This window comes from Passer montanus, unplaced genomic scaffold (genome assembly GCF_014805655.1).
Source record: "Passer montanus isolate IOZ18808 unplaced genomic scaffold, ASM1480565v1 scaffold129, whole genome shotgun sequence".
Lineage (NCBI taxonomy): Eukaryota > Metazoa > Chordata > Aves > Passeriformes > Passeridae > Passer > Passer montanus.
Window position 1 is genome coordinate 135898 of NW_024359721.1, and position 144179 is coordinate 280076.

The window sequence follows — 144179 nt, forward strand, 5'->3', positions numbered from 1 at the left end:
CAGGACCCATGTGAGTCAGAGCTGCTCCCTGCCCCAGCCCCAAGCGCACTTCCCAGCCAGTGGAGTGCTGTGCCAGCTCTCTTCCTATCGGTGAGCTGGCCCAGTGGAGTGGCTGCTTCTGGTGGGAGGCCTGACTGACACATTCAGGCTGCCTGGGAGGAAACGTGCTGCATGCTTTCAGTTCAAGTGCATGGCAATTCTGCTCCATCAAAAGGAAAAGGCTAGTATGTGTAACTGTGTATTTATTTTATTTCAAGCTTTGAAGTTAAATCTCTCTCAGTACCCAGCTTATGTCCTTCCTGGCTGTTTAGGTGTCAATAGTGCTATTCTTACTTCTGTACTATAGAAAAATGTATAGATTAAAAATGAAATAGTGTCTTTATTCATTGGCTGTATTGCAGGTTGTATGTTTATCAGGTACCTAAAATGATGCAAGAGAATATGTATAACCCCTCTGTATATCACTGAATTAGAATGACGAGTTTAGAATTCTTAAATAACCTCTTCCTGGTTTTTTGGGTGGTGTTTTTTGTACCTACAAAGTGGGGATAACCTTTTATTAGACGGTAGGTTGAAATGAAGATAAGAAGCTATGATAGTTAAGAAATAGCTCCTAGTGATGGTTACATAGTGATTTGTACTATTACAATTTCCTGGCAACAGTATCCAACACATTCAGACAAGTTTTTTGTTAATTTAGCCATTTTTAGCAGCATTGCACAGGTGCAATTTGTGCTGTAATTTGTAAGGTTTTAACTCTTCAAAACGACTCAAGTTGTATTAAAAACAAAAACAACTGGTTTTTCCCATTTTGGTTGTGTATGTGTCTACTGGGTATCATTTGAATTTTCATAGAGGCTCTGGAAAAAGGAAGGATTTAAGTTCTTATGTTCACTGTTCTGTCAGGTAAAAAGCAATGGATTCCTGCAGGGTAGCTTGTGGGGTCTTAGTGGTGTTTTGTACCTTATTCTTTAAAGGTACTTGGAGGCTTTGATGACTTTTCAGAGCCTGCAGTGTGAACTCTTGTGATTTGCATTTGTTCTCTGCAATTTGCAGCTGCAGGCACTGCACTAGCTTTGTTTAAATATAATGCCAAATGCCTTTAAAATAGGTATTTGAACTGTGGATTAAGGAGACTACTTTGGTGATATTAAAGGCCTTTTTACTGCACACATCAAATATCTAACATACAATGCAATCTTCCTGAAGCCGTTTCTGTATTCTTACTAACACAAAAAGAGAAGCAGGGTCTTTAGAAATGCCTTTTGTCATTTTCCTAGTGGTCTCTCCTCAAAGTTTATTTGAAAATGCGACAAATTTGACACATCAGAAATGAGCAATAAGAGTCAAAGTGCTGTTCTGTTTGCAGTTTAGTTGCACTTTACTTGAATTTTTGGTACTAACTTATGTTGGTACTTACCAGTGTTGTTACTTGAAATGTGGACTACTGACCAAAAATTATACTCATGCTATGCCTGGCAGGTTTTACCAAAATACTGTGAAGCAAGGAAATCCAACCCAAAAGGTTTTGTTAAATACAGATTTCACTATGGTAAAATAGAGTTTTTTGCTGGGGAAAAAAAATTACACATAGTATTTGACTTTGATTTTAAACATGATTCTGTTTGCATACAATATAAAAGGAAGAAACTGGCCATTGTGCAAGTTAATGGAATCCTGTATTCTGTATATCCCAAATAATTAATTATTAAGCAATATTTTGTATATTTAGGTACTGTCTCAAAAGATTTATGAAATTAGTTTATCATATTAAATTTAATATTTTCTTTTTGAAAGTGAAAATGGGTTAAGAATGTCCCTATTTAGTTTGCATTCAGAGTCTGATGAATGTTTTCTGCAGTTATTCATGTGAACAACTTCTTGATTTCCGAAAGGCTCAGCTGAGAAAGATAAAAATGTCATGATACTAATTTGCATAATCTTTAATGTAGTAACCACCTTGAAAATGCTGTGGGTTTGTAGACTGAAAAATATGTGGATTAGCTGAATAAGTAATCTGATTTATGAACATAAAATCTTGATGGGATGGCTATTAGTTTGCAAGCAATCTGGAGACTGAGCATGGTTATATAATTAATTTATTAATAATTCTAAGGAATAAATTCACAGAAATAAAGCTGTCCCATTGAATTCATTACCAGAACAGGGGTTGAAGTCACTGAATAAATTGCTCAGAGGGATTAGCTCATGCATCTCTGCTTGTTGCAGCAAGTCTTCTGGTGCTATAGCACTCTTAATTCTATAGTAACTTTGCATTTGCCTGCACATTAAGCCTGCGGTATTTTTATTGCAATTGGTATACAAATTTGTGTAAGTCACTCTAAGTCACTTACTCAAATTTGAGTAAGTCAGTAAGTCACTGAGCAATCTGTGGGTGTTACTTGCTTTTCTCACTACTAATTCTCAGCACAAGAAAAAAACTCAAAAGGTGAAGGTGCAGAATTCAACCAAGGTCTGACATCTGCTTGATGACATCTTGACTTTGGTGGTTGTTTGTCAGTCTCACTTGTTTTTTTCCTAAATGTAGCTAGGACTTCAAGTGCTAGATGAACTACTGTGGTGTGTGCAGAACTAGTCAGACAGCGCCCAATGTCCGCTCCGAGTTGCTGCTGTGCAAACCAGATGACTGGATGGACAAACAAGGCCTAATTAAATGTGCAGATAATCAAGAAGGGCCCAGTTGGAGCATAAGATTAGAACTTAGAGAAAATGTTTCTGAGCTTCTCTTTTTTTTGGTCGTTTTTAAAAAAATATATATGTAAATAAATCAGCACAGAGAAGCACAAATTCACACTTAAATTTCTACATCCAGTGATTTTAAAAGTCTCACCTATTGATCCTGGGAAATCCTTACAGTTCATGTGAAGTGACCAAAAGAAGTAAATTGATAGTGCTTAGCATCAGTGCAAAGTTAAAATTCCTGAAAAGGTTGTCTATTCTTTAGTAGAAACTGTTCTGTGTGAAGGAAAAAAATGAAAATTATTGGAACTCCATAAATCATGGTCTGGGGTAAAAACTAATGGATAACAATTGCAGTAGAAGGCATTGCAGAGCATGGGTGGGTGATTTATGAGCTGGCTATGAATCAGCAGTATTGCAGTGCCCTGAAACACACACATGACACAAGCAGGAAGCCTGCAAGGCACACACAGTATTCTCTTTGCTTGTCAAAGCTTTGGTTAGGCTCAGTTTGGATGCTCTGTCTGGCTTTGAGCATTACACCTCTGGGCTCTCTCCAAATCTTTCCTGTCTTGAAGAGAAAAGGATCCTCTGAGGTCTAGCGACTGCAGTCTATGAAAAGTGGTTGAGAATTTGAGTTATCTGTATAATGTAAGGATAAGGAGGAGAAGGGGACTGGAGGAGATTCCAGCAGGAAAGGAAGAGCTCTTCTCTGTGCCTGTTGTAGATGAACTCAATTTATTATGTGCTATAGGCCATTCTTTATATACAAAACAGACTTCACACATTTTTGTGTTTGTGGGTTTTATTTGTGTTTGTGTTGGGGGTTTTTTTTGTTTGTTTGATTTGTTTTGTTTATGTTTGTTTGTTTGTTTTAATAATAATGTCCCTACTAGAAGAATCTGTTCTGTTACTTTCTGTGATGCACTCAAGTTGGAATATGTAGAGGAATTTTAATATTTGCAAAGAACAATACTTGTTTTTTTCTTTCAATGATAAGGTGACAACAATTTGAGAGGGCTTGGAGTTTTTTTCTAGGTTTTGCTAGAGAAGTCCAAGGATATGAAAGGCCACTGCAAAAGGGGATGGACCATCTCTCTCTGTGTCTGCAACAATGAAGAAATAAAGGGATTAACTTTGCAGCAAGGAAGATTCAGGTTGTATTACAAAGAGCTTTTTTTCAGAGAAGGCCTGCTTCACACTAGAATAGCTTGCTTTTGAAGGTTTTGAAAAACAGGTTAGACATCTGCCACAAAAGATCATGCACAACTGATTCTACCCAGAGACAGGAGAGTTGATTAGATGACCTCTGAAGAATTTTTGCAGTTCTGTTTTCTGTGATTCTGTCAGTTCCATGGCTATTCGTTAAAGGCATGTGCTTTCACACACAGCAGTGAGAATGTGAGGCTGGCTGGATGGGGTCAGAGTGTTTAACCCAGTGCACCATCCCAGTGGGAGCTAAAGCAGATGCGCAGGGAATACTGTACAAACAGGGCGACTGCACAGGGTGATACTTTATCTGTAGATGATTCCCGTGTATTTAGTAGCTTTTGTTAGATTCCAGTTCCTTGAATTTATCTGGTGCCTCTTGAACAAGTCTGGGCTTTTGGTGTTCATGGTATTCCACAACCAGAAGCTCTTGCAGCTCCATCACCTGTGTGAAAACCTTTCTCGTGGTTTTGAACCTGACCCTCTTATAGCTTCATTTGGTGTTTCTTGGCTCTTGTTCTTTTAGACAGACATTATAGACCCATCCTCTCCATTGCAGCTGAATACTTTATCAACCTCTATCTTATTCATTCTTAAACATTTTTGTGTCTCGATTCAAAAGTTCTAGCTTACATAGCTATTTATTATATGGTAGATGATGCTTGGATTTTCCTTGTTGCCCTCTTTGGAAGATGTTGAGCTCTACATCCTTTCAGATGGAGGGCACAAAAGATAGAAGTTAAGATAGAGTCTTATAGAAGTTAAGATACAGTCACTGTATAGGTAGTAAAGAGAAATTCTTTGTTTTATTCTCAATTCCTTTTCAAATAAGTGATTTTTTTTTCTTTTCATGATGCTGTTGTTGAGCACTAAGCTTGTATTTCCATAATCTGCTGTCCTAACCTCAAGGCCCCTTTTCCTGAGTAATACTGGTCAGCTCATTGTTTATTTGAAATTTGGAAAGCATTATTCTCCTGCTCCTTTTCTGGCTTTCTTATAAATACAATGAGCAGCACAAGTCCCAGGGTGGATTTCTTTGAGGACTGTTAACTTCCCTAACTCTTGTAGGTGATTTTATTCTGTTTTTGAAAAATTCTTCATCTGTGCAAGAGCCTTCATTATTTTTTGGGAGGTCCTTAGCTTCCTTAAGTTTTCTGGAAATCCTGATAGATTGTATCATCTGGATTTCCACTGCCCGTGTGCCTTTGGGAATAAAATTAAGACAGTAGTAGCAAACCATGTGATTATCTTGGACATGAGAAGCTATTCTACTCACCAAATGCAAATTTGTTAGTTTAGTCACACTGTCACATTCCAAGTTCTGACACTTGGCCTTTCTGTGCTTTTTAATGCTCAGAATACAATGATTTAATCATTTCTGTCTTGATTTTTTTAAATGCTGGCATTATAAATGGATGCATTTTACTGCTTGAAGAAAGATTTTGTTGAAGATCGTTGTTAACCGAGTGCTGTTGAATATGTCATGTTGTACAATAAAAAATTTGCAAAACAATTTAAATCTTTTCAGTACTAATCATGCCTATTGAAACAAACTACATTTTTTTTCCTCAATACTGTTTGGTGTTATGTTATTGCTGACATTATTGACAAAAATAGATGTATTGTCTTTTGTATTTTCTAATTTGTAGTTGAATGTCTCTCAGCAAACTGAGGGAGGGAAAAGGAAAAGTAGCTTTAAATCAGGGTTATACCGGTCATGTCCATTGCTCTGGATTTGCTAAAAAGGTTGAATTTACTTGCCTGTATTAGGTGGATATATACAGCTCTTTGCCAACAGGAAATGTTGCTGATTATGTCATTATATGAGCAAGCTAAGATCTCTGCCCCTTTAATGGAAAAGAGCCCATCATTAAAAATGTAATGCATATTTTCAGGTAATTAAAAATTATGCATCTGAGTACTTTTGAAGGTTTTTCCCTTCCCCCAGTTCCTTCCTTCCTCCAGCACACTTCTGGCATGGGAATGTGTTGTTTCCTGTAGCAAATACTGAGGGCTGATATGAACAGAAGATATTGTCCTGATCACCTTTCATCTTTTATGATTGAAAATTTTATCTGCATAGTTTTTTATAAAAAAAAACAAAAACACAAAAAGCCAAAAAAACCCCAAAACAAAACAAACAACCCAAAACCCCACAAACACTACAAATATTTAAATTCCTTTCTTGACGTATTTCAAGGAATTTGTCTTCTCCAGCTAAGGATCTGAGAATGCATATAATTATACATAATAATTTTACCACTGTCAGATTAGATTGATTTTTAGTCACTTTTGTGTAGATTAAATTCAACTCAGGTGCTCATACTGAAAGGAGGTGCATTAATCTGCAGTGACATTCAGTCTCTCCCAATTAGTAAGTTCTAAGAGATGTTAGATAATGCAAGTTTGGTGATGTGAAGCATTTTTGTTCTGCCATGGATTTAGAAAATTTAAGGAGGTTTAGGCCTTCAAAGACAACTATCAGCAACTTAAGTGTTTGGGGAAAAAAAAAAAAGAAAAATTAATAGGAGAATATTTCTGACAAATTTAAAGCCTGGAGACACATTATGGTGGTTCAGCTGAGACTTTGAGGGACATTTAAAAAAAACCCAACAAAACATTTCTGTAATGTAAAGATGTAACACACACATATCTTTGTGCAATCAAAAGGTGTCTTAAAATTTTGGTTGGTGTATTGACTTTTGAAATGTGCATAAGTTTGCATAGTGGTTTCCCTAATGCTACATAACCTTGTTTTCTAGCATGTATGTGTTTCTGTGCAGTGTTGAAGGTCACACATTAATTTCTTCAAACTGCATGTGGTCAGACTATAATTTTAATTATTTTCAAGGCAATGGTGCATTAGCATTACAGAAGAGAACAGTGAAGGACGAAGTACTGAAAAATGAAGTGCGAATAAATGACATTGCAATGTGTGCATGTCTTCTGATTTTGCAGAATTAATGCTGTCAAAGCTGTGCTGTAGCTCAGAGTATATATGTGTTGCTTAATTATCTCAGTTACTGAATATGCTTATTGCTTAATCTGGGGTAGGAGTAATTGAGTCCATTACTGTACATAAACAATTGCCAATTTATAGTACTTCAGAAAAAATTCTTGACTGTAAACAGATGTTACAGAATCTAAAATATTGATGCTATCTTGCTTTTGCCATGATGAAATCTTAAGTGATTTTCTAAATGTGTGCTTTGCCAATGCTTGTTGAAAATTGATGGTATTTTCTTTATGTTTCTTGGAGAAAAGAGTCTACTCCAATTAATTTTTTTTCTCTCCACTCTTGCTTTAATTTTTGAATGTGCTGTTAGTTTATTTTTATTTGTTTAATGTTAGTGTTAGCTAATGCAAATAATGCCACTTCTTTTTACTAACTTGAGAAGACTGGCTTTTGATTAAATGAGAGCAATATAGGATGTGATTTTACTGATGAAGCAATGATGATTTTGTAGGCAGGTAGGCAGTTTTCAATCTCCTGATTAAAAAGATACAAGTTCATTGTATTTCAGGAATGTTTGCATGAATCCCAAATTTTTGTTCAAACAAACAAAATACCCAACCTGGTAGGAGCTTAGTATGAATAGCAGAAACAAGCTTGAACAGTCTGACAAGATGTAAGGGTTTTCCAGCAGATTATAATCCCTTGTAGTTTCAAGTTTAAATTCTTAAATTTTGCCAGAATGTTAGTCTGCCTTGTCCCAAAACAATGGTCAATATCCACTTTCCCATTTTCATATGATTCTGATTGTTTAAAATTGTACATGAGGTTAAAAAGAGGGAATTTTTTTCTATATCTGAAACAATAAATAGAAGAAATAAACTTGGTTGGTGGAGTTCGGGTTTTGTGTTGTTTGAAGTTTTTTTTCCTTTATTGGTGATCATGAAATATGATCACTACTTTAAAATATGTAGCTCCTGCATCAGAAGGGACACTATAGCTTTGTCTGTGTCATTTCTGTTTGGGTAGAGCAAGGCCTGGTCTGATTCCTCTTGCAAGCAGAGGAAAACTCCATTGACCACAGCAGGAGCTAGAGTTGCTGCAGAAAGAGGAGTTACTTCATGTGCTTAATGAGATGATGTTTCTCTAAAACTGGAAGTGGGAGCTCTGGTGTCTTACGAGAATGAAGTTGCAACCTGTATGAAAGACTTTGTTTCTAACTGCCCCCTTGCTTTCTTAGCTTATGAATTCTTATCACACTGTATGCCATACAGCAGTGATAGATTGGGGTTTTATATATATAAATGTATATATATATAAATACACAGAGACTTCAGTATTATGTGTTTGGACGTCATGTATAGTGATAGATTGGGGTTTTATAAATATAAATATATATATATATATATATATATACACAGAGACTTCAGTATTATGTGTTTGGACGTCATGTACCCAGACACAATTATGTATTTAAAAAAAGATAAACCATCCAGATAAACATGTAGAGGTATGAGTGCATATAAGAAGATGACAGAGGGCTCTCCTCTTATCATTAAAGTTTTGCTATAGAGTACAGTAAGTGAGTACATGCCTCCTGTTATAATTATTCTCCAGTCTCAAGGGGAAGTTTTGTATCTTACGTCTGCAGTATGAAACTGATCTCACAAATACTCAGCCCAGAAGTGTTCATTTAATCTTGGAAGTAGTCCCACTGAATTTAATGAGCCCTTAGATGGTAAATTCTTTGGGGCTCTTATTTTCCTTTGTGCCTTATTCAATGGTAAGAACAATCTCCATTAGCTTTTACATTAGCTTCTACTGTTACTTACAGCAAAATGCTTTTAGGTTTTGGCTTGAAAATGTTAATTGAAACACAGGCACAAAAACTCTGAGGCAAAACACAATTAAATTAGAATTATTCCAAAATCACATTTAAGGAATTTGAGTTGCCTTTCTGAAATTTCAAAAGCTATGTTTTTGAGTGCTGCTCCAGGCCTCATCTCATTTTTGCAATCGTTGTGGCTTTTGAGAGAGGAAGGATTGTAGACCTTGGATGGTAAGGTTCCAAGCTACTGATGAATGTTGATAGTCAAGGTAACTTTGGCTTCTCTTCAGCTGGGTGTAAGTGTAGAAGATCCCAGCTTTTGTTAACTCTGATGCTGGCAGCCAAAGATATCTGCTTTTACCCATCAGAGTCCTTTGAACTCCATTCCAGCTAACAACATTCTTCCAAGTGACTGCACCGGCCCTGGATGAGCCTTCTTCTCTTCCTGCTTCCCACATAACATGCATAAAATAAGTTTTCTGCAGGTTGGGTTGGCTCAGTAGAATTGCTGTGGTCTGACAATATATTTATTAATAGGCTGTATGTAAAGCACAAGCTCATTCTAGATAATTGACACCTCATTTTTTTTTCTTCACAGATGGTTTCAATCATTACTTTCAGAGCAGGGGGTAATTTAACCTTGCCAGCAGAGAATTCCTAAAACTTTGCAAGTTTATAAACTTTCTAAGCTTTTTCATACAGTTAGAGCAGCATTTCTATGCTAGCAGTGAAACTATGTCCCACACTGACCAGAGCTCGGTTATGAGGCTGCAGTGCATGAGCATATTCCTTTAGGACAATGCTTTGGAAGAATTAATGGGAAATTGTGCATGGTTTCTTAGGTATTTTTATCTTGAGTGTTACTCTGCTAGCATCTGTTCTCTTCTGAGAAAAGAGTGGAGTAGGAAATGGGAGGAAGAGAGAGCAGTAATAAATACAAATATAGGCAATAAAGCCATTATGTTATGAGAAAATTAGGTGAGATTATTTGATTTGTGTATTGGTTTTTACTTTAAATCTGTATTTGAAAGGCACATTATTTACTGCATTGGTTTTCATGTTAAAACTGGTATTCTGGCTCAGCAGTACTGTCAAGAAGTACAATATGTCCCACCTCATTAAGTACTATATTTTTTCCTCTCCATCTGTCTAGAACAGCAGGAAAACTTGTTTTCAAACAGAAAAATAATCAGTTATGTCCATTTCCATTCTTTACCTCTGTATTTGCGTATGTCCAAAAATTTGTTTGGATTTGAATAGGGAAGTGTGTCTAGAACAACCATCCTAATAAAGGCAGTAGTCAGAAGACCAGGGTGTGTTGTTTGGTAGCAAAGTGAGCAACTATGAGAGCCCAAACAAAACAAAAAAAAAATAGAGTCACAGACTGGTTTGGGTTGGAAGAGATCTTAAAGATGAGCTAGTTCCAGCCCCTGTGCCATGGGCAGAGACACCTTCCACTAGAGCAGGTTGCTTCTGCTGGACACATGAGGGAAGGCAGATCTGCCCATTTAATAAAAATAAAAACTCTGGTTGACTGACAGCATAGAAAAAAGAAATTTAGAAAGAGAGGTACTTCCTGCTCTGTTTGAATACTGGGAATGACCAGGAATTCATTGCTGTTTGGATATTAGAAGCAGCACGGCACTTGTGACTAAAAATCGTGTTTTGCATGGAAGCAAATAACTGTGCCGCATACAGGAGAATGTCCTGGAGGTTTTTTGATTCATTACAGACAGTACTGTTCAGCTTAAGGGCCTGATCCACTATAACCGAAGGGTAATACTGGCCACTTGCTTAGCTGGTAGACAGCAGCAAGCTGCCAGGCTGGCTTTACTACTGGAACTATGAGAAAAACAGCTCCAAAAGCCATGAAGAAAAGGCAATAGCAAAAATATCAAAACACTGCCTATATTTTCAGATAATTGCTTTCATCACCATTCAGCTTTTGGGAATTCCAGTCTTCTTCAGGTTAAAGTGATTTTCCTCATGAGACTCCTATCTGTGCTATCTCCTTATTCTCTGCAGCAGCCACTCACAGGTCCTGCAAGAAATCAATTTTAAGACTGTATTGTCTTTCTAAGGAATACTTCCAAAGACTGAATGAGGGGCTCTGATTAAACCTTTTGCTTTCAGAGGCCTCAGATCATCCTGATAATGTTCATCTAGTTAGAGTAGTGATACTGAATGAGCAAAACAGTGTTAACTTCAAAAGGTCACTCCTTTGCAAAGTCAGGGAGAGTAGCCATGGGCAGAATTTGGCTGCAGATGAGGCTGAAGTCCTACATCAAAGGTTGGGTAGAAAATAGTATTTTGCATCTGCGGTAATACCAGAGGATGTGTAACTGTGTGAAAGAGTATTGTTTGCAAGAAAAAAAAGTAATTTTTAAGAAGTAAATAAATACAGGTTTAGAAAATGGCAAATAGACTAGAATAATTTATTCTCTCAATCCTAAAATATTTACATCCTTTGTTCTGTTGTAGACACAAAAGGTAAGAGACCCCAGTGAGTTAACAAAAGAAATAAGCAGGCAAATCAATTTCAGACAAGAGACATCAGTTACAAATTTGCACTGGGTGATGTTTAACAGTCCGAGAGTAATGAAAGGAATTTTCAGGAAAAATAATTTACGTGTTCTGGGATATGCATGTGCTGAGGATGATGTCATACCCTGAAAGAATAACTGTGCAGATCATAAATAGTCTTTCAGCTGGAGATTTAACACTTACATTTCAAGACGGGAGTGTGTTCTAGAAGAAAATGGTTTTCTCTTTATCCAAAGAAGGATACTTAAAATCATAAAGTAAGTTTTATTGTTAAAACTCTGCTACACAGTGATACATTGTAATGAAAAGTGAGATGCATGTAATAAAATAGAAGCATGACTTAATAATGGAACCCAGGAATGGGAGGCAGGGTGAGACCTTGAATCCTTTTGGCACTATGTCATTGACTTGCTTTGCAGCCTGAGGCAAGACCCCAGTTTGCCTCCCAAGAAGCAGGGAGGGAGGTCGCAGGGTTGCACCGTGCATTACAGGGTCACGGCAGTGTAGTTAGGATTCAGTGTGGTGTCTCCTGGCCTTGGTGCAAGTGTAGCTGTCTGTCTAAAAGGAACGGGACTGAGGCAGCTACATCTGCAAAAGCTGTGAGAACCGCAGGTTAAAAGCATGGGGGATGTGCATGTTTACTCACCTAGCACATGCACTGACCAGTGCCAATGCTTCAATATTTAATAAAACTCAGATCTGGTGAGCAGCAAAAAGCTAGACTTTCTTTAGATGCAGGGTTGCAACTTTAAAACCGTACTTTAAAAATTATAAAATTGTGCTTACTCCTGGCTCTGATGGTTAGTACAGGAATTAGTACAGGACAATTGGAATGCAGTTAATAACCCTGAGCAGGTGCTATTTTACCTTCCATGGCCACAGCCTATGCTGCATCATTCTGTTGACTGCATCAGACTGACAAGTTCACACAAAGGCTGTTGGATTTTCAAATGGTTCAAAAAGGTCATATTCCTGCACTGTCTTTGACTTTCTTCCATTGTCTCTTTTCCATAGCAAGCTTCACTATCCCACTGGGACTTGTGGTATTTGGGCATCGTATTAAGCACTTTATCTAAGCTCTCTGGAAATACCTACTTACTGAGCTGTATTCACACACATCTGCTACTCGCTTATTATACTGGAAAGCTCATAGACTTTTCCCTCTTGCATTATGAGAAGCTGTCTCAGAAATGGCACTCTGGAGAGTTAAACCTTTTTCTGGAAAAGACTGGAGGAAAAAACTATGAAAATAGATTAATATAGAATTAAATACATTAATGCTGCTCTGTTGGTTCTAGACTATATGCTCAATCTTTTTCTCCCCATTTCCTAAAAGTGTAGCTCATTGCTTGAACATGTTTGTTACATTTGAGGAAAGGATCTTTCTTGCTGTCCACCTCTAGGATTGCTGATATATAATTTTAATGTATGAGATATATAATTATTTAATATATAACTTCTGAAAATAATGTGGTTTATTTTTAATTTAGCATAATATTTACCTGGGTGGAAGATAGGAGAAGTTTCTGTGGCTGTATTGTGTAATAGGGATGAAAACATAGCCTTTCTCTTGGATTCACAAGTTTAGTCTCCAGGTGGAACTGTTTGCATCATGAAAAGGATGAGTTAAAAAATGCAGGCAAGGCACAAGGTTTTTGCCTGCCTTCCGTTCTTCCACAGGGGAAGAAGTACATCAGGCAAACCTCCCTTATTTTGCCTGTGCCAAGCACTGCTGTTTTGGCTGTGGCAGCTGCTGTAGCTCTAAGGCTGAAGCAGCAGCTGCCAAGTACTGCCTTGAGGTGCTGGATTTTTTTTTTCTCTAATCCCTCCATGCTGGGCTTGTGCTCAGCCACAGTGCACTCTGTTCCTGTACAGGATTTAAGAATTGGGCAGTAAGCATTAAAATAGCTCCAGGTGGAGGGATTTTCATCCACCTTGTCTAAAATCAGTGCAAGCCTGGAAGAGAGGCAGTGAGCACTAAGATCAAAGATCATTGCTACACAGCGAGACAGAAGGAAATATGTTAGAATGCCCTTATCACTTAAACATATCCTGAGCCATATATTTTATACTTGTATATACCTTGATATTGTGGAGTAGGAAGATTTAATAAGGACCGAGCAGTAAAAAATTAGACATCTTCCTAATTCTTGAAAATTGATAGCAAGGAAATCTGAGTGATGGGTTATTTCTTGGTTATACAGAAAAACATCTTTATACTTTGGATAAATTATTTGACCCACATTGATATCATCCACTGTTTCCAGAAATCAACCCCCTAGGGAAGGTATGTGAATTCCCATGGTCTAGGAATGATCCTAATGGAGAAACTGAATTATGACATGGAGGTGATATTTGCCTTTTGCTTTTGCCAGCAGCTTGCTTGTCTACAAAGTTCACCTGCAGTAATTGCATATTGTTAGTACATTTCAATTAGGCGTGTAGTTCAGGAGAGACCTAACTAAGGATCATCCTCAGGGTTATTGCCTCTGCAGGCTCCTACAAGTTGTAGAAAACAAGTGAACAGCAAATCGCCTTTGTGTTGAAAAGAGGAAGGAAACCCAAGTTCTGCTGGAAGCCGGGGAAGTGTCACCATGTCATGTTTGTAGTGGCCTTAATTTTTTCCAGGGTATTCATTTTGGGAGATGTCAGAGATGATACAAAGTTAGACACACCTTTGGTCTGTCCCAAACCATCCATTGGTGCACGTGTAGCTCACTTGCAATGCCATTTAGGTAAATGGTAAATGTAATAAAATTATTGAATTGCTGTGGGTATTAATCATTGTAAAAACCCAGATGAGACATCAAACTGGAATCTAGATTAGGGGTGGAGTGCTTTACTGAAAATAACATGTTGGAATGCTACTCAATGCACACTTTAGGAATACCAGACTAATGGAAGACGTACCAAATACATCTTAAGGGCTTATTCTACCTGAAAATTGAGCGGTAAGTAGTGTATTTTTATCACAACAGTCCAGTTCTTTTATCTGCCAGTAATTTCTTCTGGTGCTTGTAACAAAAAAAAACCCAAACAAACAAACCAACAAACAAACAATGTTCCTGCTTTCTTCTGCTGCTTGTGCTTAACAAGCCATATATATAACAAATAGTGTTTTTCTAACACAACTGTTTATTAAGTTCCAATCATTGCCTTCACTAGAAAGCTGCTGAAGGCAAATGGACTATTCAGTTGTCACCAAAGGCATAGTTTAATGATGCAGTGTATCTCTACAGTGATGAATTCAGCCTTTTTATTCTGCTTAATCTATGATGTGTGAAGCAGACGGTAACTTCGCCTTGCAGACCTGTCTGTGGGAAGCCCATTTCCTCTCCTTTGCTCTTCTGTATGTGATAAACACAGACTGTTTATTGAAGGAGCCATTGATGTACAAAGTTGAAGCCTCAGGTACTGCTTTTACAGTCCCTTTTCAGAAGGTACCTTCTTCAAGCAATTGGTTTCCAAGTGGCCTCAAGTATTCCCTACAAAATTGCCTTTTTTCACTTTTGGCAAAAAAATTATACTGCTGACCCGCTGTGTGAACAGCGATGGTAAATAGTGAAGGATAGATAGAAGCATTTGGGTGAGAAATCTGTGACAGGCTTTTATGTGAAAACATTTAGTATCTGCTCTCACTTTAATAGCTTATTATTTTTAAGTCAGTGACAAAAACATCCTGCTGAAATAGGAACACTGGGATCCCATCTGCAGGGAGAGCTGATGGTGTTAGACAGAACTTACTATCCTCTAGACGAGGCAGTGTATCAGGCAAACTTGTTAGTTGCTAGTTTTACGGTTGTTTTTTAAGGCTGCTCCTGAAAAGCTTTAGCCAGGCTTATGAACTTTCAAATGGCTGCATAAAATTATATCTTGTCTTTGTTTATCCATAACATAAAGTTATTGCAGTAAAAAATAAAATAGAGACTTCATCTTTTAGAAGTTTACTATACCTTTATGTTGCCCCCAGGCTGCCTCTATTTTTCTTGGGAGAAAGCACATTCATATTTCTTCCAGAATGGGACCACTTTGTATAGGCTGGAGCTGTTTGTGATAAATCTTCAGTCCTTTTGGTCGTATGTGTATTTGAATGAAACCTAATAGGTTTTTTTTTTTGTCTTTTGAACATCCACATTTTGTAGCTGTGGATCAAATGTTTTGTAATATATTGAAACTGCTGTGACAGAAATGTCCTAGAAAAACAGGACTCACCTTTTTTTTCCTGTTACAGAACTTAAAAATAAGTATCAAAACAACTTATTACATATGGAATAACAACAGGCTATGTAAAAGTGATGAATATGTTCCAGATGGAAATGGAAACACTTTTATACCTTTTAATAATGTTGTGAAAACCTTTTAATAATGTTATGAAAACTGGTATTTACATTCTTTGAATTGTTTATATCTAGAAGCAGCCTCCTACTTTGGCAAACTTGGTTTAAATCCTCTTGGACATCTGACAACCAACTGATAAATATACCAGTATGCTCTGATGTTATCTTACCTGAAAGCTCGTTTTCATCACAGGACGGGTTTTTTTTAGAAGGGATCACAGTGAGTCTGGTTTAACCTCCCTGCTCAAGCAGGGTCATTCTAGAGCACACAGCATGGGATTTTGTCTAGATAGTTCTTGAATATCTCCAGTAAGGAAGACTCCACAATCTCTATGGGCAACTTGTTCAGTAAGAGAGCTTAAAAAAAATAATTTAAGGACTGGGGTGTGAGAAACTATCCCCCAATGAGGAACTAACAGTCTGAAGATGTTATTCTCTGGTGGTTTCCTCCAGTAGGCCCAATAGGACAGGTATAGTATCAGTCAAGATGAGTTTTAGGGATATTGAAAAAAAAATTCAAAAGTCACCACCAGTATGCTCTTTTATCAAAAGTTTTCCTTAATGATTCATGGTCTCCTGCAACTCCTGACCCTTCCGTGGTACAATATTGCCACGTAGACATCAGGAGTGCCATGTGGCTGCTATGCAGCTTGCACATGATGCCAAACAATTTGATAATTATTAGGTGGTCAATCCCACATGGTATCTTTAGGGCTAGGCTTACTCAGTCCAGTTTTGCAGGTCCAGTCTCACTGTTCTTCTGTCCTTAATTTTCTCCTCACATAGAGGACAGTATCCTAGTTCCAGTCCAGTATAGGGAAAGAATTCTGTGCAGGAGACCTGTTCTCTTTCTAGTCCTTCCCAGCAAAGGAGCAAAGCAGACAAGGGCTGTGCACTCTTGGGCTCAGGGAGCATTCACGGGAAGTGAGAGTGCTGGGACCTTTGTACTCCTCACCTTGGGAGGTGAGGCAGTGTTCTTACCCTCCCTCTGGGTGTCAGCACAGATCCCAGCTGTTCCCTCCTTCCATCCTTAAAAATCGAGTGAGATCAGATCCAGGTGGGAGGTAGGACTTGGTTCATGAAATACAGACAAGTTCTTGTGGTGCTCTCTCTTTCTTTTTGCCATTTGCCCCAAAGAATGTTTTAATTGATATCAAGAAAAATCCACTCAGTACAGTGTCAGTCCTTTTGGAGCAAATCAATGATCGGAGTGAGGAGTACAGAGATTACCTCCTCCTGTTTGGTTTTGAGCAAAGGAGATTTACCCACCTTTATTCACTGCATGTCATGGGAACAAATGGAGGGCATAAAGCACTTTGTTCTTGCTCAGGCTCAAGGGAAAAAAAAAAAAAAAGAAAAAAGATTACATTTAGAAGACAGGAGCCTGGGATTCTGGAGTAGAAGCCGTGTTTCACTGCCTCTCAGATGGTACTCCATTTCAGGAAAAGTGGTGAAAGGACATCTATTGGCAAATTGCCCTTTTTTGGGTTATTGAAAGCAGCAAGTTGAAAAACAGAGGAGATGAGGATGTGTGGGATCCCAACTGACCATAAGAAATCAGATTGCACTCTTTAAAAGAAAACTGATTACCAGACATATTAAACTTTAATCTTATTTGCAGTTTGTAGCCCCAAAGAGAATGCTTTGTTGGAGACCTTCCAAGAAAAGCTATTTCAGACAGCTTGTAAAGCAAAGACAATGCAATAGAAAAATAATGCAAATATAGTTCAACTTTTGCTATAATGAAGTTAATTTATGACAACCTTTGTAACAACCTCAACAAAAAATGCCAATATCCTCATTGGTAATTAGCTCCGGCAAGACAAACAGTTCCCCAAATTTGATGTGAAGACAGTATTTACATATTTCTTCCTTTTGACAAAGTAGACTGTATCTGGCACATAAGTATACATTTTATTTCTAAGGTTTCTAAGCCCCATCTAAAATGAGTGTGAAATGACCTCCACTAAGGTACTGCCTGTTTGCCTTCACTTTAAATGGGATGCTGCCTCAGATGCAACAAAGTGCCAAACCCTGGCACTGTAACCTCCTTCAGCTAGGTAGTATTTTAATCCCAGTTCTGTGAGGATTCTTTGGAAAGGCTACTCCTGGCTGTTGTCCTCAGGACACTAAGTCATGCTAGTGATGTGAATTATAGTTACATGTGCCTTGCCTGTGGGGTCTGGTCACTGATGCTTCCCTTTACCTTGTACATAGCCTGAACTTCAGCTCCTCGTCTGGCAGCTTTGGCATTGTCATGGTCAATTCACGCCCCTGCAGCTGTAGGTGGGCTGCAGACACAGCATAGAGACATGTGCAGGGAACTGTGCTCATCTATGCCTGATGTAGTACAAATTACACAGGGCGGGGAGGAGCTCTCCTCCTCTACTGTTTTCCTTAGACCTGGTATTTTGTGGAGTTCTGAGCATATCAGAGAGTGGTGCAGCTTGGGCAAACATGTAACCAGTGTAAGAAAAAGTACTGAAAGTTATTTCTTGCTTCCCTCCAGGCAATTCTGCAGTATGTTAGAGGAATTTGAGTCTCATGAAATCAAAAGGCTAGCACTGACTATAATTACAAACCATCACAAAGATTTTAAAAAGTATTTATTCGTTCTCATGACTTAAAGATGTACACGTTGTAAAAGATCCCTCCAATAATAATTTTACAAAGTTGATTTAGAAGTGCTCCACAATCCATAAACCTGAATCTCAGTATAATTCTCTAAATACAACTGCTATAAACATAGCCCTTAAATTATAGACTACATTTTTGAATGCTCACTTAATCCAAAATTACATCTTTTTATTTACAGAGTTTAGTGAATTCATGTCACTTCTTAAAGTGTCTGGCTGTATCTAGACATCTCACATTGACTTCTTCTTTTCATGAAATTAATAACCTTTTTGCTAAGCGAGTTTCCTGGACTTGGCAGCAATGCAATAGAATAGTTAATTGAGGTGTCATAAAGACATTCCACCAGAGGAACTTGGGATACATCCTATGGCACCATCAATCATAACAGAACAAGTGTTAATCTGCTTGCATACAATAGATCATTAAATAAATAGTGTGAATTTAGAACACTTTTTTTTTAATAGAAAAGCCTGACACTTCTTGTATTAGCTGTCTGTGTATAAGCACTCACGTATTTAGTGCCCAGCCTATAAATGCTAAAGGAAAGCAGCTCGACAGCTCCTGTGTGCATTACTCATGTGTCTCACAGGGAAGCTACCTGTCAGTGCACACACTCCCTGGTGGATGTATCAGCTGAGCAATTACATAAAGCTCAAACATTTAGGTTGTTTAAGCACACAAGGAATCCCATTCAGCTCACTGAGGGTGAACATATGTGAGAGCCCTCCACTGAGCAAAGAATGCCTCCTTGTTTTACTGTTTATGCATTGGCTAACTTGGTATTTTCACAGGAATATTTACTCTGTCACCTGACTACACCTTCAGGCATTTTCCAAAATGTTTGGGTTTTTGTTTTTGGTTGTTTTTTTTTTTTTTTCAAACTGTTTCAGTCAATATTAGTCAAATCCTCTTTTAGTCGAATTCTCAGTGCACCATGGTCTTCTCAGGAATCCATCCTGCACTTTTGACTCTTCCCCAGTGAGGGGAGAAAAGGCAGATGGAATTCAAATGCAACCACCGTGCTGCTGCCTGCACTGTACTGCTTAAAGAGGCTGGGCCTGAAATAGCTTCAAAATATACATCAAAATATGTGGAGAAACAGAGTCCTGTATGCTACCTCACAAACTGAATGCTCATCCTCAATAAATCTATATGGGTACATGAGGATTCTGAAGAAAAAGCATCCCAAATGAATGGCTGGAAAACCTAAGTGCCTTTAAAAAGGTCTAAGTTACTTTGGAGGACAGCAAGGGCAAGTAGCACAATAAAAATTAATTCTTATGGTTAAATAAAATAAAAACACCACAACTTCAAGTTTGTTGTGGATAAAGGGCTAGAACCAGTCAGTGACCAAACTGAAAGGTCTTTAAAGGGAGAAATAAATGGATGCACCAGCAGTATCCCCCTAAAAATGATGAGGCATCGGTACAGTATGTGTTCAGCATTCACCTAACTTTGCACACTTTTTTTCCTTTCCCTGTTTAAGTTCTATTTTGAATATAGAGTTTCTGCCAAGAAACTTGTTAAAAATGTTTATAATGAGCACAGCATGATTTTTTGATTCTGTAAACAAATACCTCTTTAAAGTTATATATCATTTCAGAGACTTAGGATTCACTTGTCAAGGAAACCCAACGTTTTCTTCACTGAAACTTTGTGAGTTAGGCTTTCTAAAGGGGACATACAAACTTTGATCTATAAACTTTAAAAAACTGAATTTAAGATTAGGGAGAAGATAAAATACTTCACAGAATTCAGGTGTCAGAATATATCTTGTTGTGTGTGTATGAAGTAATTTTCTAGTTGCATGGAATAATCTTAGAACGCAAACCTAGTCCTAGGGCACACTTGTAACATTTAACATACTTCCTTGCCCAGGGGCCACTGCTAAGAAGAGGCTTGTTGCAGCCTAATGATCCAATGCAACATTTGTTTCAGCTATTCGTCCCAACATCGCTGCCGGGGCACCACGTTGACAGCTCACAAACTATGCCAAAGCCGTGGCCCAGCAAGGAGCTGGGAGCTGCTGCTCCCCCCCACCACGAGGCACAGGCAAGACGAGCCGCTGCCACGCGGTTCCCGCTCACCCTCGCCGACCAGACCTACTTTAAAAGCGCACATGAAGCGCGGGTGCAGCAGGTGCCAGCGCAGCAGGGATGACACAGGAAAACACCACACCTGCTCGCCGCTGCAAAGCCTGGACGCCGCGGAGAGCCGCCACCCGGCTGGCAGCCACGCACCCGCGGGGCCGCGCTCGGAGCGCCGCACGGCCCCCCAGCCAGGGACCCCGGTGTCCTTACGTGTTGCACCAGAACCCGCCAAAGCCGGCAGCCGCCCTCGCCCGGGGCAGGCGGGCACCGAGGGCACCGGCGCCCGCCGGTTTTGCTGCACCGGGCTGGGCGGCGGTTCCCGCCCGCGCCGGGCACCCGCACGCCCGCGACAGCGACCCCCGCCCCGGGCACCGACATCCCCGCCACGGCGACCCCCGCACATCCGGGGCAGCGGCGGGGCGGAGCGGGGCCGAGCGGGGCGGTCGCCGCCCCTTCCCTGATCCCGAGGATTTACCCTGCGGGACTCTTTGCTCGGGCGCCCGGTGACCGGGGCGGCAGCGGCGGGGCTGGCGGCGCCCCTCGCCTCGCCCCGACGTCCGCCCGGCAGCGACGGAGAGGAGGGCCGAGGTGAGTGTGGGCTCCGGGCGCCTCGGGTTCCGCTTCCCCCCGCCCCACTCCCGGCCGCGCTGGGGCTCGGGGAAAGGGAAGCTCCAAGTTCAGGCAGCGCCGGGCTTCTTCCCTCTCCGGCCGCCTGCAGGAGAGCCGCCGCCTCGGCCGGCAGCCGCTTCCTCCGAGCGGGGTGACCCCGCCGCGGTGCCCGCTCGGAGGCAGCCGGACGGGCAGGCACAGCCTGCGGCTGCCTTCCGGCGGCTCCGCGAGGTGCTCTTGCCGCGGAGAGGGTCATGGGGCTGGGGACGTCCTGTTGCTGCTTCCAGGGGTCGGGAGCCGCTGTGTGTCAGCAGCCTCCGGCAGCGTGGCTGTTTGTGCGTGTGTGTGTGCAGGGGGGAGTACCAGGGCACCATCGTCGGCTCTACATCTTCACCGCTGTCACATCAAGTTCGTTCAGTTGATGCTTATTACGTAACATGTGACTAATATTTTAGAGTTTATCTTATCTGCTGGGCTCCGGATCAGCCTTATTTTATTGCATTTTAATTCATAAAGCTGAAGAGGGTCGGGGAAGCTCTCATTCTAATTGGTTGCCTAATGGGACTTGGTTTTCATGTGACTTTGGCCGTGTTAGCAGAGGGTTACTACCTCCTTCCACTCTAGGAAAGCAGAAGTGCGCGTCTTCTGCCCCCTCTACCTCCGCCCCCTCCTTTATATTATTAAGCATGGGCAAGTTTCTTTAGGTCCCACTTGTTTTTAGTAGATTCTGGAACCTGCTACTTTGTGAACTTAGAGCGTGAGATACTGAAATAGAAACTGATTTTTGTGCAGCAGCTGCTAAGAGAAATAACTTTTATGGCGATGAACAGGAGTGAAACAGCCTCCTCGGTTTATATAAATGATGTTGGCACTACATGAACTGTAAACGAACATAGCCAACAGCTGTGCAAACCAAAACTATGTAACTAATCATGTATTATTATAGATTGCTGCTCTCAACTTCATTCCTTTGCAAAGACATTGAAGATCATGCTACCCTGAACACTTGGAGCACCACAGAGCTCGTTTTTCTTGTAAATACAAAGAATTACTTATCTTGAAGATAGCACTTCACTTTCTAGTACCAGCTTCATCATTTTCTCTGACTTGGAATTGTGTCTGTGTCCTCTTGTTATGCTGGCCTTTTTTCAAGTGGTATTGCTAGCACTTTGAATTTGTTTGCTGCATTTTCTCAGGCTTACCTGTGAAACAAGAATGTAAACCTGAGACAGCTATTGTCAGTAGGGAAATTGTAGCAGCATGGTCATCCTCAGAAAAATGATACAAAGGTTACCTGGCAAGGACACCACACACGAGTTACCCTTGAGATCAAGGTGATAAGGACAGCACATGGACTGTTACTGGATGATGTCTGTCTGCTCAGAGTTGTAAGCTGCGTGAATGAGTATACCTTATTCCTCATGTACCTTGTTCCTATCTGAATAGGGCAATTCAAAGACACTAATGAAAGTCGTGCAAATGCTTTGAAAATACCATGTGACAGTCATTTCGTAGACTAGTGGTGAGGTGGTACTGTTTCACTTTTATACAAAGATTTATTCCTCCCCACTCATCATCTCAAAGTGAATTTGTTCAAATGAGTTCAGGAATAAGCTGTACAGAAAAAGAATGGAGGTAATTTATAATAAATTTCAATTGCTGCTTTAGGAAAATAGTATCCTGCTGTCCTTTCATTGTTGCATATGTGTTGGTAACCCCTGTTAGTGTAAATTTTTAAAATATTTTTCTTTATTCTTTCACAAAAGGAGTGTAATCTTTGTCCTAGGTATGAGAACAAAAAGTAGCTCTAGGGATGCTCATCTAAAAATAAAGTACTTCCAAATACTTAAATCCTTTGAATGCAATTTGCATCATGTGTTGCTCAAGAGACAAGAGATTCTTGACAGATTTTACATTTTATATTTCTAGTGGTGGTTTTTTTTTTTGGTTTTTTTTTTTTGTTTCATTTTAGGGCATATGGTGTCAGACTGTCCACGCAGCATGAAAGTTTGATTCACAGGACCAAAATGGTATGGTCTTTGGCTCTGCAGTCTTCCTCAGCCTGTGTCTTTAGATGTCTTCTTATGGAAGTGCAGGGACCATCTCTACATTCAAGTTGAGCTGGATCAGGAGCTGTCACTGCTTATAAAGAAAAGAAATCCCCCAAAAATTAAAGTAAAAAGATTTTTTGTTTATAAGGTGCATTAAAACACTTTTTTATTGTTGTAGTTTAAAATGGTGCTGTTTCGTACTTAGCCAATCACTTCATTAAGAATTTTTGATTTCTTTTATCTGTCTTAAATTATAACCAAAATCTGGAAGTATGTTATGCTGTCCTTCAGGCCAAGTTATAGTGCATCATTTGCACTCCAGTGTTGCTCTTTGATTTTTAAAGTTTGTTTGGAAGGAGGTGGTTTTTGTGCCCCCCTTTCCTTTGAAGGGTCAACATGTTGATTTTAGTATGGAAACTGTGGCACTGGAGTTTATCTGGAGTTCATCTGGTTGAATAACTCATGGCAGATACAAGAAGTGTTAAAGAAGGCAAATGTTGTGGTATGTGTCTTGCACCAATACTTAATAGAGGTAGGCTTGGATCCTTATATGGGTGCTCTTCACCCCAGTCAATTTTTTCTGTTCTCCTTTGAATATTGACAGATTCTTTATTAAAAAGATGCATTAGACATAAGTGAATATTCAATCATGCATTGTATCAAAAAAGAGTATCTCTGGACTGTATACTTTCTGCTTTCACTGAGCAGCATCATAATTTTTGAGGTGCAAATTATTTTCCTTCCGTTTACATTTAGTCTTCTTATAACTGTGTTTTTTCATGCTTTATCTTCTGAAGCTTTCTGTTGGATTTCTAATTCTTTACCTAGTCTAATGCTGCAGCAACCTTTTTCAGGTCATCATTAAGAATGAAGCACTAGTTTCATATGAAGGCAGTTTTGCTAGTGCTTGCCACTGCTGCTTTTGAATCTTGATACTTTTAATTATCAGCAGCAATGTTCTCATATTGAGCAGAGATCTTCCCTGAGTTCCACAGGGATGCTTGTAATCCTCTTGTTTGTACTAGGCCTACTTAATTTAGAAGGTTGCTGACCATACTAGTAATTATTTAACTTTCAGTGACACTTCTTCTGCATTTATTAACATTGGCTTTTATCTGCCAGTGTATTACCTGTACATCATGGTTGATTAGCTTCCAGTTTAGTTACATTTTTAAACTTATGTACTTGACCAACCTATGTTACTATTAATTTTTCTACTTTCTTTTTCAGCTCATTAATTAGTGCCTTTAAATGTTGCTAGCTTTATGGATCCTTGAAGCATCCTGCTGTTAACCTTTTGTTGTGTTGAAGTTTGATTACATATTCCTAGTTCAAACTTCCTTTTTCTTAGCTAGGAGTAAAATACTTAAAAGAAAATATAACAGAAATATTGGAAATATATCTGCAGTGTTGAAATCATGGCTTTTACTCAACTGTTAGCACCAGGTCTATTCCTGACAGAAGTACTCTAAATTTAGCATCCCCAAATAAAATGTTTTAACTGCATGCTTGTCATAAAAGCACTTTGACACCATCTTCCGCTAATTCTGGCAAAGCATTTTTTCCCCTTTACAGTCTTTCTAGAGAGCTTAATCCATTATGCGAAATCAGCCCATCGTAAAAATCAATGGAATTGATATACTTTTAGCTAATGTATTAAAGAGCTGGCTAACTGCTCTATTATTCACTTTTTGATTACTTAAATACAGTTTTGCTGTATGAAATATAAAGGTTCTTTAAGGGCATTTGCTTTCGGCTAAATTGGAAGCTTGTGACTTTGAGTGCTGCATAAATTATCTCATACACGTGCTGTTGTAGGAATTCCCAACTCATGGAGGCATTCTTACCATTGGGTTCACATAAAGGCCTTTTTATAACCCACAAAAGAGAATTAGCTTGAATTCTAAAGCCCTTCCCTATGCATGTTACTGAGTGCTGGTTTGTAGTCCCTTACAGGAAAAGTGATTTTGATTCCTTCTGTCTTTGATCAATGGAACTGAACAGTCAGCATGGAAAAGATGTGTTTACCTCATAACCTCAGTTGTCACTGAAAGCAAATGGAGACTTGGTTAGTTAAGAAAAGGTACCCTTGGCAAGTTAGTCTTCCTAAGGTGGCTTTTGATACCGTTTACCAACCTTGTTTTTGTGATCCAGAGCTTTATTTTCAATTATTAAACAACTGTACCATAACATGTTCTTGTTTGGTTTTCTTTCTCCTCTCTTTAAGTGGTAGACTGTGGTATGGAAATTGACTATGAAAAGACTTCAAAACATTTTTTTTTCTTTTTCCCCAAGTATTTCATTTTAGCATTGGAGTGGTCAGTTTCATTTCTTTGGAATTAAAAAGTTATCCTCGAGAGTAAGAGCTTTGTAATAGTGCCTTTTCATTGGAATCAGTGTTTAATGACCTCTGCAACTCTCATTGATAGTTTCAGATCTATTGTCAGACTTCCATTTAAGAGAAATGTACAGGTAGGAATTTGAGCACTACTTGTGTTGTGTTGCTGTTCTGTGTAATTTGATGGTCCTCAAGACATTTGTGTTTGTTCTCCTGTGAGGAGGTACTGCTAGAGAAGAACAATGTTTGCTGCTGTGGACTCTCATTCAGACTCTGGGACCATGTGAAGCTACTGTGAAATTCACTCTTAGTCAAGAAGGGAAGTGTTTTCATGCTTTTCTTTTTCTTGTTCCATGCTGGTATCAACTTTTAGAAACTTTACTCTTTTAGAAAACTTATCCAAAAGAAAATCCAGTTCAGTGTTTTGCTGTCTAGCTGAAAGAACGTTAGCATCCTTTGGAGGCAGAATGTGTGAACTGCCCTTTTGTTCCTTAATTCTCAGCTTGCTTTATAAGGCTTTGTCCTGTAAACTGCAAGCCAATGTAATATTGTGTGTTTTTTGGAAAATTTTACTTTGTTTTCACTAGTACTGATATTGGTTAAACTGTGCAAGTGGTAGAATCTCTAGAAATTATATACTTTTCTTAATGGGACTTCTTACTGTAGATGAAGTCTTAGTGTTTTTTGTTCAAATATTTCTTTGTAATGGGGTGCAGTACTATTTTCATGTTGAGTTCCAATATATCTTCCTGTAACAGGGTTCTTGGTGTGTAGATGAGGTCACACGACAAAATTTGTCATCCTGGTTTTGTGGAACAATTGAGTCAGAATGATGTTCAACATCAAAGTTGCTTGTGAAAACTTGTTACAGGCAAGTGAGAGGGTATGTCATGTTCTTTGACTTTTTATTTTTACAGTGCATTGGAACAGACTCCAGAATTTCAGCTGGTGCTTCCTGTCAGCCACAGGAATAATGAAAATAACAGAGTGCATACATATCTCTCAATAAGTAGTTTGACAGGAGGCAGGAATACTGGTCTGATTTTACAAGCACCACATGACAAAGGCCAACAGAACCTGAAGAACTTGAATCCCAATCTGTTTACTTTTCCATAGCCACAGGTCATTGTTATCTCTTTTTCATGCCTTTTAAACCTGCAGTTATTATGCTAGCAGTGCTTTAGTGCATATTGTGAATGATAACCAGAATTATGCTGACAATTAAAGGGAAGGTGATAATGCCAGGATTCTTCCAGGGAGAAGGAAACAAATTTTGGGGTTGGGCTTCTGAGTTTGCCTCTTTATTTTTTTTAAAGGGTTTGTTTGTTTGGTTTGCTTTGGGGTTTTTTATTTGTTTTTCCGATGTCTGTGAGGAACAAACCAGGGGAAGATGGGAATACTGGTAACAGATTATAATCAATTGTCAGTATATATAGAGATTTGAAAATTCTTATTGTATACCTGAATGGTGAAGCTGACTGAAAAACAGAATGAAAAATTGATCAAATGGCCATGTATGTCTATAAAGACAAAGAGGTATTTAGAATTGCTCTGAATTACAGAATATGCTGAGTTGGAAAGGACCCACAAAGATCTTCAAGTCCCACTCCTGTCCCTCCACAGGACTGTCCCCAGGAGTCACACCATGTGCCTGAGAGCATTGTCCAAACACTTCTAGAACCTTGTCAGGCTGGTTGACCACTCCTCCGGGGAGCCCAGACACTTCCAGTGCCTGACCACTCTGTGTGAAGGACCTTTTCCTCTTGTCTGACCCAGACTTCCCCAGAAGCAACTTCAGGCCATTCCCTCAGGTCCTGTCACTGTCACCACAGAGAAGAGATCAGTGCCTGCCCCTCCTCTTCCCCTCATGAGGAATTTGTAACAGTGATGAGGTCTCTCCTCAGTCTCCTCCAGGCTGAACAGACCAAGTGACCTCAGCTGCTCCTCATTCAGCTTCCCTCAAGGCCCTTCACCATCTTTGTTGTCCTCCTTTGGACACTCTCTAATAGTTCTAGGTCTTTCTTGTATTGTGGTTCCCAAAACTGAACATGGTGCTCAAGGTGAGGCTGCCCAAGAGCAGGACAATCCCTTCCCTTGACCAGATGTCTTCACAACAGTGCTCAAAAATGAATTTAACTGCCATGGCCAGGGTGAGCAAGGACTAAGATCAAGCATAAAGCTGCCTCTCATCTCAACCCAAAGTGGGTTACAAATAGATGTAATTTCATGAGGTCAGTTCTTAGCCTTGCTAGGTGTTACTTTTTTTAAAAGCAGAGTAAACAAACTTCATGTACAATAGGCTTCCAAATCTTCTGATGGCCCAAATTCTTATTAGTTGTGGGCAAAAAAATTAAGATTGATCAGAGTTGTCTTTTCACTCAGTGACATTCATCAGTTTGATTACCACTATGAATAATTTAGCCTTAAGAGCAGCCCAGGCTCTTATGTGCATATCCTGTTCATTATGTTTCTGCGTTAAATACATTCAATTGAGAACATTCACTGATGGAGCACTTTTAAAGTATCTTTGAGGACTCATTTAGCTTAAAATTAAACTAATGGATTTATTTAATTTTCAGTTCATTACATACTTAGGGTAATTGGGATTGATACACTTTTCAAACACAGAAGCTGAAACTTAATTTTATGTGCAAAACTCAACTTTAGCTACTGTTTCCAGACAATACTTCTGTTGGGAATTATTTCTGTTTCTCCCGATTGGAATATTAATTTGGATGTCCAGTTTGTGAGTTTGCCATCAAGAAATAAAGTATGCATTTTCACATAACTTGTTTTTTTTAGATGACTTTGTGGTTTCAAAGGCTACTGTCTATAGTGTTGTGCGAATGAATCAAATATCTGTTATCTTTATCTTTGAAAAATGGTTGAAGATGGCACACCAGAGCAGTCCCAAAGAGGTACTTGAATAACAGCTCTACTTAGAGTAGCAAAGAAAACCCCCACCCCTGCTAGCAGTGTGTAAATTTGTTCACCCCTTTTCCAATATACTCTTGTAATTTTTTCTTCAGGGCTTGCTGATCAGAAGTTTCAGAAAGCTGGATACTTAAATTAGTAATAGTTTAGTAAACTTGTTTTGTTTGCAAATTCTGAAGATAGTGTGGATGTGTACACATCATACAACAAATATTAAGCTTCCTAAGGTGCAGCAGAGGTGCTATGATTTAAATACATTTATTTGAAATACATATTTCAAGAAAAAAGAAAGTCATCCCTTAAGGCCCTCTGTCTGCAAAGAATGGTTATAAAGTTGAAGAACTTTTTCAGGCTGATGTTTCTAAATATTTGATTTTGAGATTTATTTTTGTGAACAGAAAGTCTCAGAAATGGCATGAAAAATACGAAGTTATTCAATAACTTTAGGAAATAGGAAAGAACAGTAACACCTCCATGAGCCCTAATGCAGGTCAAAAATACGTTCTTTGCGCCTTCTTAGAGTCTTTGAAAAGCCTTTAGATACTTACTGGGACTTGTTCCTTGCTCTAGTGCTGTGTGTGTATAAGCAGAGTTACAAATATGATAGGAAAATTCACTAAGTTAAACATACATTTGCTTCAGATTTACCTTTAATCTAATTATCTGTCCTCTTAGAAGAACAGCCTGGCAACTTTTTGGAAATGTGGCCTGAGACAGCTATGAGAAAACAACTCCAAGCTGCTCAGTGCTCCCTTTCCTGCAACTTGTACTGTGGTTTAATTGGGCACTGAAGTGAACAGGGAGAACAATGTGGCATGAAGGATGTTCAGGTATTCTTCATTCTTTGTCAAGTCCCCTGCTAGAATAGAACAGAGTGGGGCAGCTGTTGCTATGTTACATGGAATACTCATAAAAAATTTAGTTAGTTGTTTTTTGGGTTTTTTTTCAGCATCAAATTGGTTTTATGTATGGTATCACAGGTTTTATGGACAATGGAATAAAAGAATCTAAAATCGTGTAGATCAACATCATCCTTAAGGACAGCTTAGGCTACACAGAGTTCCAGAAGTAAATGGCTGATAATCTAGCCTTCAAAACAACTGATGTTATGAGGGCTTAAAATTGTTCTTAGTATAGCTTTAGGAAAAAAATACTGTTCATTATAGGTTTTTGCATGCTCTAAAATTTGTATTTGATGTTTGGCTGTGAATAGATTCATTGAATTGCTGGGAGCTGCATTAATATTTCATCAGGTCTAAAGTTGTGTGTTGGTAGTTAAAATACTACTTGGATTTTAACTTTTTCTTGTACAAAATGTTGAAGAAGAGAAAAGCATTGGTACCATGACTGTCCAGTGACACAGACTCCTGCAGAAAATATTAAGCAGTCCATCAACTCTTGCAAAAGTGCAGTTGGAAGATATTTAAATGTGGTAATCAGAGCATCTGAAGAAAATCTAAACCTGGATAATTGAAAGGCATGTGGTACAGGGTTTTTTTGGGTTTTTTATTATTTTTTTTTTTGTAATAGCAAAAATCTAAATGCTATTTCATAATATTATTCACATTATTCTGCTATGGTGTCATGTCATCAAATGAAAAAGAGTGTTTAGAAACCATGAAGAATTTGAGGAATGTAGTGAGCAACCAGAGCTGGGTAAAACATTTGAAAGTAATTAATAAATTATGTATGCAGACTCAGCACAAAACTTTTTTTTTTCTCTAGCAAAATACACTTGCCAGATTCTATATCTAATTCTGTGCTGCAGTTCTAAATCATAAAATCTTTATACCTGCAGTAGTTAATTAAAAAAAAAATTACGGTAACCAATGCCCACAGGAAACAAAGTAACCTTGTGTATTGAATTTGTTAAATCTTTAAAAAAAGAAACCCTATAAAAACCATTAAACCAACCCCCTTGTTACTAGACATTATTTATTTTCTTTCCTTTCCTCCTCATGTTTCTTTCTTTTAGTTGCTTTTGGATCTTGCAGAGCTGTCAAATCACATCTTTTATTCTGTCTTTCCATGTCCAGGAAAACTAATCACTCTTCTGCAAGCAGTTAATGCTTGAAATCTGCTGTGTGCAAGAAACCAATTGACCCAATCTCAGCTGGGATCTGATTCATGAAAGTACAACAATATGCAATTTTCTTGCTTTGGATCATATCAAAGCTTTCTTATGCAGTTTTAGACTATTATGACTATTCATTCTTCCCCCCAAATTGTGCTTTCCCAAACACAGTAGGAGCTTCTAAGAGCTTGAAACAAAGGTTTCTCTACATTTTGCGAGTGTTATGTATATTTGAGAGGCATCTAAAGACTCCTTTTTTTACCACATTTTCTTCTGTATGGAAAACGTCATAAAACATCTTGCCTTCTGCCAGGAAAACAATGCCTTTTTTTTTTTTAATAGCATACCTCATGTTCTTTGCAGTAGAGTTGAATAGCAGTGATTTGTTTTTGCACTTGTTTGGACTCCTTTTTTTTACCACATTTTCTTCTGTACGGAAAACATCATAAAACATCTTGCCTTCTGCCGGGAAAACAATGCCTTTTTTTTTTAATAGCATACCTCATGTTCTTTGCAGTAGAGTTGAATAGCAGTGATTTGTTTTTGCACTTGTTTGCACTAATCTGCTAGTTTGGATCACGAGCATTTTTAATCAAAGAATCCACAATGGAATGATTTTTAAGGTGAACAAACTTTTTTATGACCACTTCTGTGCAGAAGAGTCAAATACCATGGACATCAGGCACTTATTTCCAAATCAAATGTTTGACCTTGCATTTATAGCTACATTTTCAACTCTGTGGCTGTAAAAATATTTGAAACCAACTTTCTTACAACCAAACCATCTTTTACAGCAGAGGCAAATGAAATTATGATTCACAACCGCTTCCGTCAGCAGGGATGAGCTGTGTGGTATATTTCTATGGAGTAGACCCAAGAGGAATTTCTCATTATTTTAAGAGACTGTTTGCTTCTTTATCTGCCACTTGTAAAATGCTGGCTAATTGCTAATTAAAACCAGCTTATATCAATTATTGTTGTAGCACACCACCTTAGGTTTCCATGATTTGTGATTTCTCCATTTCTTCCATTTGTCTGGGTATGTGATGAGTGGTTGGGTGAATCATTAATTTTATTCAGAAGAACATGGTAATGATTCAAGAACGAGAGTGGAGAAATCTATCCAAAGGAAGTCAAAATAATAGAGTAATTTGGGGGTTTTGATACATGGTTTCACATTTCTTAGAGATCTGGCTGTCTGAAAGTGAAGCTCAATGTTTTCCAGAAAATCATCACTTTTAGTGTAACTCAAGTATTTAAATTTAAAAAAAAGGAAATTACCTCAAAGTCAGCTAACTGAGAATGTTCATTTTACTGTACTGGTGCTTGGAGAGTATCCAGAAAAGATGTAAGTTCTTTTATTTTCCTTCACATGTGAGTTATTGACATGATTTAATTTACTGAAGACATTTCAATGTAGTTTGAATAGCTCAACGAGTTTCTTTATATTTTAACAATTAATTAAACTGTTACATAAAAGGTAAACTAGGATATGTCAGGGAAGAGAGACAAGGCTTTAAGAGCAAAATGAAGACTTGTGTATTTGAAGTAGATTGAAGTCTAGTTATGGTCAGGCTTATTGAAGAGGAAATCATCACAATGGCCCAACTGACAAACACAGTGTTTAGAATTTCCATATCCAAGTCCTAGGTTTTTAGGGAAGGAGTTTAGCTCTTTTGGTGGTGGCTGGAACTGGAGAAGTTTAGCCAGTCTTATGCATACTTGTTGAAGAATTATCTTCCTTTTCCAGAAGGGATTTGTTTCAGATGGACGGGTAAAAAGCCAAAAAATTTGTAAAAGCATGAATGTTTATGGAGGAACATAAATGAAAAGCTTCCAAGCTTATGAAGTCAACTGTGTGTAGACTAGGGAAATTTTAAAACACTTCTGTATTAAAACTGTGTATATGTCTGAAAATCTCTGTATCCACTGTAAATGAAGGTTTATGGAGGAAATAATGTTTTCTGTTCGGCTTCGAAAAGAAAGCTTTAGTTGTATAAATATATATATTTTTTAAAATTGCTCTTTCAAGAGAGGAAAGTTAAGGACAAAACTTTAATACACAAAAAGTGAATGCACAGAATTTGAAAATTAATAGCATACCTCATGTTCTTTGCATATGTATGGATCAAATGTCACTTAAGTGAGGGGAGAGGCATTTCCCTGGGTGTACCACCACTGGCTGGGATTCTGTTCCCTGCCTACAGTTTGTCTGCCTGGTTTCTGATTGTGTGCCAAATGTGGTGACATTGACATGTGGTAGTCCTTTTTGTAAAGGCTAATAGTGTTTTATTGTGTTTTTACTTGAAGGTTGCCCCAGTCAGGCAACAAGAGAGGAAGGGTTGCCTTTTCAAGACAGTTTCATCTCCTGCTCTGTTCACCCTCAGCCATCCCCCATTCTTACCCTGGGCCCCCACCACCCTCCTGCTCCAATTTGTAGATGACTTGTGGTAATACCTGATGGGAAAAAAAATCCCCAATGTATTAAACTGATACAATTTTGGAGAAAATTGAAAAAGGGCAACTCAGCAGTTACCTGTTTTTTTCTAGCCTGCTAGTTCAGCAGTGAGCCTTTGATTTTGACTGGCCAGATGGGATACCTGAACCTTGGAACAAACCCTAGCATCTGATACTCGTTGATGATTTGGTAATTGAGAGGCATAGTGAAAATGTCCTAGTATTGTGAGGGGAGTGGGCATTTTGGAAGTGGAGGAATAAAGGAGAGCTTGTAAGAGGCAGCCGCAGCAAGGTGCTGAGGTTATTGTTGTCTGTGGGAGATAAACCCAAAAGTTCTGCTTTCCACAAGGCAGGATAAATGGTTTTAACAAGATCTGTTTGCAGATAGACCACAATTTATTTCTAAGCATTATTCTGTCAGTTTTTTTTTTTTTTTTTTTTTTTTTGTTTCTTTTTCCAGTGTGCTGGGGCTGGTACTGCAGCTGGTGCTTTTAAATTGTAAAAAAGTATCCAGCTGCTGCTACAGCATAGTTTATTAGAAGAGCATAGTGGTAAAAGTTAAATTGCTCTACTTACATTAATGAATGGTTGATCATGTTTATTCTCCCTGAAACAAAATTTCCACAGTTTGCTTAGGAAGTGTTTGGTCTGAATTTATGGGAAGAGTTATTTTTGTCTCTTTTATTCTTAATGGGAATAGTTGAAAGCTGCTTGTAGAAGAGACAATTAGCTGATAAAGTGACTACTTTGTAAGTATGACATCTCCTGTTCCTCTGCTGGAAAACCAAAGAGGAGCACAGGAGAGCAGACTAGATGAGAAGATTAATGTATTGTTCATACATATAAAGTATGTAAGCTGATGTAATTAAGGAGAGTGATAACCTAGGTTATTTGCTTTCTGAATTGCATGAGGAAAATGAAGGAAAGAATCTTAATTTACTGTCTTTGTGCTAATATTTCCTGCACTAAAATCAAACTGGGTATCTTACTCTTATAAAAAATACCTTATATACCTTGCTATTATAAACAATATTATTGACTTTCCTGAATGAATGCTAGTAGCTGATATGATTTGAAAGACTTGACTGTTACTAAAGTGAAATGTTAGTGTGAGAATGGACAGATTTTTAGCATTGCTGTCCAGTTTTTACATGAATTATCTGCTTTTTGTACATGTAATAAATAATAACTTTCTTGGCACAAACCAGTGTAATCATAAAACGAGTTTGTTACTTCAAGCCTTGAAATTACTAAATCCTAAGAAAAAGTGTAGGTTGTCTTAAGGTGCACTGTATCTATTTTTTTATCTGAATTATATGTTTATCTTGGTCTTTTTAACAGGGATTACTCTGCATGTCAGCAAAAAATTCCAAATTGCTTGTAATATAAAACATCCTGCTACACTCAAACTTCTGCCATTCTGGTGATGTTCATGAGTCACTGACATACTTTTCAAAGCATTACAAGTAAATCACTGGGTCACGATATTGAAAAATGTTGCTGTTGGCTCCTCAGCTTGGAATTATTTCAGTAGGTGTGTACCTTGTAGATAGTTAAAGGCTAAGCTTCTGCTTTAAAAAAAGAATAAATTCACCAAAAAAATCTGATAATGAGACACTGCTTTGTGGAGAACTATTGCAGAAGTAGGTTGCCTCAAAGAACAAATATTTGATATTGAGGAGAATTGGGACTGGATGGCATGAGTGATACTACCAAGCATTTTTAGCAGATATAAGTAGTTTGCATTGTGTCAGAATTAGAGGCTTTGGCAGGTGTTCATCAGGAGCTCAAAATAAAGGCAGACAGGTACTGGGCAACATAAAACTTGTTGGAAAAGGGAACAGAAATGTTGGCAAGAGAGAATAAAATGTGTTGCTTTAGAAGATAACAAAATATTTCAATGGCTAAATAATATTTCACTATTTCTTCTGTCAAATAGTGATGTTACAGAGGTATAGCAAGGTAATTAGTAAAAGAGATGGCAAATCCAGACTGTGAAGGGAATGTGGAAGTGTTGACTGGGGACAATTTACCTATTGACAGGTAAAAGTTCTGACTAGCATGGTTTGCCTGTCCAGGCAATTTCACATAGAAAAAATCAGTTTGACCTTATTCCTTCCTTCCCCTCTGGACTCTGGCAAGGGCAAAATTTACTCTTGACATAGGATTTAGTTTCCAGGAAAATACCAGTGGGATCTTTGCAGAATCTGGGATGGGTTTATATGTCCCAATAAAATATAGATAGTCACATTCTCTGCTTTCATTTCCAGCATGGGTCACACCAATATAGTCCTGGGGTGTGCTGGAATAATTGTTGGGGAGGTGAGAAAGACAGCATATGTATTTGAATAAGACATGATGTCTCTTGAGCAAAAGGTTACATGGTATTCCAAACTGTGGACCATATATAAGAAGTTAGATGTACGTTAGATGTTCTTTAAATATTTGTAATTTTCTTTTACATTCATGTGCTGAAGATAACATTGAACTGTAAGTCTTTTATAAACTTTTTTGCTGTATTCATTCTTGATGAATTAGCAGAATGTCATTATGGTTTGGAAAATCAAATTTAATTTTCCATTCTGTATGTAATTTTTCCATTAATATGGAAGCTTGATAAAGCTTTTACTGAATGGATCGTATTTAAGTCATCATATTTTTATTTAGAGTTTATTTAGAGCTTGCTTTCTGGAAGTGTGCAACACTTTTTGCTACAAATGTAAGAGCAATGCTGACAAATCACTGGTTTGAGCATTCTTGGTCTGTAGAGCACTTCAGCCTGCAAAGCAAATACCCATTCTCAGCATTTGCTATTCTTTCAGAGATGATGAAGCACTTGTACTACTACTTGTAAGTTGATTCTTAATTTTATATCAAAGTATTTTGAAGCTAAATGTTCATCTATCATCATGGAAACCCAGCTCAGTTATTTTGACAAATGGATCTTCTGTTTTGGTGGGAGTCTCACAGGGAGGAATTTGCAAGCCTGAGATTTTCAGTTGCAGAGGGAAGTTTTAGAAATGCTGTTTTAGCTGGCGCTGCTTTCTCTAGTTTAGTTACTAGTGATGAGTTGAATTTGAGTCTTTAAATAGCATAGTAGATTTCCTAACGTATACAAAAAAGTTAGTTGATACTTTCCACCTGAGCCAATGTTGGGAGTCATTTGCAAAGCATGTAACTTTGTCAAACAGTTCAGCTGAGAGCTGAATGAGTTGGGAGGCTTTGTTTTGGTCTGTCATGAGGTTGGCAGAAGTATTGAGAGCTCCCTGCTTGCTTTGCTGCATGAAAGTTAAACATTTTGGGATAAGTGGTTTTGAGACAGTATAGTGCTTCCAAAATTTTTCCCACGTGTCCAAAGGCATTCAGTGTTGACTGAACAAAAGCAGTATGATAATTTTTCTATTGCTTTTCATTTAATTGTATTTTTAAAAGGTACCTTCTTTCATTTTGATGCATGCTGAAATGTTCTATAGCACAGCAGACCCACTCATAAAATAAAAAGTTTCAATTCTTTATTCTTCTTCTCTCAAGTCATAGCTCTCAATATTCTGACTCACCTTCAGCATAGTGGGTGCCTAGCCTGTTTGTTGCACTATTTTGTCTTAAGTAATTTTGTTTTTAGGGGCTGATTAGAAACTTCAGCATTCTGCATATTTTTATATTGCTACCTAGATTTTGATATATACTCAGATGAGCCTTTACATAGAAGATTCCTGTTTAATCTCTTTCTGGAATATTCAAGCAAGAATTATTCCTCAATCCTGAATCAGTCAGGTGTTAAGGGAAGCAACCCATGTCTTTCCAGTTATTGAAAATACTGAATGGTCAAATTCATATCTGACTAACTGGTGGAGATTTCCAGTAATGAAAGTTTCTAATTCCCTGAAGCATTCTGCTAAATATCAGATTAATAATCCTTTCCTCATGATGTTATGATGTAATTAACAATGTTTGTGGCCCAGCTGCTAAGGAACTGGTAAAATTGAGGTGGAAAACTGATAAAGAATAACTGAAAGACACTACAAGAGTTGGACAAAATAGAATATATAATTACCACATAATAGGCATGTTGAGATTTACTGTAAGAACAGTAGCAACTCTCAAAATTTAAAAATTACATTGTTAGCTTCATGTATCTGCTCCTGTTGCTGAAGTAAAGTCTTTTCCTGGGCATTCTTACCCTTCCTTAGGCAAGTGTCATGAAATAGATTGCAAAAATTTCTTGATTGCAGTTTATTTCTGTGCTGTATTAGCTCTGAATATGTGACTGTGATGTTGACAGAAAGGAGGGTGGAGATAGAGCAAATGCTTAGGGACTAGGGGTGTTATGCAGTCCTTGAGCTGCAGTGCTGATTTTCAGATTTCTTGACTTTTTTTTTTTTTCCCCCACTTCTTTTAAGCATAATGTATATGTAAAATGTATACCTTGTTTCCTGCATACTGAAGTATCTTTTGGGTTTGTGCTTGTAAGAAGAAATATGCTGCAAACAGCTGACTGACTCAGCAATTAGTAAATCAAATGAAAAGGGATATTTCTAGGAAGAAACCTGAAGGTTTGCAGCATGATTTGGGAAACTGTGGGCTGGATTGCTGCATTGCCAAAGGCTGCATTAAAACAGCAGTGCTTTTTTTAGAAAAGCTAATTCATTGGGTTATTGTCGCAGTTTCCTCATCCTTGTTTTGACAGTGTTAATGGCTCTCAGAATGCTGTTTCAACTACCTGAAGCAGCTACTGACTTTACAAAAAAAGGGATGAGAAAAAAATTGGGATCTGTATTACTAACTGAATCCATTGTTTTGGAAACTTGATAACGTAATGTTTCCTGTGTTCCTCCATGGTAAACAAAACTTCCTGAATTAGGGACCATTATCTCACCTGAAGCCAGAAAAAGTTTGTCTGCTTTATTTTCCTTAGAAGAATGGAATATTTTGTTGCTGCTGTTGTTTAAAGTGATCTTGCTACTCTTGCAAGTAAGAAAAGATAGTCATTTGTCAGCTCAGCCAAATTTCAGATACTGTTGCAAGCAGCAGAGCTTTGCCTGGAGGCAGATGCATATATCCGAAACTAGAATTTCTGTGGGAGGGTTAGTATTTGTGCATGAAGACATATGCTCAGCCAAGCAGTTTGTTGGTTTGGGTATGTTTTCTCCTGTTGACACTGACAGACAGTCTTACTGAAAAGCTTTAAATCTGGCAGAAGGCAGAAAACCATTCCCTCTTCACTATTTATTTCCCTCACCACAAAATTTTGTTTTTAAGTAGAACATTAATATTTTCAAAGGACTGAATCCCTGGGCCAGACTTTTTTTTTTTTCCCCTTGGGGAAGTTGTCTGTATTGCTTCTGTGCCCTAGGGTAACTTTTTTTGTGTACTGTAAACTTATCTGTTCCCTGAGTTAAAGTCCTCCTAATAAGCAATGTGTTATTTTGGACTTTGGAGTTATGATGTGATTGTTCACCTCTTAAACAGCTGTCTCTAAGACTTACATTACTTACTGGGGGCTAAGATTGTAATGTGTGATGATTTAAGACTTAGTAAAAGCTTGGGGACAAGAATACAATTTTCTCATTTTCCTCTTTGATTAACAAGTGCTAATTACATAGTGCAAGAAACTACTTCCTGTCAGATTAGTGCGGGGTTTTTTATAGTTTCATTTGGTTCCTAAGTTGGTAAATATATAAACAGCCTTTTTTAGCTTTGTATACAGTCACAAATGATTTAATTTAGAACTCCAATATTTATATTTCTTTTGTAATGAAGCTATAGAGCTGAATAGACAGTGGTCTGTCTCATGCCAGAGTGCTGAAAGAAATGATTTCTCAGTGTCCAAAGAGACATAATTAGATGTGTGGAGCAGTGGTTTTACTTTGGGAATTTTCTACAACTTAGCACTTTGTTTATTATCTTTGTGAGAAAATATTAATATCATCGATGCCCTTTGTAAATGTTGAGAAGCATTGTGTAAATGTGACATTTGCTTTTGCAAATTTACTGGTTGATTTATTTCAAGTACTGCCTCTTGTGAATGGCAAGTCTTTGGATCTTGCTTACTTGCCTCCCCCTCCCACTTTTCTCACTCTAAGTAATGTGCTATCATTCCTGCTATAATGCTCTGTGTGTGTGAACTCAAAAAAATCTAAGCCTTTGATTAGAAGTAGAACAATTCAATTCTCTTTCTCTGCATATAGGATAGAGTTGCTGTAACTTTATTATCCTGTAGTTGTTAACACTTGAGAACTGATTTTTTGGCCCATCAAGGCAGAGGTTGTGGCCTTTTAAGCACCATTAAGACTGTATATTTGAATGTCTGTAACTTTGGATCCCTCTGATCATCTCTGAGGTAATGGGAAGTATTTGTAGTTATTTCACTCTAGTTCTAGTAGTTATCTGTGGAAATTAATAAAATGGGTGTGAAAACTCATAAACATTTTTTCCCCTAAACACTGTTCTCCTGTGCCATCCAAACCTTGTAAGCTTTACTACTGTCTGGGTGTTTGCATCAGATCAGAGAAAGGGAGGTAACAGATTATTCATTTGAATACTAAAACTAGAATGAAACAGGCAGCTCTCCTGAAGCCCTCTGTGTGCTGTTGAAAAAAACATTGATCATAGGGCATGCAATTTTACAGAATGTAAAATTTATGAGGGCAGTTGTCATTGATTTCAATGTAGTTATGTATTTAGCTATTTTGCATTCATTATTAAATAGGATGTTTTTACTCAGTAGGTCTGGAAACATTTAGTCTTTTCTCATGAGTTGGGGAAGACTAGAAAATGTTAAAGCCCCATCTTTCTCAGCCTAAGGAGTCCTTGTTGATACGTTTGCCAGTGTTAATATTATGCACACTTTTTTTAGCAAAGAGCAGTATTCTGAAAATGGAAACTGAGCTGCATTTGTAAGAATTAGGTGAAGAAATTCACATTGGGTACATGGCTATGCAGGCACATGTGTGTAGCTGGGGTTACTGCTGGTTTGTACCCTGGAGGGCCGGTGATCCTGCCTGGCTGCTGCTGCCATACTCGTGTTTTTTGAGGAAGATGACTTGATCTGTTAGAGTGAGTGATAACCATCTCATGTCTCCTGAGCTTCATGTAACTGTGGTGCAGAGTTGTGTGTGAGGTCCAAAGTCAGTGCTCTTTACACAGGAAATGAGCTCTCTGCAGTGTCAGGGATGTGCGTCTGCTGCTGGTGCCACCTGAGCTCTTCCCTGCAAGGGGCGAGAGGACAAGACTGCAGTTGAAATTGGATAGGAAAGTGGAATTGTTAGAGAAAAGTACAGCTCAGTCTTTATGTTTTCATAGCCTATTACAATGGAAACATTACTGGAAAACTACGCTACCCACTCTTTATAAACAAACAATGCAAACAAAAAACTTCAGTTGACACAAACAATTTTTTTTTGGCTTCTGCATTCCTTCATAGTGAGTGTTTTGTCAGCTGAAGGGGCTGAGAGGTGTCTAATGCACTTTTCACTGTGGCTCACATCCTCCATACGCACCAGTGCTGGTTGCTTTGCATACTTGGGAAACAATGAGGGTAGTGTTTCCTGGTGGCTGAAGAGAAGGTGCAGAGGGTGTCTGCCAGCTCGCAGCAGTCAACACACAACTCTTTGTTGATAGTCCCACTGCAGGCAAGCATGTCTGGATTGATGCTCTGTGCTCCTACTTAAAGCTGATGTAAGTTAATGCTACCAAAATAAACTGGTTTTGCTGATTGCCTTACTAATGTTTTTGAACCATGATAGTTAAGATATTTCTATCGTCTTTACAAACCTGCATTGCTTCTCCTGATTTTTGAATAATTTGGGTTTTTTGTCTTTCTGGAGAGCAGTTCTGAGGTTATGAAAGTTGGGTTTTTTTGTGGTTCTTTTATTTTGTTTTTGGGTGTGTTGAACAATTCTGTGTAGGTAGTTTGTATTATGAAAAAGCTATTTCTTACAGTCCAAAGGGATTTAGTAGTGATGCTGAATATGACAGTATACAATTCACTGGTAAACGCAGTAGACTGTCTTGTATTTTTGGTTTTTTCTGGTGTTTTCCAGCAGTGTAGCACTCTCAAGCAACATGAAATAGAGCTTTTCAGTAGTCTTGATTTGGGGATACAGGTTGGGGTGCATTTTACAGTTGACTTCTAAAAATCATATTTACTTTAAAATACCTCTGTGGGTTCAATCACTTTTGGTCCCTTTCATACACTGTTTGTGCTGCTTTGAGTCCCTGTCCCCATGGGCAGCAGGAGACCTGTGAGAAGGTGCTGCTGCATTGTTTGCTGGCTGTGTGTGCCAGAATCATTGCTTGGTTGATGAACAACCTGTTAGTGAAGGCCAAGAAAAGCAATGACATGCATTTTAGATGTCATTCTGATCAAAGCACCTGTTGACTTGACAGTTTTTTCTAAGTTTTGGCAAGATAATATGATAACAGTGTGTACTTAACAGCTGTTAAACATAATACCTGTCTTCATGGTTTTGCTGCTTCCATTATAAATGATACCTATTAATCTTTTTTTTTCTTTGAGACAAAGTGCATGCAGGAAAAAAAATCTTTGAATTGTCTCCCTTAAGAAAGATTTACTCAAATTATTTTTTCTTCCTTGCTGTCTTTCTGTGCAAGATAAAGCCATGGAGATTATTAAACAAAACTGTGGTTGTTTTGTTGTACTCTCTGAGTTTTTTATGTATTTTTGGTCACTTCAGGAATAACAGGAAGATGACGTGGTTTTCTCAGTATTACAAATCTGTTTTCTTCAGAGTTTAATGGCACCCTAATAATTTAATGCTTTTCTGTTCAGTCTCTTGCACTGATTTTTCTGACCTTGTGCTGGGTCATACCACTGTAATGAGTTGGTAGAAAAAAAAGTTGATGCAGTGGAGTTGGCTCCATGTTTTATGGCACGTGCATGATTTTGTACGTGTGGTGAGGTGTTTCACCGAATACAAAATAAATTGGCTGCACAGACTAGGAAGGTAATGCATGACTAAAAAATTGTACAGTCAATCCGTATTGTGTTTAGGAAGAGGTGAAAGTGGTAAGTGGAATGTGACAAGTAGGGATAGCTATTTCATTGGGCATAGATAGCTCTGCATGATTGTTGCTGTTTTAAACATTAAATATATCAGAAGAAAGTTCCCTGCATAATAGGAATGCAGATATTGAGACTATTCAGTTTAGCCACTTGCTTGAGTATGAGACAGTTATATTTTGCACTCTGCAAACATTGTGGCTGTGAATCTGGTCAGCATTTTAGATTGACCGGCTAAAATTTGTTTAGGTTTAAATAAGTTTCAAATGAACCTTTCTTCATTTTTAAGTGATGTCCTGGTTTTGGCTGTTAGAGAATTAATTTTGTTCTTAGTAGCTGGTACAGAGTTGTGTTTTAGATTCAGTATGAGAATTATGTTGAGAACACGCTATTGTTTTAGTTGTTGTTAAGTAGGACTTACTCCAAGGCACGGAGTTTTTAGTGCCTCATGCTCTTGACGGTGAGGGGATGTGCAAAAAGCTGGGAGGGAGCATGGCCAGTTCAGTTCAGCCAAACTGTGGTATGGAATATCCCACAGAACATCATGCCTGTATGTAAGGAGGAGGTGGGAAATGGGGAATTGGCCTGGGATACAAATACTGGTAGGGTGGGGAGTGGTTTTATTAGTGGATGAAAAGCTCAGCATGACCCAGCAATGTGCACTCACAGCCCAGAAGGATGAGCATGCCCTGGGCTGCTTCCAAAGCAGTGTGGGCAGCAGGGCAAGGAGGTGGGGGGGGTTCTACCCCTCTGCTCTGCTCTGCACTCGTGAGACTCCACCTGCAGTGAAGTGTCCAGCTCTGGGCCTCCAGCAAAGAAACCATGTGCACCTGCTGGAGTGAGTCCAGAGGAGAAACACCATGGTCAGAGGGCTGGAGCACAGCTCCTCTGCAGACAGGCTGAGAGATTTCTGCCTGGAGAAGAGAGGGCTCCAGGGAGACCTTAGACCTTCCAGTATCTAAAGGGAGCTAAAAGAAAGTTGGGGAGGGGCTTTTTACAAGGACGGATAATTATAGGACAATGGGTAATGGCTTTAAACTGAAAGAGGGTAGATACAAATTAGATATAAAAAGGACTTTATTGTGAGGGTGGTGAGGCCTGAAAACAGGTTGCCCAGAGATGTTATGGATGCCCAGTCCCTGGAAATATTCAAGGCCAGATTGGATGGGGCTTCAGCAGCCTGTTCTGGTGGAAGGTGTCCCTTTCTGTGCTGGGGGGCTGGAACTGGATGGTCTTTAAGGTTCCTTCCAATCCAAACCATTCTATGATTCTGTGAAGATCAGAAATGCATAATCAAGGCAATGTAATATCCTGTCTAACAGGAAGCTTGTGGAATGGGGAAAGCCACATGTGATACTGTTACAGAGCAAACTAAGGAAATACGACCTAGATAAAAAAAGCTATTTTAGGATGTGTGTAAACTCATTAGGTTAACAGTAGCCAGAGGTTTTTCAGTAGTTCTCTTTAGTAGCAAGGAAAGCATGTTGTATGGGATTTTGTAAAACTGCTTCAGCTAACTGTTCTTGTTCATACTGGCTAATTAGCCTATGGTTATGAAATCTAAAGATGTGTTTGGGAATAAATGCAGTTACACAAAGGTGGGATGGCAATTCAGAAAAATCTTAATTGTTGGAAAGGTAGCCTGGGAGAATAGGATTTGATTTAGAAGAATAAGTTGAGTGCTTTATATTTAGATCAAAATAAAATATGGAGAACATCTGTTAAGTTTCTCCTGCCACCCCATTCCTCACCAAGAATTATAAAATGAGAGCCGACACTGCAGTATGGTTGATAAAGAAGAGGTGTGTGTATGTATTGGCATGACTAATTGGTGGTATAATCTGTAGGATGTGGAGTTGAACCTTTTGCTTTGTTCTGTATTGTGAAATTGAAGTATTGCATCTGTTTTGGCTGTTGTACTTCAAGAAAGATGTAGGCACACTTAATTTGCCTCAGGAGTGTAATGACTGATGATTTAGAAAAGGTGCTGTGTGCAGAAGGAATTATTGAATTGGCGTTTTTGTAACCCAAAGAAAAGATCAAGGGAAATAATAAGCTTTTAAGTGTGTAGAAGCTCACTACAAATAAGTGAACATTTGGCAGCTGTGTCTTGCTTGCTAATGGCAACATGGGCCATTCCCTGTGTGTCCTCTCACTGTTTGGCTTCTGGTTTTATGTTTTGTAAGGACTGCTTCTAGTCAGCCTCTGGACAGCACCAAACAAAAAATCTTAGGATCCTCTCAAGAAATATAGAAATTAGCAAAATCACTAAAGTAAGGATCTTCATCTAACCAGACAGATGTAGAGAGAGATACTTCAGTTTAAACTTCAGAGGAGGTAGAAGAAAATTTACTCCCTGACTTGCCAGCCACTTGGCCAGTAACAGACCTGTTTCTCCATCAGTAAAAATGGATCGTGTTCTCCACCCACCTCTGTAAGGCACCTGAGTTTAGTTTTAGTGAAGAAAAGTGCTGCACAAAAGGCTAATTTAACATAAGCAGCACTATTTGTGTGGGTGTATTGCATGTTACAGTGCAGTGCGTAGAGCCCAGTCAGATATATCATGGAAATCTGTTTAACCTCTTGAAGGCAACAGCTAATTTGCTTTGATAAAGGAAGTTGGGTCTCTTCAGAATGATGTCATGATCTATTATATTAACATGTTCAGAAAAGATACAAACATTATTTATGTTAGGTTTCCTGCTGGATATGTCTTGGATGATATTTTTCTGTCTGTTGGAACTTTCCTGTTTTTTTTTCAGATTTGGTACAAATTGGTATCATTTCAAGGAGATCTTTAGCCAGTTCTATTAATAATCAGACTTTAAGACATTTTTAAGACATTTTCCCCTTCTATTTTGGTATGCAAAGAAAAGGGTAACTGCCAAGTATTACACTAATTTTATCTGCTTCAGTATTGGGGTAATAATTAACAATTAGGTTAATTGTTAATTATTACACCTTATTATGACTAAACACCTTTTCTAACACTGCCAATCTTAGCCTTCCTTACCATATGCTTTCTCCATACTGTTGTGTTACCATAGTATCAGCAACTTTTTTTAAAAATTTTATTTTACAAAATCTTTGTACAAAGTTTTTCACCTGGACAGATACCTAGAGGTAACAGTTTAAACAAGCTGAGCAAGAAACTTGACTAGCTTAGTAGGTTCAGATATAATATGGCAAGTGCAAGATACAAGCTTGAATAATATGCAGCAAATATTACCTAAGTGTAGACAAATTTCTATTGCATTAAAAATTGAACAAATCTCTCTTGAATGTTAAGACACATTCTTCACTTTTTAGCTGTTTAGAATTTCCTTCAGACATTGCTGTGTTAACTGGGCAAAAGCAGAGATTTGAAGGAATTCATTCAGTATTGCTACAGTTTTAACAGATAAGACTTGGAAAGGCTCAGGCATCATTTTTCAGGTGTCACTTTTTTTTTCTAGAAGTGAAAAAACGTTGCTTCTTAAGCGTCAAGTCTGTGTTACTGTAATAACACCTTTTTTTCCCAAAAGCTGTCATTATAAATGCTAATGTTTAACTTGTGGGCGAGAGATGAAAGAATGTAAAAACCCCTACATCTATAAACTAGAATATGTATAGGAAGATTTAGTCCAAAAGAGTGATCATCTGGGGAGCTGCTCATGTGAATGTGTGCTGTTTTTTGAGGAGGCTGTTTTTCTTGCCTTATTGAGAACAATTCATAGTTTGTTGTGCTAAGTATTCATGATTGGATAGAGAACGACATATATAGAACTCAAAAATAGATAACAGCTTATTTGGGAGGACAGGCAGTCCTCCCACTTAAATCATATCATCTGGAAGGCTAAAAAATGTTGATGACTTGTTCCACCTCTCCGCTCTTCCCTGCATATGTTGTTTTCCTCACAAGCACAGTTCACTGCCTCTTTTTAGAAGCAGTCTTTGACTCCTTCTCCTTTGCATGGGATTTTAGATTTTGAAATCTTAAATGGGAAACTTTCCTCCCCTTGCACCTCAAGCTCTGCCAGAACAGAGCTAGGAACTTATCTGGATTTCTGTTTTTCCTCTAGGACAGCCTTAAGACCTTTCTGGTGGAATACCTCTTTTGTTTCTACGTTCATGTTGGAATGGCCTAGGCCAGTCTGCTGCTGTACTGTTCCTGCCACAGGTGCTCTGCAGCAATGTGTCAGGATTTTGCCACCAGAGCTAGTGGACCATCCAGATGGCTGTAAACCTGCAGAGGAGGTGAGTACAAAATGTGTTCCAGGAATTTTTGATGCTTTGGTCAGGTCTGTCTGCTTTGGGTGTGTTTCAGAGCAAATGACTGCATGTGTGCTTTATCACTGGATCCCACTGGGCTTGTGTGGCAAGGTTTTGCTAGTGACTTACTTAGAGGCATCTTCTCTAAGAAGCTGCTAGAAACTTCCCCTGTGTCCAATGGAACCAGTGCCACTCATCTCCCAGAGGGATCTGCCACTGGCCAAGGCTGAGCCCATCACTTACAGTGGTAGAGTCTCTGGGGTACTGTATAGGAAACCCCTGCTAGACCAGTGTTCCTGAAGGACTGCATCCTATGGAAGGGAGCACTGCTGGAGCGGTTCATGAGGAACTGCAGCATGTGGGAAGGACTCAGGTTGGAGAAGTTTGTCAAGGGCTGCTTCCTGTGGGAGCAAGGGAGACGTGTGAGTAATCCTCCCTCTGTGGAGGAAGGAGAGGCAGAGCCAGGATGTGATGAACTGGCTTTAACCCTCATTCTCTGTTCCCCTGTGCTGTTAGCAGGAGGAGAGGGTTGAGAAAACTGGGAGAGAAGTTGAGCCTGGGAAGATGGGAGGGGTAGGAGGAAAGTTTTTTAAAGATTTGGTTTTATTTCTCATCCTACTCTGATTTGATTGGTAATGAACTGAACTGGTTTCCCAGTCTGTTTTGCCTGATGGTGAGAGATTTCTCCCTGCCCTTATCTTGACTCACAAACCCTTTGTTATATTTTCTTTCCCTTGTCCAGCTGAGGAGAGATGGGACAGTGACTTTGGTGGGCACCTGGAACCCAGCCAGGGTCAATAGTCTGCATGCATATTCCATATTTTACTGTTCCTTCCACATCCTGTTGGACCAGTTCAGTTGTCTGCAGCTATTAAACAAGTTTCCATGAGAATCCCTTTAGATATTAGTGCAGACCTAATTAAACTGTTACTGTGGCTTTCTCTGAGTGTTGGGAAGCATAGTATCCGAGTGGATAAAGGACCTCATTATTAGTTTTCCTAAAATCACCTTTACCCTCTCTTTAGATCTTGAAAAGAGTTATTTAGTCCAGTGAACTGGAATTCAGATCAACTTTCCATCCAGATGACCTAAGAAAGCCTGAGTTTTATTTTCTGTGTTTCTACAACAAACACAGCACCCTTAAAGCATCCTTGTCAGACCAAAGATGATTTATTAAACTACCACTGTGTAGTCATTGGCTGTGCAGTGAGGTGTTTAACAACTGAGTACTCCTGAAGCCTCCTCTGTGTGTGCGTCTCCTACACTTTTTTAAAGCTTGATTGAAGCAAGATGGAGAACCAAAATTTATTGGGATGGACAGGCAAAGATGTGGTATGACAGGTCCATTTCCTTTGGCAGAAAAGTTTAACCAGTGCAGTTGTATTTAGTGTGTCCTGCGCTTGGAATCATTGGTATGGACATTTTGTGCTAATTTTTCATCCTGATTTTTTTCTTTCCTGAAATCTATTAGCAGTTTTCAAAGATTAGTTTCCACAGACTGAGTTCTTAAGGACTCTTTGGGTCCAATTCTGAAGTTCAGGTTCAGCATTATAAAATGGGAAAAGTGTGTTTCATGTTTTGAGTGAGTCCTTTTCCAGTCAGCTTCAAAAGATCTAACACATAATCTTAAATTCAGTCCTTTAGAGGGATAACTGGAACAAGTATTAGTTTAGAGGAGAGGAAAAAGTATATCCAAAATTGCTACCTAATACTCTTTAGTAGTAGAGGCTGATAAGAAAAAAAATCTAGGGTAAAAAAAAGTAGAGCAAATTTTTTACTTCTGGGTTTACTTCTTTTTGCCACTCAAGTGGTATCTTCACTAATTTTTTTTCATGGTTGCCCAATCATGTCTTCTGTGGCTGCTGACCAATGTTGAGTTTAATGAGATCACAGATTTGAGTAGAAATAACTTCTTTTGGGGAGAATACCTGATTGGTCTTAGTCTGCACTGAGAGACTAATGTCGCTGAATAAACACAATTGTTCTTGGTTATTTTTCAGTTGTCAGTTCTCTGATTAAGTTTCTTTGTTGCTGTGTATATTTTTGCTGGTAGAGCAGAAGGCTGGCGTGTTGGAGTAGCAGCTACTTATGCAGTAATAGTGTGTTGATAAATCTTTAACCACGGTCTGGCTTCTAAGGCATGTCTACCCTCTCTCCTTGTAAAGGTTCTAGAGCTTTCAGAGAAGGTGAAAATCTTTCAGAAAAGGTATTAAAGAGTAATTTTAATTGTCTTGGAGAACATAATTTTAGAAGATATTTTAAAAAATATCTGATCTCTGATTTAATTTAAATTTTAGCAGTGATTTTATTTCTCAAATTCCATGATTTTCAATTAATATATAATTGAATTTCCAAAACAGTTCCATCACATTCCTTTCTTTAATATTGTCTGACAGATTGACCTTTTTTATGGTGACCTGTTTGTCTCTTGGCTTCTACTCAGGAATTAATTTTGAATTGTAAAACAGCTCAAGTTGCTACAAGCTTTATACCTTCAAAAATAATTTGATGTCAAATTAAATACACTAGCTGTTTTTTCATGAAGTGTCTGACAGTTTCTGGGGAAAAAAAAAAAAAGCTAACTAATAAGCACCAAAGTATTTGAAGAAATTGAAGTACTTCACTGAAGTCTGATGCATACCTGCCTTCCTGAATGTTCTGCTGATTGTTTTCCCTATGCAACTATGCAGAAAATTGTTATCATCACACTTATAGGTAACTGGGGAAACAAGTAAGCTCTTCCACAAAATAATCTTTCTGCCTCAAATTGCATATCCCACTCTTCAGACTTCTCTGGACTGCTGTACAGCACACCAAATAAAAAATCTAAATTTTATTTACTTTTTTACCTTACTGATGCTTTTTTTTATGTCATGATATGGCTATTTTATTTAAATTTGTCAAACTAGGATGAAAATTTTACAAGTTAGGCCAGATGAAAAACATGTTTTGGAATCACTAGCTTTAAGAGTATAGTCTTGAAATTTAATGTCTGAGACAATCTGCCAATTTTTTTTCTAAGAAATATTTAAGAAACAAAAAGAAATCTTTAAGAAATAAAATGGAGCAACGTTTGAAAAGCATTTATTACAGAATAATGAAAGTTTTGCATTTTCTTTTGAAAATGACCTTATTTAAATAATTTTCATGGCCTAAGTGAAAACTAATTTTTTAAGGTTTTGTTGATTTTTGCTTTTCTAGCATTTTCTCCCATAAATTAACTCAAAGCACGATCAGTTTGTCCTTTAAAAAGAAAAAAAGTGCAGATTTTTAAAGCCATTAACAAAATAGGACTTTTATTTCTGTGGAACTCAATTTATCTTTTCCATAGTGCTGCTTTTGACCAAAAATGAACTTGAATGTCAAATTTTTATATATTTTTCAATGAAGTTGAAAGCTGGGAAATATGTGGATGACCAATTAAAATCTCTGTGATTTGGCCTATATTTATCCACTTTTACAGTTACAGATGCATATTTATTGGATGGGTGGATACTGTGTGGCCCAGGCTTTTTGAATCATAGGGGCTGCTTTATATTTTTTAGATAGGTGGATTCTTCTGTCACTTTCTCCTCTTCTTTTAGAGTGTTGGGTTCAGCAGTAGCAGATCATTTTCCATCCTGTGTCTACATTACCTGTTATCTTGATTTTTGTTGGTATGGTGGCAAACTAGGAGATGCAGTGTAAGAGCAGTGGGGTTGGAGGGGGCATCTGCTTGCAGGGATCTGAAGTGGTCATAGCTGCTCCCTGCCAGAGTTAGGGACAATTTGCTCGCTTGAACAGCAAAGGAAAGAGAGAGTAGAACTCTGTGGTGAGAATGTCTCAGTGTGAAAGCAGTCTTTGCAAGCCTTTCCTCAAAATGGGCAGTACTGATACCTCTGTGAATTCTCTTGTGATGTCAGGCATCACAGGTCAGCATATCTGTAGCTCACCTGAAGTCTGAATTCTAGAGTTTAGGCTCAGTTCCTTTGCAGATACCAGTACCAGTGCTTAAGACCAAGACTGCATGTGGACAAAGATCCAGGACTCTAGTCCTAAAGAAGAGCCATTGCAATAACAGTCTGCTTGAAAACTGTTCTAACATCTCCCCATCAGTTTCTTCTTGCCTTGTCCAGTCTTGAAAGTGTTCTCAAGTTCTAAAGAATTTCCAGAGCTCTGCATTTATGATTCTACCTTTTTAGCTTTTTATCTGAGAGTTCTTTTCTTCTTGTTCACCTCTTCAGTGTAGAACCCAAAATTTGGATGTTGCCTATTTTAGAAAGAAACTTTACATGGAAAAATTTATGAGTCTCATTGTTGAAGAAAATCTCATGGTTGCTCTTTTTATACCATGTGTACATTTGCATGGATTGACAATTGAAACAAAGGGCTTAAAAGTGTGATATTTCTCAAATTTCTGTTGTCAGTGATCTCTGGAAAGACAGAATTAAGAAAAACTCCATCTAAAACAAGTGAGTCTAAGGGGGAAAGGGAAGGATGTATGTGAAGAATCTTCTCTGTATTGCAATACTCTGTGTGTTAATTAAGTACAGAACAGTTGTTAGCAGCAGAAGTTACCTGCTGAGCACACAGCTTTGTGATGTGAGAAGAGGCTTATCTGGGATTGTATGCTTAAAAGCTGCATTGCCTTTCTCTATAAATACACCCTTTTTGCTCTCTAGGTAGGCTTTTTATTCGCCTATGGATATAAAGCAAAGGAGCACAAGTTTTTTGGGAGAAACATTGCAAAACTTTAATGTATCCCAGAAGTTGACAATGCTAGCTTTTCTTTTTTTTTCTCCATATCTGATCAGACTTTTCTTGCTAGAGAAAGAGAAACACCTACACATTCTGGGTTTTTGGTTGTGGGTTTTTTTTTTTGTTTTGTTTTGGGTTTTTTGGTTTGTTTTTGTTTTTTTGGGGGTTTTTTTTGTATGTTTTTGTTGTTGCTAGATTTTGTGGATGGAGAGCTGATGTTTTCTCTGTATTTCAAAAAATGTTTAGCCCTGCTGAGTTATTTGGGTTAGAATTTGGGTGTTTCCCTAGACATGATGAGGTGTGGTACTTTTAGATTTTTATTTTAAACTATGTGCAGTGACACTTCTAAAGAATGAGAGGTAAAACATTTTAACTTGTTTGAGTTCTTTGCCATTCCTCATTCTACTTGAAATACCATTCTTTATTTTACTTGTGGTGGTAGAACCCGCTGTGTGTTAAGTGATTGTCACCCGTATGTTTTCAAATAATATATTCTAATTCTTCAAGTCTTCACCATCAGTCACACGTTATTCTTTCAGCAGTTTTTAACTTAATATGTGCATTTGATTTTTCAGCGAGTTCTGCTGTTACTCTAGGCAAAATTCAGTCAGCTTCTCTATGATAAACACCCTATAGCCCCAACATGTATGATGAATTTTTATTTACCCATGCTTATTTCAAAGCTTTTCTTCTAAAACACTATTTTGAATATTTTTCACATATGCTGAAGGCAGAGAAAAAGTGTTCTTCAAAGTTATTTGGTATTTTTTCAATTTTTGCTGCTGGATTTTTAATCTACAGTAGAAAGTTTTCAGGATTAGAGGTTCCTGCACTTACTCACAAAAAGATGATTGGGTAAGTTGCAGTCAATAGATTCAATGTTTCCAGAAGTCTCCTCTATAATATTTTTTTCTTTAATTAGCTTACTCTGCTTTTCTTTAAATCAAATTCTTGCCCATTGGTGATTCATCCTTAATGGTGGCTATTTGCCTATGTAGTTTTTTGACATCTTTAAAAATGTTTGAAGAATTAATGAACAATTTTATTCCACTCTAGCTTGTGGCTTTGAGACGTACCTAAAAAATAATCAGAAGCTTTATGGAGATTTGATATTTTTGAACATTTGAGACTTAGCTTGAAAGATTTAATAATTTCTTACAACATGCAAGGAAGGTGTCAGCGATGTCTTGTTTAAGATTTATTCATTTGACTGACTGCATGGGTTTTTGTCTATGAAGAATATGTAGCTAGTTTTGTGATGGTGAATTTACCTGACCTTCAAGTAGTGAAGGACTTGTCCTTGACGTTTGTAATTATTTCATACTGACACCTGAGTTTCTCGGTTTTCTTCTCTTCTAACTTAATAGAATAGAGGGTGAATTTGAGACCCTTTTGTCTGTGTTCATTGCTGTTTTCAAGACGAATTTCCTTATTTCCTCAAAATACTTCAAAAGCAAATGCTGCATACATTTTTGAGTATTGACATGTGCAGACTGAAGAAAGTAAAATCTGCAGAAAATTCTATTATTTGACACATTTGTTTGAAGAACAACCTATTGATAAGGGTAGTGTCCATTTTAGTTCTGTCTCAGCTGGTAAATTCTGAGTTTGTTGGACATGTTAATGTTGAACTTTTAAAACATTTTGGAAGCCAGTTTGATTTTCTGAACCATGCAGAAGCATTGTAAAGGAAGACGGAAAATATGAGCATTGAGAATATGAAACAGCTTACTGTGGTTTTACTTCCACATAGTCTAATCTAGTGCATATGATTTCTTAAAGAAGCTTGCTCACAATACTAAATTTAATTTTTTTCAGAAAGAATTTTAAATTTTAAAAAAGTCCTGTCTCGTAGCCTATTCTACTTACAGCTCAACTGGCACTTGCCAAGTTATTTAAAACAATTTTTGGAAACGTATGAATCCCTGATTATTAGAAATCCTTGACTGCTTGCATGCTTTGTTTCTTAGGAAACCCATGCCTTGTAAGGCCAGGTGATGCTGCTTTTGACTAGAAGCCTTCACACTGTGTTACATCCTGTCACAAGATTGAGCACCTAAAACATGTGGAGGTGTTTAGAGCTTTTCCTTGCAGACAGCTAATAGTGTACTAATAGCCTAATCTCTGCTACTGTGACACTACTCCACTGCAATATAAATTTTGGGTAGTTCAGCTTTTAATTTCTTTAGAGACCATTTAGATCCAATAGGGAGCCTAAAATTACCTAGTTTTAAGCTGTTTCTTTTGAGTAATGGTAAACTTGCACAGTCTGTACCTTGCATGACAGATTATTTTTCTTGAGGAAATGGAGGTCCTCACCTGGAACACCTGTGTTGATGTGACCTCAATTTTTCTCTAAAAGTCCTGTAGTGTTGGGGTTGAAAGACCAGCTAACACAGCTCTTCGGGGAGTTATTAAAAACTGGAGTCAGTTTATAGCTCTGGGATGCTGATTGGCAGGAGTGTTGCTGTGCTGAAAAAGCTAAGTGCTGGGTCACCATCTGTGAATATTCCAAAAAGAAAAACTCTTCCAGTGGTTCTAGTCCACTTCAGCCTTCTAGGCTGCTGTGAAGGGTAGCAGAAGGCTCAAATAGGTCTTACTGATGCATCTTCAGCCATTAATTATTGCATGTCAAGGCTTTATGAGCTTAGTGTTTAAATCATCTCTTGCTGCTGTTAACAACAAAAGCTTTTCACTCATGAATTGCTCATTGTCTTTGTGCTGCCTCTGATACTCAGTGATGAAAATACTGCCTGTATTCTCAAGCTGGCTGTTTCTCTTAGTCAAGCACCCTCAGTAGCCCTCCCAGAGTGTGCATGCATAGTAGCTATGGCTTGGAAGAGGAATGTTTGCTCTCTGTCAGCATCTGAGGTGTCAGTAACCCAATTTAAGACTGCAGTTGTTTCAGGAAAAGAAATAACTGTCTTTTGGCTTATAAATCTGCTTTTCAAAAAGGATTGCCTATTCTGCACCTGTCACAAGAGGCAGTTCTGCTGTTCAATCTTAGAGGGAAAAGATTTGAATAGTAGTGATTTGAACTTACCTGCCAGGTCTGTAACAGCCAATAACTTAATGCCCATGTAAACACCTATTTCTCTTTGTTTCAGGGTGTTATATATCTGTGTATTCATTTTCTTTTATGTTGCAGTTAACCTGGGCTAATGATGTGCTCCAAAGATTTGAAGCAGTTCTGTAAAAAGATGTATAGTTGTTTTTTTTTGTTTTCAGATTGGCAATATTAAGTAATGTATTTTGATTTGTCACTGGACATACTAGAAGTATATTTTAAATTTTAGAGCAGTTAAGAGAATGGGAATGTGTGAAGAATCCCTGAATGAGATGTCTGGCTTTAGATAATTTTTATGCAACCTGTAGAACAACAGAGAAATGAAGTTGTTGCCTCAGACATTTGAAATCTACTTCAAAGTCATAGAATAGACATCTATTGAATCTCAGCTGGTTATATGACAGCAGTAGTCTTTGTACTTTTATTGTATTCTTAATTTCCAAATTTTAGCTATCCTCTTGAGCTCTTGCAGTATTTACAGTGATATTCTGATAGGGAATATTTCATCTCCCTCCTGGATCAATTTATTCCTTTTCTTGCATAGCAAAAATTGCTGTGAAAAAAAGAATGTAAATCCAAATTCTGTGCAATGAATTGGTTTGAACTTTTATTATTTGATTAAAATATTGTTCTTCTGTCCTTTGAAACCTTGCCCACTGCAGTTTCTTCCTGCAAGCACAGGTCTGACTATGACTGGGAAAGAGTGTAATTTAAATGATTTCAAAGGTTTTCATTTGAGCAGTTGTGTAAATGATCTTTTGTTCAATTCCCAAAAATGCTGTATTGAGGAAATTTGGCATTTTTACACTCATTTGAGGAACGACTAAACACTGATTTGCAAAATTATAAACTGTTTTCACAAGTTCAATAACTATAGCTGTTTCTGAAAACTACAGGTACCAAAAGAGCATTGCATTTTCAATTAACTTTCTTGCATTAACTGAAAGAATGTGTTTTAAAAGCCAAACTTTTTAAAAGCCAATTTTTTCAATTCAGAAATGTTATTTCCTTACTAAGTAGAAGTATTTAGAACTGATCTTAAAAGTTTAGAGGTTAAGTAAAGACCTCTCGGGTAAGAAGGTCCCTTCCAACCTGAAGTATTCTATGATTCTGTAATTCTGAATAGGGAGAATCAGAGGTTCAAGTACACAGTCATGTAGTTCCATACAGTTGTAAGCAGTAGTTGGAGTGCATAGCTGTTGTTCCATTTTTGGTATTGCTTTTCTATGTGATGAGAGATTTTAACCTCACAAGAGCTACTTTTGTAAGCATAATGCATTCTGTTAAATTGTAGGAAAGGTGGGATGAAACAATAGCTTCTGCCTTTGTGTATGAAGTTCATCCTTGTTTTTCAACTGTAGTCAGCCACTTCTATGTTTGTTATTCTGACTTTATTCAGAGGCCCACCATTTTTAGAAATAGAATTGATATTTTTTTTCAAAGGGTCAATTTAAAAATTGACTTGTGAATTAAAAAATTGCTTCTGATGAATTAAAAGTGTAGTCTTCCTACTCAGAGCGAGAAGAATAGAAATTTATTGTACTGACCTACATTTCTTAAATTTTTCTGAAGTGCAGGTTAGCTTTTAATGAATTGTTTTCATACTGTTCAGACTAGTATGATCTGCTTTCTCTCATCACCTCCTCAGAACTTTCTTGCTGAATTGTACTGAACAGATGAATAATAAAACCTTTCAAAATCCATCAAATGAGCATAGCCCCATGAAATATTCTTCTCTTATATTAACTTCTGAGAAGAAGACTACTGGCATCCTAAAACTCTTTAATATTATTTTTGCCTGTTGAAATTTACTGGATGCATTTGTGTTACTGTGAAAAAGATGAAGAATAATCTGTTTTCCACAGGTGATGGGCTGACCTAATTTAAATGGTTTTTTATCACTTGCTTTCATAGCATTGAAAGGTAGTGCTTTGTTTGTCCTCAAACCAAACTGTTTACTGATGTTCTGATGGTGATGTGCTCTCTGCAAACAAGCACTAGAACCAATTTAGAGCATGGGCCAGTAAAAAAGAAAAGAATAACAAAAAAACCCATCAGCACAGCAGCAAAAGTAGTTCTGGAACCTGCTTGTAGTGTTGGCATCACTTCTCTTTTCAAATATGGATGTAACCAATGGGATTGGCCTCACTAATAGTTCAGAGATACGGAGTTGTAGACAATGCTCACAACAATTTGCATTGGCTCAATTTTTTAGCAATTTGCTCAAAAATCCATGCACATGCTTAATATGTTACCTTACAGTATGCCAATTTTTCTCCCTCATTACTAAGTAGACTGAGAAGCTGAAAATTCAGTTTTGGTTAGGCCATCAATCTTTCCTTAGATGCTGTTCAGTTAATAATTTTCCATTTGGTTTAAATTGATATTAATAGCTTAAATATAGTAAATGTTGTGTCAGGATTTTGATGAGCCCTTATTTTGTGCCAGCTTCTGTTTGTTCATATCTGAAATTCTGGAAAACAAACTTTACATCAGCTTTGTCTGGTTACGTGCTGCATCCAGTGTAGAATCCTGATTTAGCCGAATAATGGCAATGAAATCCTTTGTCAAGTCTGCTACAGAGTCGTATTGAAGACTGATCACTAGTATAAACAGAGATAAAGACTGAGTATTTTTGTGCTATACTGGAAAAGAGTAAGTTTTCTTTCCCATGCCAACTGTGTTTGTAAAAGAGGTTGTTAAGTGAAACAATGCTCTTTATATGAGCAGTAATTTTAAAGATGACCTTTTCCTGTAGTGTCAAATGTATCATAGATTTTGTCACAGGGAAGAAAAATTCACTTGACCTTCAAAAGTAACAAGACTTGAATGTACCCATTTTTCCTCTTTTCACTCTATTCTTGATAAAGTACAACCTTTGTTCCTACTCTTTCCAAGGTGTTTTTAATACTCCTTTTTCTTCCACAGTATAAGGGTTTTGTAATCTATAATCCAGTATTTTGAAGGGATGAAAAATACTTGGTTTTGCAAAAATCTTCAATTCTATTACATTACTCTGTAGGTAAATGCAATTATTAAGTCTATACATCTGGGGGTTATTTCTGTGGTTGCTAGGCTGGTTTGTAAATGCAGTTGACTTTCTTTGTCATAAGAACACACTGCTGATTCATTTTGAATTTGCTCTCAGTTTCTTCCTGCAGAGCAGCTTCCTAGCAGGTAGTACCCAGCCTATATAGATAATACTTGTAGAATCATAAGATGGTTTGGTTCAGAAGGAACTTCAAAGGTCATATTCTAGTTCCAAGTCCCTGCCATGGGCAGGGCTGCCACTAGCTAGATCAAGTTGCTCAGACCATCATCCAACTTGACCTTTAAGAACAGGAATTTGTACTTTTTAGTTACTGAATATTTGAGGTTTTAACTGGCCTGTTTTTCTAGCATTTGAATGTCCCTTGAATTGGCCACCCAGACCCACTCCTTCCTGCATGTTGTTTCAGGGTATTGTCTGCATGCTCCAGCCCAGCTGGGTGTCACCAGCAACCTTGCTGAGCATGCTTTCAGCTCAGCTTCTCAGGAAAGACACTAGCAAGTGTCAGCTCCAGTTCTGGCCTCAGAGAGCTCTCACCAGTGGTTGTCTGTCAGCTGGACTTTGTATGGCTGGTCAGAAGCCACAAAGCCTGGTGGTCCAGCTTGCTGTCCACCCCCCTGATAACCCACTTCTTTAGATTAAATCTCACTAAGTTCTGAAAAAGTACGCTGGAGGACTGTCACAGTCCCTGTTGAAGCTAATGCAAACACCATTTTCTGCTCTTCCCTTGTTCACCAAACCAAAGCTCTCATTGAAGTGAGTTGCCAAACTGTTCAAGACTGGTATGGCTTTGGTGCATCTGTACTGCCTGTTCCCCTTTTGGTTTTGGTTGGGATTGGGTTTGCTTTATTTTGTTGTTTGTTTTTTGGTATAGTTTGGTGCTTTGTGTGTTTGTATGTAAGATTTCTTACATAATCTTTGCAAGGACTGAAGTGAGACTGACTTAGCAGATGGTTCTCCAGAATCTCCTTTCCTACTTGATAATAACTTTTTTCCTGATCTTGAGGATTGGGAATCTCTGGATCAGCATTTCAGATGTTTCACAAATGATAGAGAATGGCCCTGCAGTAAGATCAGCCTTCTCCTTCAGCACCCTCCAATGCCACCTTTCTGGTGCCATGGAGTTGCACATGTCCAAGTGGTTTAAGAGATCCCTGACCCAGTCTGTGTCCTGCATGTGAAGTTTCCCTCTTGCAGACACCCTCTAGGCTCCAATAACAAAGGAGGCAAAAAAGGCATTGAGTATCTTAGCCTTTTCCTGCTGAATGCTGGATCTGCATTATTTTCAGCCTTTTAAAAATTTTTTAATTTTTTGCTATCCTTAAAGTGCCGTTCTTGTTGATGCTTTTGCTTTGCTCCAACTTGTACTCCTGGATTATCTGAAAGCCTCCTCACATGCTTAGGAAATGTAACTGAGGGTTATTCATCAGTCTTTCAACAGCATCCCAGGCAGTATAATTGTTGTAGAAGGGCACATCTGCCTGCTTTCCTTCTGTTGCCACAATTTCCTGGATTTGTCTCTTTCAGCCTCCGTTTTGGGAGTTTCCATTCACTTATCCTTTGAGTGCAATGCTTAGCTGTCTCTTCTTTTTTTTTTTTTTTACATCATGGGGCACAGACTCGTGGCACTTCAAGGTCTCTGTGGAGATGCATCCACCTGCTTTTGTCCTTGCTCACTTTGCTCCATAGCCTCTTCCACTGAAGAAGCAGCACTCAGGCAGAGTGTTCCTCCCATGGTTGAGGCCACCATTACCTCTCCAGCAGCAGAGGGAGGAACCAAGCCCTGGATGGCAGAGCCCTCTTCCTGGAGCCGTGGCTCAAGACTCCGGTATGCTAAGAGCAGTTGCTTCATTGGAGTTTCTGGGCTCCTCTGCTTCACTGCTCTGCTGGGGAAGCAGATGGGGGAGTGCTGTCATAAAAAGCAGTGGTAAAAATGCAGTTTAATTTGTGAGATGATAGACTGCCCAAGGGAATGAGAGCCTTCATCTAAAGGTACAGGGAAGGGCCTTATCTATGGAAAATTGTGTTGAACTTTTGCATTGCTGTCTTTTCATCACTTCCCCGAACCTCAAAGGATTCAAAGCATTCACAAAGTGTCTTTTTGACATTTCACTGAACCGACAAAGGAGTTTTCTTTTGTTGGAGGCAGATATACCACCAGGCTATGCATTCTAAAGCGCTTGATATAGAGCAAGTCTAGACTGTGTTTCTCCTGATGTCTTGCTAATTTGAAGACCCCAAAACATTGTGCTCCTGTGGGTTTTACACTGTTTTACAGCCTAATGTCTCACAAGTCTGAAATTCAAGAAGTGTAAAATTAAAATAATTGGTAGAGTTTTCTTTCAAAACATGTATTTTATTAGCGTTTGTGTTCTTTAAGAACAAGCAGGGTGGTGGTGTGACTTTATTCTTTGCCAAATCATTTCATATAGTGTCCGAGTTGGACCAGAAGAAACCTATTGTATGAAGAGTTTAAGGGCAGTCATGCACTGTGTCAGACAAATTTTGTCTGTATACAGTATTTGTTTCTGCCCGTGGTTGATATGCATATCTAGGGCAGAGAATAGGGGAAACTGGAATGATACTTCCTCACTGTACTCTTCTGGAATGCAGTGACTTGAAGTTCACAGTCAGGGACCACCCAAAGTAGAGGTGAGGACTTGGTATTTATTAGTTGATGAGGAGACTTACAGTGCTGGCAGGGGATGGTAGTAGGCAGCTCCCCTGGATGACTACACACTCTAGGGAATACATTCCTTTTCTGGATTTTAAACTGTTGCTGCTAAATTCACTTGATTTCTCCCAATATAAGAAGTAAGAGTTAAAGGCAACAGTTGATCTCTATTTACTATCTCCGTACAGCTTTTGATTTTATAGACCTGCCACTTGATTTAGGTGACATCTTTTCCAGCCAGGAAAAATGCTACTTTCGTCTTATAATAAAGGTGTGCTTTGTTGTGTTCATCCTTTTGCACTTCTCACTTGTTCCTTCTAATCCTTCTATATCCTTTTTGAAATTATAAGACTGGATGTTCACACAGCACTCAAGATGAGAGAGCAGATACTGTGTAATGGAGTAGTGATGGTTTGGTTTCTCTTTTCTACATAGTAGTCTGTAACAGATTTATTTTTCCTTCACTGCTGCTGATGGTTTTACAGAATTTCATAGTACCGCTCCCAAGATCCAGAGTTCAGGTCTATCCTCCTATCTATTTAAAAAAAGGATTGAAAAAAAACAACCAAAAAACCTCTAACTTGGGATTTTTTTCATAATTTATGTCGCTTAATGTTTCATTGTGGTAATTTCATCTGTTACTACATCAGGCTGTTAGTTACAGATACTTCTGCAGCTCCTAATTTTTTACAGCCATCCCTGTACACCAAAACTATATAGATAGATATAGATGCAAGCTGAGATCTCAAAAATAATTCATTCTTGGTATTTGATGTGCACCTATGCAGGAAGCAGAGGGATTGTACACACTTTGAGCCTTGTACAAGTAAAAGGCCACAGGCTCCTATGTTGCCATGCCATCCAAAGCTGTGTGACTTTGATGTAAAGGAGTGCAGGGTAATAGGAATATGTCTGCTGCCAGTAAGAAGAAATAGGCTGTATTTGGAAACAGGATGTTATTGTATTTTCCCTTAAGAAGGGTGGGGGGAGTCAGGGGTTCAAATTGTGGCAAAGCAATCCTAAAGGAAATGCAGTCTTAATGATTCAGGCTTTTAATGAGGTTTTGGTGTAGTCACAACTTCAACCCCAGCTGGCATCCAAGCCCCATGTAGGAGCCTCTCACTCACTCCCCACCAGCCCAGTGGGATGGAGGAGAGACTGGGAGGAATAAAAATGAAAAATGAGTTGAGTTAAAGCAAAAGCTGCACAAACAAATAAAACAAAACAAGGGGTTTATTCACCATTTCCCATGGACAAGCAGATGTTCAGCCATCCCCAGAAGAGCAAGGATCCATCACATGAAGTGATTGCTTGGGAAGACAAAAGCCATCATTCCAAACATCCCCTCCTTCATTTTTCTTGCCCCAGCTTTATATGCTGAGCTTTATATGATTCCACATGGTATGGAATAGCTTTTGAGTCAGTTGAGATCAGCTGCCCCTGCTGTGTTCCCTCCCAGTTTCTTGTGCACCCCCAGCCTCCTCACTGGTGGGGTGGGGTGAGAACCAGAAAAGGCCTCAACAGTGTGTAAGCACTGATCAGCAGTGACAAAAACATCCCTGAATTATCAATGCTCTTTCCAGCACCAATACAAAACATGGCCTCTACTGGTCGCAGTGAAGGAAATTGACTCTACACCAGTCCAAATCAACACAAAGGCTTGTGATTAAAGTTCTCTTTTCAATAAATTCTTCAGTTTTCACTGAAAGCATGTAAGAAAAACTTAGCGTATGTAATTTGTAAAATCCTAGCATGTCTTTAAAGTCTCCTTATTTTATTCCCTTCATTTTATATATGAAGAGTGTCTGCAACTCTGGTTTTAACTGATATGCTGTTCCCACTGGTGAACATTTCAGGAGTACTTTGGGTTGAAATATGTCAGTAGTGGTTAAAAAAACCCCTAAAAGTTAAACCCTCCATATTTTAGCGTGAGGAAGCTCAAAGCTGTTCTTGATTCTTCCCTACTAGTCATGGAAGTATGCAGTCCCTGTAACAAAATCTGTAATTTGAGTAGGGCAAAAGAGAATTTCAAAGGCTGGCATGCTAAAATTGTAATGTATACACATTGAAAAAATGTATAGAGGTTTGCTCTGTAATCAAACATTAAGCTAATAAGGGCAGTTCAAGTGTCAAAATTACCAACTTTAGCTTTGAATGCCTAGTAAATGATCCTGGTGGCTTATGGGTACTTTGTTAACCTTGCCTACTGTTTTATTTTACCGAAAGGGATGTTTGGTTTTGGTTTGCTGAAAGTACAAAGCATTTGTCTTTGTGAAGCTGGTGCAGTAGTCAATTAGACTCTGTGGAAAATCCTGGCATTGCAGGCCAGCATTCCTAGTGATGGACCCCGAATGTCAGTGTGTGCTACATGGGAGAAGCATGAGAAATGGGAGCCATGGGATTCACACAGTAGAGACTGATATCCTGCTTCCCAAGATATTCCTGGTTTTCATTCATTTAGGCTGTCATGGTTTCCAGAGCAGCCAGAGAGTTTCTTCTAATATCATTAGATGTGCCTACCTTCTTTTCCAGTGGCTCAGCAGAGAGTCGTCTGTGTGTTCAGCAGTGAGTGTTTTGGTCACTCATTTTGAAGTTTCAGGTGACGAATGTTAACATCACAAAGGACTGGAATAATGCTGCTATAATTGGCCCCATTCCCTTATCTCACTGAAATGCATAGGACATTAATTTTCTTGCATACATCATAAGATAACTAAATTGTTACCTTGAAAATGGAGTTAAAATTTCTGCTTTTAGCATCTGTCCTCAGGTAAATTTTGTGACATATTTTTCTTTTTTTTTTTTTGCAGATATAGAACGTGGTCTCTCAAACTGGATTAAAAAAAAACCCTGTTGATATTTTTATTTATACTTTTTTATTTTTGTATTTGACTTAAAGTGCCATGAAAAAATTTGCATATTGCAAGGTGGTCCTTGCCACCTCTTTGGTTTGGGTCCTTCTGGATATGTTTCTATTGCTGTACTTCAGTGAATGCAATAAATGTGATGAGAAAAAGGAACGAGGCCTGCCAGCAGGAGATGGTAAGTTTTCTGCCTAAGTATTCTTTAAATTATGCTCCTTAAAATTTGCACTATTTTTAAAGATTTGGGATTTTTTTTTCTCAACAATGTAGCATTGTGTCAGCATTTAGGAGTCACAGAATATTCTGTGTTTCTTTGAATGACTAGAGAATAACCATGTTGTCTGAGATGCATGCTGCAGACTTAAAACACTTAAGATGTAAAATTTTAAGCACTAATATATATGAAATAATACTAAAAAACTATGCAACAGAAAGTTCAAAATCTAAGCCATGTTAATGCAATCTAAAGGATATTTTATATTTCCATGAGTGAAGAAGCAGAGGCACTATTAACTTCATTAGACCTGCTAGAAAAACAAACCAAACCAACAACCAAGCTCACTTGTCTGCCTGCCCCTACAAAAATAGACTTCAACCATCCAAACTGAAAAACACCCCCTGCCCCACAACCCACCTAACCCAAAATTTGACCAAAGACTGTAACAGTAAAGCATAGTAAATATTGTAATGAAAAGGTTTTGATAATAGAATGAACATGGATGTAAAAGTGACAAATATGAGTGCATGCTTATCTAGATAACTTTTAAGTGAGAACTGTATTACTCAGTACTAAAGGTTTTCACATAAGCTTTCAGTTTTGTTATTGCCACCTTAAGTTTTTGAGTACCAATTAGATGAGCTGAGTGTGGGGTTGTTTTGTTTTGGGTTTTCTTGACAGCACTACTATTGATGTTGCCAACTTTATTTTTAGGACATTAGCACAGTTGATCAGATGGGAGAAAAGATTGGTGCAGGGAGATTTCTCATCCCTGCAATGTCTCAGCATATGCATTTAGAACTGCAGGCAGCTGCCACCTCCAGTTTGTTTGTGAAGCATCTAATTCTGTAGTTTGGTGTCTCTCCCACTGAAAGGGCTGTGTCTGTGTTTCACTGCTGATGTTGGAAACCTTTTCAGTGATGCTAATTGTTAAGTCAAATCAGTTAATTGCACTCAAGGTTATTGCTTTCCATCACAAAAAACTTTTTCACCTGCTGACATCTGGTATAAATCTCGACCTTCCTGGGAAATTTTCAGAAGTACTTTAAGAATAATGTTGCTCAGTTACAGAATAACACTGGGGAGATATTTAAGAAGTGTCAGATTTGGTTTACTTGTTTTCTTTCCCTGTGATGAAAACAAGCCAATAAATCTCCACAGAGAGCACTGTATAGAATGCAGAATTTCTGTGCTCAGCACCTCTGGACTGTTGTTTTCATGACTGCATGTGAGCATTTTAAAGGGATTCTAATCCACCTGAATTTTGCAGAACTAACTTAAATTTTCCATTGCTGGCATTGCATTTTTTGAGTTTCCTTTTCAGTAAGAGGAGAGCAAAGTGGCAAGAAAATTAATTAGGCTCATGTAGAAAGTATGTCTTCTGCATGAACTCAGTCTTTTTTTTTGTTCTATTTCTTTTCCTTTTTTTTTTTTCTCCAGAAGTTTGGAAATTCTTACGTGGTAAGACAATGACTGATGTGTTGTTATGTAGGAATAGATCCAATTTTTGGCTTCCCATAAAGCAGATAACTTACGCCAGAAAATAGCAGGTGAAAGTCAATACCTATCAACTTAGTGTGATATATTGATAATGTTGAAATTTCAGATGACTTTACATATGAAGTCATTGGGGGAACCTTCAGGTGAGGGAAAGTCTTTAGTTTTGACAGATTAGTATTATGACTTTCCCTATGTGACACTAATTTTATTTAGCTGAGTACAGTCTTCATTCTGACCTTTACCCAAACCTGTGTTTTAAAATTCTTGATATGTTGTTAATATCTTATAGTTGGCTGGTAAACAAACAAATGAAAAACTACCCAAACAAAACCTTGTATATAGTTTTGTAAATTTTCTTGTTTGGTGGGGGTTTTTTTCAGGTGTTTGTTTTGTTGTTTTTTTAACAGCTGATTCGTAGTAAGGTATGTGCAGGAATAGATCTGCTAGAAACCTTGGTTGACCCTGTGACATTTCCTTTTAACCAAGCTGCATGTCTGATCATAGATATTTTTACTTGTTCCAGTAGTTTACTGATTTGGAATCTGCAGCAGGTTTACTCCTGCTCAGAGTGCCTGGAGTCTTCTCAGATAGCCTGAGGCTATTTTGTCTGTGAAGCTTTTATCAAAATCTGATTTTCACTTCACTTTTTCCTCTGCTTTTAATTTTCATAATTGAATTAGTTTCCTTGATTCAGCATAAATTATGCTAGTGTTCTGAATTTAATATCCCCTTGTCCATGTCACTGTGCTATATAGCTTCTCTTTGCAATTTATGGAAGAATTCCATGGCATTTAATGAACTTACTCAATATAGGAGTAAGTTTTTCTGAAGAGTTTGTTAATTTTAAGTTGTGCTTGTCCAGTTGGAAAAATCAATCTTTAGCTATTTCAGCAGGAGCAAAGGATTTTGAGGACAACTTTGGACAGTTTGGGCTTTCATGAAGTTTGAAGGACGTTTTCCATAGGTTTTTAATACAGAAAATGGAAGGATTTTATTTTTATAGAATTAGGCAAGAGCCATAGCAAAAATTGTCTTTGGGCTGTTTCTCATTGGTATTGATGGTATAAGATACCACCATCTTAAATCAGGAACTTCAGGTTATGTGTCTAATATGCAATTTTAAGTTATACTGCTTATACAGTAATATTTAATATTTCATTTATTATTTAAATTAATTTAATTTTACTTATTTAATATTAATACTTGAGTTATACTGCTTATATTGTAATATTTTTAAAATTGCTCAAAATAAGCAATAGTAAGGGAATGTGCAACTGTCGAAAACTCAGTGTACATGGTTATGGGCAACTGAAAGGTGGGTAAGATAGAAGCCTTGGTGTCTGCTCTGACAAAGATTGAAGACTGGGAGTTGAAATGACACAAATGTGGAGTTGAGGGCACAAAAGGTGAGGTAGAAAAGGGTTGGGCCACTAGCCAGGTAGGAAGACCGCTGAGGTGGAGGTGCCTTAGGAAGAGGGGGCTTGGCATGAGGTCTGGAGAGTACAAGACTGAGTAACTAAGATTATACCAGACGAAGGGATGGTTGGAATCCAGTGACTGTAGTTGTGTGGGATGATTTGACTGTGGACTTAAGCTTTTACCCACCCCCTCCACCATGGCAGAAGACATCTGCAGTGGCTTCATCAGGTCACCTGGGGAGCTGGGATCAGAACACCCAGCAGTGCTTCTTCCAGCAACAGTCCCTGAGCTGTGAGGAGCCTGTGCTGTGCTGACTGGCATTGATGCTCTTTCTTCTCCCTGCCATGACGACCCCAGAGGGGTTGGGAGAAAACTGGGGAAAGCCCTCTCCCAGTGCTCAGCTCTGAGGTTGCCTCACCTCTTCTGATGTGGATGGTGCACACACCTTATCCAAAACACCACATGTTCTTCCTATTGCCACATCTCTTGGGTGGTGGCTCCCTTTTTTAAATTCCCAATGATTAATGAGTAAAACCCATTAAGAATAATTAATTGTTGTCTATGGAAGGCAGCTGATGTATGTTCAAATATTGCTGTGAATTGGAAAGAAAATCACTTAACCTTAGTAACACCATCCATGTTATGTAGTATTTTTTTTCCAAATCTAATAATCATAAGATAGTTACTTGAGCATTATTGTTTGCATATGGGGATTGGCATTGTAATTTAGATTTCACAGCCTGGAACAGAGCTTACTTAATAAATGTAAACAAGTTCCAGACCTAAAGAGATGGTTCAAGCTGTTCTCTAACAGTACAATTAGGGACCATTCTTGTAAAAAAATATACCTAGGTGGTAGCCTGGTTTTACTAATAAAGTAATAAAGATTTTTCTTTTTGTGTAGCTTTGTCTTTTTTCTGTGAGAACCCTGTAGGTCATCCCTTGAGGTCTTGACTTCAGTGAAGATGAAATGAGTCATACTTTACCCCCAGTTATAGGCTTCCTAAAGGTCTGATTTAAAAAAAAAACCTTCCAGCTTTGGCACTTGATGTGTTTTCTAAATAAACTTTCAGATTCGTCCTCTTCCCCTTTTTTTTTTCCTACCTCAAGATGCATTCCCCTTGTGTAATGATTAGAAGCCCTGGGCGCTGGGGAATCTTTCAAAATTAGGACTGGTGAATTGCAAGAGTCATGTAATCTCAGCTCCTGGCTATTTACACTCTTTTCCTGAAGCAATGACAAAATTAAACTAGGACCAGCCATTTTTGTCAATTGCCAATCAAAACCTTGTATTCTGAATTTCAAGCTCTGATAAAGATGGAATCTCTAAATTGTGTCTTGTTTCTGAATAATCCCAGCTGCATGAAAAAACCCTAAGAAGAAAAGTGAGTAATTTCAAGATTTAATTATTGAAAATGTGAACCATTTATCATAAATCAATCTTGTTCTATTAAGGTTGAGGTGTGTGTAAGAGGCAGAACTGCTCTGAACTTCTACCTGTCCAAACAGCTTCTTGTAAATATGGTGGTGCCTCCAAAGGTGACTGGACATTGCATTGGTCAGTTTATGTGGGCTCTAAAGACATCTCACCAGAGGAATCCACCCCTTTTTCCTGGCTTTAGATGGTCTTAGATTTCGAATTATCTTGTTTTCATCAGGCATATTACCTGGTAAAAAGAAATTTGTAGTCCACAGAGATAAAGAGTTCCTGATTTTTTAATGAAGATGTGGAAGAGATCAAGCCTTCTTTGAAACTAATGGTTTATTGATAAAAAAAAGAAATATCTGGAAATACCTTACGAGATTTCTTATTTAATCAGGTGGTGATTTAGTAATTCATTTAGTTCTGAAGCCTGTAGCCATAAATTTAACTTCTATTTGTTAGAAGAATGCCACCAGTACTTAGAGTCCTTCAAAGGAAATTTTTTTCTGTATTTAACTGACAAAAGAGCACTGTGGTTTGAGTTCTTAACAATGCATTTGTTAGTAATTTTGGGAGAACGTTGTTGGTTGGTGTTTGTGTGAAACCTACGTGCATCTGTGGGAAAACAGATAACCATAAAAAAACCCAAGAGAAGATGCTTCTGAGAAACTTGAGAGAACATCTTCTGATGGTTAACTTTTCTTGGAAAGTCATTGCCCTGCCTGCACCTCAGCTTGATTGTCTGCATTTAGTGAGTTGCACAAAATATCTGGATCTAGCTAGTTGTTTTGGGATTTTTCTACAAGGAGAATGAGGTACTGAGGTAAAATGTGTAATCAAGCAGCACGTATTTACTAATGAAATTTAAAAATTCAACTGATGAATTTGTGGAATTTGTACACCAGTATCCAAGTCACTGATGTGCTAAACTCTCATCTTAACAGGAAGATCTGCAAATGTGAGAGATGAGCTTTTGGCTGATTTAGCTATTCAGTTTAACTGATTTAGTGAAAGTTAAGAAAGAACTGGAAGTGTAAATGAAGCAGGAATTTATTTTTTTTCTTCTAAACAGATAATTTTGTAGGATAAGACACTCTTCAGAACTCAGAAAAAACATGCTATATACAATACATTCTGATAGGGCTTTTTAAATTGTTTTAGTTAGGTGGAACACCCATTGTTAAATCACTTTCTATCTAAGAGAACCTATGTATCATTGCTACACGCTTAAGAAAAATTGCTGTGATAGCCCAGATAATACCACGCTGAATGTATAAAATTAAGCCCAAATAATTACTTTATTGTAGACCATAATTTTAAGTTAATTACCCCCTGGAAGGCACAAATTCTGGTTTAAAAGGTTATGCAATTGCAAGTCAGCAAGTTTTGATGCAGGTTCCAACCATACCTTCTGAAGAGGCAAAGATGCAAAGCAAACTGCTTGCTCAGCTCAGCCCGTGGCTGGAACGAGCACCTCGGCCCATCTGTTCAGGATTTGCTCGAACACACTTACTCCATCCATTTTCAGTGGATGAGTGGCTGGCTGGCATCTTCTAGGGTTTTATAGCTCAACTGGCCATCAAGCAGAGTTTGGTTAAAAGAAAGCACCCCTGTCATGGGAGGATTTTCTCTGCTAAATGCTCCTGTGTGGATGCAACTAGCGCAATCGCTTCAGGTACTTGAAAATGAAAATTTCTCAAGGAGCACACTGTGCTTGTTACTAAATGCAGACCAGCAAAAAAGCTCATTTATTAGTAATATATATTTAAGTCTTAGTGTTTCAACAAGGATGGAAGGCTCAGGTCTTTTTTTTTTTAACTTTCTTCTCATTCTTTATGTGTCTGTTTATTCTCTGCCTAAGGTTTAATCACACTGTGCTGTCCTAGGTGCAAATTAAAGATAATTTGAACCTCGGCTTATTTTTTTGTGATTTGGTATCTTTATTTTAAAATACTTTCTGTTCCTCTGTTTAGATCTTAAATTGCTATTTTTTAAATTAAAACTCTTGCTGAATTTTTAAAGCAGTAATATACATCAAGTTCAGTATTTGAGCATTTCTGTTTAGGAGAAAAGTGAATGGTACTTGTAAAGAGAAGTGTAACTTTTTAAAAAAGGTTCTGATTTTTTTACATATTTGGTTTAAAACCCTAAATAATTCAAGAGTCTGAATTAATTTCCTCCCATTTTTCTTCTTCAGTTTGATCAGATATTTGATATTTAAATTTCTTTGGGTTTAAGATGTGTAGTGTTACATTTAAGATGTGTAGTTTTGATACTGTTTTGTTACTAATGTTAACCTTCAAAATATAATTTTGTTGCATAAAAATAACATTAGTAGAAACAAGAGAAATTATTGCTAAACTGTTGCTGCCAATGTAATTCTGTCAGAATAAAAATGTGGAAATAAATGTAATGCTACACTTTAATTGAACCTTTACTGTTCTGGAACATCATTTATCACAGAGTCACAAAATAAGCTGAGATGGAAGGGCCCCATCAGGGTAATTGAGTCCACTCCCTGGCCCTGCATAGGACACCCCAGGAGTCCCACCATGTGCTTGACAGTGTTGTTCAAACACTTCTTCAACTCTGCCAGGCTGGCGCTGTGACCATTTCCCTTGGGAGCCTGTTCAGTGCCCAGACACCCTCTGGGTGGAAAACCTTTTCTAATATCAACCTAAACCTCCCCAGACACAACTTCAGGCCATTCCTCGGGTCCTGTCACTGTCACCACAGAGAAGATCAGTGTCTGCCCTCCTCTTCCCCTCCTGAAGAAGTTGCAGACTGCAGTGAGGTCTCCCCCTCTTTTATATCCCAGATTTTTCTTGCACATGCAGGCTTTCCTGGAAAAGTTTTGAATTTTCCTATACAGGAACTTTATAAAGTCAATTATGATGTAATGGTGGATAGAAATAAATCCTTATTGGTTTTTAACATGAATTATGGTATGTAAGACAAGCACTTAACTATTTCTGTTAAACTTCCAAATGTGAAGATTTGTTTTCATTTTCAAAACATGGTGAGTTTAGGACTGTTTTAAATGTGAGCACTCCTACAGTGTAAATTAATTTATAAACAAAATTTATAAATAAAAACTAGTTTAAAAGGAGTTAATAACATTTTATTTTTTCAAAGTTCCAGAACCCATGCAAAAACCACATGAAGGACCTGGAGAGATGGGGAAGCCTGTGGTCATTCCAAAAGAGGAGCAAGAGAAAATGAAAGAAATGTTTAAAATAAATCAATTTAATTTAATGGCAAGTGAAATGATTGCACTCAACAGATCTTTACCTGATGTCAGGTTAGAAGGGTAAGTAAAGTACTTTATGTTGTATTGAAAATATACTGTCTTTAAATGAAGAATGTGTGAAGACTAATCCAAAACAACAGTACAGGTCTCTAAGATATTACTGTTCAAGCAAACAGTTGGAGAATTTCCTGTTTATAAGATACTTATTAGTAAAATAAGATGGACCAACAGAGACCAGTTTTCTTCAGTGTTATTTAACTTTGAATCTGATTACAAATATGAAGCCTGTTCAGAGAATAGAAATTAATTTGGCTGAAGGAAAGTTAACTTAAGCATCAGCATTTCAGGAAAAAATCACTTGTTTGAAAAATTCATGCATTGCTTGTAATGAGGCAGACTAAAGTCCTGCCTTATATAAAATAAAAGAGATTGGGTGATGAGAGAAATACTTCAAAAATTTTCTTACCTAATGAAATGTGCAAAAGCTCATTTAGATTGCATTATAATGTTTTCTAATATCCATCTGGTTTGGTTTTGATCTTGCCTCTAGAATATTGATCCTTTCAGAGCTATTTGAGTCGTAAGTAATTAAAAAGAAAATTGTAGCCTTGTTTTAACAAAAAATAAGATTGCTTTACTCTCCTGGGACTATGATAGGATAGATGATCGCTCCCTCCACCTCAACCCCTCTTCTTTATGAAAGGGGCATTCAGGTTGAATAAAACCTCTGAAACAAAATTTTCCTAATTATCTACATTATCTTCTTGCAAGAATAATTTCTTTAGAAGCTCTGCTTTGCTGCTTTATATACAAGGCCTAGCTCCTGGATGAATTGTTTTCATCTCCTCTGTCAGAAGATAATATTAGCAGAGTGAGATGAAGCTCTTGCTGCTTTTCATTTTTAATGAGTGATAAAGAACTGGTTTGTAGGTGCCTTCATCTGTTGTGATGAAAGTGATTCTGCGAGTTCCTGGTAGGGCTGGTGTTCTTGACGCATTGCTGGTGTTCCTAATAATGAAGGCATATTTTTCAAAATATGATTTCACAAGATTGAAATAATGTATTTTAATTTTAAATTAATTTTCAAATATGAAAACATGCATTTGAGGCTCTAAAAAGTTGACTTAATCTCAACCTTTATGAGGTCTAGACTTTGAGACAAAAATGGAAAAAGAAATTGTTATAAACTATTAAAAAATTATTACCTAGGCATCACTCAAATTTGCAGGCAATTGAAATTGCTATTTCAAAATCCAGTTTAGCTAAATAGAAATTTTTGTCTTTCACATTTGGCTATGCTCTGCATTTTCTGTGTTTCACAGTGAGACATATGCTGTAAGTTTTGTAGTGTTGCATTTGCTTCTCTTTTCCATTTTTTTCTGGAAATAATACTCTCACTATACTCTGTCTGTGAAAGTGGAATCAGTATAAAATTTTAGGTATAGTCTCAGGACAGAGTTGTTTTTTTCTGTTCTTGTAATTTCCTGTCGAAATTTTAACATTTAGGTGTGTATGCATTTTTAGTAGTTTTTGAGAGAAAAACCCTTCCCAAAAATCTTTTATATTTGTCATATTTCAACATGTACTTTATAAGGTCATGGTAATTAAGAAATCATGTAGAATGTTAATATTTCTCTGTCAAATTTGAGAACAATACTGTGTGGATGTCTTAATCTGTGTGTATCAGTGTTACTTTTCTAGAGCATTGTAACCATTTTCAGAATTATGAACACTATAAATACGTTCTGGTGTTGTGTGTATGTCTGATGCAACTATTTATCTGATTAGTCAAAATACTCCAAAGGCAGAAACACTCTGTGCTGCATTAGTGGAATTACTTCTGTTATAATTTGTTCTATCTATGTCTCTGGTAATATGGAAATAGTTTGTGGAGAAGGAGAATGGGTAATTTTTAATCATTCCTTACCACATTTATGTGCCTACAGCACAGCTGCCAGTAGCACTTTCAATCAAGGTTTTGAAAAAGCAGGATGTGTTCAAAGGCACGCTTAGCCTGTTCAACCATGTAATTATTTTCTTCACAAGTTTTGTGAGTTGCTTCCTTTAATGTGGTGTGGCGGGAAGAAGTGATTATTTCAAGTCCTCTAATTCTCCAGCATGTCAGTTTTTCTGAAGTACAGAAGCCTGCAGAGGTTTTGCCTAGCGGTTAATCATTGGAAAGCTGGTGGAATTAAGAGTGCCAGGACCAATTTGCCACATGTATTTAATGGAAATGGCATGACATGTCAGCTGGAGAGCAGTTTTTGAAGTAGACTGCTTCATCCTTCAATTAATTTCTAGTTCTGCCAAACCCCTAATCACCTGTGCAAAAACAAGTATGTTGGTCCTGGAGCGCTCATAGATTAATCTCTCATCACTCTGGGCACCCTGTTTCTGTTTTGGCCAAGAAATTTTGTTCCCTTACTAGAAGAACAAAAATATGAACTCTTTAATAACTTCTAGGCACTTCTCCAGCTAAGGGAACTCCTCAGTACAAGACATCTTCAGAAGCTGGCATCTCTGTTCTGCCAAGTGTGCCCCAGTTGTATTTACAGGTTTATATCTATTTTTATTGTTTGGCACAAAATTACTGATGCACACACCTATAAAATCACTGACATGTGCCTGAATTGCTGGTCACTTTGTGTCTGTAACCAGGAGCATTGCTCTACTTCTCTTTATTCCAGCTGAGTGTGATTTGCTCAACAGAAAAAGCTAAACCAGAAGAATTTTTTTTAGCCTGGATACTCCCCTGAATCTGGACTGGGACTTGTTAGTTTAACAAACTAATATGATGAACAAGGCTACAACCTCTGGAGGAAAGCTGTTGCAGGGGAAGAGGCAGCTGTGCATACCAGATTGGTTTTAAGTTGTTAATAGAATTATTCTTGCAAGCATGTCTTATTCTAGCCTGTGAATCAATCATCAAAGTGGGAGTTGATTCACAGTTGCCAGGAAAATATGCAGCTGTGGGCTTGACATGACAGCAAAGAGTAAAAGATGGATGATCAGGAACACTGGAGTCTTGTCTTGATTTTGCTGAAGAGGAGGGAGGCAATGAATAAAATAGATGCCAGTGAGTAAAGTACATGTTCAGCTCTGCCTGTGTGCTTTAGATTGGTGTTCAGGCTGGAAAGTAGAGGGGTTGGAAGCATGAAATTTGCACATGTTGTATGACTTGGTTTGGCTCTCAGTGCTGTTGGAGGTGACTTCAGAAACCACTTTGCAGAATGAAGAATGAGTATTGTGTTCTAAGGCTGAGCTTTTCAGCCTGAACTCATTAGTTAGCAATTTGTGGAATATATAAAACTTTTAAGTAGACATTTGTTCCCTGTTGTGAGAGTTTAAACCAAATTCTGAGATTTTTTCACTTGAAAAGAGCTGCTTAAAACACTTTTTTTTCCAGGCACAAGCAATCAAGTCTTTAAACAATGAAGGCATAGCTGTGACAGAATGATTTTTGTGTTCATGTAAGCTCTGGTCCCCACTGGAGCTTGTGATGCAGTGCTAGTAGGGTGTCACTTTTGCAGGTCTATATTTCTTGGAATGGTGATGGGCTTTCTCAAGCAGACCTGCAGCAAGCAGGAGTATCCACGCTCCTTGCTGATCCCTCAGCAACCCTTTTTCCAAGGCTACAGGTTCTAGACAATTTGGCATAAAAGGTCTTCCTTTTCCCTTTTTCCAGTTGGTATAATTTTGACAGAATTAAGGTATGAGATGTCTTATTTTACCTCGGTTAGTTCTGCATAGACTCTGGATCTTTTAACTATCATTTTCTCAAACTGTCTGTGCTCAGGAAGGTAGGTGAGCTGGTATTTTGAGTGCTATAAAACATGTTAAGGTGTAATCAGAGTTTTTAGCCAGATGACCCTATGTATTTTGAGTCAACTGTGTTTAAATCCATACAAATTACAGCCTCAGCCACTTAATGGAAAAAAGAAAGGTGCCTATTTCTGAGATCTTCATGTTTAACTGGTTCATTAATGTTGTCAGATTTTTTTTATTGGAGCAGTTTTTTCTGGATCAAACTACCCTTCTCAGTTCCTGCTGCCAAACTTGCTTCCACAACTGGGAGAAAGTAGACAATTTTCCAAGTTAAAAGCCATTCTTCCACGTTACATGTATGCTGTGAAGTTCATGACAATTATGTTGGTCTTCTCTCTGAGTAAATCTAGTAAAATAGTAATTCTGACTGATTCTGTCATATCTTTGGTTAGAAAGAACAGAATTTAGATTTCAGCACTGTTAATTAGATGATACAATATAATTTTTTTCAGTTACCACAATGTGGTTTTCACATCTGTGCTTTAAAAATGTAATGTTGATTTTAAGTATGACATATGCACGTGAGAATATACTGGAATTCAGAATTTTATGTTCTCAAAGCAAATTTATTTGCTCTATACTTTAGGATACTATAGTTGAATCAAAATATAACACATCCATAAAATTAACACAACCTCAATGTGAGGAAAATAGCTTGAGTAGAACTATTCATAGTAAAACAAATGAAGGCACACATGCAAGAGTGTAGTCTTGGGACTCAAGTGTGGTATTTCATGGGTTTTTAAAAGATAGCACTCAAGGCATTTGCTTCTATATGAGGCCTGTAAAAGTGTGCTCTCTACTTAGTTATTTAATTTAGGACAATAGCTAAGGGGTAGTTTTATACTATATATAATTTGGTATAAATGTCGACTGCAGATGAAAGACATTTTCTCCTCACTTCCGTTGATACTAAGCTGATGATTGTGTGGCCTGGATGTTCACTGGCTGGATGGACACCAAAAAGTAGAAAAAAAATATGTTTGTTGATTGAGCAAACTGAAGCAACACTCACAGCAGCCATATAACTACCAGATCTGGTGGAAAGAAGGGGATGGGACATAACTATAATGGCAAAAGGTGGGTTTATTGCTTTTGGCAGCAGCCCACAGTTGCATTATGTGGAATGTGGTGGGGAGAAAAGCTTTCTTTTAGAACATGAGCATTAATATCCCCATGAGGCCATGGGGATTTAAGCTCCATAAATTGTGATATACTTTGTGAACTTCGGTAATCATTTAGCTCAGGTCATAGTAATGTAAAGACAATAGAAAAGGAGCAAAGTTGTCAGCATAAGTGGTGGAAGACTCAGGAGCTTTTGACTTAAGCTAGAAATCCAGGCTGTTAATTAACCTGGCATCTGTAGAGAAATCTGCTGACCTCATCACCAGCTGAAAGTGTAACTTTCAGCAATGTCATGGAAGTCTGAAAACATGTGAGGTATTAAAGACTTTACCGTTCTATCAGGCAGGAATGTTTTTTCATCTGGTTTTTGTGGTGCCTATAGCTTGTTACTGGCCTCTTGCAGAATCAATGTTTGGAATTGTTCTTGTTCACATTGATTTAGTGAGTTAGCTGAAAGAAATTCCCTATAAACCTTTTCCCTAGAGAAAGCTTAGAGGGAAAAAATAGCATTAAAAATCAGCTTACTTCCTGTAAACAGTTTTGGTGTTTTTTTTAGGTGGTGGGAGGGGGTTACACTATACACACCCACGCACACAGATGTGTGTGTGTATATATATGTATACCCAGATGTATATGTGCACAAACTCTTGGCAGTCTGATTCTTAATTGCAATCTTCTTATTCATGCTCATCCATTTTGGATGAGCTACCATATCCTGAAATTTATTCAGATTGTTAGGTTAGGTATGGAAAATAATTGGTCTAGAGATCTAGGTTCAACTTCAGTCTCTGAGGACAGAATTGGTTTTACTTCTGTCAAGAGATGCTTTTCTGTGATTGCTTTCAGGATAGGGAAAATAGTCAACTGCAGCTACTATTATTTTTGTGAAGCTCTGCTTGAATTCTGTAACCACAATGGTTTTAAGAACCATTTTGGATTTTGTTTTCAGGGTTTAAGAAGATTTCTACTTGACTCATGAGATAATGCGACCTTTCTTATATCCAAATCTTTGAGATCAGAAGAAAGGAAAATTTCATACTCTTGATGTCAGGTAAATTATGTAATACTATTGAAGGCAGATATTAAGCAGGCTGCGTTGAAATGTTTAAATAAGGCTAAGGGATTTGTCTGCATCCAGGGCACCTGTTCAGATAGAATAATTGAAGTCGTGATATGAATTACAGAAAAGAAAGCCTCTTGCTAAAACAAATTGTTCTGATTTGATTGGAAGAAGAAGATTCAGGGTAGCATGAAGTTTGTTGCAACCTTATCTGCAGTGCTTTCTCTTTGTTCAGTTGCAAGTTAAAGCTGTGGTGCTATGCAAAATCTGAGTAGTGAAATGTGGTTTGGCATGTTACAACAGCTAGTGATCCCATGTCTCTCAGAAGAATTGCTTTTAGTCCTTTTAGCTGCATTGCTTCTATATGAAAATCAGATCTTTATCCAGCTTGATTGTCTTCAATTTAGGACCTTGGAGTGTTCTTAAAATTTATGGAAAAAACAGATTTATTAGCACCCCCTCTTAAATGATATTATGAGGCTGCTGCTTATACTCTATGATCTTTGTGGGTCCCTTCCAACTCAGCACATTCTGTGATTCTGTGATCCAGGAAAGACTAAGTCAGTGTTTACCAGAAAAACATGTGACTTGAGTCTTGGTGGTTCTTGATGTAGTAGATTTTCTCTGACACCCTGCTACAGGGCGTACTCCCTTGATGGAAATATAGGTCAGTCTCAGCAGCTTCAGGGTGACTCTCAGAGTCTTATTTCAAAACTTGTTTTCACCTGGATTTAAGTAGAGAGGAGGTTTCTTGTTGGGCATAGCTGTGCCTCAGCTCTGTAACATTAACTTTATTGCAGGCTATAACTTAAAGCATATGAGCAGGTAAGCAATGGAATACTGACATTTTATAGCACTGCAGTGATATTCATCAGATATCAGTAATTAAACCTGAAGTTTCATGAGGGGAGTTCAGATTTTCTGATTTTGTTTTCTATCGATCTAGAATTAACTTTTGTAACCTCAAAGGAAAATAAATGTGTGTTTTCAAGTCAAAGGATACTGATGTTTACTTTCCAGAGACTCTCAATGTATTTTAATACTGAAATGTGAGTTGTTTGTACTGCATCAGTAATATTAAACAAATTTATTACAGAGGCTGTGCTGTGTAGTATTTCCTCAATACTTCAGCTCTAACCTGATTTTCAGCAAGACTTGGATTATTCCTATGTGTCATTGTCAAATTTAAGTCCTGAGATGCAGTTTATTTATAACTGCAGTTTTTATTTATAACTGTTGTTTGTATCATCCAAGATGAAAGATTGTATTAAATTTGTAAGATGACTAAACATGCTTCCCTTCCTGCCCCAATCTGTTGCTGGTTCAGCTTTCAAAAATGCATTGGCACTGTGTTATCGTACTGCACGTACGAGCACCAATCTGAGCTCCACTGGGATTTCCTAACTGAGCTGCTCAGTGCACAGGAGACACTTCTACTTGTGTTCCATCTCTGTCCTTTATCAGAGTGCTCTGGGCTGTGTGCACTGGGCTAGAAAACAAGGATTGCATACATGTTTTACTGCTGTTAATGTTTTTGAGCCATTGTAAATTATTGCTCATGGCTTGTTCCTTTGAAAGGCTGGTGGAATATGGGAATAAAACTGGAAACAAGTAGAGCAGATCATAGCTCAGGTAGTGTCTGACTCTGTTAATTTTTGTGATTAGGTGAGTATCAGTGGCCTTGTTTTGAACAACCCATATTAAAAAACAAATTCCAATGTGTATCTTGTTGTCTCATTTCTCCTCTGTGGAGAACAACATGTTGGCAGTATCAGAGGGGTAGAAACCTTCCCTGTAATACCTTAGATATTTAGCATTTATTTCTAATGCAGACTATAATTATGCCCTCATCTTTCTAGAAAATGATCTAAAATTTATTTCATATTTTGTCTCAGTGAAAGAGGTTTTCCTCATTGTGTCTCACTGCATGAGCATTATGGTAGTGTATAACTGATTTCCTCTAAGACCTCTTCCCTGCTTGTAGCTTTTTTTGGGATGTGATTTTTTTTAGTCTATGAAAAGGTATTTAAGAGCTATCCAAATAGTAAATCCTTGTTTTTCACTTTCAGAAATGATTTAGTATGTGTTTGAAGGGTGTGCAGAGATCACTACTAATATTGTAAATATATGTCTTTCAAGATTTGCCAACATTACGCATGTAGCACTCAATCTTAGGTTTCAGGAATAATTTCTAAGTAAATTGATCCATGAATGCAATTTTAAAATATTGATAAAATGCCAAGTGCTATTCTGTAATAGGATGGCTGCACAGTTGCAGAGTTTTTCTAATGTCATATTTGGAATATTTGTCAAAGACCCAGCAGTAAAATGAGAGAGGCAGCATGAGGACAGTATGGGTATTTTCCCAAGTTTCTGGAGTCTCAGCATGCCTGGCTGTGGCTAGGTGGGTAGCTTTTTATCTCTGAGCTGGACACTGAGGAGATCAGATGGGTATTAGAAGAACTTCACCTTCTGATGAATTCAATTGAAGCATCTTGTAGGATCATGTGGTAGATTTCTTCTGCCCTTGCAGTGGTGAAGTACATTTGTTCCCTTATTCCCTCTTTGGTATGAGAGAAGAGAGGCTTCCAGTTCTGTCATGTGTGGAGAAGGATTGAGTGTGTATGGTTGTGATGTTGTAGAAAGTGCAAAATGAAAAGTTGTCTTCTTTGCCTGCAAGTTTGTGCTGAAGCAACAATTAAACTCTGAGATTTAATGGCTTAATTTTATTTGGACATAATTGCCTTACTTGTTGTCTCTTCTGGTTATTTTTGTAATGTCTCCTGTGGACTATTTGTACTCTGGGCTGAAAGAGAATGTAGGAAAGCAATTTATTCAGAGGATCTTCAGATGCATTTGAAGTAGCATAGGGTAGTTTTCAAGTGGTTATACTTAGTCCATTGAATAAAATTCTCTCAGGATTTTTTCCTGAACATCTTCCCATGTAAAACCTGCAAAGCTTCTATGAAAGATTCAACTTATGCCTTCACAAAGAGTCACAATAATGGACAAGCAAAACAAAACTTATAGTAGCTTTTAGCCTTTCATTTAAAAAAAGCTTTTGTAATGGACTTAAAACTTTGGATTCTGGGTACAGGTTGTCAGGGACAACAAAATGTGTTTATTTTACTGTCATTGGTCTTCTTTAGCAGTGATATAGATAAATACTAGGATTGGTCCACCTTTCTTTGCTTTTAGTTCATTAATTGTGATTTCAAGTTATAAAGTATTCTGGCTTCTAACACTGCCCTGTGTTCTTGGGGAGATGTGGACTTACTATGTAGTTGTAATGAACTGGGCCAAACTATTCTCATAGAATTATGGAATCATGGAACAGTATGGTTCGGGTTGGAAGGAACCTTAAAGATCATCTAGTTCCAACCCCTCTGCTGTGGACAGGGACACTTTCTCCTAGACTGGATTGCTGAAAGTCCCATCCAGCCTGGCTGTGAGCACTTCCCAGGGTCATCCACAACCTGGGCAACCTGTTCCAGTGTCTCATCAGCCTCACAGTAAAGGATTTATTCCTATTACCTAATCTAGACAGATCCTATTTCAATTTAAAGCCATTCTCCCTTGTCATGTCATTACAGACTCTTGTAAGAAGTCCCTCTCCAGTTCATTTATACCCTCTTTAGGTCCTGGAAGGTCCTATAAGATCTCTCCAGAGCCTTCTCTGCTCCAGGCTGAGCAACCCCAGCTCTCTCAGCCTGTCTGCATAGGAGAGGTGCCCTTGAACATCTTTGTGGCTTTCCTTGCTTCAACAAGTGCATGTCCTTAGGTTGAAGGTCCCAGACCAGAATGCAGTAGTCAGTACTCTGAATATATAATGCAAGATTGCAAAAAGATGAAATTCTGTGAAGAGTAAGTGTAAGCATCCTGCAAAGGTCAGAGCAGAGTTATGTCTTTATAGTGGTGTTTTTGTAAAACAGCTTTAAAAAGCCTAGGTATTAAACTTAATTATTTTTTCTCACATCTGATTTTGATGTGAGAAAATTTTAAATATTTGATAATTTTAATTCTATTTCCTATGTAATTTTCCACTTTATTTCTGTTGTGAGCTGGCAGCCACTCGCTCACTACCCGCACAGTGGGATAGAATCAGAAGGGTAGAAGTGAAAAAACTTATGGGTTGAGATATTCAGTTTAATCGAGAAAGGAAAAGCCACAAAAGCAAGGAATTCATGCACTGCTGCCCATGGGCAGGCAGGTGTTCAGTCACCTCCAGGAAAGCAGGGCTCCATCACCTGTAACAGTGACTTGGGAAGACAAACATCATTGCTCTGTGTCTTAACAATCTGTGCTTTTTTTTCTGTCTCTGTTTGTATTTAAAATATATTATGTTTTGGGGGAGTTTCCACAACCTAAATAATGTATGGAGTCACGTTAGCTGAGAGTTTGCATCATCTACAGTGAATGCTGTAGATTAAAGGAAGGATGATGCATTCCATGAGGAGTAGACATTCTCAGCTGCTGTTTGGAGTCTTCATTAAATTACTGGGGATGGTATGCCTTCCTAATGTTATGCACTCAATTTTAAAACAGTTTGAGGCATGATCCAACAAAAGGAACATAATGTATTAGTAGCTCATTAAAATTCAAATTGTCCTTAATTCATAGCCTGTGTGTCATACCCCTCATGGTTTTATTCTGCTTCTAATGTTGCATAACTTGGTTGAAGCTAATGCTTTATTTTAAATTCTATAGTACTCCTTTCTGGGGTAATTTGTTTTCAAATGAAAGACAAAAGAATTCTTAATTTAAATGTTTGTTAATAGAAAAAACATGAGGTTTCCTTAGAAGGCTAATGTCTAATCATGGGCATCAAGTGTTCTATTTTATTTGTCCTATGTTCTGCAGCAATATATTCCTGGGGCAGAAGGAGTTACTTGTGGTTTCAAAATTCATAACAGGAGGATTTATTTGTATGTATTCATAGCTATTTGTAGAGATATAGCTAAAAGGTGTGTATATAGAAGGGCAGGTAAAAGGAGTATTAAAAATCAGATCTCATCATTTCAACCCTTTCATTTGTCTTGCCTGCATCAATGAATCCAGAATAATTTCATGCCAAGCACTTTTTTAAGAATAGCATCCAAAAGTGCCCAGCCAGTTTGGTTATGAAACCACCCCTGTGTGACTCCTGGCAGCCTTTCACGTGTTGGCAAACAAGTGCCATGGGTTAAAGCCAGCCAGCAGCCAAGTGCCAGCGTAGGATCATCCTGAACTGTTACCCCAGGAAGGGCTGACCTCTGGGAGTGAGAATGGACACGTTTCATTTTGGCAAGCTGGAGATTCACCTTCTGCAGGACAGAGCAGGAGGAATGCCTTACAACGGGGAGGAGGGTCCCCAAAAAATTCCTGTAAGCCTTCCTGTTAGTGCTAAAAAGTTCCCCCTCAAGGACAGATCTCAAATGTTTTGGTATATTTATACTTCAGACAGTGCAATGCTGTGTAAATATTGTAGCCCTGATCACCTGGCTTATGTTTATACCAGCTCATTGATATGAGCTCAGTAAAATAAAATCTTCTGTAAAACCGTGATGAAAGGTAAGGCTGAAGATGAGAGACTTCATACTACAATAGTAGATCCTGTGCCTATCCCAGCATGATATTCCTTGTGAATGACACATTGTTACTGCTTTTCATAGAGAACTGCTAACAGGCTTCTCTCAACTTTTTTACAAAAATTCTTCCAAAAAGTAGAGGAGCAATTGGTGGATTTGTATTACTATTGTAGCTGAAGGTCTACAGTCAGAAACTTATTTTCTGGTCTAGGGAGCAGTGCAGCAGAAGGAATAAAACATTTTGAGTTTAAAGTAGCAAAGTAGACTGAACAAATGACAAACATGGGGATAAAATTATTTGGCTTATGATTGAATTTTTCATCTGAAATTCATAGTGTTTTTGTGAAAAGCTATTTTATTTTTCAAGGTATACCAAAGAAGTAGCTTTTTCAGTTGCCATGCTTTGCAAGTTGTTTTTGTTTTTTTGGGTTTTTTTTAACATGTAAAATGAATCAGGATAACATAGGGATATATGGAAGCTTTCCATAAAGATTTTATAATGTTCAGTTCAGTGTGATGAATAATTAAATTTGGCATAGTTGCATAATAAGTAGGCATAATATTGAAGGCAGATAGTGCCTGATCCAACTGCTTTAATTCTCAGAAATGGTTTCACAGAACCCCTTCCAGGTATTTCTTCATTTGCACCTGGACTTACTGATCCTTTCTGAGATGTCTGTGCATGCTGGGCTTTTGTCACCACCTCAGAGCTGAACTGCTGGTTTGTGTGAGAGCTGCTCTGAGAAGAGCTCTGGCTAAATGAGTTATCCAGCTAATCAAATATTGATGTTGGGAGCCCAGTTCTGGCTAACATTCCTTGTGTCACTGTTTGGCATGATGTTGGATGCTGACACCATGATCCTGTTGTATTGGCAGGCTGCTCCTTAAGCACTGCTTTTGGATATTTAGGGTAGAGGATATGCACTCTGTGCTTCTCAAGCCCTTGGACAGTGCTGCTGCTAGGATAGTCATGAATACTTGTTAATGTATTGTAGCACTTAGATCAGGTTGCATTCCAGTGAACTGACTCAACAATTTGGGATCTAATAAAAGCTTTTTTGTTGAAATAGATCTCCGTTGAGTATACTTCTTTTTACACCTCGGTGTTTTCCTTCTTTTTGAGATCTGCATATATCTCTTTAATTTGGATTCTTAAAGGATTAATAGCATCAAATCTTACATAAGTAACTGTGTCATTTTTAAATGTGCAGGAGGAGCAGATCTGTGCAGAGAACACTTACAATTGTGTGGTTACTTTTTAGAGCAGAATTGGAATTTTTTCAGAACTGTGATTCGTACTTTGTGTACAGTGTATTAATTTTCCTAGAAGATAATGAAAACATAATTTGTTTCAAAATAGCATTGCAGAATGTGAAAATTTTGGCTGCATGTGGGGTTACTTGAAGTGTATGTCATAGTTTACATAAATGCCCTATATATGCTGTTGGGAGAACTAAACTTATGGTTTTTCATGCTAACTTTGGAAAGTGAATATAATTTTCTTGTAATTTGGTGAACTTTGTAGCACTTTGAGCATGTATAAAATATGTACTTTGTGCTCCTTTGTCACATTCTGCATAAAATTAATATATCTGGGATGTTAGTAGCAATCCTCAAGAGGGAAACCTGACTTGCAGCTGTAACTAAAGGCTTGACCTCTACAAATACCTGCTTTGTTTTGGTTTACAGGTGTAAAACGAAGGTGTATGCAGACAACCTTCCCACCACGAGTGTAGTCATCGTGTTCCACAACGAGGCCTGGAGCACGCTGCTGCGGACGGTGCACAGCGTGATCAACCGCTCGCCGCGGCACATGCTGCAGGAGATCGTCCTCGTCGATGACGCCAGCGAGAGAGGTGAGCACGGCGCCGGTGCCCGACCTGCCACTCGTTGTGTCTCGGGGTCTCCTCTGGTCAAGCTGACCCCGAGGGGTGTTAAAAAGTCTCTTTTCCACAACCCAGCTGTCAAAGGATAGATCAGAAGTCTTCGGCTGTCATTCTCAAGGTTGTTTATTATTTCTCATCTAAAACCTTCTCTGTCTGGCCTGCTGAGGTCTTTTCTGCAGGTCAGTCTGAAGCACACTCCCTACCCATGAGGCAGGTGTTGTCTTTTATACTATGACCTACATATTTGATATTCACAGTTGTGTCCCAATACCTATCACCTATGTTAGACAGTGACTTTCTACTCTACACCAATCCCAACATGCTAGCATCACCAAGAAGATGGAGGCTAGGAAGAAGAAGGAAGAAGGGCAGGACAACGCCCAAATTCCTCCATCTTGCCCCCTAGACCCCCATAGCAAAATTCTTCAAAATTTCACCTTTCACTTCTATGACAACTACTGTTATGCTACTTAAACTTTTGTGACTTGTAATTCTTCATATAAAGTTGGTAATTTGCTCTGTGGGTTAAGATAGAATTCCCAGGTGTCTTTGGCTTCCTGCCAGGGTCTTCAAGCCCCTGCCAGGATTTTGAGCCATCCAAGGCATCCAGAGGGATGTCCTGGGTTCTGACAGTTCTGTTTCAAAAACTGAAGCTGACTTGATGTGGGCTTAGCCCTCTTCAGCAGAACACAGCACCTGGGGCAGGTGAAGGCAGAGAGAGCAGTGCCCATTTTGAAATACAAATGGATCATTCTGCTGGTGTAACTTCATCTGTCTGGTTACTTTTCTGTTGGCAGCATGGACTTTGTGTTTTGATACAGTTTTAGTGTTTTGCATTTAGAATTTGATCACATTCATACAGCTTGAGGGTGTTTAATACTTGAATCACTTGGTGAATAATAGCAAAGGCAGCTCTATTTGTTGTTATATTTTTACTGTCACTGCCACCGTTACGCTCGGTGTTCAGAGGGATCAATTTTGATTATTCCATTCATAGGAAACTAAAATTCAGTTTCTGTGCTGCAACAGGTTCGAGTCCTTAATAAATAGTGCTCCACATGAAAACTCCATGCTACAGAATGACATTTGCTGTGTATCATAAGCAAAATTTGAAGCTGATTTAAAAAAAAATTATATAGTTTTTAATCTTCATAGTATTTTTAATTGCAATCTATTAGAAATAAAAATAATATTCTGTATAATCGTTAACATTTAATTTTGGTTAATAGTTGATATTTGGCTTGTTCTTTACTTAGTATTTCTTGATGGTATGGGTTATGAAGTACTTTTTTTCTTTGTGTTGGCAAAAGGAGGTGACAGGGTAATACAAGTTTAGTAAATAAAACATGTCTACATTTTTGTATTGATCTACCTTTTTTTTCCTCTATTTTGAAAGTTTTCTACTGGAACCAGTATAGTAGGCCACTAGAGAAAAAGTCTTGACAGTCACCAGTTGTAGGCTGTATCAGAAGGAATTCTCATGTGTGAGTCATAGAAGGATTTTACAGCATGCTGACATCTCAGCCTGTTGCTTCTCATTCTAGTGATGCAGAATTCATGTTTTGCTGCCTATGGTAATTCCAGCTTCAGAGTAAGATGTCTGACTGTTGTCCAGCTGACAAGATCTGCCCAGGATCTGCATGTTTGAAGAGAGGTGCTGGATTTGCCCCAAGTAGCCCCATGATACGCGGGTTACAGTGTAAGGGGAGGTTTTAGGATTGTTAGGAGCTTACAGTGGTTAAGGGGAGCTTTTGTAGCTGAAGAGCTACAAGTGGGTTTTTGCTCTGCCCCTTCAGGCTGTGTGTGTTTGCATGATGCCTGGCTGGTTGGCTGGGTCGCTGTGGGGCACAGCTGCCTGTGGAGCATGGACAGATCCCATCAGCAGCTGAGCTCGCACCGCTCAGCTTTCCTGGGGAAGCACAGCACACTCACTCGGGTTGTGTTTGCACACGTCTCTGCTCCTTTCCTCTCTTGAGCACCCTTGCTTACTTTTGCTTTTCCTTTTTTACCCAACTCTAAGTGATTCAGTTAATTCCAGTGCAATTTGGAAGAAAGAACAGGAGCATTAAATACAATTACGTTCCGGCAGCAGAGGAGAAATGCCTATGCAAAGTGCCACAGAAACGTGTTCCAGATTAAATGAGAGGCATGATCAAATTTTGCTTTTACAAAGCAAAACGTCAAATTTTTGCTTTTTGCACTTGTGGGAAATTTGTAATTATACTTCTTGATTAGCTGTAGTTTTTAACCTTTATGTAAAAATTCTACATTTTATTTATCAAAACAGTTCTTAGCACTAATTCAAGTCAGTGCTAATTATTATTTGTGACAGGTCAGCTTTCAGTATGACCTAGAAATAAAAAGCAAACTAATATTAGAATATGTAGACATCATGTCACTTATGTTTTGCCTCTTCAGTTTCTGTTTTAGAAAGAAATCAATTTCAGCATAGCAATAAGATGTCCTCACTATGAATCATAGAATTTTAGTCCACTTAAAAAAGCATGTGGCTTTCTCTAGATAAATTTTCTGTCTCTGAGTTTGGTAATAAAAATATATTAACTTAATTCCAGGCTGAAAGATAGAGCATTTCATACTTTCTTTGGTGCTGTTACTGAACCTGTTCCAGCATTTCTTTTTGAAGCCTGTGATCTTCATTTCAGATCACTTAGGCATCTTCTGTTTGTTGTTATTTTCAACAATTACTGAGAGGGGTTATTTTTGTTCTGTTTTCCAAGAACTTGTTATGGTTCCATCAAGCATGCTTTTACATTAAACAAAACAGAAGGGTACGATGCCTGAAGATGTGAAGGGTTTGTGTTTGCTACTTAAGCATTCTGTTTGTGTTGAATTAAAACAGCATACATTTCGAGAAAAATACAATGTGCAGCCTGAATTGTATATTGAATCCTAACATCAGAGTCATTTTAATTGGAATAAAGTAAGCATTCAGTCTGCCTGAAGCACACTTTGTACCTGCTAGTGTCATGCTCTTAGAAGAATGAATTTGCATAATAGCATGCATTTATTTACACCCAAAAGAAAAGCATTGGAGAAACAAGACGTATCTGTAAAATTGTTCTCTAGTTGCTGATCAGAACTGAAACTTTAGTTTTGAAGTATTGATCTTTGATAGCTAGTTTGAAACAGTTAACAGGAGAAAACATGATGAGCTTGTACCTCAGACTAGGTCAGCACCCAGTAGCCAGGGTGGCAGGCAGATTGCATTGGGATAGACACATCCACAGAACTTAGCTACAGGTCAAAGCAATTTGACTGCCACTAAAAATCCTGCCAGCAATACTTACAAAAATATTCATACTTCTTAATATTCATTCTTCTTACATGTTTGCATGCTCATAAAAATGATAAACCTGTGATTTATTGTAGTTTAATAAAAAAAAGGGTTGAAACCTAATTTTTCATTTATATTCATATGAGTGTGACTTGGTAATAGAATTGGCAAGGTATTTTTCAACTAATGCACTTAGTTGACTTGAACTGAATATATTTGCTCTTTTGTCTTCCTTAGTTCTGCTACTTCCACAGAAGATGTTCAATCCTAGGTAAAATTATGCACCCTTTTGACAGAGAAAAGGCTTTAAAAGAATATCCACCACAAAGAGTTATAGTTATACCTGTGAAACTACATGAATTCTTAATGTTCCAAATTAGAAGTATTGTGGAGATGTTTGGGTTTTTTAAAATATTAACAAACCTCATTCTGTTGTGAAGTATATTAAGCAATGCTAAAAAATGAGTCGGTTCTAATCCTGGGTAATTTATAAGCAGCTGACTCTAATGCATAAAACCTCTCATCTCAGTGTCTTATCTCAGTATGACCAATAGGTTTGTATAAAAAAGTCATCTTCATGGCTTTATCTTGATGTTTCTTGTAGGCCAAAGTGTATTACATTCATTAAAATATTATTCAAATGTTTGGGGTTTTTTTCTTTAGGGGAAAAAATCAAGTCTTCCTTATAAGAAACAATTACTAATTTCTGGATGCATGATTAATCAAAAAAGCTAGTTTCCTGCTACTTGAACAAAGGGAGCAATTTGTAAGGGATGTGTATTGCTCTTAGAGAGGGTGTTCTGGAGAGAAAATTGCTGGTTAGATTTGAACATTTTACCCTACGTGCTGGTAGCAGAGGAAGTTTGGAAATCTTGATGCCTGAATTATTTACTGTGCTTTTATAGGGATGAGAGATCAAGCTTTATCTTTTCTGCATATTTTGCTGAAGCTCTACTGATATTTTAAGGGCACAGTTACTGGAGGTCTTATTCTGTTTTGTTTCTGGGATTACTCCCTTCTGCAGTTTTGAGCAAGGTGATAGTTCATAAGAATGTTCTTATGGACATTGTTAAACATGAGAGAAGGTCTGTTCTTAACGTTTTTCCCTCTGTAGTGAAAACACTGCACATATCTCTGATTCTTTCTCAGAGGAAAAAAAAGTTAAAAGCACTTGATAAATTGAAATTTGAAACTTTACTGAGAAAATGTAGGTAGGACTCAAGATTTTCATGTGCAATACATTGAGCATGATTTTCTCTAATGTAAGTTTGTGTTTTATGCAAGTTCTTGACTGGCTGCAGTTGTATTATTGCAATCTTTCTCTCTTCCCTCTGCCAGAATTTTACCATTCTGTTAATGCAACTATATTCAAGAACCAATGTCACAGGCCATATTAATTCATTTAAAATGGATGGAACTACTTTAAAAGCTTATCAGTATTGCACGTGAGGTGTGCAGAGAAACATATTGATTTGTGTGACTTGCTCATCAGATGGTGAGCATAGAGAGAAATGCTGCACACTCTCTGTGTACTTCATGTGTACATTAAAGCTATAAACATTGCCATGCTTCTTTTAAATTAATGGCTTTGGAAAGCTACGCTGTAAAGAGATGAGACTGCATTTGCTACAGACTCAGTCGAGATCTCTGTACTCCACCCCAAAAGCCTTGCAAAATGTTCTGACATGTACACTTGTTTGTAGTAAGAAACATGTATTAATTTGAGTTTCTGTTCATATGCAAAATAAGAATTAAGTTGCTTTGAGTTTCTCTGGAGACAAATATTTAGATGTATCAAACTCTTATGTAGTTTTAGCACAGTTTAGCTTTCAAAACATGTCAGAACTTATTTCTGTGGGTTTTAGTGGCAGTCCAACAATGCACAGAAAAACATGAGAAGGTAATTAGAACTCATTCATCTGGAGAAGTGGTAAGGAATGGTCATCACCTTCAAGTCAACCCTCCCTCTTGAGATTTACAAAAGAGTCACTAAGAGTTCATGCCAAGCCTCCCCCCCACCCCTCTAGTGTCACATTTATTTTTGTATGAGGTACTTTCTAACTTATGTGAAATCCTACTACAGGCCATGCACTGTTGTGGTACAACTTTCAACTCCCATGTGCCTTGAGTGTACAATCTGATATTCCATAGCTGTGCAATAAGACTATTGCCTGTTTTACACATTTTGAAACTGCGAGTTATTGCAGAAGTCTGTTTCTGTGACTGTCCATTGCATTCTCCCTCACTTCTTTGTTCTTCCTTTGGCATCAGTCATCACGACCCAGTAACTCTTTGCAGTGCAAGTAATTTTTAGTCTCTGGATGTATGGTAACTGACTGTTGTATTTTGAATAATTTGTTCTTCATGATTCATGCTACATTGAGATTTGTTGGTGTTAGAGATTCTCATCTATGTATAGATTATTATACTTTCTTTTTAGGTGTTATAGTGATAATCTAATAGAAAAATATTAGCCAGAAAACCCTAGCGAAAGCACAATTGAAAAATCAGTTTGATTGTGTTTTAAACTTCTCACAAAGAAATCTGTAAGTTGCATTGCTGTAGGAGGCAATTCATTATATTCAGCTTGTCAAACAATTTCAGTATTTCCTTGGTAGACAAGTGCAAGAGCACTTATGCAAGTTTTTGAAAATAAGTGTCACATCATCTCTGCCATAAAAACTTGTGAATCCCATCTTGGTTTTGTGTAAGTGTTCAACCCTCTCTTCTTTTTTGGTTTTTTCATAATGAAGAAATAAAGAGGAGGAAGAACTTTCTGTGCTATCGAGCGAAACACTTGGGAGATGTGGAAAGCAATATTGTGAAGTGTAGAGGAAACTATCTAAGAAAGTAGAAAAAGGATAGACAAGAACAGGGGAAATGTATCTTAATTCAAGGCTCTTCATAAAAAAAAAAAAAGAAGCTGAACCACGTAACTAACGGTTTTGATCATTCTTTACAGACTTCTTGAAAAGACCACTGGAGAGTTATGTGAAAAAATTAAAAGTACCTGTTCATGTGATTCGAATGGAACAGCGTTCTGGATTGATTAGAGCAAGATTAAAGGGGGCTGCTGCTTCTAAAGGCCAGGTCATCACCTTCTTAGATGCTCATTGTGAATGTACAGTAGGCTGGCTTGAACCTCTGCTGGCAAGGATCAAAGCTGACAGGTAATTATCCACCTCTTCTCCCATTTTCAGTTTTTTCACTTATTAAGAAATTTTCCAAGTATTACAAAATAGCCTACAAGCACATATCTACTTTCTGAAGAGCTGAATAAATTGTCATTGGTGTAAAGATAAAAGGCTAATTCAGTTAAACTTTTAAAAGTAAAACTCTGTTTCAAGTGAAGTCTATATTGGGATGCATGGAATAATGTGTTAAATAGCTGGAGCAATGAATGAAATTGAAGAATTAGGGGAAATTGAGGTCTTCAGTCTGCAGCTTGGCCTAGTCCTTCATGAATTTGGGTAGATATTCTTGAGAAAGGAATCAAGCCCTGATTTCATGTAGCACCAACATTGTGAACAAGAATTGTTTTCAGGCTCGCATTCTGATTTCTTTATTACATAATGGTTTTGATTGTGGAAATCTGGGCTGTGTCTTGGTCTTCTGGGATGTATATTCTAAAGTTAGAATAATTACTGGAATCATGCTGATCTACACTTATATACACAATGGAAATTGTATTGGGGATGAAGGTGAGAGAATTGTCTGCTTTATAAAATATCCCTACATCTGAACAGTAGCTGTAGTTGTGCAGTAGTCTGTCAGTAGACTACATATTACATAGAATAAAACATGGTGTTAAAAATCCCTAGTTTTTTATTGTTATAGATAAAAATCACACTTAAAATTTGATGCTACAAAATATAGTGTTACATGATGAGTAAGCTACAAATAATGAAGAATCTTTGTTCAGCACTGTGCAAAGACAAAGTAAACTTTGTTACCTTAATGAGGTTTTGTGATACTACAATACATACATTGTTACAATTTGTGCAAATATCTTGGCTTAAGTCCTTTGAATTCATTTGCAAGCAGCCTCTGAATCATTTTACAAGGCTTCCCATGAGAAGAAGACTGCTTTGAGCATGGTTACTTAAGTGTCTTTTAGATGATTAGAATTGGTTTCTGTGAATATATGTGTTAATAATGTGAGGACAGTGGACAATGAGGCCACTTTGTGTCAGCTGTGATGCAGTAGTTGTACTTTGTTAACAATTACCATCATCTCTTAGTCCTGAGGATGTATAAAAATACTTGCCCAGAGTTAATATCCAAGTTTTAATTTCAAAACACACAAGCTACTTTTACCACTCAACTAGAAACAAGAACCTCTTGTTTTCTATCTAATCACTATGTAGCACTGAGAAAGTTGGGATCATTATTTCTGTCTTCGGAGGGATGAATATTTATTACTTGTAATAATGCAAAAATTATTTTAAAAAAGATCTGGCATTGCCAAATTTGCATCAGATTTATAATTAGCAAGACAGAATTTTAGTATGTTTCCTGTTAATAATTTATTGAATAATGTTGTTAAGAGATGGTGTTATAAAAATTTCAACTGTATGTGTAAAGCCTATAATTTTTTAAAAACCCCAAACCTTTTGATTGCCCTTTTGATTAATAGATTTTATTAGTTTAAAATTGAATAATTTTGCTTCTTTCCTTTTCCTAGGAGGACAGTAGTGTGTCCCATCATTGATGTAATCAGTGATGACACCTTTGAATATATGGCAGGTTCTGACATGACCTATGGTGGATTCAACTGGAAGTTGAATTTTCGTTGGTACCCTGTTCCTCAGAGAGAGATGGATCGACGGAAAGGAGACCGAACCCTCCCTGTTAGGTAATGAGAAATTATTAAACTGCTTAAAATCTTTGTCTGATATTTGCTTTTTATGATAAACTCAAGAGTAAGTACTTGTTAAGTACTTACTCAAAGGTTGTAGCATCTTTTTTGTCTGATTGAAGGAACAACAAAACTGTTCTTGCATGGATTGGTTGTCAGTAACTTTTGGTAGCAATAAAGGAATCAATCACTTTGTCACGTTGAAAATATTTTTCAGTTCGATGTTAATTACTGCAGAATTACTAGTTTTCAGGTAGCACTTATAATGATGCACAAAATGTTAATTACTGCAGAATGCAGAATTACTAGTTTTCAGGTAGCACTTATAATGATGCACAGGATTTTAACAAAGCTTTTTTTTTTCTTTTTTTTTTTTAATTGACCTTGTTTTACAAGGTTTTAACAAAGCTTTTTTTTCTTTTTTTTAAATTGACCTTGTTTTTATCTTTTAGTATAACAAAGTAAACATGTATTGCATGTATTTTGTAAACATGCATTGATTTTTTGGTATATGCATGTGTATATATATATATATTGATTATATTGGTGTATGTGCATTTATATGCAAACTTTAAGTCTTAAAATATGAGATGGGAGGTAAATTTATATATGGATGTCATGTAGGTTTATAAGAAAAGTAATGAGGAAGATAGCCAGTGTGTAATATGTACCTTTTAACAATTGCAAATTTACATTTTCTGTCCTTTTCTGAAAACTGGGCATTATTTACTTAGAGTAAAGCTGATGATCCAGCCTCTGCTGGTTTTTGTTTGTCTTTAGTTTAAGAAATTAAGAGGTCTTCTCAGGATATTGCTCTTTTCCCTCTGTTTCCCTTTAGCAGGTGAAAGGACACATAAGTTTTTAGTTAGCTTGTGACCTAGTTTGTATTTAATGTGTGTTTCAGAAAAAGCCCTAAATGTTTCAGGAAAAGAGCTAGTGATATAAAATAATTTATGCTAAAAGTGTAAATAATTGAATTATAAAGTTATGTCATTGGCCTAACATGCAATTTACTTATTGTATATTTGTTGTCTAAAAAAGTTGAAATTTGGGAGATGGTTCTAAAGCTCTGAGAAACTACTAGCAGAGTTTTATTTTTTTATACCAATAAGGAATCTGTAAGGAAAATCTGGATGCAACCCTGACTGTACAATTTTCTTGTATGAAGCAATAAAAGTTAAAGCAAGCAGGCTGATTAATGGCCTCCCAAAACTGTTTCAAGAACAGTAGCCTGAAGTATAATTTTCCTGTGTGAAACTGGTTTCCTTTTTATGAGTTACCAGCATTGGAGGCAGAAGTCTTTCTCAGGAATGACAGCAGCTTACTAGGGACTGTTTCTTTATCCAGATACCAGTTTGAAGTGAGAAAATAAGGAGAATTGCCACTACTAATTCCATCTCTGAAAAAATTTGGGCTAGCAAGTATACCAAGAGTAACAGAGTTTCAAGGGAAGCTTACTGATAAGGAATATGCTAGGAACTGGGGAAATAAACAGTTATTTTGTCAGTGTAAGTGTGAAATGTATCTAAGTATGTTTCTGTAGTGACTAATGTAATTTGGTTTTTTTCTCCCTTCAGGACACCTACAATGGCAGGAGGCCTTTTTTCAATAGACAGAGATTACTTTCAGGAAATTGGAACATATGATGCTGGAATGGATATTTGGGGTGGAGAAAACTTAGAAATTTCCTTCAGGGTAGGTGAAACTCTGCAGGGCTTTATTAATCATTAATTTATTAAACAGGACAGTGCATCTGGAGTTCTGTAAAACACATATCTGCCACCTCCATCAGTGTCCTCTTGTTGCAGCTGGCACTTCCCTTCTCTGTTAAGTTCCACCAGCAGAGACACACAAAGACTGTATCTGTCAGTAAAAAATGCATGATGAATTGCTGGTATAGCTTTGTGATTAAAAGATTAAGATGGTTAGTCTGAAGAATGAGTGTTTTTGTGTTGAAAGGAATTCAGGTAGTAAAGCTATTGTGGGAGTATCAGTTAAGAGTGATGTGGCCAGTGCATCGTTTATTGTGCCAATGACATGTGAGCACCTCTGTTACAAACCCTCTCTTCTTGCTCTTTACTAACTTCATCATTTCATGTGTTTGTTTGGTTGTGGACCTAACCAGTGGTGTTCTCATTTTTGTTCCTACCAAATGGCACCATTTCCTTTGACTTTGCTTGTCAGCAGAAAGTACATAGGTGGGGATTCTTCTGAAGTACTTCAGCTTTTTGAATCTGCTATTTTTCAAGATCCAAGATAAAACTGAAAGTATTTTCAGAGACTTGGGAAGTGTGTGGGTTCTTTTACGTGGAGATTCTGTTTTATAATTGACTATTTTAGACACCTGTTCGTTCCTGTGATTCATGTGAGCCTTTTCCTTCCTTTGTGGTCAGCTTGCCCCGTTCTTTAAGTAATCTCTGGCTGATGAGGTACTGCTCTAGGGGCTGAAGTACTTTCATATGCTGCCTTGCTTGGGCTTGCAAGCATCTTTAGCTGTTGAGCAGGAAAAAACATGCAGTTCTCTTCCATACAGTATGCATTTGTTCTAGACCTCCGCTCATGTTGTTTCCCCACCTTGAACAGAAGCAAGTGATTAATGTTTTGGAACTTTTTTAAACAACTTGTAACTATGCAATAATTGTTCTTTCGCTTCTAGATCTGGCAGTGTGGTGGCACTTTGGAAATTGTAACTTGTTCACATGTTGGGCATGTGTTCAGAAAAGCAACACCGTACACTTTCCCAGGAGGTACAGGGCAGATAATCAATAAAAATAACAGGCGGCTCGCAGAAGTCTGGATGGATGAATTCAAAAACTTTTTCTACATTATTTCCCCAGGTGAGCAGGTCTTTGGTTATGAGAAATACTTGTTAAGTATTAAAATGTTGCTACTACTGGGAAATAATGTGAGTATTTATATAAGAATGTTATTGCTTTGAAGTTTGTTAAGACAGAACTCACTTAAAGTGTACAAAAAGTAAGGTCGTAATTGAAAAATAATTTTGTTAGCCAGAGACATGCCCTGAAGGGGTTTTTGTTTGCTTGCTTTTTAACATGAACATGATTTAGGAATGAGCTTCCTGTGCAGTAGAATTGAAGCTCAGTGGAACATCAAAGAGCTCAGTTGTAGTGCTGAAAATTAGCCATCCAAATGCCCAATTCAGCACATTCAACAATGGGCTGAAATTTGGGCTCTGGCTCCCGTGTTGTAGGCATTGCATGTTGAATACATCACAAGTGATTTAAGTGAAACCCTAAAGGAAGTGTGGCAAAAGTGAGTATCTTCTGTCTCGATAGAATTTGTATTTCACTATCTAGGGTATAGGGGCAAGTTGCCAATATAATTGACTGTGATCATATTTATTGTTGCTTCTTTACGTGGATGTTAGCAAAACAAGAGGATGTAAAATATGTGGGAAAATGTCCTGTGAACTCAGATTTTCTGAAAAAAATTCAGGAGAAGAAAGGGAGCCTGGGAAATACTGAATTATTATTTCAACTACATGTTATTTTTGTTGTTATATAAAGACAAACTTCAGGTAGCAACAGCCAACCTTTCTAAATACTTGAGACATTAGACCTTATGTATTAAGTGATAGTTTTATATGCTGCATCTGTTTTTCCAAAGAAATTTGTTTAAAACTAGTTATTTCCTTATGACCTGCTTATTAAACCTATGTTAATATTGACATTTAAAAGCTGTAATACAGTGTAATATGAGTCTGAAAAGTGTCAAATTTTAGATTATGGATTTTATAGGCACTTGTGAAAGCAACTGACAGTGCATATTCATGGTGGTTTTGTCTTAAAAGAATGCTTTACTCAAATGAGACTGTGTAAGACTTTTAATTTAAAAAAAATGTCTTGCTACTACTCAAAGCTTTTTATGTGAAATCAGAGGCTAACAGCTTATTTCTATTGCCCAAGTATATAATTAATAAAGCATTATGAATGCAAACATGAACATGTCAAAATATTCAGAAAAGTTGTATATAAACATATGTAAATATATATAAAACGTTTTCTATAAATATACATCTATATAAATATGGTTGTGTATAAATGGATGCATAAGAGCAATCTTTTGGTAAAGAATGCTCTTATGCATCCCTGTTAAGCTAGATTTTTAAAAATACAAAGTTGCAGAAAGACCTAATTATAAAAAGAAATCAAATTCTTTTTAAAATATTAGTTACTGATAAGCTGTGATAAGGCTCTGTTACTTTATATATCACATCTATACACCTTTCATTTTGTGAGGTAAGTGTAAGCTACAAAAGGAGTTACACTCTTTGAATTTTGTAGGATTGGGATTTTTTTGATATGACTTTCATAGCATACTGCAGAATATGCATACATGCCCTAAAGACAGTAAAAATTCTGAAATGGTGAATATAAGTTAAGCAGTTATCTGTAACTGCACTGTATATTTTCTTTCCTTTCAAAAGAAGCATGTCTGCATAACTTGTATGCTGATGGCCCGAGTGATTGTTGGGTGGGGATGTGCTCTGGCCAGGCTGCTCTTAGAGCATCTGCACCTACCCCCTGTCACTCGCTCCTGTTTGTGTCCCCGTGACCGTACTGACCGTGCACTGGAGTTCAACCCCAGAATTTTCAAGTGTCTCGAGAATAGGGTAATATTGTATCTGAATAAGTTGGATTATGCTGAAATTGATTTGTTGCCTGGGGCTGTGAGGAGAATGCCAAGTACTGTGGGTCATTCTTTAGCTCTGGTGAAACCTGTTGTTCAGGGAATGAACACACAAATGTATTCAGAGATGCTCATGTCTCTCACCCTCCCAAATCCACGTAAGTTGTGAGAGCCAGTAGATACTAACTAACAAGGATTACTATATTGGGAAGTTCACAAACAGCTTATTCTTGTAATTCTGATGTCCCAAATCTGAGCTGAGTGTTGCAGACTGTGATTTTGCCCATTGACAGCAAATAGCATCAGTACAGGTATTACTTGTGGGCATTAGTTATTTAGGAACTCAGTGAATCTCTGCTAGCTTAGCTCACTTAGCTTTTCCAGATATCCTTCTAATATAAAAATTTAAATGTATAGTTCTTACAGAGTGCTGGTGTAGTAATCCTCAGGCAGAACAGAGTGTGCAGGCTGTGAAACTGTTTGCTAGTACAAATGTGTGCTTTCAGTATTACTGTGACAGTGTCACAAGCCCTTGCAAGGAGTGAGGTGAGGATTCTTAGGCTGATGCTTGTTTGCAAGCTTTTGGTGCAGATGAATGAGGAAAACAAGCAATCCTCTGTGCACCTAGGATTTTTCTCACTAGTTGATATGGATGCAAAAAATTGGATTTTGGAGGAGATAATATACTGACAAGCATCACTGAGCCTAGCTAACAAGACACACTTGTTTCCTCCTTTGTATTTTCTTTTCTCTTCCCCTAAGATAGTGAATCACAGAGGGATTCATCCAGAAAAGCAAATGTAAGATTCTCAGGTAGCTTTCCCACTTCATGTAATCTGTGCTGTCTGGGAAAAAAAGTCTTGCTTCTTGAATGATAGGAACTCAAGAGACTTTACTATTGATGTATATGTAGCTCAATGGAAAGCTGCCCTCTTGAAAAGTAAGCCTGAAATCCTTTCCTTCTTTTATAAGTGTAACCCAATAGAAACTGCTACTTGTCTGTATTAAGCTTGTGTGAATTTTAGAAGCCACCTGTCTGCTCAGGAGTGGTTAGGTACAGATGGAGGTTGGGCAGGAGCTTGTTGCAGCTGCTGCTTGGCCAGAATCGAGCCTTTCTCTTTGCAGGCAGCAGCTCTTCTGCTGTACAGGCACTGCTGCAGGCCTTTCTCAGGAGCTGCTAGCTTTCCTTGCAGCCATGTGTTACACCAGGGCCCCGTTTCCCAGACCATTTTCTCTTCAGCTCTCAGAAAACAAATACAGCATGTGAATAATCTGTTTCCTGGGTCCAGCTGTTCTTTCTGTGGACTCTGCCACTTCTTCATTTCTAGTGCTGGTTGTTCATCACTTTCTTCAGGCTGAAAGATTAGGACTGTATTGTACAATGTGAGGAGACTTCACGAGATGTTGATGTCTGTCTCACAGCTTTTTCCTTGTTGCTCATGGCAGGTGTGCTTTTCATGGCAGGGAAGGTAATAGGGCTTCACATCCCCTCACCTGCTGATCCTTCATCTGCAGCAGCTGCTTCTAGGACTTTCTGGATTTGTCAGGGCTGTTTCTTCTCCTGTGGGCTGGCTCCCCGGGACTCAGTTAGAATCTGTCAGCACAGGAGGTACAGCAGGAATCTGAAGGTGAGCAAGGGAAAGCTGCGCCTTTGGCAGCAGCAGCTGCAAAGCATTAGGCTGGTCAGCTTTGCCCCAAAGGGTGTATTCTGAGATATATTTTGGGGTGTAGCGAGGAGATTAGTGTATTGTCCTGGGACTAAGTGGGCAGGCAGAAAGCTTGGATAGACAGCACTGTGGAATTACCTAAGCAGGAGTCACCTAGAGAAAGACAGGGGTGCATCACCCTGAAAGCTGGGTCTGTAGGCCTCATATCTCATCACTGCATGCCCTGGGCTCTAGCCAGGCACAGCAGGTCAGGGTTCAGTGTATAGAGACTGGAAATGGAAAACATTATTTATGGTTGATAGGGAGGTCAGAGGAGGGACTACGTCCACATCTTGCAGTGTAGCAAAGCCTGTGTTCAAAGTACATACTAAATGTTTCCATGTGGTTTTGTGTTCAGATACTAGTCCCTATTAGCATTAATTGAGAATGCAAAGAATGCAGCTATTCAAATTGCTTTTAAATTATTATTGCTTATAGAGTTTCATAATACTAAATAAAAACAAGTTATATTCTTTTTATCAGAAGACTAGATTTGGATGAAATAGTTTTCATACTCTGATTTTGCAAATGACTGAGCAATTTCTAATCATGATGATAACAACATGTTATTTTTTTCAAAGGAGTTTAGCATAAATATATTGCCACACATTAAACTTGGGCAAGGAAATCTTCAGCTCTTGAAAATTTGAGGATGGCACAACTGTTGCTACATGCCTGGTGCTGTTGTGGCTGGATGATTTGAAGTTGATGTTTTTGCATTACCGATATTTTATGTATTATATTTTTCATAATATTTTATATATTTTGAGTATGTCTTTAAGCACATGTGTGGGGGAAAAAAAAAGCATGTGATTGTTCGCAGCTAACAACAAGCTGTGTGACAAATAGAATCATCAGGGAGGCCCAAACTTGTAAATGTAATTAGGGTTAAGGGCAGGGAGGTTGAGGAAAATTATAGTTATGGTCAAATGAAGATGACAGTAGCAAGGTAAATACTATTTCTGATTAGTGTGATATGGATACCCCATCTCTGAACATGTTCAAGGTCATGTTAGATGCATCTTTGAGCAGCCTGGTGTAGAGGAAGGTGTCCCTGCCCATGGCAGAGGGGTTGGAATGAGATGATCCTGAAGTCCCTTACAACCCAAACTATTCTGTAGTTATATGATTCTTTCCTATATTTTTTTTTCATGGTTGAAAGGTTTGAAAAAACAAGTAGACATGACTGTCTTTCTTATGATTCCTTCAGAATCTGGCATAATGGTCTCCTCAGAGGTAATCTGATCTAATTTACTATTTGCAGTTTGGTTTTTGTTTTTTAGCTTAGCCTTTGAACAAATGTCCAAAACTCCTAGAAGGTTATATGTCACTGTTGCAGATATACATATAAATTTTACTGGTCTGTGGAGGAAAAAGTGATTTAAACCTGTACCTAATTTTTGGTATGCTTTATACATGTGCAGTTTTCCTTGTTTTCTTCCATTCTTTTTTCCCCCAAAAGAAATTCCCCATAAGTAAGAGTACTGCACTGGAGAGAAATACTCAAGCAGGTTTAGAGTAATATCGATAAGGTACCAAAAATCTTGGAAACAGAATAATTCAGCCTTACTAGAGGACACCCCAAGGGCACCTCTGACTGTTCTGCTCTTCAGTCCATCTGCTAACGTGCTGCTAGCTGTAGTCTTTGTGTATGGTTTGGTGCAGACCTGACTTCAGAGGGGATTTTTTGAAAACCTTTCTGAATAAAAATGGTTTAATGGAATACAATGTAAGAGCAAAATCAGCTGGCACTTTTTTTTGTGTGTGGTGACATTTAAAACTACTTTAAAAAACAGCTTGCTTGTATGCTATTAGGTCTCATTTTCCATTTCATTATTCATGGATGTGGCTTTAATTCTTATTGCCATTCAGTGATGCAATAAAGCCTTAACAGTGCTGGTTTTGGGAGGTCAGTGTAGCAACCTGAGTATGTTTTGAGTGTTGTTGCATGTTGTTTGTAAAGCTGTTGCAAGAGTTGCATGATAACTCTTCCATCCATCAGCTGCTTTTTCATCACTGAGAAATGAACAATCCAGTACTGAGCTGTGGTCGGAACCTTTCTGTTCTTGCATTAGATTTTGAGAGAGTATTGCTTTCTTGTAGAGCAAATATTTGCTTTCTTGAAGATAGAGCAGCATTCTGTGGCAGGTTTTTTTTTTTCTTGTTTGTTTTTTGGGGTTTTTTTGTGGGGTTATTTTTAGTTTTGTTTTGTTTGTTTGTTTGTTTTTAATTTGTCTTGTATTTCCTGGTTCTGGGATTTTTTTCTGTGACTTGAAAGCCCAGACAGAATTTTTCTGGCATTCTATACAAACAAGATTTCCTTTGCTTTCATTCTCTTACCAGTATTGCTTTCCAATATATTTATTAAAATAAAGTCTTCCATCAAGAAAAAAAATCCTAAAAACCTGGCTAACATTTTTTTCTTTCTGAAATATTGTGGTTTCCTGTGTTATTTACAGACAGTTAGCTAAAGTTTGATCCAATTATCTGTCTCAATTGAGTAGAAAGACACCATCTGCTGGCAAGTCCATTTAACACACAGTATGCCAGCTTAGAAATGTCCCAAACTCTTTCCAAGGTCAAGAATTTTAGAGGTAACTTGCAGTCCTTCAAGTGGAGAGATTTCTGAAAAATGTGTGCACCTGGAGCTCTGTAGTGCGGTAGCCAGTCTGTTACAGGAATTTAGATTGCTGGGGCCAGTTTTTGTTCTTTTTTTTGGTTTGGGTTTTTTGGTAGTGTACTACATTTGATCTGTGTGATATGGAGTGTGGTGTGGGAAACAGAAAAAAGACATGATGCTTGAAAAATAGAAAATTTTATTATTATTATTATTAGGATATTAATTACAATAGTGCTGAATTTGATTGAAGCAAAAATATCATGCACACCATCCATCTGCAGATGGGAGTTGCACATATTAATTTTCAGAGGGAATTAAAGCAACCCTAAAGGAGTGGGAAGGTACAGGAAGAAGGAACACTTTGATAAATGAGGAGCAATGGAATAAAAAGGCAAGCAAACTACCACAAAGAAATGATAACAGTCATAATGGTGAACATGCTTCCTGCAAATGCTGCGGTTATATTGAGCAAATGCTGAATTATTTAAGGTTTAGTGCTCTGTATGAAGGCTGTTTTCTGCCTGCTTCTTTGTGCAGTTAGATTATGAAGAGTCCAGCAGGTGGTACCTGGCTTACAGAAATAAATTAAATTGGAATTCTGCTTGCTCCACGGAAGGAGACTGCTGTGTTATGCTGCATAGATACGCACTCCAGTTACCACTGGGGATGGAATGGCATTAGTTACTAAAAAGATTTCAGCCTTTCTTCTCTCTTACCTTAGTAAGCAACTACACTCAAATTGTTCCAAAAACCACAGGTAAGAAATTGTCATTCACAGCCCAGATGTAGTGATCCTGTCAGCTGTGGAAAAAGAGGTCATGGGTCTTGACAGACATGTTGATAATGCTGTATTAAGCAAAAATCCCTTTGTATAGACATGACTTTTTAAAGAGAAAGTCTTTCATGGAAATAGTAAATTATACTGATCGGTTTTCTTATGGAGCAGAATTAAGGGGTATTTATCGGCAGCCATTGAATACATCTTCCTTTTTTTCCCCAGGAGTTACTAAAGTTGATTACGGGGACATATCATCACGACTTGGGCTAAGGCGCAAGCTCCAGTGCAAGCCTTTCTCCTGGTACCTGGAGAATGTTTATCCTGATTCCCAAATTCCACGCCATTACTTTTCTCTGGGAGAGGTAAGATTTCATCTTTCGTATTCATCTTCCCTATGTGAAGTACATCGTGCAGTTAGTTGTGTTTTGAGCTGAGTAGTGCATGCAAGTTGTCTCCACCAGAGTTCAAATATCTCGCACCTGTGTTTCTGTCCTATGTAGAATGACAAATCTGGCTTCTCAGTGGTGCAGACAACTGAACTTTGGTATACAGTACTGTAATTCGAATGTTTTCCTTTTTTTCTACTGCAGTACAAAATGTGATATAAATGGCTTTAGAAATATTCCTTTGGAAATGTTGTTGTGCATAACTTTCTTTATAACATTCTCTACATAGAGTATGAATGAAGTTCTGCTTGGAAGCTATACTAGGTCAAGCAAAGTCTTGCCTAAAAGCTGTTCTGAGCTTTACCCCCAGAACCCTCATCAGTGACCAGCAAATTCTAGTGACGCCTACGCCTTGCTGAGCTTTTCTCTTTTTTCTTTAACCTTTTTAACAGATGATGCTGTCCTAAAGAAGTAGGCACCCTTTCCAAGTCGTGTTGAACTAAATATCAAGTTTTCTGTAGAGTGATTTTGTACCGTTGATTTTAAAAGAAACACTTTTAGAATGTGCTTCTTTATGACTATCAAGAGACTTGATATTCATGCCTGCTTACTATATGGTGATATAGGGATTAGTACTTTTGGAGGTTTTGGGCTGCAGACTCAATTGTGTCCATTCTGTTGTACCTGAATCTTTGAGCAAAAAGTGCCCCCAAGGTGGAAGGATCCCCCAAAGAAGGCAAAGAAACAATCATGGTTCTGTAACCTGGTAGCTTGAACATTTGCTTGAGAGTTTGAGTCCTGGACAATGGATGCCTCATTGCTAATATGGGTAATTTATTTCACATAACCTCTGGTGCATGGAGAGAACTGGTGCCCGCTGTGGTTTGATAAGGACCTAATGCTCTTTTAAAAATATCAGCCTTTGGTGATGTACTTTTTTTTCCCCTCCCAGATAAGAAATGTGGAGACAAATCAATGTCTGGATAACATGGCAAGAAAAGAAAATGAGAAAGTTGGAATCTTTAACTGCCATGGAATGGGTGGCAATCAGGTGACAATTTTTAACAAGGAATTTTCTTAGTATATTGAATTATTTGAGGTGCCGCTGCTTATTGTGACAATTTTTGGATGTTTTCAGTAGTCATCTTCAAAGTATACTCATGAAAGAAAGTACCTGTAAGAGGAAACGCATGAGAAGATTGGTGTTGGTTTCTCCTTGTATGTTTTTCAGGCCTGATTGCAATACATTTTAGATCAACTTTAAAGTCAAAAACAAAATCATGGGAGGAAAATACTGCTATGAGCTAGACTTCACCACCTGAATTCCTTTGGTTCTTTAGAATTCCAGATTCTTTGGAAATATATTCTTGTTAGAACTCCTGATTGGCATTGTTACTTCAAAAAAAAAACAAACTCAAACATGCCTGTGCCTGAAATATATTTTTAATATATCTTTCTCTGGGTGCCAATTGTGAGATTTATGTTTCATCTGTTTTTTCTGTTCTACTTTCTTAATAATTATTGATGAATTGTTTTCACATAAACAGAGATTACCTCTGTGTGGGGATTCTCCTGTTCCTTCACAACAAGCAATCTTCAAACCAAAGAAAGTCTGTTTTGACTGACCAGCTTGTGATTGTGTTTATACTTTTTTCCCCCCAAAAAAATTTTAAAAGTCTTTCCATGCCTCACTATTATGAAGGGAACAGAAAGTGAAAGAAAAAAAAATAGTGGGAATAAATGAAGTATGCGCAAATTTTCCTCTTTCCCACCACTACAGGAATCTTTTTGTTGAAGCAGTTCTTTTTCAGTTCCTCTCATTCTTTTTCTGTCTAGGTTTTCTCATATACTGCCAACAAAGAAATTCGGACAGATGATTTGTGTTTAGATGTATCCAAACTTAACGGCCCAGTAACAATGCTCAAGTGCCACCATCTAAAAGGAAATCAGCTTTGGGAATATGATCCAGTGGTAAGTCTTTTAATGACTTTTGACTGTAAAATGAGGCAACTTTGGCTTTTACATGAGCCTGCAGTGCAACGTATTCCAGTGTGGACCACTATTGGACAGACAAAACAGGAAACAAAGTCAGGATTGTGTTCCCTCTGTTACTAATTCTCTATGTAGTCACACAGTGGACATCTGTGTTGATTTAATTAACTGGTGAGTTTGAGGGAACTTTTGGAAGAGCATTTTTGATGTGCTTTGGGACCCTGTGGAGAAATATTATCTGACAGTGTAGTGTTGTGTTACAATCAGATCAAAAATGGAGGAGTATTCCAGGTATCTATTGCAGTAATAAAAGATAAGAGTAATGATGTGGTGACAAATTTAGCACTCAGTAACTTGTCTTGCATAAAGTTAAAAGGAAATACTTGTCTAAGTAAAACATGAGCATTGCAAACTGATAAAGGTGATTTTACATTTCTAATCATGTTATGTCTAAGGTATAGATGCTTAAAACACCTTTACTTAAATCATGTTCTTTCTTCTACACAATGTGCAAATTTACTTTGAAGTTCATATGTTGAACTGCCAGCTCTAGAAATCATTGTCCATTGATCAATTCATCATTAATTTGATTTACCATCTCTAGAAATGATTTTGTGATTGCGTAATGCAGTCAAGAGCTCTGATTTCATGAGTAGTTAAAAAAAAGTAGTTCTTGAGCTTGTTAATTTAATATGTTATTACAAAAGAAATTTTGAGACAATTTTTGGATGAAGAATCTTGCCAGTATTTGCAGTGACTATTTTTTAAAAGAACTTTCAGATATTTAGCTACTAAAAAGTCATTTTACTAATTAAAAAGCAAGGTGGGGGCTATTTCTGACTAAATACACTTGCTATAGACTTCAGTAGCTGAGGTGTTAACAAAGCCTGCAGCCTTTTGGACCAAGTGCAAATATGTGTGAATGATGATTTTGTGATTAGGATGGCAGTTCATGTAGAAGACAGTGGATCTCTGCTAGGATTTCTGCACATTGCTGGCAGTTGTTGACAGGACACTAAAGAAAGCTGAAGGCTTGCAGGATTAAGTTTGTCTTGGTTTTAATATAGTTAGTTTACCTGACTTAAGCAGATATTATAAGTAATACTACTACCTACAGTGATTTAGCAAAGAGCAAGTGCTTTTCATAAGGTTTGTGCCTTATCAGTGATAATAAAAATGCATCTTTAGACATTTAAATGCAATAAACTGTCTTGCAGTGATTGTCATAGACTTCCCCTATGCTGATCCTTAGGCATAAATCTGGTTATATATGTTTTTTCTCTTTATGTTGCCAGTAGAAAATCCGGGCATAATCTTCACAACGTAACTGAACAAAAAAAAAGTTATAGGGCACTTAAAAAGAACTCCTGCCTACATAGCTAAGTGATTATAACTGAAAGCTGGCTAACAAAGCACAAAAAAAAAGTTATAGGGCACTTAAAAAGAACTCCTGCCTACATAGCTAAGTGATTTTTTTTTTCCCTGGGTTTTTTTTTTTTTTCTTTCTTCCTCTGTCCAACTCCCTCCTTTGTTCTTCAGCACCTCTATGAGTGCAGGAGATTGATATGCTCAGGTTTTTTAATTTGATTTTTTTAAATTACCCTTTGTTGCTTGTGCATGCCATGACTTTTCAGTCATTCCAGTGTCCTGGCTGAGCTGCTGAATAAGAGAAGAAATACAGGTAGTAATGCCTGTGGTACCATGGGCAAGTTGGTGTACTGAGGAGCATCTGTAGAACAGTGGCAGGAAATGCAGCTTCTGAGGATCTCTTCTCCATGAGGATAGTGCTGAGGTGTAGATGGAGTGGTTTACCAAAGATTACATAAGTGGGATTAGTAGGTATTGCAAAAGATATACACTTATGTGAAGTTGCACGTACATTTCATTAAAGAACATACTTTTTAAAAAGAGCCCAAAAAGTGCTGAAAGAACATAGTGTAAGGTCAGTATTGTGTCCCCAGCTGAGGAAAAAAAAGTACTTTTGAAAATATAATAAATGCGTTCATTCTGATCTGATAAAAGCTACTGTTATAACTAATAACTGAAGTTGTATATCTTACTAACCTGCTATTTCTAACTCTTCAAATATCTCTAACTGTATAGCCTTATTTAAAGAATGGTGGATGTTGCTTGACAAAGAACATAATTTGCAAGTTAAGACTTGTTTTGTTTTTCATAAAGCACTGCTTTTAGTGTCTACAATGTCATATAGCATATTTAAGTGGTTTTTAGGGTAGGGATCTGCAGTCAGTAATCACAGTGTCTCCTCTAGTTCCTACTTGCCTATGGAAAAGTTTTGATGCCAACTAGAAATTTTTTGGTTACCTTATGCCTGGCAATTCTTATTAAGATAATTTCTTTTTATTTTCTCTTCAAGAAATTAACCCTGTTGCATGTGAATAGTAACCAGTGCCTGGACAAAGCTACAGAAGAGGACAGCCAGGTACCCAGCATCAGAGACTGCACTGGCAGCCGCTCCCAGCAGTGGCTGCTCCGCAACGTCACCCTTCCAGAAATATTCTGAGAGGTCCTAAAGAAGAGCAAGGATTGACTGGGCTACCTCGGCTGATACTTTGGCTACGCTGTTAAGTAGCAACAGAAGAAACTTCTGCTCAGCAGAATCCACAGTTCCTCAGCTGTTAGAACTCCTGCAGCTTCTCAGCATCTGTGAACCAGCCTTCCTGTATAAGGATGTGAAACTACCACACATAGCAGTGAAACTGTGCCCACTGATGTTTACAAGATCGAAAGAGTTTCTTCCAGCAAATAATTTAGAAAACCTTTGGACAGTGGAAACATAATCAATGAAATAGTCTCTCTGAAGAGCTGCATATCGTTTTAGTTTGCTTGCACATCAGTAACCTCTGCTGAAAGTGCTGTTGTAATGAAGAAAGTTTCAAGAATTCTTTTTTTCCTGGTTAGCAGTGGTAACCAGACTACTAAATATAGATCCACAAATAAATGAAAGAGCTGCAAACCAGATTCGGTATCATGACATAAGAATTCTGTGGTTTAAAAGCAAAAAGTAAACAGGGTTTAATGAAACTAAATCAGAACTATGAAAAGTACAATTTGTTATAGTGAAGTATCAAATTTATATGTAGATTTTATACCTCAGTGGGGGAAAATAACCAAGTCAAAAGGCAATTGTTTCTCTTTTTCAATTGTGTGATAGTCCATAAATACTTTTTTTTGTCCTGGTGAGTCTAAAATTATTTTGGGCGCAAACAAAATGAGCATAAGAATAAATTGAGCTCTTGAATGTCAGATCCACTTTCCTTTTAATTTTAATTTCTTGGCTGTTGGAATTGTATCTTTTTATTACTGTCTGAAAACTGGAGGTTAACATGCTGTCTAACTTTTTTTTTTCCAGACCTGCCATTTCAATTTATACTTGGGTCAGTCAGCTTATGGACTTTCATGGCCAAACAAAAGATTTAAGTACACTTTGAGATTAAGTTAACTTCAGTATGCTTTAGCGCCCAAGACTTCTACTACTGTACTGCAGTTTTGTTTTCATAGCAATAAATCTTTTGTTCCTTGTTTGATTTCAGTCATCAGAAAGCCAGAAGAAAAGATACATGATTTGGATGGAAGATTGGCAAAACTGAAGGTTTTCTGGAATCCTTTCTCACTTCATATTCAGATGTGCTTCATTGTCAAGTGCATATTTAGATTAGACTCTGAATTGTAATGTTGATCTGCTGCTTTTTTCTAATAAAACCTAAAGAAAAATAGTGGAATTGGCATGGTTTTTAAAGTTAACATAGCCAAAAGCAATATGACTATGTCATTACATTGGTCTGCATTTTTTAACTGAATTGCTTTGTTTTGTTAAGAAAAATCTGTGTGGGCTGATCTTGAAAATGAGCCACTGACTGCTCAGAGTATGCATTGAATTTTATTTTGGAAAGAAAAATGAGATTTCCTTAATGGAGAGGATATTTTTATGATAAATGTCATTGTTTGGCCAACCATCCTGTAAAGCAAATTAAACCTAGACTCATGAAAAAGTTGTGTGAAATTATATTTGGCTGTTAAAGCCATTTTAGATTTGCTATCCCAAGTTGCTGTTGTCAGTGTTATCTCCATTATTTCTGCAGCAGTACACAAGAGTTTTCATACAGTAAACAGGGGAAAGGTTAAAAAGTTGTGCTATTACATTGCTACTTGAAAAATACATAGGATGAGACAATGTGGGTTTAATATCAGATAAAACATCCAAATATCTAACTATCTTTTATTGACCCCTTTGTTTGGATAGCCTGCAAATCTTATGAGACTGAAGTGGATTTGTGAAAGTAATTTATGAGAAATATATTGAAGTATGCCAAGATGACTTTAAAAAAAAAAAGGAAAAAGCCCATCTTAATGGTTATGTGAGAACACTTATTCCTTTCTTATGGTCAACGAAGAGGACAAGGTGGGTGACAGTGCCAACTTTTTTTTTTAATCTTAGCAAACTAGCAATTTTTAGGATATGTGTGTTGGTGGTGCCTAAGAATGTGGTATCTTTTACTTCAGAAACAATTTAACAATTTCCGAAACACAAAACTTTCTTTTAAAAACATTTCCAGCAAGGAGGCTCTAAATCAGAGTTGGGTAAGCTTTCATGGAGTGAGAAGCAGGAGCATTGAAATGCAGTGCAAAAGTCCTGTAAGTTTTAAAAATTTCTTAATTTTTTTCAGATTTCATATGCACACAGCACATCACTGAACACACAAAACACATTTTCACTTTATATTTTCAACCCTTATGATCCCTGCTGTGATACCGCTTAACAAAACTGAAGTGCAGAGCTTGGGAGGTAACTAAACTTGTAGGCAGACCTCAGTGTTACTGTGATTCTGCCTTAGTTCAGCAAGTCATTTTACATGTTGGTCACATAAAACTGCAGTACAAATAATTGCACAACTTAAAATGCATGTATCAAGTCGTCAGCAAGCAGAAGGAGCAGTCAGATTTCCAACCTGTATGTTGCCAGTTCTTTCCTGCTGAGTATGGGGAGGGGAAGCAGCAGACCCAAGAGTGGCTGCAGCCCTGAGGTGTTTGGCTCCAAACCCCTCAGCTCAGCCAGTCCCATGGTGGGTAACTGGGGCTGCTCAGGGCAGTGGGCTGTGTTTATTCCATGTCTCCATGGCACGTGCCCAGCAGCTGTGCTGTGTTGGTGCACAGCACAGGACTTCCGCAAAAAATCCCTGCACCAAGGTGCATTTCAAATGTTCTGTCATATTAAGTGCTTTTCAAACACAGCCACAGAACACACAGAGTTATCTTAGAGCTTCTCTTGCCACAGAAGCTCGTGTCACCAGAGCTCCCTGCTGAAAGTGATCTTCCTTAGAACTCTGCTCAGCTGTAGTTACCCAGCAGTGGTCCTCCACTTACAGGCATAGTGCTTCTGTATACCAACTTTGAGTAGGAATATCAGTTGGCTCCATCAGTTACAGACATACTTAATTCCTTTCCATCTAGTCTGTCTTCTTGTACTTGAGTCTTCAGACAGGATTTTAAGAACCTCTGTATGTATTTTTATTTAACCCATTCTGAAAAAACCCAAAGCATTGTCTTTTCCTTATTGTGTAACACACCTGCATTACGAGATGTATGAATAGTTTCCAGTAGAAATCCCACTTTAGTTCCTCAGCTGTTGAGATGAGATGTAGGGGGGGGGGGAACTACCACTGCTGTCTTATTTAACCTTGATAGCAAATAGTTGCATGGTAGTGAAAAAAATCAGTAGTTATATTTTGAAAAGAATTGGTAAGCTCTCTTGTTGTCCTTTGTCTGTCCTGTGCTCAGTGTATTTAGTATAAATTTCCTATGCATGCTCTAAAGGCAGTGTTCTGTTCTCCATCTCGTTTCATTTGCTTGTCTGAAGACATTTATTGAGAAATACCAGTGCCTTTTAACTGAGTTGAAGTAAATTACACACTCTGATACAAACTTTAGATAACTACACTGTGCCAGGTCCGATTAGGTCATCTTGAGTCTCTTCAGATACTGAAAGTCACAAAAGTTATCTGTGTGTACATATGACTATGACTGTTGTCTCAAACTGTCACTTTATCAGTATTAAGTTGTATTTTAGTAGTGTTATTTTTATGGTAGTTCCATTCAAAGGGACTTGGCAGTCGCTTTTGATTTTATCACAGCAATAGTTCTTATCTGAGATATGTACTGTAAGCAAAAGAGAAAATCTATGTTACAAGTTAGAAACAAAATTAGGATGATCCTTTTTAATTCTTTCTTGTATTCAAGTAATGTAGCGCATTCAGAGAGATGAGCAAAACACTGGCAGATTTATTCTGCTATATTTCCCCTTCAAGGTAAGTAAGGAGATGCAAATGTGCTTCAGAAGATTAACTAAGAAATAGTAACTCAAAGCTTTCCTTCACTACACTAACTGTTCCTTCATGCTTTCAAATGAAGAAATGTAGGAAAACAAATGCTACAGAATAAATTTTGGTAGCTTTAGGAGCCTTGTATCTGATTAGAACTAAATTGTAAACAGTAGAGATTTAGGGTAAGAGAGCAATGTGAAAAGTTTAAAGCTTGCACAGTGTCAGAGTGCTGTTTGCTCTCAGTTCTATTATAGCATTTCTTACAGTCATTTTAAAGTAAATAGTTCTCAGGTTTGCATCTTACTCCAACCACTGGTGATTGAGAATTGTTCAGCTAAGCATAGTTGTGATATGTGAAGGTGATGAGCATGGTGTTTGGTACTTTGAACAACAAAATAGTACTTATATAAGTAAGTAGTTATATACTAAGTTTCTAATGCAGAAAACAAAACTGACACATAACTAATAGGTTATCTAAAGACTGGAAATTATGACATTGAGATGAAAACTAATTCACTACATTGTTCACTTATTTTCTTTATGAATCTTGCAGGATGTTTTTGTAGCATTTTACTTGCATTTCATGCAGTGTAAGCTGCCCCTTACCTTGCCAGGCCATTCAGCTTGGTGATGCTGCTCCATATCAGAATTGAATTCTGAGATGAAAGCAAACTGTTACTTCTGACAACGAACCAAGTAATTGTCACAGCACTGGTTCAGGGCATAGACAGTAACCTGCCACTGAAACAATCATGACTGGTTTCCTTGCCCCTGGAGTAAATAGTAAGACACAGAACTTCCTTCTGTTTTAAGTTTTAAATGTATCTTATTTTTTTCTTTCAGTAGATGGTTGTCATTGGGAGGTCTGATAACTGATTTTTTTCATTGTTGTATTCTTCAGAAAAGCCTTTTGGCCTCACCTCTTGTTAAGTCCTGTCTCATTTTCATCACTTTTCTCTGAGTCTTCTTTTTATTTCATCACCTTTCTCTGAGTCTTCTTCTTTTTTCTATTTTTTTTTCCAAAGATTGGATTGTGGTTATTAGGATAGTGATGAGGACATATATATTGCCTTAGAGATGTGCATTATTTCTGTGTTATTTGTTAGGCATTCCAATAGTGCATTAAGTAAATGTTTTCAGGAAGTGATCCTCAGAGGCATTTTAGTCTTCTGGATATTTATCTTATTATACAGGACTATAGAAATAATTCTTTGTTCCATTTTGCATTAAGTCAAATTTATAGATTTTTGCTTTCTTTCCATGTATGCTGTTTGGTCACCTAGGGTTGGTTATTTTGATGTCTTAAATAACTTGGGACTTTTTCCTCAGTACTTAATGATACTGATTCAGTCACACATTTCAATGTTCCCACTTTTGCTTTTCTCTTGGGTTGGAACAGGCAGGTCATTTGGTCTAAACCTTTCCAAAAGCAGGGGTGACTTCAAAGTTAGATCAAATTGCTCACCCAGTCAGCTCCTCCATGTCTTGAAGGATACAACCTTCTGGCCATCCTGTCTGTGTCTGACACCTCTCATGGTGAAGAATCCCCCACCTCCCCACAAATAGTCAAAATTTTCTTTCCTGCAACTTTTCTGTACCTTTCACTGTGCATTTTTAAGTTCATTATAAATCTTTACTTTGCAGATACTGTCTGCTCTGTCATTTTCCTGCTTCTGGGACTATAACCAATTGGCCGTATATAGTTCATATCCTGAGAGTGAACTTGCAATAGAACAGAGGTTAAACCAGTGTTTCAAGAGACATCACCACTACTTCCTCTAAATTCTGGAAATATGTCTTTCCTACAAACTTGACTTTGGCAAAGAGAGGCACCAATCCTCTGAAGTGGTCCAAGAAAAACTGTTTGGTCCATGTCCAGTCCACAGGAAGTGGGAAAGAAGCCCAGCCTTTATTGCTGTGGCGACTTCAGCATTGGAAATATTCAGACCAAAGAACCTAAGAGTAAGTTTTGTAGTTGCTTTGGCTGCCCGATGAGGAGATCTGGATTGTTTCAGAACAAAAACCTGGTTTCGAGTTCAGTGAAAACAGGAAGAATTTTCTAGCTGCTGTTTTCTCTCCTGGTTTTGATGTTCATGAATTGATTAATTGGGGTATCTGAGTCTCTAGTGGATCTTATTGGTCAGAAAATGTTTTCAGATAGCTAACCAGATTAGCAAAATAACATTTTCAGCCTAGGCCAGTTAGATAGACAGGGCTCAAATGACGAGTTCTGGTGGTAAGTATTCCAGGGTCTTGGGATATAACAGCTGTCACCACAGATGATCACTGTAATACAGTAAGTGATGGCTTGTTGAATGGCAATGACCCTTTGCTTGCGCTTTCTCCTGTATTCTTCTGAGTCGGGGAAGTGCTGGGAGTGGGAGTATCATTTCCATTACCCAGAGTAAAGAAACCTCTCCCTGTGTGAAATGATGAAAGAAATGTATGCTTGAGGCAGTGAGATCAAGTTGCACATATAGTTCCATTTAAATGTGGCTATACTTACATGGTGAATGAACTGGAAACAAATCTCAAACCCCAAAATCCTCTCTCACATTTCCAGATGCTGAAAACCACAGGAACTGACTGTATTACCCATACTTAGGGCATGCTTGAATGTAGTAGCTCTCAGAATTACCCTTTGTAGTCAGAGCCAATCATTATTCTGATCTGGCCTGGTTTTTTGTGATCTTGAATGTGAATTACTGAATGAAAACCAAGAATTATTCAATTACAGATTGTGCATATGTGCGTATTTATGTGAAGTAGTTCAGACAAAGCACACTAAACTACTTCAATTAGAACTTCAATTAGAATTGAACCCGGCAGCAGGAGCATGTACACCCAACCTCCATCAAGAGGCTGTTGTATGAGTTTGTTAAATGTTGTAGGCATGCTTAGCCCTGGCTGCCTTGTTTGGTACAGAAATTGGTCAGGGCCACCTCAGCCCTGCTCAGTCAGGTCCCTGGTGTGAGGAAACACTTCGTTGTTCTCATTCCTTTGCACAGCTCTGGGCTGCCACGAGGCATCATGTGCCATTTCCACTTTTCTGCCTTGTACTTTTGCCTTGAAAAAAATGCATTTCAACCCTGTGCAACAGTGCTGGAATGTAACTTGGAGGAAATTGTATCTTCTGAGTCATGGCTTTTGTAGAAACCAGATCCATATGGTCTGGGTTTTTTCTGGCCATGGACTTGCCAGGGCTGGGTCTCCTGGGCAGAGTGGTAGAATGGGTACAGCTCAATCTCCTAAGAAATGCTTTGTTCCTGGACACTTTGGTCCAATTGGATCAATGCTCTTCCAGCCTTATGCAGGCTTCAGAAGTCATCTAAGTATAATCCATTTAAGTATAAGTCATTTAAGTAGGATTCTGTTGGTTCCTGAAGTCAGATTTATGACAAATAAATCTGGAGTGATCTTAAATGATCACTGACAAGGTTAATTTTTTTCTTCACATTCCCAAAATTCCCACCCCCGCTACTCAGCACTTGGTCAGCATAGAAGAGGTTTTTGCCTTTGCCAGGCCAGTAACTGGAGATGACTCTTCAATAATGCTCAGACATTGGCATTGTAGAGCTCCTGGTTCACTGGAGTTCAGCACACCTGGTCTGCTCTGCAGTTGGTTTTGGAAGCCACCTGCCTGAGAGCACCTCTGCCAGCGTGGTGCTACCACTGTGCAATGTGGACATCATGGACAGGTCAGATTATTCTGCACAGCAAACAGGCAGTGCCTTTGGCACAGTGCAGCTGACAGCACAACATAACCAGCTGGTGTTATATCCACAACACAGAGAGCCCTTGTGTTTTGGTGTAGAAGCAGTTGACCATTGCTGTCTTGGTGCTTTGAGCCTCAGATTTTCTTCTGACTCATTTACTGCATACTCTGAATATTCTGGTTCAAGCCTCAGTATCTTGTGTGGGAAATATCAGAGGAATATGTAATGGACTTTCTTCCAGACATGGGGTTATTTGAGTCTGCCTGTTAATTGAGTGTTTGACTTGGACATCAACAAGACACAGTAATTGTTCTCATCCTGTCAGTGATGCATGGGAAATTTAAAAAGACATCCATTAGATGTGATCCTGGCTGTAGGACTGGAAAGACTGATGTACAAGGTTCCTTCATTTTTCAAAGAGATGACAGAACTAGAGTCATAGTAATGATGGCAATGTGGTTTGATGGGGAGTCTGATGATAGTGGGAATGCCTTTATCATTTTCCCAAAGCCATTCAGTGCTGCTGTCCCTTCTCCGAGACCTCTTTTTGGAGAGCTGTGGAGCACTATGCCAAAGAGTTCTCCAGTGCTTTATCCCAGGCATGGATGTGAGACAACTCTCGGGATCAAACATCTCATCTGCCCTGAAAAATACTCTCTCAAAAGCAGAAACAATTTTACCACTTGTAGATATTTATGATTTTTTAGTGGGTTGCTCTAACAGTCCTTAATATTGCTGGTTAGAGCAGTTGGAACTGGAGAAGGCTGTGGTTTATCCTGTTTTGCAGACATCATTAATGTAAGGAGTTTTGGTTTTGTTTTGTGGGTTTTGGGTTTTTTGTATATTGGTGTGTTAACATTCCATGATATTACATCTCTGTAAGGAAGTTACCTGAGTCTTAAGCATCCTCTGATGGAACTTGTCTGAAGATGTCAAAAGGACAAATTCTACCAGAAGCACAGAGAAGGTAATAGCACTTAGAGATGACAACACTCCTGCCCTGCACCAACCTTCACCTGAGCTTTTTTGAGATGTGCACTGTGATAGTTCATCGTAGATTTCTTCCTGTAATCATCTGAGGCCCATCCACTCTAATTATTACATGAAGGTACCTGGTTTTCTTCGTTAAAACCTGCACTACAAAAGCCTTACTTCAAAGTATTACCATAGACAGTTTTGCTTTAGTTAACAGTGTGAAGCCCTTTAGTTTCATTGGCCCACCTAATGTTGTCTGTAGTATCAGCTGTCAAAACTAGAGACCAGCCACCTTTGAGGAGTTCTTCACTGCAGTTATATTATCACTGGGTTTTTACTGTGTTCTTCTTGCCCCTTCTCAAGCAGGTGATGTGAGGACCTAGGGCTGACATGTCAGTGAGGTGTTTGTGAAAGCAACCCCTGACAAGCCGCTATCGATGTGTTGGGCACCTCACGCTAGCACCGTAGGTGATTCCATGCCTATTTCTTTTGAAAATAGAGCAGTTTAAAATCCACAAGTGGAATTAATCCAAATGTCTTTACTCATTTTCCTCTCTCCTTTCCCATTCCATGAGAATCCTTACAATTTGTGGCTAAGAAAGAACTTAGATTGTGCTAGGCACAATTGTATCCTGAATATGACGAGAGGAAGAGTTACTTTTCCCACCATGGATACTAGAAATAAAGAACTGTGGTATTTGTGCAACCGATATGCAAACTGCAGCTTGAAGAAACCCAGTTAGAGGTAATCTCACTGTATGCAAACTTTTGTATGTGTTTTTTTTTTTAAACTGATGAAGTGAGCTTTGACTTCTGACTGTCTTGATTATTCAGAGCATGAAGCTTATTGAAAGCTGAGCCATTGCAAAAGGCTAATGAAGTGATTGTTCTTGCATCCTGTGGATGTAGCTTGATCACTGTAAAGTTCAGCTCAATTTTTTTAGGACGTGCCTGGACTAGGAATGTTAACTAGCTAAGATAGATTTAATATAGCTGCATGTGATCAAGGAGAGTATAAGCAAAAGCTCATATTCTACCTGACGGTGTTCAGGTTAAAAGGTAATGGGATAAATGTGATTTGTTGCTTGCTGGCACATAAAAATGGAAGAAAAAAAAACAACACAGAAAAGCGTCAGTCCTGCTAGTTGAAATACTGTGTTTCAAGTTTTGGCAGTTATGGGGAAAGTAAAAAAAAAAACAAAACTCAATGAACAATTACTTCTCTGATTTTTTGAAAGATTAATGTCTAATGCTTCCCTACTTACTGAAAGCAGGAATTTTCTCTTAAGTCCAAGTTGCTGTATCTTCTTAACCAGTTTTTGCTGTCTCTGCAACCACTGCAAATGAGAAATGTTTTGGGTCAGCACAGGGGCAAGCTGTGCTTTCCCAGGAGTCATTCTGTTGGTTTAAGTAACTTACAATAGATACATATAGCTGAGTCCTAGGAAAAAACAAATTATTTTTCTTAAAGTTAGGAGTGCCAAAAAGTGTACCTGCTACCTAGTGGATAAAAAAAAGATGTCTTCACAAGTTTGAGCCAAACTTAAACCATTATTTTACAATCCTTTCTCTGAAACAAGTGAGTGGGCTCAAGCTCATGTGCTTCTTACAGACAGGCTACTAATGCCTGTCACCACTGTGAGGAACTACCAGCTCACTGACGTGTTCTATAGCAGATGCACAGGGAACTTTTGGTTTGGGCTGCAGAGCACAGAGACCTGGACTTCCCAGTTTTGTGGTAGTCACAAAGACAGGTTACTAAGAGACAAGATAAGAGGTCCATTAAAATGTGATGACAACTGGAAACGAACATGAAACACTGTGAACTGAAGAGGCTCCCTCTGAAGATTTTCTCATCCTGATTCCTTGTCACTTGCATGGCATCACTTTTGTCTGCTTCACAGGAAAGATTTCTGAATATCCTGAAAGAGGTAGGCATGCTGAGGCTGGGGCAGTATATTTCTAAGGGTCAAAGCAGCACCAGCTCCAGGACTGGAATTTTGGTGACAGGGCACAACAGTGAAGCACAACAGTGCAGTTGCTCCGTGCCCTGTTCAATTTTCATTCACAAAAGGGATGTCCCACAAATGCCATCCTTCTTATCCCAGTGAAAAGATTGTGCTCATCTTCCTGTCCCTTTTCCTGTGCATGTGTAGAATTGGGTTATTTTTAAAGAAAAGGAAGCCTTGCTTAACATTCAAAGCATGTTTTTAGATTCCCTTTTCATGAAAGGGAAGGGTGCAGGTATGGGGAAGCAGAAAGTCTTAAGATAATGTGTTTAGACTTAAATGTCTCTGGTTGATTGTGTGGAAAGTCCCGCTAGTCAGGATTCTGTAACTGTCAGCATGAGTATCTAGTTCACAAAAAAAAAAAAATACATAAAGCAATTTTTTAGGGAAAAGACCCCAAAACCACACTAACACTTCTGGTGTTGAGGTAGCTGAGTATTTTGAAATCTTTACCCTTAAGGAAGAATACATAACACACAATTTTGCAAAAGAATTGGCAAAATATTTTGATGATGACAGCTAAATGATCTCGCTTTTGCCTTTTGGGAAGGGGTCTATTCTCCTTCTGTTAGCACTACACCATGTATTTTCACTTTTTTTTCCCCCTTCTCCGTTGTCCTGAATGCCAAAAATGTAACTGTGGTTACATCTGCTGGAGCAGAGCAGGAGATAGGTGGGTGTAGTGCCTTGTTGCTCTTGGGTTGCTCTGTGCTTTCCTGGGTTGTAACTATTCTTGCAATTGTGCCTCCTGCCATTTCCACTGTTACAGTCGCTTTGTGTGGCTTTTCCCTCACCAAATCAGAGCAACCATCCACCCTTCTCCTTCTGAACTCAAGCCAGCTAAAAAAGACTGCATCAAATTTCAGAAGCTTCCCTACACTGTGTGTATCTCACTGACTTTATTTCCTCTCTGCTTTTCCTTCCTGTTGCAGAAGTGTTTTATATCTAGAGTCTGAGCCCTGATGATGGGTACCCATGGCCTCATTTGACTTCCTTTGTGACTGAATCACTGTAGCAGGTACAGCTAAAGCATGGGCTGCTGTGGCTGCCATTGGCCACTCAACCCCTGCTCTCCTTGCCACCTTCTCAAGTGACACACATTGCCTCAGATCACTCGACTGCTCTTGGCATGAATGGGTTTTGTTGCACCTACCTGTAAGGAACAACCCTTTTCAAAATGGCAGCTTAAAGCCATGGCAAAGGCAAAATTGTTTGGTACCTGGATTGGTTTTTGACAGTGTTTTAAAAGTGTAAAAACAAAAAACCCAACAGCTGCTTCTTTGGTTTTGTGTTATGAAGAGTACCATGGATCTGGACAGAGGCTGTCAACCATCAGCAAGGCTTTTGTCAAGTCAGAAGTACCTATGAAAATCTGGCTTAAAATCAGGGAACACTGACCAGACAAAACTACATCTCTTTCTATAGCAACTTCCTCACCCTTGAGCTGAATTTTGAGTTTCTCCCAAGATGTTCAGTCTTTTTATTTTTTTCCTCAGTGTAATGAAAACCTTTCAGAAAACTTCTGGGCACTGCAAGCAAAATCTTTTGTGTAGCAGCAAGGGATTAGGTCTTAGAGAAAACCATTAAACAATTGTTTTAAATAGATTTCAAGTGTTTGTATTGGACCACTTTTTGGCAGCCTCTTTATATCTTCTTAAAGCCAGGAGCATCAGTTGCTATGAGTATAACTGTGCAAGGCCACAGGCAGCTGCTAAATCATATGAAAGAAATGAAAACCCCTCCTCTGGGCCTAAGAGTGCTGTAAATTCTGTGATCTTTTAGGAACTTGTAGGGTTAGCAGTAATAATCAGCAGTCCTGTCAAACTTTGTCGTAGCTGGCTTAAAGTGCAGGGGGAAGCATGGAATGACACCTGTCCAAAGCAGTCTGCTTTGGGACCTTTCCAAAAGCTGAGCAACACAAAGAATGAGAAAGCAAAACTTGCATGCTTATATCAAAAGGCTTTCTAGCTGTCACAGAAATATTTGCAGCTGCCCATGTAAACCCAGCCCGCCATTAACACCACATTTTGATTCAGTGCACAATGGTTAAAATTTTCAGTAGTTATGCATGATTTTTATTTAGTTTGTAGATTTTGCTTTGATAGACACCAAGTGCCCAAATTTAAAGAGCAGAGGTGGCTTCAGTTTTTAATTTGCACTGCTGATAAATGATCTCTCCTGCACTTGACTGGGTAAGTAAATAGAAAGTATCTATGATCTCTTCTCTTCTCTTCTCTTCTCTTCTCTTCTCTTCTCTTCTCTTCTCTTCTCTTCTCTTCTCTTCTCTTCTCTTCTCTTCTCTTCTCTTCTCTTCCTCTTCTCGTTAGGAACACAAGAATTTCCCTGTGATTAAAAAAAAAAAACTAATCTGCTTCTTTAGTTTTCAGCTTAGCTACATAGTATTGTTTACATAGCACTAGAACAAAGTATTGTGCTTTAACTCTCAGTCTTGTTTGTTTTAAAACCAAATAACAAATTTGCAGAATCTTATGTCATTTTCACCCTGGTTTTAAGTATGAAAATAATGCTGGTTCTTTAAGAATTTTTCTTTCTGTGCCTATAGTTTACTGGGCTTCAAGAATGGGCCTAGAATTGACTTGACCTTTGATATCACTCAGCTGAAGTAGGCAAGTTAGTTTTCAGTTATTTCCAATAAACTGAGAATGCTGAAAAGAAAGTGGAAACAATTTGAATAAAATATCATGGCCTGCTTTTAACTTAGAAATAGCAGTGATGCTCTAAACCTATGAAGGTTAAAGAAAAACCTCTGAAAAAGACTTTGGTTTTCTACTCTGACACAACAGGATTTGCTTCCTGGTGCCCAGAAAAGCTTCTCTGGGCTATAAATGTAATTCTCTGCAACTGTGCCATGTGCTGAAGACTTAAGAGGGAGAAACTGTTTCAGATGACAAGTTTGACTTTTTTAAAACTTAGATCAGGCATTTGAAGGAAGTTCCTGAGCTGAGTTTGAATCACAGCAGAGTTCAAAACAGAAAAGTGAGGGGGAAGGTGCTGAGCATGTGGCTGTGCCATCAGCCTCTAGTGCATTCAGGGCCACACAAGTAGCACAAGTGTTTCTTCTTCATGCTTCACTTTCTTAACTGTGGACATGTGGATTTAGTGTGTTAGCTATGGTTTAAGTAGGTTGTTTAAAATAATCACATTTCAGAGACCATTACTGAGTATTTTTTACTCTTGTTCATGTCACACAATGTTCATCACCTGTTTGAAATCCAGGCTTCGTATGGAAATAATCCAGAGTGCAATAGCTGTGTTCTTATTTGGATGTGTTTCTGTTATTTTTTGTTACATCTAGTCCTGTCAAAGAAGAAAAAGGGAGAGATTACAGTAGTATTGGGGGTATTTCATTCTCAGAAGACACCCACAGTATAGCTAACTTCAGTGAAAACCTGACCACCAGCTACCAAACAAATGAACTTGCATTATTGTTCCTCTGTTTAAGCAGCACTTCCAGTGGACTTTTCCTTCATTTATCTGCATTGTGCTGACACCAGCAGTTTGCTCCCTGTGAGCCACCCGAGCTCTGTCAGGCAATGTTTCCATCACACTGCAGATGGTTTTGCATGAGGGGTTGGCAAGGCAGTATGTCAGTGCTGCCTCTGAGTGGGCAGGATGTATTAGCCAGCTCTTTTCTCCCTCCTTGCCCTATCACCTGTCTTTTCTTAAAGGAAGAAAACATTGCACAATGTGAAGGTGAAGCGTAAACGAAATTGTTGTCCTGGGGCTTTGAAGGCTGCGTAGGTAGGCTCCTGAGGGAGGTGGTCCCCAACACATCCATCTTTTCCCAGCTAAACCCAATTTTGCAGGCTGCTGCAACACAGCATGAGCTCCCAGGATTGCACCTGGTTTTGCTATTGGTGTTCACATAATTTGCAAGTTGCTTCAGGTGGCTGCCTGGGCTTGCAACTGAAACAGCCTTATCTGTTTATTGTAGCACTCTCAAGGCACTTTTCAAATCTGCTTTGGTTGTAGCCAGAGGCTTTTGGGGGAGCCGGAGCTCACCTCTCTTGGCATCCTCCTGCCCTGAAACTGAAGGTGGCTGTTATCTCCCAATGCACCCTTCTCTGAGTGGCAAGCTGGTGGGATGACTGCTGTCTGAAGTCCCTGGTGTCCCCAGAAGATGTAGGCTTGTGTTGCAGGAAGTGGAAGTGGGACCTAGAATCAAAAGTTTTGATGGTGGTTTCTATGCAGATTTATCTGTCTCTTATATATCCATGAGAAGCCAACTGCTCTGATAACAGCTTTCAGCATCCCAGCCACCCTCTTCTTGACATTAAAACACCTTTTTTACCAGAAATCTGTTATATTGTAGATCTGTTGTAAATTTAGATCTGTCTCAAACACACTTTAGCCTAACATCCAGTATCAGTTGCTGCTTCATTATTTAATACAGTTCCCATGCTATGAAAATTTCCTTGGTTTGTGTTTGCACTGGCTTTTTTTCCCCCCCTCTTTGTGCTTCCTTATATTTTAACCAAATGAACTGTTCATTCTAGAAGGAAAGTGTTTAGAGGGTGAAGCTTTGTAAGAAGTAATTTTGCATTCAAGGTTTTTATATTTAAACAGTTGAAATTTTTCTTCCATGCTGCAGCAATGAGAAGGTACTCCCATCCTTTATCCTGTAAAGGTAAGGAACTGTGTTTCCTGAGCACTGGTATAAATATTCTCTTCATTATATTGATGGTGGTTCAATCATCAGCATCAAGTTTCCTTTCTCCTGTTACAGGACAGACTCTTCACAATAAACACCGACTCCCTGACAAATTTTCAGAGCTTGGAACTTCTTTTTCCATTCAATACTGTTGTTTCTGGCAGCTGACTTGTAACTGTGGGGTGGTGTCCAGTTGAAAGTTAATAATCTCATTTGCTTTTCAGAGTGCTTTGCAGCAGGCTATGGACAGATTGTCAATTCCCCTTAGCTAGCAGTGCTTCAGGTGATCATTTCTGTCCTCTGTATGTTTGCCAAAAATGAAGCAATCCATTGCACGTCTTTTTTTTTCCCCCTCTATGTAGTAATATTGTCTTGACCTGTGGAGATGAGCACAGATTGCTTGACTGGTTTTAAGCTCAGAATGGCTTCCTGCTGCAGGATTTTGGAGACAGACAGTCCTGACTGCAGCATCAAACCTGTGCTCCAGGTTGTGTGCAATCTTCAGAAACTAAATTGATTTATCCAGGGGTAAGTACAGGTCTTTCCTAGGGCTGCTGCTTTGGGCTCCCACTGCATTCTGATTCCTTTTCAGGCACTGGCAGTGTCAGAGAGGCTGGTCAACATCATCCCTGGGTCTGTCACAAACTCAGAACTGCATTGTTTTCTCACATCATCCCAGACCCTCCTTAGTGCCTTCCTCTGCCTGCCTCATCTGGCTGTTGCTAAGGGTACCACGTGCATCACTTTGCCAAATGGCCAAGCTCCTCTTCATTGCTGCTAGCAAATTTTCACCTCATTTTCTGCTTAAACATTTCCATTCCAGTGGGTCTCCATGTACTCAATACCATAACATTCAACTCCTTCAGTCTTCCAGGTGTGTGTAAACCCAAACTATCCTTTCCACCAGTTCTTCTTAGAGGGGCCTGATGTTTGAGAACTGCAGAGGGCAGAAAGTGCTTGGACACATGGCTTTGATGTCTGGTGAGCTGGTCCCATGGCACACAAGTGGATGAAAATGCATTTCTGCCTGACGGACCCCCTTGCTCAAGTCAGGCCTCTAGCAGCCAAACCGCCTGCCTGTGGACTCACCCCTGCCCTCTGGCCACTGTACATGCATGGATTCATTTGCTGCTCTTTGAGAGGAATATGGTGGGAACAGTATTTATTTCACAAGCACCAAAACCATTTTTGTGTGCAATAAAATGTAACAATCAGTTACAGTAGAAAAGAGCTGTAGAACCCTTTTTTAGTATAAGCCTCTATGTGCATATTAAATAAGCCTATATACATGTAGAAACAGTCACAGTATATTAATATGTGTTTACATGGTATTTTTGGTATTTTACAGAGGGGTTGTGGTCTGTGGACGATATTTTACAGCTAGAAAAAGACAATTAAGTCACTGTCTATACTTATTGATGAAAATTGTATGATGGTAGGTGAAATTATTTTTAGGGTTATTGATAAATGGCCTGCAAAATGAGGTATATCCAAACTGCTGTGTATGGGCGTGTTGAGGTGCAGCCTTTTTTAGTCCACTTGTGTGGACTGTGTTGATGTAATTAAATGGGCACCTTCGTCTTCAGTTGCTGTTGCACACACAGGCGTAGAAGCAGATTGAGTATAATCTCTTTGTCATTTACTTTGCTAATTGGCTGTTAATCAACGCTCTGTGTGTATTTAGTTCTTCTGTGGAGTTTAGCAGTGACATTTTCTGTGTTTGGCAAAGCAAGGTGCATTGTTTTGAAGAGCCAGCTGTCCTCTGTGGCTTGCTGACCCACCTGTGACCCACACTGGGTGCTGCAGGGTCCAGCTGGGTGCCAAGGCAGCAGCCAGGACAGGCAGAAAACAGCCTCTGCTTTGGGGCTGGGATCTTTTGCCCACAGCCTCTGTCTTTCAGCAGCTGAAACTCACCCATCACAGACCTTTTTCTCTAGGGGTGTCTTTATCCACCAAACTTGAAAGGGTTTTTTTTGTTGTTGTTGTGTTTTTTGTTTTTTGGGGTTTTTTTCTGTCCAGGCAGATCTGAGTTTTTTTTTCAAGAAGATAAGAGATTTGTAAATGTTGGGTTATTATATCTGAGGAATACAAGGCAGGAACTTCATTTCTCAAAGTTTGGGTTAGGAGACAGCTTGATATCAGTGGGGAACTGTGAATGATAATCACTCTTTGGAGAGGAAAGATGCTCCTGTATTTTGCATATTGACACTGAGGAGAAAAAAAAAAAAGATGAAGGAGCTTCTTGGGTTCTCTGGGGCCTAGCAAGAATAAAGGACTCTCTAGATTAACAGACTTATTTGCAGCATTGCAGCCCTCTTTTTGTATCCTGAGCTTCACTTCAGGTCATGTGCAACAGTAAAGGAATTGTCTTACCAAATGAAATGGATGAATACGGTCTCTTGACAATCTCTCTAGGTAGTCCCTGTCAGCAAAGGTTTCAAGGCATCTCCGTGCTCCATTGCCCTTCTTTCTGCCTTGCTCTGCTTCTCCACAGTCTGGTTTTGCAGTTGCTTCCATGCAACTGATTTGTAGGTGGGGTATAAGGAGTCAGGACGTGGGAGTATCCTGAAGTGAGGGCAGAGGGATGGCCAACAGGCTTTTAACACTTTTCTTGTCTTGGGCCTCAGAACGCTTTTTGTTTTCTCTGTTTCCTGTAGAAAATAAGAGGAGTTAGGAGTGGTGTTGTAACTTCTTCTGGATTACAAATGCTTCTTAAAAGAAAAATAAAGAAAAGCAAAATCCTGGTTTAAATCAGGTTTATTTTGATATTAGCTTCCCAGTGTTTGTTCTCTTTTTTCTGCATGTTTAAAATCAGATGTTTACTGGTTTGAACTGAAATCACACCTTCCCTTTGCTGCCCTTCTTGGCTGATTACTATGGGCTTGGAAGCCCACCTTGATCCCCCTGCTTTGACTTAGCTGGGAGGAGCTGGCTGATAAATGAGGAACAGGAGCAATGGATCTAGCCTGGAAAATAAAAAACTTCAATAATGAAAATAACAAATGTGGCACAGGGTACAAAGGTTAGATTCCAAAGATCCCTTGGATGGGGCAAACACAGCCAGGTATAGGGACATAAGGTCCAGTCACAATTGTAAACTTAGAACATGACCTTATAAGAAAAAGGTCCTGACCAACAAGAACTGGAAACTTGACCAGACATAGGATAGGATATAGGTTCTATTAGCATACTACTAATTCCCATGCCCACTCTTCCCACCGTGGCGTGATCAGGTGTCACCTCCCCTCAGTATCATGGTTTATGGCCAAAGCTCTCTGCAAATGCATCTGAAGGAAGAATCCCAGTTGGATGAGATTCCACAGATTACAGATCAGTAACACAACCTCAGAAGACACACTGTCTGCTGGAGAGAGGCACTGGACCTGAATGGTGCTGTCCTCCTTGTTATGCCCTGAAGCCCTGGTGCTGCAGCTCCTTCTGGTTATGTGCCAGAGGTGAGTGCATGTGTCATACACCTCACTGCTCTGATTTGGGGATTGTTGCCAGGGCTCAGCAGAAAGACTTCCAGCTGAAGGAGCAGTTACTGAAACCCCCTGGGGAAAAAATTAAAATGAGGAAATCACCTGGTGTCTTCAATACTGTGATTGCAGGGATTTGTAAAGAGGAAAGATCCTTAATTAAAAGCTTTCAGAAGTCTTAATGAAATCAGGTGTCTAATCCTGGAGGTAGAGCTGCTTGTGACTAGATAAGGTGTATTGGCCTCACATGCAGAGAAGGAACTCAGTTGAAATCAGCTCTGGTTTCACACAGGATGACATTCTCCAGAGGTGGAAAGGGGTTTGAATAATAACAACATTCAAAATCAGCCATTGTTTTGTGAAAGTGCAGGTGTATTGTGAAAGTGCAGGTGTATTATGAAAGCGCAGGTATATTATGAAAGCATAGTTTGGATTATATTGCCTCAATCAATGCAAGGTCCAGATGTAGAAGTCAAAACCCGTCAGCAGCTGAAGCAGGGGCTTGTCTCAAATGCACGTTGTCTGCTTTGTGCAGAGATGGATGGATGGATGGATGGATGGATGGATGGATGGATGGATGGATGTGCTCATCAGTCCACATTTCTGTTTAGCTGTTGTGCAGCCCCCACATTTTCTCTCCTTTCCTCCTCTCCAAATAACCTCTATGAATCTGATTTTTGCTGTTTGAATGTTGGCAACATAATTTATATGTGGAAAACCTGAAATAGTAACTTTTTTGTCCATTTTACTTGATATTCTGCTCTCTCAGGACTTAATCTGCAGTTTGCAAATTCTTCACCCTGCCTGGGTGTTCCTTCACTTGGCTGGAAGTGCATGTACATATAACCTGCCAAGTATTAGCACAAGTCCTTCAGAAAGCAAGAGGCATAAAAGGGGAGAGGAAGCTTAGCAAACTGGGAAAAAGTTCCTGTAAGAATAAAAAAAAGGCAGACATACCAGGAGCAGGTATAGTCCCATACTTTTAGCTCAGTTTTGTTTAAATGAGCAGATTTTAAGTTCGTTATTTCTGAACCAGTAATGTGCAGCACACTGGAGCTAACGTAATATCCATGTATCACACAGATTTCTGCAGCAGCCAATACTCCACTCATGTTTATGGATGACATAAAATTGACAGTTGTCATATATATGGAATTAGTCCATAGAGACTTTCTTTTTTCTTTTTTGCTGAAGTAGTTCAGAACTTAGTGTGGAGCAATCCCATTTCTCCAGAGGTTGTGGGTGGAGGCAGAGTACAGGAGATCACAGAGAAGCAGTGACACACTGTGCATCCTTCATATCTGTATTCTACTGAGTAGCTGTTGTTAAAAACAAACCAAACAAAAAAATCTCCAGAGATCAGGAGCAGTGTTGACTTATTTGTGTGTGCACGTCCCTTGCTTCCTGCCTTCATCTTTTTGTGGATCAGAGGAACAGCCTCCCTCTTTCTCCATTTATGCCCCTATCTTGTAAGTGGCGTCTAATGGGACATGGGACCTATGGAAACATAGGTATCAGGAAGAGATTGTACTCTGAGCTCATGTGGGCAGAATTGCCTGAAGAGAATGCCTCACAGCTAACTACTCTGGTGGGGTGTGTGGTGAATAGACAGAAAGTTTATTATAGTTTGAAGTTTGCACATTTTCACTGTGGAAGGAGATGTGCTCCAGAGTTTCAGCTGGGCACCTCCAAGGGCAGGAAGGGCTTATGGGATCTCTTCTCTCATCCAGAAAGGAGCAAAGGTTAGAAGCAGGCACCAGACATGACTCATATTTTTGTAGATGGAGAGGAATAACATCCAAAAAGTCTGGGAGGAGCTGGTGTTACAACACAGCTTCTAAAAGTAGTTGTTAATCAGAGCTAATCTCTTTAAGGAAGTTAAATGATGAAAATACCCTTGGCTTGTGGATGAAAAATGTCTGTTATCACAGATGTAACTGTCTGTTTAAATTTAGCAATTCACACTCTTTCACCCCCACCTCTCGCCCCCAACAAAATCTGCTGATCAAAGGAGCAGAAAGTTGTGGCTCAGCCTCGCTGCTGCTGAGGCTTTGAAAGAGTGAGTGAGCTGTCAGGATGTTGCAGTGCACAACCACATCAAAAAGCTGTGATGATATTAACAGATCCTTTCTATCTAGTTTTCTAAGTAAGTATTTTCCAGCGTTTATCTAGGATGGCACTGGGCACCAGCCTGTTTTGACCTGTTATTTCATTAATCTCCTAAGAAATTCCTCAGAAAGTAACTTGGCTGCTGAGTAAAGGGGAGTTTGTGTAACTCCTTAAGGAGGAAGGGGAATTATGATATTGCTCCCACATAAATGCATCATTATGGAAAGGGGGTGCAGTGGGTTTTAGGTAATCATTAATTTATGAAAAAAAAGTTATTATAAACAGACTTGGTGGGGTTTGTTTGTGGGGATTTTTTGCTGGTTTTGTGTCTCCTCCTCCCACCTCCACATCCCCCACCCCTAAAAGTCATAAGTTCATATGCAGTAAAAGGTGTCTTTGTCTTGGTGAAAGGTTAGTGGTTCTGGAACTACATATCAATACAATTTCATGAGTAGGCAGTACCTATGATTACTATTTCAGAGGGCTGAGGAGTTACTGTTGCTATCTCTGACTCTCTATGCTGAAGTCAATCTATGGGAATCTAAACAGAGCTAAAGGTGCAAGACATTGACTGGGACACACCAGTCAATTTAACAGAATCACAAGGGTGATTACTTGTGTTGCAATGAGTAACAGGCTTAGTAAATGGATTATGTGGGTAATTCTAGCTCTGACTCTTGAGATTTAATGCTTGTGTTCTTTCTTGCCAGCCTCTCCTCAAAATTCCTTACTGATATATGTTGGTAGCAAATTGTAGGTTGTCATGCATAAATTACTCCTAGAAAATTTCTGCAACCCTCACAATCTCTGGGATAGCAAAACCAAAGCCACTAATTTCCAATTTACCTATGTGAATTATAGAAGACTGAGCTGCCTGCCAGGTATCTGAGAGTGAGATGCATTAGTGAGCAGAGTGTAAGGTAGCATGATCCTTAGGTTTGGGGTTACCAAGAAACCATTGAAAGTTTTACCAGCAGTGTTGGTGTCTTAGTGCCAGACATCCCTTTTCCCACCAGTAACCTGGGACTACTGCCTTCCAGTACCTGCAAGGGTCAGTGTTTCCCTCACTGTTATATTTGACGTTATCAGCTGACATACAGAGCATGGTTTGTGTTCTTTACTGTGACTAGAATTACCCTTCCAACTGAGAGAGATTTAATAAACCACTGCAAATAGCCCTTCCCTTCAGTTCTGTTCATTCTCTGTTACAGACTCAATGTAAACCAGATGAACAAGTTACTGTGTTGTTTTGGCATTTTGCTGGAAAAGTTGAATATGCAGGGGTTTTTGTTGTAGTCTGCACTTCCTGCTTTTAAAAAATATGTGATATAAAAGCAGATATAAAATATTTTACAGATACTTATAGAGGGAACATTGTTCTAGAGAGTGTCTCTATCCTGCTCTCCCAAACAGTTCTCTAAATCAAGAAAACAAAAAGCTCCATTAAACCTTGATATGGCCCAATGAATTGAATCCCAGTTTGCTGATGGCTCTTTCCCAAATGATGTTTTCCTTGTCTCTGTCCTAAAATGTGAAGGTCAAGATGCTGTATTTTTAGGATGTTGACAGAAATAAGTGTAGGTCCACATTATTCAGTTAGGATGAAATGTACTGATAACAGTGTATTCCTTGTATTTTGGCAAGCAGTACGTGGTAAGGTTTGCATTCAGACTTTTCCCAAGATCTGATGAGTTCCACTCCACTGTGCCATCTATGATGGAATTAGATTATCCAGTCAAAATTGTAGAAGTTCTCTGCAGTCTTTGAAGCCTCAGAGTGAACCTCCTTACCTCTCAGGTTTTGTGTTGCTGAAATGGCTCCCAATGTATTAAAGAGTCTCTTTTTTCCCAGCCCTGTGACCGAAGAAGAAGCCAAGATGAGTCGGTTCTGCTTTTCAAGGTTATTTTTTCTTATCTATAACATTCTTTTTCTGACCTGCTGAGGTCTGTCCAGCAGGTTGGTTCATGGCACGCTGCCTGCTCCTGGGGTCGTGTCAACATTTTATACTAAGAACTACATGTATTTTATTTACAGTAATTTTCCAATACCTATCACCTATGTTAGACAGTCTGTCTCTACCCTAAACCAATCCAAAAGCGCCACCATCACAGCAGAAGATGGGGGACAACATGAAGGAGAAGAAAGGACAGCACACATCCAAATTCCTCCATCTTGCCTGTTGAACCCCCATTCTAAAACCCCAAAATTCTACTTTTTCACCCTGTGACAAATTAACTATAATTCTACTTGAACTCTCGCGGCTTGTAAATCCTCACACAGAGCTGGTAATTTTTTCCATGGGTTAAAATCAAAGGCACAGGTGTCTTTGACTCCGTGCCAATGTCTCTGAGCCCCCTGCCAGGGTCTCAAGCCATCCAGGGCAGCCAGAGGAATATCCTCCATTCCAACACTTACCAAGCAGATTTTAATCCATCACAGCCTTTAGCTACTGCATTACCAACATACTGCATTCATGATATGTGGGAATTTATGCTGGTTGTGTGGCATAGTGGCCTGATTTGAAGATGATTGAAAAACTCACAGATTTTAACGGTAACAGGAGGGAATGTTTAGGGAGACTATGTAAGCCCTTCCTCTGGTATTGGTTCATGCCCTTCGTAGTTCTCCATTATCCAAAATCTCCATCGTAAAAATTATGCAGAACACAGCTTTGCCCAGTCCTTTCATAAAACGCTGATATATTGTCTGTGAATTTGTTTAATTACTTTTTTAGCAGGCTGATACTATTGACATCCACAATCTCCTGTGGCAGCAAGTCACAGAAGCTCACTACCTTCTGTGTAAGGAATAATCTTCCAGCTTTTTAAAGCTAGTTTCCAGACAATTTCCTTGAGTGTCATATAGTTCCTGCAGTATGGGGTTTGGTGAGCAATGGTTTGGCAGTCAGCAGGGCCACTAGCTGTCAAATTATGTCATTACATTGATATTGCACTGTATGATATCCCCCAACTTTGCAAGCTGAAGAGTCCCAGTCTCTTACAATCTCTATTTTTTGGAACCTAAGAGCTGTCAATGATCATCCTGAGATCTTTTTTCTCAGTTGTAACTGCCTTTTCCAAACTTTGCATCCTGTAGGCACAGGTAAGCCATTTTCCTTCAGGTGAATTTCCTTGCCTTCCTTGAGACCAAATCTGACCTGCCATCTTTCTGCCTGCTCAGATCTCCTGAGCTGATAAAGTTCAGAATGGCATGTGGATCAGAGTCTGTAAACAGGAGAAACTGCCAATGAAATGTGTAGATAAAGGAATTGCAAAATGTTAGTTCTGAGTGTTGACAAATGCCAATTGAGTCTGTGCATCAGCTTGAGAAACACTGATGGCTGGGCAGCACACCTGTGTTTGTCACAGAGGTCAGGCATAAATAGACCTGTCCAGTAGATAGGGAGAGCTGGGATCCAGAGCCAAGAAATATGTGAGGTCCCAAGCCACATCTAGCTGCCAGCCCTAAGATTAACTGGCTATATAATGTACCTTCTGGAAATTAAAATTATTTTTAAAATAATTGACCTAGTTGCACTTGCAGTAAATCTGCAAATCTACCTGCTTCTTCAGCTTGGGCTGTTATGGCTGCACCATTAATTTCAGAGCTAGCAGTAAACTAATGAGGTAAATCACTCAGTTGGTCTCATGTGACTGCAGGGACCACCCTGACACAGCAGCCAGCTTTCTTATTTTCCCTGGTGTCTATGCAATAGCAGAGCTGAAAGTCTGGCTTCGGTATCTCTGCATTGCACACAGTCTGCAGTGTGATGCTGTGTGTATTAATGAGTCCTCAGAAAGCTGGTTGTGATTGGGATAAATTAAACAAAATCTAGCTATTGCAAATATGTTAGAAAATATTTACTGTTTAAAGAAAAATGTTTGGTTGATATTGTGGACCAGTGTTGAGGGATTTTGGAGATACGTACGTGCTGTGTCTATGCATTCTAATTCCAGGTGCTACAATGTGCTAGTGTCTGAGATTTACTTTAAATTGTGTCTTAATAAATAGCAGGTGATTAGGCAAGACTTGTGATATGTAAAGAAGAGTCAAGCTTTTGTTTGCAGTTACTGCAATGCTGAGAATCACAGGCTTGGCTGTGGTTAGAACCTACAGACACCAAACTCAGATTTGCATTGCTGAAACCAAAAACCAGTATCACAGCACATAAAAAGCTAATTTCTTTAAAGACATGTTGAAATCCCCAGCTGCAAACTCCCTTTCTAAATGAAGCTTTAGAGGGCAACTTAAGAACCACAGGGCAGTGAGTCTGACTGCCAGCAGGGGCAAGGTAACAGAGCTGATAGTAAGGCATAGGAGCCCTGGACAGGTAAACACAGACTGTGGGAAGCAGCACAGCTATTTCAAAGGGCAGCCCGACCAGTGCAGCCTCCTGGGTCCTATTGCAGCCTCCTGGTGGTGGTGTCATTAAGTGTGTCCATAAGTAGGGCCCAGGAGGGGTCATATGTTGATTTTCAAACAGCATTAGACAATGGTTCACGCCAGAGGTTAGTAAAAAACTAAGTTGCTGTGGGATTGGAGCAAAGACTTTGTAATCTTTTTTTTTTTTTTTTTTTTTTTTTTTTTTTTTTTTTAATAGACAGAAAGCTCTTTAGAGGATGAGAAGCTCTCCATTCAAATTTTGGACACTTTGAAAATGAAGTACAGTCTAGTCCAAGGCCACAATGAAAATTCATATTTTAGTTTCCTTTTGAGACAAAATGCTTAATGAATATTGTGTGGGACAGGCTTTTGGGTAAGCAACCACTGTGTGCAATGTCATCAGTGGTGAGTCTGTTACCTGTTCTTTCCAGGACTTTAAGGGCATGTGTAGTCAGAAGGAAATGGGCATGCAGAAGCCAAGCACATAAAATGAATGGTTTTAGGCTGTTGGCCCCTCACATCTGATGCTGATCATGGCACCCAGCCCATCTGTGAAACAGAGGGATGAGACACTGAGACTGTGCTATCACTTAAAAAGGTGTAAGGAGAACACAGTTTCCTTTCTTTCATTTCTCCTTCCACTATATCCTAAAAGAAACCCCTTCCTGGCCATTATTCAGACTCTCATTCCTCCAAATAGCATTAATACAAATATTCCTGAGGTAGGAAAAGGTGTGTATGAAACTTCAGCCCTGAGGAAAGATGTTACGTGCAGTGGAAATTACTTTTTGCCTTGGAAATGTTTGTTCAGCCTTAATGGTATTCACCAATCCCACGTAACAAAGCAGGGAAAAAGAGCAAAGCTGAGTGAATCCAAGCAAGTTTTGCCTATAGGGTTTTTTTTCTCCCTCTTTTATTCGGAGCTGAATTTGATCCATTTTCTTTTATTTGCTGTAGAATAACAATGATCCTCTGCTCCCCCAACAGTAAACATTGCAGCCTGTGAACATCAGGGTTCAGCAAGCAAACTTTGAAAACCCCTTTGCAGGGTAAATGTCAGGCTGTTGTTCAATTAATTATTTTTTAAAAGTGAATTCACATGCAGCAGTGACCTTTAGCTGTGCTCCACACACACTGCTGCTTTTTATGATCTCATTTGGTGTTTCATGTCTTGGGCTAATGTGAGGGACTGGTGGTCTGCAGAGCAGCAGGAGAGATGCCTGCAGTGCTGGGGTGGGGGCAGAGATGCTTCCTTCACCCTGCTGGTTTGGGGAATGGGGAAGGGGATCAGCGAGAGCCCCAAACTTCAGAGGGAAATCTACTCTGAATCTACTGTCCCTCTCCACTTGAGACATGCTGGGAACAACCTGGTCTTCGTCAGAGTCACCTGGGCTTGGGGAGGGGGTGAAATGACTGATCCCACCTGGTATCTTGCCCCCTTCTCACTGGTGGTATCTTCTGTCACTAACAAATTATTCACAGTTGGGGCTCGTGCGCTGAAAGAGACAAAAAACTGATGGGGTTTGCAGTACTATAAATGAGGCTGGGCTGTCTTGACCTCTCCATCTGGCACAGTTTGTTGTCTCACCTGGTGTCACTTCAACATTCAAGTGAGAAAATAACAATTCCCCTTTGCAGGTGGACTGAGAATGGCTTTCTTGACAGGAGGCGTACATGTGCATCCCAAGGGAGCAAGCAACCAGCTGGGAGTGAGTGCTTTGGTTTTGCAAGTTTTCTCAGAAAGGTCTGGATTTGCCAGCCCTAAGAAAATGTACCCAGAAGCAATATAAACATTCATCTGAAAAAAAATCTGCTTGAATGAAATTAATGGGAAACACCAGTGATGGGGTCTAAAGCAATTCCAGAGAGGTTTAGGGCTCTTACCTGCTCTGCAAAAAAATAATCAATCATCCCCACCTTCCACTACAGCTGCTCTCCTGAACTCAGAGGCTTAAAGAAAATCATACCTCACTGGAAGCAGAATTTATTTTTAACTCCTGAAGTTACTTCAGCAGGCAATAATGTTAAAAACATTTTGATATTCTCTCCCAGAGGCATGGTAGATCAGCCATCATGAGAGAGAGAGAGAGAATGATGGCAGGAACCTGGATTGCCCTGTTACACAAGTGGGGACCTGCTGGAGCTCCAGACTTCTGCCATGCACTGGCTAGAGAGCCAGGAGATTTGTGTCTATTAAGTCCATTGGAATTTTACATAACTGACACTCTTACTTGACTGTTTGGATTTCCCAGACTCTACCAGCTTCATATTTTGGTTCTTTTTTGCTATGAGGCAGAGATTTTTTTTTTTTTTTGTCTAGGTACTACACTTTAGCAAATAGGGTTTATTGCTCTGGAAACCCTCTCTACCTTGTGTTTTCTGAAGCATTATTATGTTTTCTAAGACAAGCTCAAATGTGAGGTTCTATATCAAACAATTTCTGTTTTGTCTTCTCCTCTTTGCTCTCTATTATTTTTATTATGGACACTGTGCAAGCAAAAAACAGAGGAAGCACATCCAATCCATATATGCCCTTTGATAATATTTAGCCTTAGTGCTCAGCTGTTCCTTGCTTGTGGTATGTATATTCTGATATTCCTTAATCCACTTTAAAAACTCCAACCAGAATAGTGTAAATACTCAAAAATGTATTTGCTCTATTTCTTGCCGTTTGCACTGAAGAGAAAAAGGAAAACAAAATACTTGTAAAAAAACCCAAAACTTGCAGAAAGAAAAGAGTTGTAAAAGCTCATCATCATCCTGTTGATGATGGGCAAGACGTATATATGCACATGTATATTCCACATACAGTAACTCTATTTGTGATTTTTGAATTATCCTAAGTATAGAATCGTTCAATGTTCACTTAAAATTTAGTCTCTTTTAAGACTGCGGTAATAAAATTCAGATTCAGGTTTGCTGTTGTGTTTAATGACATGCTAAAAGGAAAATTTTTCCATTCATATTAGACTTGTGCCTAAATTTCTGTGTGATGGCTCAGGACTTGGGTTTACCCTGCTGTGAAGTGGAGACCTGTACACATTAGTGGCATGATCATAATTTTGGCTGCCAAGTTAGGTTCTCTTTAGTAAAACCACTGCTGGTTTTCTGGCAGGTGAATATCATGAGGTACCAGAGTTCAGCTGGGGTGGATGGGAGCTAAGGGCCTCAAAGCAGATGTCTGTGAGAAAACTTCCACCACATATGTGTAGTCCTTTCTGACTTACTGAGCCTGATGGCAGCATTCCCGCTTCCACTGCTTTTGTGGTCATGCAGCATCATCAAGGGGTCAAAGTAACTGTTTTACCAGCTATTAAGGATGATAGTGGAAAAGGTTTGTGACCAATACTTCCTTTGAATATTATTTCATTGAAGAGCAGAGAAGATCCTTGCAGTAAGAGATACTTAGTATGCAGAGCATCAGTGCCTGGGTCCATTTCCTTTCATTAGCCTTCCTGGAAGCACTTTCTGTGACTAATGTGACCCTTTTATACAGAGTGGGGTCATGCAGTTTGTACCCCCTGGCAGCACCTGGTTCCTGAAGCAGTGCCGCAGCAGCTGTTTCCAGCAGGATGAAGAGGGGCTGAGGTGGCAAAGCTGAAGGAATTGGGGCTCATCTCCCTGGGGGTCTGGCAAGAGGGGGGGAAAAAGTGGCTCATAGGTAACAACAGCAAGCTGACTAGCTTAGGGAAAATGTCCAGCTTACATTAATCTTTTTGGAAAGAGGACCCATTTCCTAGAAGGTGGTGCCAAGAGGAAGCCAAGCAGAGATGTCTCTGCTTCAAAGGGAAGATCTGGCTCCCCCCATGCCATCCCTGCAGACGAGTTCCTCTGCGTATCTGGCTGATGAAGTATGCTAGCAAGAAAAAACAAACTCATATTGTTTGCCACAAATTTAACCTGGAGATCAATACAATAAATTACTTTGATTTTCTCTGCTCTCAATGCGACTTTCAGAACATACATTGCCCTCAGAAGACCATGCAGACCCTGAGCTACAGCTCCAATGCATCTTTTCATGGTGCTTTTGTAGAGCCTCAAACACACAGCACAGTGTATCCTCAGCCTGAGTTTTCTACTGAATTGGACTGGTCCTTGGTCTTCCTTCAGAAATGTCTTAAGGTAATTAATTTAAATGCATTTAGAGATGACCATTCTCCCTTTCTGCTTGCTGAAGCTGTCAGAAAAGCATGTCTCTGCTGTTGATACATAGGCTTGAAAGGCAAAGGTCTTGTCTCAGAGTTACTTCTCTTAGGTGCTATAGGTACCTGAAGTGCTGAAGTGCTGCCCTTTACAGATGTTTTTCAGTCAGTGCCAAGGTCAGGTCAGAACACATTTTAAAGTTAAAATTCAGCCTCATTAGTTGGTCACCAGGGTTGTGACTGTGCACAAAGATTAACTACTGATCTGCATATGGAAAAAAGTCTCTGGATAGATTAAAGCTCGTTGTAGAGCAAACACTGAATGTCTAACACAGTGATTTCCTTGTCCTGTGATGTTTTTCTTAAAAACCATCTCCAACAAGGAGGGTCTGAGAATGCCCACTCAGTCTGGAAACAGGCAGGGGTATGGGTCTATGTTACCCGTGCAGACTTGGACAAGACAGACAAGAAGCCAGACATGACATCATGATAAACTGAATGTAACAAGGGTTTCCAGTGGTATTAATATTAGATGATAATGTTGGAGTGCAGCTGGTAATTAGACAGGACAGCTGCCAAGGTCAGTCATTAGCAATGTTGATCTACTCACTTGAAAACCAGAGAAAAGGTATTGCAGATGTTTCTCTGTCACTTTTGTTTTGGCTGTAATGGACGCGATAGCTCATTGCAGGTAAAAAGTTCACCTTCCTGTGTAACAGTCTTGGATTGTTTGAGTTGCCACAGGATGTTCTTATTTCTTACTTGTTGTGTTTGGCCCGGAACTGTAAATCACAAACACCAGGCTGTGTAATTCTGACTTTTATTACGTTAATGTATTTTAAGAGCAGGAAATCTATAGACTCTTGGCTCAGTGCAGCAAAAACAGAGCATGGTGGGTACTCTGTGGTCAGGAATGTTCTCAGAAATATGCCTCTTGCTGAAAAGGTGACCTTAAGATAATCTTTGCTTGGCTTCTAGACTGAGGAAGGAAGGACATCTCAACCTCTAAGCACAGGTGTGAGGTGGAGGTGTGAGGGTTCTGGGTGGCGGAGGAATTTGTTCCCTATGTGTAAGAACAGAGGAAGGAAAGGGTGAAAAAAATAATGTTAACTTCAGTGATGAGACCAGCCTGTGGATGCAGAATTCTCTTTGCACAGGGTCATTGTAATACTCTTAATTGCATAACATCAGCAGGGCAGCTGAGACACCAGTGGAAGGCCCCTGATTCCCCTGGTGCTTTTTCTACTGAGCCCTGGCAGCACCTTAAGCTCTACCTGCAACCTCTTCAAGAAAAAAGAAAAAATCCCCAAAGTGCACACATTGGTATCTGCACTGAAGTGTTTCCTCAGTCTCTTTCTAGGCATTAAGCCATTTTAAATAAACCTCATGTGTTTTGGGAAGCCCCACTGAGTGTCCATTATGTCACAGCATGCAGAAGTGATGGGCACATTGTCAGAGACTGGAAAAGGTGATCTGATTTGAGACATCTTGGGGGCTTGGAATGAGTGACAGGAGTGGGTCAGGTTTGCTCTGGTGAGGTGGTGGCCTGCCCCAGATCCCCAGCCCCAGTGTCGGTCAATCATGGCACGCTGGAGGCAGCCCCACTGTCACCTACCTCAGTCCCCAAGAGGCTGAAAGACAAGAAATCCCTCCTGGGAAGAAGGCCCAGGATGGGCCAAGGCTTTAAAAAGCAAGGCAAGCACATTGTTCTTTTACCCTGCCTTCATCTTGGAGTTTCACATCGCTGCAACCCAGGAGCTCATAGCTATGTGTCTGGTTTTTTATATCTTTTCTGTCTTTCTGTTTTTCTCCCTTTCTTCTTTTAACTCTCTTCTCATGTTACATAGCATCAAATGCCTTTAAAGGTTTTCTGTGTTCAATGGACTAAGTCTACGCTGTGATAAATGACATTGCATTGTATTTACTTTTTTACCAATGTTCATTAATTTTCTATCATTTGTCCTATAGTTTGCCATTAAAAAACTTTTTAGTGTTTTTACCTCTTGATGATATTTGGTTGGAATATTCTCCTTTGCATCTACCCTGAGCAAAAGAACCTTGGTTTAGCCCTAGGTTTGAGTGATCAGCATGTAACACCTGTGCAGCAGAAAAATCCCTTACACTCAAGGCTGGCTACCACCAGAATCCATATTGCATGAGCAAGTGAACTCACTAATGACCACGATCTTCTCCCTGAGCATGTCATTTTCCACTCTGCTTTTGCACAGCTATTTTAATATGGGGAGAGGGAAATCAGAGAAGCCAGATTGCTAAACACTTGGTCTGCTGGGCCAGAAGTGCTTTATGTATTTAGGGTGGCCTCTGGACCAGACTTTATGCTGCTGTTCCTGGAGAAAAAGTCCTTGCCTGTGTAAACAGCCTAACCTGAGAGAGCCCTGCCAGTGGCTTTCAATGGGCTGTGTTATATCTGTGAAGTTGCCAGTGAATACAAATATTTGCAGGAGAGAGGTTCAACAAGCATCCATCTTTTCAGTGGCATAAAATGTTGATTGCTCCTTTATTTTACTGCTTCTGAATATCCTACCCTGAATGCACTGCTTTCCTTCAACTGTGAAAGTGTGCTGGAGAGTCTTGAACATAAGAGTCATGTTACAGCCCTTGATCCTTCTCATCCCTGAGTTCCCTGCCTGCTCAGGAATGCCTCAGGTAAGTAGTGCTGAGCTGCCGGGGCAATTATACCTCTGGGATACCTTTTAACCTTTCTTTTAGCTATCATGCACTGGGAGAATTACACTAAACCAGGTCATAATAGAAATGTTGTGAAATGGAACTCGAGATAAGAGAGATGTGCTTCAGTAAAAGTGAAAGTGGAGAGGGAGTGATGCAAGGGGGAGATTTGAACTGCATCTCCAGGTTCAGCCTCTGAAGAGGAGAGGCAGTGGAAGCTAATGCAGTGAAATGAGCTGTAACAAAGCCACACCAGGAGTTATTCAGCTGTTCACAAGAATTTTAGAAGAACTGTAATTGGGAAATGATGTGAATATCAAACAAAATGTCACTTGACTGGAAAGCTTGAAAAGAGAGGAAAATAAAAGAAAATGAAGAAAAAACCTGAATTACATGTCACCCTCTTAGACACACTCTGAAAGAGTTCCCTGCTCTCCACTCAGACCTTTTGACATGCTATTGTGTAGCATTGTGTATTTCTGTGTGGGGTGCTTCTCCTTGAAAGAAATTAAAATGATGGGAAAGCTGGCATGTCACGTTAAATAACATCACATGTTTTTCTATTGGGGAGGAAAAAAAAGGAAGAAGTACTATGCTGAGTTCCAAGAAAATAACTACTGAGGAAATGAGCGCAGCAACCAGCTCGGGTCCTGTTCCTGGAAAATAGCAGCCATGCCAGCATAGGGAAACTTGTATCCTGGCAGGGTTCAGATGTAGGCTTGAATTTCTTCTCCGTGCTGTTTGCTGGTGATCTGCAGACCAGATTGCCCACATCTCTCATCTCTCCCAGTTGCCCATAATGATTTTCAAGTTCTAATGTTACAGGAGTTTTTTCCCTAAAATTTGAAAAATTGAAAAATATGTGTAAAAATATCAGGATTGTTGACCACTATTTCTGCTCTTGTTAACTAATATTCATTTTTTTCCTTCTAAATTCCCTGTCTGCCATTCTTCTCTGGGAGTAAGTTGTCGTAAAAGAACTTTGGCCCTTTCACAGGCAGAGAGCACGGCTGGGTTGGATCCTCTGGGCCCCTTGATGTTCTCCTCAGCACTCACAGAAGCACTGTTGTTTGGATGACCTGCAGTTCCTTCCTCTTTAATTTAGTGTGTTTTTATCTGGAAACACCAAGAAATCACCTGCAGCTTGTAGAAACATAAGGACCCTGTGGGCCATTGGGCCCACTGCATGCCTGGAGAGAGAAAGAGGACTAGGACAATATTTGCTTTAAGCTTTACCTGAGTGAAAAAATCCTATTTTATCCTGAAAGGAGATGATGACAGTGCTATGGAGAAATTACTCATCAAGAAGACAAGAAGAGCCCTCTGATTTTGATTAAACAGAATTTCTCAGTGGCTTCATGGTGCTCCTTCTCATCGCTGATCTTCTGCAACCAGGAGCTTTAAAAAGAGGTTAATATGGGTTTTGCATGCTTTACTTGCTGGGGCTACATGGAGAAAAGAGGGGTGATCCACTGCAGTGAGACAGCTGTCTGATAACAGATACAGTATAATATTATGTACATAATATTATATACATCAAATGCATTAGTAACAGATACTACATTTTTAGTAGTGTTGTTATGCATCTGTCATGATTTGATAGGAAACCCTTCAGGCAAATATTCATAAGGGCCTGATGAAACAGATATGCTGATTTCTATCTGTAAATTGTGGTGATTTTGATGGAAATTTCCCAAATTGTTTTTTAAAATAACGTTTCATATACAGTACCATAAGAAAAATCCTGCCTTGGAGCATCACAGGAAAACAACAAAATGCTAATCTTTGTTGTGTTTTTTCCTCACCTTCATGTCTTCACGACAGAGCTGGGAAACACTTGCCACCTTCAAAAGAAGGAAAAAATGTAAATTCACTCTTTTGCTGTGAATATCAGAAAATGAGGTCTGATTTTAGGTTTCTAGTCGATAACTTCTTATTCTGTCTTTGAATGTATATTTTGGTTTTTTGAAATTTGGGTTTTCTGGATGCTTTTTTGTCTGGTGCTGTTTCTAGTTGGTGAAACATCATTTCTAAGGGCAACCCCTTCCCCTTCCTCATCAGGCTGCATTGGGAGGAGTTACAATAAAATACATGTGCAAGCACAGGTCCACAGGCAAGTGAGTGATTGTATAGCTTTGAGGCAAGGCTGGAAGAGCCTTGGTTGAGCCTGAGCAGTAGTTAGCATCTGACATGTCAGAGGGTGGCTGAGCAGGGCTCCCTGTGCTCCCCCATGTGCTCCTCAAGAACAGAGAGAGGATGGAGAGGTGACAGGAGGTGATTGAGCTGTCATCACTGTGGGCACTCTACTCCCAAAGAGAGGCACCCTGTCAAATGGTGCTGAAGAACCATTTTCAGGTTCTCTGGGCCTTTTAAACCATAAATTCAGATTTAAAAGGCCCAGAACCATAATTTATTCGGGGAAGTTGTTACTGCAAAAAGAAAGCCATAGGGAAGCTCAGCACTAAGAGCCAGCCTCATGCAACCTCTCAGCAGATGATTTTGGTATCTGCATGTTTCTCCCTGCCTTCTTTCCCATTCAGAAAGATACATGAAGCAATGAAGATGATTTGTGGCCTATTCTTATTCCTGCTACAGAGAATAAGTGTTGTTTTCAAGTCTGAGCAGGAGCAGGTCTTGTATCTCTCTCAGCTGTACAGCTCTCAATTGTTTTTCTCCCCTCACTTAAGGATCTCACAGAGACACACCTCAGGTGTACTTGTGCTTTTATCTTTGCTCTCTGTTATTAACAGGTCTAATAGCTAACATTCTTTTGGATGAGACCTTATTAATCAAAGTCTGCTCTAGTAAAGGTCTAATGGTATTTTAAAGCTTTTCTTCCAAGGGCAGAGATTTGCCTGTGAATCGTTAACCAAAGGTTCCCCCGGGGCTCTCTAGTGTGTGGTCAGGCACTGTCCCTTCCCCTTGCAGGGGTGGCTGCTTTTTGGTGGGTCTGAGATGCAAAGGGCAAAATCAAACTAAAATATTAGCTCCCTGTTTAAGTTAAATAACAGTGCTGCTGCTATTCTGAATTTGGTAGCATTCCCTGAAATAATTTCCTGGGAAAGAGTTTGGGAGACTTTACTTTCCGACTCACACAAATATGAGCTGTTCTTGCTGCTTTGGAGTGACTGAACGGAGGAGGTTTGCACACTGTGGTGTGCTTTTGATTTCCTTTTTTGCTTTATTCCTGCATTTTTTTCCCATTTTAAAAAACATTATAAAACACTATTAATTCACTTGAAAAGCACTGCGGTTTCTTTTTCTCTGTTATGCTATACAAAATTATACCATCAAATATTACCCTTCTGTGGGACTCTTTTCTAGCTGGCTGCATGGCAATGCAATTGAGGGCTTGGCAAATACCAGCAAGTAACTCTTGATGTTACCACAATGTTCTGAAAAGCTTGTATCAGGACAAAGTGGTTTTCAGCTATGTTTAACTGCAATGCAAAGTGAAAAAGAAATATTGAAGTGTGACCAAACAGTTTCTGATGGTTTTGTTCTTGTGCATATATGCTGAGGGGAGAAACTGTTCAGTTTTCAGTGTTACTGTAATGGCTCCCTCTAGTAATGCATTGGGTGTTATTACAAATGGAATGGCAGCACTTGCACTTGTGAATTGAAGCTTTGCACAGCCCTGGCAGCAAATTCAGCTACTTCACATTCCTGTTGAAAAGCCCGATATGGTGGTGGGGGAGCCCAGGTCAGCAGATTTCACCTGGAGAGGAGGGCAATAAGCCAGTTTTTGGGGAAAGCAGGGGAAGTGGTCTGTGCTCTGGGGGGGGTGGGGAGCAGCAAGGGACTGGTGGCGAAGGCAGCAGGCTGCCTTTTGTCACCTGGGTGGCTTCACTCAGCTGCTACTTTGGAGAAGGAGACCTAAAAATAGGGAGTGAAAAGGTGGATCTTTTAGCAGCTTGTTTCCCATCTTCTGCAGTGGGACACTTAGAAGGAGAGAAATGGGCCTGTAGTAATCTTATGGTGACTCCTCCTGCCCCCTGCTGTCTGGCAATCCAAAAAGCTGCCACTTCCCAGACCGGTGCAGCTGGACACCACTCAGCATTACACCAGGCATCTTGCTGTAGGAGACAAAGACCTGCCTTTGAATGCCCATAGAAAGACACTGAAATAGCTGGAAGCATCCCAGGACAAACAGATGAAGTGAATGTGCAGACATGGGGTAATATTATAAGAGGATTGACCGCATTTATCCAAGGTATGAAAAGCGCTATTATTCCCAAACAAAGAGGTAACCTGAGGAAACTGCAGCTGTCAAGGAGGAGCAAATCAAATGGGTTCTCCTCTTCTTTATGCCATGACAAAATGTGCCAGGGGCTTTGTGAGCAAATAGAAGACAGGGCCCTAAGGCAAACAGCTAACAGTTTAAGGCTAGACCAAACAGCATGTGTTTGCAGGTAGCAATCTGCAGGTTAGGGAAAGGAGAGAGGAGATTAGAGAGGAGATAATCTACAGTCCCTAAGGGGTAGCACACAGGCTAGCCAGATCAGATGGTTCAGCTATCACAATAAATCTGTTTGCTGTCTATCTGGATTACTGTGTGCATTTTTTGGATGGGTACTGCCTTCGCTTCTGGAGCACTCTGACCCTCTAACACCCCTGCTTTACAATGCGCTTGGAGGTGGGGCAGCTCGGCCTGCTTCTCTCAGCTTCCTGATGAGAAAATCCCTCACACTCTGGCCCTGAGGAAGCCTGGAGCAGTGCTGAAAATGTTAAGCCCTGAATATCTGATCTAGATATGCTTCCTATCACCTTATTTTTGGAGTAATATTTGCACATTTAAAAATTATTTTTGACTGCAATGTTTGATTTTGTAGCTGAGACCAATCTGGTGTTTTTTGCTAGGCTCTCAAGTCACCCTTGGAGCTGGGTCATTCAGGCAGACCACAGGTAGAACAATGTTGCCTGTGTTCAGCTAACCTGGTGTAATGATACAAGCTCTAACCTGTAATGCAGTGCAATATCCTGCAGCCGAGAGATTTTTATGCCGGTGAAGTTAAATCAATAAACTTGGTAAGTTAGTCTGGTACAGATATTTTTAATTGCACTCCCTACAGGCAGCCTCACAGTTCCAATGCCTAATCAGAACTGCAAACTATTCAGAGGAGTTTTCTTTGCAAATAGGGTTATGAGTAATCAATAGCTCAGTGTATGTGTGCGTGCACAAATACTCATTTAGTAATTCTGGCCTGTGAACGCATTCATTAACCTGACTGCCTGATGTTACCCCAGCCTCCCTCCCCTCTTCACAGACAGGAAAAAGGAATGCATTCATTGATTACACTGCTTTAATTTATTTGCTTAGTTCTAATCTCTGCACAAGATAAGACTGCTGAGAATTGTCAAATTGCATGCTTTGGAGAATTGAAAAGGCCATTTCCTCTCTATTTCCTACATCATATGATAATGCAAGATCCATGGTAGTATTTTTGCTCTCTATGCAAAACCTAGGTTAGTGGATATAGCTTTAAGAGTCACTGTTTTGTGCTAGTATGTCCCATCACTTATACACAGAGAAATGAAATAAATAGTTAATACAAATGGAATACAACTGGACTTTGAGTCTAAAACAAGCAGAATTACCTACCTATCAGCTCTTGTCTTTGGGAAAGGCTGGTCCTGATTAAATAAAAACAGACTGGTCCTGTTTGATGTATGTCATTTTGAT

General features: G+C 38.7%; 1 protein-coding gene across 2 annotated transcripts; it reads left to right on the top strand.

The window, feature by feature from the left end:
• The first annotated feature begins 20760 nt into the window (after positions 1–20760).
• GALNT1 (polypeptide N-acetylgalactosaminyltransferase 1) lies at positions 20761–107990 on the top strand. Of its 2 annotated transcripts, none has more exons than XM_039698715.1 (13): positions 20761–20886; positions 45845–46019; positions 62372–62603; positions 70120–70294; positions 83501–83667; positions 89955–90162; positions 91677–91847; positions 93428–93545; positions 94507–94687; positions 101827–101966; positions 102943–103041; positions 103827–103961; positions 106360–107990. In XM_039698715.1, the coding sequence occupies exons 3-13, from the start codon at positions 62465–62467 to the stop codon at positions 106504–106506; spliced, it is 1680 nt and encodes a 559-aa protein (XP_039554649.1). In that variant the 5' UTR covers positions 20761–20886; positions 45845–46019; positions 62372–62464; the 3' UTR covers positions 106507–107990. The 2 variants fall into 2 exon arrangements, with proteins under 2 accessions (XP_039554649.1, XP_039554650.1); XM_039698716.1 differs by having other exon boundaries at positions 20764–20886; positions 45850–46019.
• Positions 107991–144179: the final 36189 nt, after the last annotated feature.

Bases quoted from the DNA above. Each gene is read 5' to 3' on its own strand.
- GALNT1 (XM_039698715.1), top strand. From the start codon at position 62,465: ATGAAAAAATTTGCATATTGCAAGGTGGTCCTTGCCACCTCTTTGGTT. The intron at 62,604-70,119 runs GTAAGTTTTCTG...ATTTTTTCAAAG, and splicing joins AGGCCTGCCAGCAGGAGATG to TTCCAGAACCCATGCAAAAA. The intron at 94,688-101,826 runs GTGAGCAGGTCT...TTTTTTCCCCAG, and splicing joins TTTCTACATTATTTCCCCAG to GAGTTACTAAAGTTGATTAC.